The sequence below is a fragment of the Rattus rattus genome, chromosome 6, assembly GCF_011064425.1.
Source record: "Rattus rattus isolate New Zealand chromosome 6, Rrattus_CSIRO_v1, whole genome shotgun sequence".
In the NCBI taxonomy this organism is placed as follows: Eukaryota; Metazoa; Chordata; class Mammalia; order Rodentia; family Muridae; genus Rattus; species Rattus rattus.
This window is the reverse complement of record NC_046159.1, coordinates 115,133,251-115,277,429: the sequence shown is the minus strand read 5'-3', so window position 1 is coordinate 115,277,429 and position 144,179 is coordinate 115,133,251. Positions and strand designations below refer to the sequence as shown.

Here is a 144,179-nt window from a genome sequence, read left to right as displayed (position 1 = left end):
GTCAACAAGCTGAAGGGCCCTAGTGAGGATGCCTCAGTCCCACTTGGGAGGGAGAAGAAAGCAATCATAAGGGGGGAGAGAGGGAGGGACCTGGGAAGGGAAGGGGATGGGGGAGGGAGGGGCAATAGGGGAACATGTTCTGGTATTGGGTGGAGAAGTGCACTGGAGCTCTGAGGGCCAGCAGAAAGAATGGAAACAAGCAACCTTGGGAGGTAGGAGGTTGGGAGGGCCCTCTAGAATGTACCAGAGACCTGGGAGGTGAGAGACTCTCAGGACTCAAGGGGAAGAACCTTAGGTGAAATGCCCTACAGTGGGGAGAGAGAACTTGTAGAGCCCACCTTCAGAAGAAAGACAGGGCATCAAGTGAGGGATGGGGTTGCCATCCTATAGCCAAAACTCTGACCCATAATTGTTCCTGTCTGAAAGAACTGCAGGGATGGAAATGGAGAGGAACCTGAGGAAAAGAAGGTCCAGCGACAGGTCCTCCGAAGTGGGATCCAGCTCAAGGAGAGGCCTCAAGGCCTGACACTATTACTGAGGCTATGGAGCGCTCACAAAAAGGGACCTACCATGACTGACCTCCGAAAGACCTAACAAGCAGCTGAAAGATTCAAATGCAGATATGTGCACCCAACCAATTGACAGAGCTGCTGAGCCCTGTGGTTGAATTAGGGAAAAGCTGGAAGAAGCTGAGGAGGAGGGCGGCCCTGTAGGAGGACCAGCAGTCTCAACTAGCCTGGACCTGAGAGATCTCTCAGGCGTTTGACCACCAACCAGGCAGCATACACCAGCTGAGATGAGACCTTCCCCGAAAAAACATATACAGCAGATGACTGCCAGGTCTGGTTTCATTCAGAGAAGATGCACCTAACCCTCAAGAGACTGGAGGCTCCAGGGAATTTAGAGATCTGGTAAAGTGAGGGGACATCCTCGTTGAGACAGGGGAAAGAGAGGAGGTATGGGATGTGGAACAGTTGGTGGGTGGACTGGGAGGAGAATAAAATCTGCAGTGTAAAAAAAATAAATAAATAAAGGAATAAAAATAACCAAAAAACAAACAAACAAACAAAAAACCAGAAAAACAGTATAAATTCCCCCCTTTCTGTCCCCAGTAAGAGATAAACACATATTGGGTCATCAGACAAATATGTGAAATTGATATTAAAATATATTTAAATATATATATAGGAATATACATATTCAAATATTAAAAATGATTTTCTTAATAAAAGAGAAAGAAAAACATTTCAACAAGAAAGGAAATGGAATCTCATTCTACGGCCTAGAGATCTTTGTGGAAGAGGGTAGAACAATTGTAAATGTTGGAGGTTTTCCTTGATTTCAAGGAAACAACTTGTTTCAGACATAATGGGACAGGTGCTCATCTGGACTCCCAGCAATTGTAACAGCATGAACAAGAGCAATGCACACTCCAGCCAGACCAAATCCAAGTGTTGGGCGAGGAGGGGAGTATGAACTTCTACCATTAGCTTAGGAGCTCCAGTGACACTTGACAGCTGCTGGGAGAAGGAGAGTTGGGTTTTTAAAATGATACAACCTGAGAAATGACCACAACCAGAGAAAGTCCAACTCCCAAAGCAGTACAACACAAACCTAAGTCAACTGGGGAACCGAAAGAAAACAGACATCTCATAATTGAATGGGAAAGGATAGATGGGCTTCGGGGGAGGGGTTGAGGTAGGCGAACATGTTCAAATTGCATTGCGTGAAAATTTTAAATAATTAATTTTAAAAGTTACTTCAAATGCAAGTTGTAGAATCATCCATATGATAACACAAATAAAGAATTCACTGCCTAAACGTAACACGAGCTCGAAGTGGTGGAACAGAGTCAAGCATCTAAACACATCTGAGACGCTTTTTGAGGAAAATGCAGAGCGATAAGCTGGAGACAGGTCTTTCACAGTGTCCAGAACATAGTGCATGTTGCTTATCTCTTGTCAGAAGATCTTGGAGCCAGAAGGTTCTTAAGTAGGCATGGGGCATGTACAGGAATATCAAATCATCTGACAGGAATATCAAATTACTTAACATATTATGTCCCAGGCTAAATACAGAAAAAGAAAGGGTAGAAGAAACTATTTGTAAACAATAGAAAAAAAAATCCTCAAATCTAAATGTTCAAGAGGCCCAGTGACCTGAAGTGGGGAGTGCTTCTAGCTGCTGATAGAGCGTGCCTATTCTGAGGAAATTCTATTTGGCAGGAGGATATATTTTAATATGTCATAGGTTCTGTTGTATTTAAAAGAACTCTAGATCTGTACTAAGCGAAGTGTAGCCATTAGGCACATGTGGCTTGTGAGCTCCTGTGTGTATACTGCAGTTCTCTGGTGGCATTGTACAGGCACTCAATATTTTTCAGACTGGTTTGAAAGAAACTAGACCTTTGCAGTTGTGCAAAGAAAAAGCAGCAAGAACTTGGGGGGCAGGGCATGTTGGGCTAGGTTCCCTAGAGATAATGTATTCACAACCTTTACAGTTGGCTCAACACCTTGTGAAACTTAACTCAAACACTTAGAACATAGTAGCTTAGTTGACCACACACGTTGACCTACTCTATAGCTAAGACTATTTCTTGTAAGATAGCATGTGAAACCCACAGAAGAGAGTTTCCTGTTCTGCTATAATCTGCCCACTCTTGAATGCATTGGTTTGTGACATTCTTTTCTTCTGTGATTGTTCATATAACTTCTTCCACAATAGAAAATATCATTTAAGGCAACCTAAATCCATGTTCCTGCTGTTGGACGAAGTGAGCTATTATTATTCTTTTGAGCACATGAGTATTTAAATCAACACTGAAAACAGGATTGATACATGATGAAATTATACCATATTCTGGATTTAAATAAAACATATTATAAATAATTTTAGCCATTTCTGTTTCTCTTTCTTTAAGCTATTGTAGCAGAAAGCGTCATGGTACATTAGGAGTTTCTACTATTCATGTATTGGTTCAGTTTGGTTGGTGAGAACATTGTGATGTCGGTCAAGTACTTGTCTCAAATCAGATAAATTGGACTTTCAGTTGTTTTATTTTGGTAGCACTAATTTAGCTTTATATTCCTTTGAATCATTTGAGGATGTTTTAATTTGTGTTTCTGGAGGGGAACCAGAGACCCACTGTGTATCAAAAGATGTCATTAATAATTGACAATAGATGATCCTGAACTCAGTGTATAGTACGAGGTTTTATGGTTTCCAGTTCAGGTTGCATCAACTCTCTGTCTCATAGTTTATAACAGTGAAAAGGGGTATGAATCGTTCTGCTTATGCTCATGTTTCCTTTGAATATATCATGAGGAATATTAAAATGTTTTACAAATTCAAGCACTATGTAAAATGGAGACTTCTTTTTTTAACTCATTTCAATAATTTTATTTCCTTATAAGAAATTCCACTAGACCAACTGCATAGATAGCAATGAATAACCTAGTAAGAAGTGGAAGGGGAAGCCCTTGGCCCTGAACCCTTAGTGAACGGGATTGCTGGGGGGAGGGCGGTAATGGGGGGAGGATGGGGAGGGGAGCATCCATATAGAAGGGGAGGGAGAGGGGTTAGGGGGTGTTGGCCTGGAAACCGGGAAAGGGAATAACAATTGAAATGTAAATAAGAAATACCCAATTTAATAAAGATGGAGGAAAAATATGTTCAAAATAAGAGCTAGCTTTGCAACAGAAAAACAAAAAGAAATTCCACTAGATTATGTTTCAAAATTGGATTGCAATAGTGCCATGCTCTTGTGCATGTTTTTTTCCCATTGACTTACAATAGAAATATAGCAAACTTCATCAGACTTAAATTTATAATTAAGTTTTGTTTCTGAAAAGAGATGAGGTAATGTTGTACTTTTGAAAATTCTACAATTTGTTTACCCATTTGTGTTTGGAGTCCTGAAAATTAGGAGACAGAAAAACAGCTGCAGAGGCAGACCTGTGTTCTTGAGGTTATCTGACACTTTATGGATCTCTCCTGTAGCCTCTTCCTTCCTCTTTCCTTCACACTTTAGCTGTTTTTTAGAATGCTATCCAAAGGTTTTGAAACAGTCAATAAAATTATATGTTACCAGGTACTGAAGACAAATAAGCCAACAATATGTAAAAGGTCACTTCTGAGATATCTCCTGCTCTTTGTGGAAATATCCATCAAAAGCGTGCAATAAACTACTTCCTGCCTAAGTACATTTGTCTCACAATTTTTTCTCATCCAAAAGCCAGTTGGGTGAGAAAAATGGAGACGTCTTAACAAGTCACTTAAAACAGAGTGGAATTTTTAAATTTTCATTTGCTTCTCTTTAAAGACCTTTATTTTATTTGCATTTAATAGCCATTAAATTAAAAGGAAAATGTTGCTTGTAGTCATTAAGAATTCTGTTCAATAACACATTTTACTGTTAGTTTCCACAGTCTGACTGTGAACCACTAAAAGGGAGCATCGAAGTGATTCATGCATATGTTTGAGTACCTGCTAAGTGCCAAGGAATACCGTGGAACACCGCAGTTGACATGATGTACGTGATTCATCCCCTCAAGGAACTCAACCTTGTGTGGAACCATTTTCCCTGCAAAATTTGTTGTTGTTTGCTTGTTTATTTTGTTTTCATCTGGTCATTTTATTTGTTTCCAAATGGTTTGTTTACATTTTGTCTTCCATCCTACCATAAGGAAAGTGAAGAGTGTATCTCTCTGTTTTGAGAGTCACTTTGCCCCTCTCAGATGCTCCTGTGAACTTCCAAGTTAGGGTAAGGATGGCTGAGAGGCGAAAAGGGAGAAGAAATGGCTCACAAACATGTCTTATGCGATGGTTGCTCCAATGTCCATGCTCATTTCCCAAACTGGGATATTCAAGATATCACCACTGCAGGTCATGCTTTCCCTAGAAAAACACTAAAGCCATAGTTTTCCTGGGATGGCCTGGGCATGAAAATTATTTTTCTGAGAATAATTCTGTGCAAAAGACTTTCTGTTTTCATCTCTGCAGTATGTTCTAGCCTGAACACTGTCTGTTTCTAATAATATGCACATTTCAAAGGGCATTGAAAACCTGCTACCATACAATGCTAAGAAATATATAAGGTGTTCCACAAAGGCACAGGACTTAGGACAAATTGATAATAAATGAATACTGTTATATCTGAGCTTCCTTAGAATAGGTGTGTAAATACATCCTCCCCTATATGTGCGTGTTTGTGTGTCTGCACACTTCTGTCTGTCTATGGCTGGGGACATGCTATTGCTGTGAAATAATTAAAGATGATTTAATTGTGGCTTTTTATATTTTATTGAAACAAAAATAAAGATACTGAGAAAATGAAATAAATTAGGATACACTCATGTAAACCAGAATAGAAGTTAGTGAATTCATATTTTTCTTATATTTTCCAACTTCACTTTGGAGATACCTAGTGAATAGAGTGTATTAAAATGTGCAACTGTGTTAGAAATTGGCAAGGGCTGTCATTGATGTATCAGAGCTTCAAGTGTGCGCATGCACGCACACAGAGAGAGAGAGAGAGACAGAGACAGAGAGACAGAGACAGAGACAGAAAGAGACACACAGAGAGAGAGAGAGAATCCCTAGGAAACTCCACACATACTTGATGAGAAGTGGATACCAGTTCATCTCTGTTGACAACATTTATCATTGAAAACATTCCTCAGCCAACCTACCCACAAAACTTTCAACCCAAATTTATTCTATTTACAAGAAATGCAGGGATGGGGGATGGAGCAGAAACTGAGGGAATGGCCAGTCTAACTTGAGACCCATCCCATGTGTAAGCACCAATCCCTGATACTATTAATGATACTCTGTTATGCTTGCAGACAGGAGCTTAGCATGACCGTCCTCTGAGAGTCTCCTTCCGGCAGCTGAGTAAAACAGATGTAAAGACCCTCAGCCAAACATTGGATGGCACTCAGAGACTCTTATGGAAGAGCTGGGGGAAGATAGGTATAGTAACCTGTAAGGGGCCCTGATAGGTATAGGAAGTCCTCAGGAACCAACAGAGTCAACCCTGGACTCTTGAGGGCACTCAGAGACAGAAACACCAACCACAGAGCATACATGAGCTGGACCTAGGTGCTGCACATAAGTAGCAGATGTGCTGCTTGGTCTTCATGTAGATTCCCATCAATTGGAGCAAGGGCTATCCCTAAAGGTTTTTCCTGTCTGTGGAGTACTCTCCCCTAACTGGCCTGCCTTGTCTGGCCTCAGTGGGAGAGGATGCGCCTAGTGCTGCAGAGACTTGATGTACCAGAGAAGATGGGGATGGGGAGGGACTGTGTTGGGAAAACCGGACCATGGGGCAACAATTGAGATAGATGTAAACTGAATACATCAACAAATAAAGACATTTTAATAAAGAAAACACTACTCACACTAGTATCCACCTAAACAAAATGGAAGTCTCGGTATTCGTAATACCAATCAGAGTGTGAAATGAAAAGCAACTGCCAGCCTTCCTTTGCTGTGGAAATGACCCAAGAAAACAGCCTAAGGGAGGACACACCCACTTTGGCTCCTGGTTTCAGAAGTTTTGCTCTATGGCTACTGGCTCCACTGCTTTTAGGCTATGGGGAGGTAGAGTATTGCTTAGTTGTGGGTGTGGTAGAGTAGAGCTGATCAACTCATGAGTATAGAGAGGGAGAGACTTCACAGGTGTACTTCATAGGTGTGACCCAGATGACCACTTTCCTCTCCTTATGCCCACTACCCAATAGTACACTGAGTTAACATCTTCATAACCCAAACACCTTTCAGTACTGCCACTACCTGGGCACCATGCCTCAACACATGAGCTTTGGCTTTATTTAATACCCAAACTTTTAAACTTGATATCTTTTCACAAATGAAAAGCCTGTTGAAATTTTCTAAGAAACTGAAAGAAAGGGTCATAATTCACTCATTACATGAAGGAAATGTTCTTAGGGGGAGAGATTATGTATGTAGAAGAAGGCAGAGGAAAGGAAAAAAAACAACTGCATTATTTTGTTAACGAAAAATACAAAAGAAACCAACATAAACCTTTTGATGATGCTCCCTGAGCCTTAGATGCAAGGGCTATGAAGTAGATGAGCTAAATCCCCAACCCCGGAAAATTGACTTTTAAGAAACACTTTTATTTGTTTTGGTGGATGCTATCCTTTCAGGGATGAAAAGTGACTTTCAATCAGAAGTATTCACCTCAGTTTTCACCAACTTGAAGCCTGGTTTAAGATATAACAATTTTATCCATTGCATCTTATAGATTATAATTTAGCTATTTATCAAGGAAGACTAGGACAGGAGCTCCAGGCAGGAACTGAAGTAGAGACTATGGAGGGATGCTGCTCACTGGTAAACATCCACGGTCTGGACATCTCCAGGGATGTGAGGCATCTACTTCAACTGAGCATTATCTTCACCAATGGGTTCTCCTGGATTCTTATAGTGTTAAGCCTCATCCTCTCTCCACAAACCCCTTAATTCTGCAAACTTTCATGCCCAAACTAGAATAATTTGGGAGATCTCCACACATTTGTCCTTCAACTTAAGATGTAGCCTTGGCCCTCTTTGGATCACTGCATCAGTGTGTTGACTCTGAAGAAATTCCAGAAGATTTCTCCATATTGGTCACAGTCTCTTCTTAATCACAGCTGATTTTCTAGATCTAGATGATTAGAAAACCCAGATTCTTAATTCACAACATCACATGAATGGTGGCGATAGTTTTTGAGGGACCTTCATACTTCTCTGTGAAGCTTCACAAACCAGGTTTCCATCATCTGCATTTCTCTCAGCTTGCTTTCCAAGTATTCATATGATCACATGAAGCTATGGGTATACAATGGGTTTGCTTTATTACAACTCCAAAGTCCTATGTCATCCTTACACAAAGCAGTTCATGGTATAAAAGGCACATGCTAATGTCCATCAAATTGTTCCTGGTACCAATTTCTTTTCTTAGTTTGGTTTCTCTTCCTATGATAAATATCATGTCTAAAGCAACTTGAGGAGGAAAGAATTTGTTTCAGCTGATGTGTTTTACTTCACTATCAATTGATGCCAGGGTAGTCCTCCACACTGAAACCTAGAAACAGGGATTGAGGTAGAGAATGGGGAAGTAACCTTTTACATACAAAGAAGACCCCTTTCCCAAGTGTGTCAGTCAGGGTTTTATCTATGACAAGACCACATGACTAAGGTAACTCTTATAAAAGAAAACATTTAATTGGGGCTGGCTTATCTGGAAAGCGCCAGATAGACATGGTGGAAGAGATAAGCTGGAAGAGATAAGAGTTCTATATCTTGATCCAAGGAGAGTCTTTCTTCCCAGCAGCCAGGAGGAGGCTCTCTCTCCATACTAGGCAAACCTCATAGCCCAGCCCCACAGTGGCACACTTCCTCCACAACCATTCTGACAAGGCCAAACCTCCTAATATAGTACCACTTCCCATGGGCCAAGCATATTCAAACCACCACGCCAAGAATAATACTGCCCATGGTGGACATGAATTTCCTATATTGATTAGCAATCAAAGAGCCCCCACAAACATGCCCACAAGCCAATTCTGATTGAAGCAATTTCTCAGATGCTGTTTCCACTTACTAGGTATGCCAAGTAGACAGCCAAGATCAATTTATTATTTTGATATTTAACACTTTCTGATGTCAGTGATGGCTTCTGATTTTTTTCTTTAGGACTCAGGAAAGACCACCATTTGCACACTTCCTATTATATTAACTGCCCAGGGTCTATTACAATTCAAGATCTTTATAACTGTTATTAAAAACTACCAATATTAGTTGGGGTTCTGGAGAGGAACAGAACTGGCAGAATGAATATATATTAAAGGAGGATTCTTTAGATTGTCCTACAAGATGCAGACTGGGTAGTCCAATAATGGCTGTTTTCATATCATGGAGACTGAGAAAAAAATACATTCCCAGTCCATAAGGCTGTATGCTTCAGTGGTCCTTGTGTGGCACAGAGGGTGCTAATGATTCCAGAGGTCTCTTAGTCTTTAGCCCAAATCGGGAAGTATTGAAAGGGAAGAAACTGTGTTCCTGTGTCAGGACCTAATGTGCGTAGATGCAGCAACTGATGAGATGTGCTGATCATCAAGAAGTGAAGGCACACAGACACAAAGATGAAAGTTTTCCTTCTGAAAACTCTTTATGTCTGGGTCATCTCCAGAAGGTACGCTCACTCTTTGGGGAAGGTCTCTACATGGTAAATCCTTTCAGGAAATAACTGTCATAGATTTGTCCAGAGGGCTGACTCTTTGTTGATTCCAGATTCAATAAAGCTAACAACCAAGATAACCAAAATACTGCCTTGAAAAGGCATGGAAATACACAATTATCAATTTTAATTGAAAAATTTATAAAATGTTCTTCCCTTTTACAAAGCATCGCAAAGATGTCTTGATTAAAACAAAATCAGCTGATGGCAGACATGGGGGATGGGTGGATATGATCAAAGGATATTGAGTTTGGAACAGCAGCAAGCAAAACAAATAAAACATTGAAGAAATTGTATCATTTTAATTACCAGTCATTATCTGGCTGGATTGTGTCTTCTTCTTAGAGATGGAAATAGTTTAATTTAATAGCTGCAGATCAATTTCATAAATAACAGTAAATTGCCAAGTGCATCTAATGTTGTTTGAATATTAAAATCAGTTATGGTGACAAAATGTTTCAGGCTTCTAGGAGAACAGGAAATACTGACATTGGAGTTGATGTCTGGGCAGAAAGCCACTGTTCAGAGATCAAATTTGAAGTAACTGTAAGTTCTAGACATTCTGAAGATAGCAATCCCCTCAACTCTACTGGAGGTTAAATAAAACCTTTTGCCACTTCAGTGAATATATGTATAGTCACACACATACACGTATATATACACACATATACATATACATACACATACACATACTCATACACATACACATACTCATACACATACACATACTCATACACATACACATACACATACACATACGCATACGCATATGCATATGCATATGCATATGCATATGCATATGCATACACATACGCATACACATACACATACTCATACACATACTCATACAAATACACATACACATACAAAAACACATACACATACACATATACATATACATATACATATACATATACATATACATATACATATACATATACATATACATATACATATACATATACATATACATATACGTGTTTAGAAGAATCTGCCCCAGGAGCCCAACTGGGGAATGAGCCTCCTTCATGAAAGATGCGGATAGGAAGGTGAAGTCTTAAAGCACCCTCCTTCCCCTTAAAAGTCAACACAATCTGCTCTTGTTATCTCTAATGCAGAGCCCTCACTTTGCTAGGAAGTCTAAGCATGCCATGGGCAAGCTTTTCTAGGGATATCCTGAAGGAAGGTACAGGAGCCCTGATGCTTTCCTGTTAAACGTAGGGTTTCAACTTTTTTTTTTCTTATTTTTTTTTTTTTATTAACTTGAATATTTCTTATATACATTTCGGTGTTATTCCTTTCCGGTTTCGGGCAAACATCCCCCCCCCCTTTCCTTATGGGTGTTCCTCCCCACCTCCCCCATTGCCGCCCTCCCCCCAACAGTCTAGTTCACTGGGGGTTCAGTATTAGCAGGACCCAGGGCTTCCCTTCCACTGGTGCTCTTACTAGGATATTCATTGCTACCTATGAGGTCAGAGTCCAGGGTCAGTCCATGTATAGTCTTTAGGTAGTGGCTTAGTCCCTGGAAGCTCTGGTTGCTTGGCATTGTTGTACATATGGGGTCTCGAGCCCTTCAAGCTCTTCCAGTTCTTTCTCTGATTCCTTCAACGGGGTCCTATTCTCAGTTCAGTGGTTTGCTGCTGACATTCGCCTCTGTATTTGCTGTATTCTGGCTGTGTCTCTCAGGAGCGATCTACACTTCTGCACTTCTTTGCTTCATCCATCTTGTCTAATTGGGTGGCTGTATATATATTTGTGGGGCAGGCTCTGAATGGGTGTTCCTTCAGTCTCTGTTTTAATCTTTGCCTCTCTTCCCTGCCAAGGGTATTCTTGTTCCCTTTTTAAAGAAGGAGGAAGCATTCACATTTTGATCATCCGTCTTTTAAGTATTCTGCTATGTGATAACAGCAGCTGTAGGAGTTCTTCTGTGTTGATAACTCAAAATCTGAGCACATGTCTAGCACAAGTGTCGTGCTTCTGGCTGGGAGATGATCTAGTCAGTAAAGGGCTTGCTCTGTGATCTGAACCAGAAGCAACAAGGGTCTCTAATGGTGAGGTGTTAAATGTGAAGACCAGGGATGAGAAATAAAGAAAATGAGGGTAAAGAAAACAAAAGCAATAAGTGGGACCAGAGGTTCCTTCATAAACTGATAACTTATGCCAAGCAAATTTAGGAAGAGGTACATCATCATATATACTATGTAAGGGATGAAATGGCTAAGGTCAACAGAGAACTAATTCAGACAATGTTGACAGAAAGAACACAAGATACCTCATACACAGCTGCCTTGGGACTGCCAACCACAGCTCAGAGGAGAAGAGTTAGGTCATCAGAAGTCACATGGCTTCTGAGTTCCATGTCAGACTAGCTTTTTCAAGTCTACTCCTGTAGGAATACACAGAACTAAATTTTGTCATGTCCTTATATTTGGGCCTCTAAGCAAGTCTTTGTTGTTCTGGCTCCCATAGCCATAGAAGCTTGAGGACATAAATTTGACCTCTAGTATCCACCTGAAATGCCATGCACAATAGTACATACCTATTATTCCAGCCCTGGAAAGGTGGAGACAAAGGATCCCTGGGGTCCACTGACCAGCCAGTCTAGCTTAATCACTGAAGCCCTGCCTACTGAATGACCAAATCTTTCTTTTTTCTTTTTTCTTTTTTTTTTGGAGCTGGGGACCAAACCCAGGGCCTTGCGCTTGCTAGGCAAGTGCTTTACCACTGAGCTAAATCCCCAACCCCTGAATGACCAAATCTTAAACAAAGGAAACAAAACAAAACAAAACAAAACAACAACAACAACTTAAAGGACAAAGGTTCATGAACCTCTATCCCGTGTGATTTTCCTCCATACCTTCACTTGTTTGGTTGTGTTTTCCTCTAATTCTTTAAGGGATTTTTGTATTTCCTCTTTCAGGGCTTCTATCTGTTTACCTGTGTTCTCCTGTATTTCTTTAAGAGAGTCATTTAAATCCTTCTTAAAGTCCTCTATCATCATCATGAGATGTGATTTTAAGTAGACTTTTGCTTTTCTGGTGTGATGGGGGTATCCAGTGCTTGGTGTGGTGGGAGAACTGGATTCTGATGAGGCCAAGTAGCCTTGGATTCTGTTGCTTATGTTCTTGTGCTTGCCTCTTACCATCTGTTTATCTCTGGTGTAAGCTGGTCTTGCTGTCTCTGACTAGAGCTTGTTTCTTCTGTGAGCTTGTGAACCTGTGATCTCAGATGTGTCAGCACTCCTGGGAGACCAGCTCTCTATGGGCCTGATTTGGGTACAGAGAACTGTGGCACACACAGGGTTAGCTCCCAGGCATAGATGCAAACTGGAGTGATCCTGTTCCTGCGTGTTCCACGGTTCCTGTGTCCAGTGAGATCCTGATGGGTCCTCTTGGGCCAGGGGATTGGAGCAATAGTGGTGGTCTCACCTATGAACTTAGATATGACAGCATTTCTGGGGGACGAGCTCTCTCTGGGCAGGATTTGGGTATGGTGAGCAATGACTCAGGGTTAGCTCCAGGGCATAGATGGGAACTGAAATTCTTTTATTTTTCTATTGCCTTATCTTTTCCAATTTCAATATGATGGTTATCATTTTATTGCATTTTATTTGTTATATTTTGTTATCTCTTAGAAGCCACTTTTTTTCCTAATCAGAGAAAGGAGTAGATCTGAATGGGAGAGAGGAGGTGAGGAGGAGGAAGGGAGGAGTGAAGGGAAAGTGTTAGGGTTGGTTCTGTGAGCTACTTATTCAGATACTGAGTTCTGTGCTCCAAAATCAGGTTGCAGTCTGGACATGGGCGCTGTATAGACCTATGTGCTGTAAAAAACGTTCCCCAATGATCTCTGATTGGTAAATAAAAGGCTAGAGCTTTCGATTGTCCAAAGAGAGAGAGAGGAAGATAGGACTTGAGATCAAGTAGTGTGTCTCAGATATGGATCAGGGAAGGAGGAGGGAGGAGGAAGAAGAAGGAAGTTGCCATGAGGCAGGATGGACCATGAACACTTAGCCAAAGAAAGCTCATCCTGAAGACACACATGAAACAGAGAAAGACTCAGTTGGCAGGCAATGGGGCATTTGTCTGGTCATAACTAGCCTTGTCAGGTTATAATAGTCTCACAACCTGCCCAGTTTATGTTTTCAGCTCATTAATAAATCCTGTTGTCTCTGTGTTACTTACTTAGGAGCTAAAGGGGACAAAGTGGGGCAGAAACCACCCCCCTTAGATTACTTCTATAGGAAGGCAAACTGTATTCAGATTATATTATTTGAGAACAGAACCTATCTTTTTTTCTTTTTTTCTTTTTTTTGGAGCTGGGGACCGAACCCAGGGTCTTGTGCTTGCTAGGCAAGCGTTCTACCACTGAGCTAAATCCCCAACCAAGAACCTATCTTTAATAAAAGAGAAAAATAAATAAAATTTTAAAAAGAAAATTTATTTGTTGATAATAGTTTATATCTTTGTACCAGTTATCACATCACTTACATAACTTTTCACCAGTATATTTTTTTTTCTAACCTCATGATCTACCCATTTATTTTTCTATTTATTGAACTGAGTAATTCTGAGTAATTTAGTGGCACAGAATTCTGGAGTCAAATGCATACAAGAGCATTTCCTGATGTGGCCATTGCTAGTAAAGAAGACTCAGTGAGTTGATCAACATTACAAAGTGGTGCATTTAAGCTTGCTCGGGAAGGGAAGACAAATCCCTTCTCATCTGAGATTTGGTAAAAGGATTACTCAGGCTGTGCAAATGACTGAGATCTGTTCCCTGTTGATATTACACTGTTTGAAATGTAAAGTTTTCTCTTTTAATTTAAATGAAAGTTTGGTTTGGTTTTGTTAAAAAGAAAAAAAAAGAAACAAAAACACTTCTCCTTCTGAAGTGTAGGTGAATGGCTAGCCAGATAGGAAAGAAATACTAGTTGTTTTCTCATTGTCAGGAAAGGAAATAGAACTAGATTAGGCACATAATGTCAAGTCATATCTTTTGTTTTATTCCTAGATTCAAAGTTGCTTGTATGTACCCTGGAAGATCTGATGAAATCTGGTGTTTAAATATACCATACCAAAAAAAGTTCAGCCTGTTGTATATAGTCATCATTCCTAATTTATTTTCTTTTTGTTGAAAATAGATTCTTCTCTCATAGAATACATCCCATCCACAGTTTCTCCTCTCTCCTTTGCTCTTAGCTCCTCAATAACTCCCCTCTTTCTCAGATACACCCCTCCTCTGTTTCCTCTTCAGAAAAGATGAGGTTTCCAAGAGAAGAGAGCAAAATAGGACAAAACAAGATACAACAAAACAATATGAAAGCTCACAGATCAAGGCTGGACAAGGCACCCCAACAGGTGGAAAAATGTCCCAAGAATACCAAAAGTATCAGAGACACTCTTGCTCCCACTCTTAGGAGTCCGACAGACACACACCATGTTAACAGCCATAATACATATACAGAGAACCTGGTGCAGAACCATGCAGGTTCCAGTCTCTGTGAGCCCATGTGAGCCCTGCTTAGTTGATTCAGTGGGCCAGGTTCTCCTGGTGTCCTCCATCCCTTCTGACTCCTACAATCTTTCCTTGCCATTTTCCATGGGGTTCCCCAATCCCTCAGAGAAGAGATGTAATAGAGACCTCCAATTTAGAGTCTCTTGCCACATAGTTTCTGCTGTGGTTCTCTGCACCCACTCCCATCTGCTGACTGAAGAAACTTCTCTGATGAAGATTGCACAAGGTACCAATATTTGAGTATATCAGAATATCATTAAGAATCATATCATTGATTTTGTTTTGTTTCTAACGTAGGTCTCTGGGCTATCCAGTCTCTGGTTCCTGGTCATCCAGGCTGTATAGGGCATGAACTCTTTCTTGAGACATAGGCTTTAAGTTTAACCACTCTTAAGTTGGCCACTCCCATATAATCTGCACCAACCATTGCCCTGGCCCATCTTGAAGAAAGGGAATATTGTAAGTAGGGGGTCTTGTGGCTAGGTTGGTGTTCATATTTCTATTTCTGTAGCTTTCAGAATACCTTCTTGCACCCAAAAAAGTAGAATGTTATGTCTCCAAGTCCACATGAGCAGAATGAGTTGAGTGGAAGTTGTCCTCAGCAACAGGGGCAACCTTTTGTTTTAGGATCTGTGTAGGTTGGCTAGGCATCCTCATGGGACCTCCTCAGCCAAGGACTCAACCAAATGTTACAGTCTCATCACTGGGTGTCTTGCCAGACTACAAAAGGTAGGTATAATCATTCCCAATTTCTATAAGACATCATTGATAAGAAGACAAATGACTTGGATGATATCTGTGTATACAAACTGAAACTACATTTGAATCCAGCCAGAGTATCAGAAAATAATGGTAGTGTTAATAATAGAATTTATAAGCCCTAATTCTGAATAATTAATTTTACGGAGAAGGGTTCTATTTCCCCACAATATAGTTACAGTCAACATTTCTTTCCTTACAGCACCAGCAACGAAGCGTTGCATCACATAATAGTCAGATAACCGAGGTTATGCTGTGGTAGTAACATTAACACTAATTCCAGAACTGCACTGTAGGTTTGTTTCTGTAACGTAATTTGTATTCACAGTAGGACATGTCAGAGTCACTCATGATCTTGGAAAAGGAAGGAACTGATATCTCAATACAAGGCAAAAGGGAAGGAAGAAAAGAACTGGGAGTTACGTAGCTTTGTTTCCCCACTGCTAAAGTCTAGGGGTGACATGTGCCATTTCCACTCAAATTTTTGTAGCCAAGGCTACTATTGTGGACCTGCTCTACTCTGGCTTGCCATACAGGAGATGAGTTTATATATTTATCGCAGCACACTTATGATACTTACAGGGCATATATGAAATCTAGAAGTAGAAACATTGATTAAGAGAATCCAACCACCTTCTTGGAACTGTGGGATAATCCCATTTAAAGGAAAGTGTGTCAGTCAATTTGTCTTTCTGCATATTGTTGACACATAATCAATAAAACATTTATTTACACACTCAAGCGTAACTTCATTAGGTCTGATATCAAAAGGACAGACTTGACTTTGTGACTTGTGCCCTCTTTGTGTGGATATAAGCCATATCTAACTTTATGATTCCTTAAAACTCAATGATTTTAGTAGGAAAAGAATGTCAGAACTCCTGCAGACCAGTTTACTGCTAGATAGTGAGTTTAAGGCTTAATGGCATCCTGCTGTGATGTACAAATTTCTCCACAAAAAAATGAGTTGTCAGGTGGTTCTACATCAGTAAACCATTAAAATGTTTTATAGGTTTTTCTCTAGAGTCTTTTTCAAGCAGGAAAAAACATTTGCCTCCCAAATCAAGTGTTAAAAATTAACATGAAGGTGAAATTCTATGCTTAAATTTAAATGCTTAGATCTCAGTAACATGTTAAAAAGTAGGAAGTATGTTATTACTTGGGAAAAGTTATCTAAATTCTGTTATCAGAAGAAAACAAATGGACAAACACACAAGTATTACATGATGATTGAAGCAAAAGACTTTGAGAAATAACCTTCCCAGGCCCCTTTCCTACACACACACAATACTTTGTGGTTCTGAATTACTTAATGATTCAATCGTGTTGTCATCTAGTTCTAGGGCACAAGGCCAAGATCATACACATTGTATTGCTGATTGCTGTGAGAATTGCCATGTGAATCTTAAATGAAGAACACTGAGATGAAAAATAGCTAACAAGATACTTATTTGTAGGGAGAATTCTGGACTTTTGGTTTCTTCTCCTTTTATATACTTTCATATTTTTACAGTGTAGTCAATACCTCCCTTCCAATCCACCCTCTCACAGTTCCTCATCCCATTCCTCTTATCCCCCTGTCTCCAAGAGGATGTCCCTCTACACCACAAGACAAATCCCACTAGACCTTCCCACTCTCTGGGGCCTTAAGTCTCTCAAGGGTTAGGCAAATCTTCTCTTACTGAAACTAGACTGGGCAGTCCTCTGCTGTTGTCTGGGTTCTCAGACCAGCTAGTGTATGCTGCCTGTTGGCGGTTCAGTGTATGAGAGATCAGGGGTCCAATTTAATTGAGACTGCTGGTCTTCCAATGGGGTCGCCCTCCTCCTCAGCTTCTTCCAGCCTTTCCCTAATTCTTTTTAAAATAATAAGAAATACTATAACAATATGCTTCTGTTTTAAGTCCAAATGTGGGGGCATGTAGAGCTGCTTCTCAACAGCTGACTATGATTTGTCTTATGCTCTAGCAGAGGTATAGTTTTGCCAACCTCAGATAGTTTCTGCAATTATGTAATATTTGGAATATGAGCATGTTTCAGAGAGTCTATAAGTGCTAGAGCCCTGATTTTGGGGGGAGTAGATGAGATTGTTGGTTGTCAGTCGTTCACGGGGCAGTTAATGGTTTGTTAGTAGTCATGTTCAAGAAGAAACAAGAAGAAATTAGGTTCAAGGATCCCACTTTCCCTCCCTCTCTCCCTCCCTCCTCCTTTTCCTTCTCCCTCTCCCTCTTTCTCTCATACTTAGAAATAGGGGATGAAACCACGTGAGAGTGGGATATAAAGGCGGGAAAAAGAAGAACCCACAAGATAGCAAAGAACAACTGCAAGCAAAGAAGAAACGAGAGGAAAGAACTTAGAATTTCTCTCCCCTTCATCTTCCTTTCTCTTCTATGGAGTGAAAAGGTTGAAACCGCAGAAATCGGGGAGGGGGTGTAGGACCCAATGAGTCCTATGTTCAGGGAGATCCCATGCACGAAAATATGGAAGTGGAGAGCGATGCAATCAAGCAAGAGGTTTAATGATCCAATGTGCTAGGGTTGCCCTGTAATCAGGACAGAGGAGACCCCGAATAGCAAAAACACACTTTTTATACACTTGTGGTGGACAGCCTTTGGCAACACCATGAGTTGGTCCTTGATGACGCACATTGACCCTTATATTCCTCAATGGAGAGATATCTTTGGCCTGTGGACGGGGAACTGAAAAGGGTCCTGCCCTCTTTGCAGTTAGCTCATTTCCTGGAACAGGGAGTTATTCTAAATTCTATGGATAGGGTGTTATTCTAAATTCTTTGGAAACTGGTTCTGATAAAGGAAAGTCCCAGCTACTTGGTATTTTCCTTAAGGCAGCCATAGTCATTACGTTTGAATCTTACAGGGGTAGATAAAAGGGGAGAAAATAAGGAAGCCACAAAGTAGTAAAGACCAGTTACACTGATTACTATACATTAGCATCCAAATGAATCCACAGGTACTCATACTTAAAAAAACTAAAGAGTTGTTAATTTCCCTGCATTGATGTATCAGAACTCCTTACCTTTATGTTTTGAGGTCCGGAAAGTCTCTTGCTAGCTCTCCTGCTTACTGTAGGATGTCCAGTAACAAAGACCTTTCTCCATGCTTGGGGTACCTCTCCCTCCAGCAGAGACAATAAAAAAGTTTCCAGATATAAACAGATACTACATAAAGGAAAAATCAGCTCTTTTTCTAAAACTTATTTAGAGGAAGGTAAAAGACCAGAAAGAACACCCACAGTTTAGGCTAAAGAAAATATGAAAAGAGAATGAAATATTTTTTAAAGTGATAGTTTACGTTGAAGTAGATAGGTGGATACAAATATTTATGAGGAAGGAAATTAGAACATGAGTAAATATTTTTAAATAAAATTGGTAGAAAAATGGTTTTCTGATTGGTTGTTATATTAATTAAATCAGTGGAACATAGATATGGGAATTAAAAAACTGAGCAATAAAACATGACAGAGACCTTAGAAGTATACTGAAAGACTAGGAAAATTCAGATCCCCTAACAAACAGAGTAGAGCCAAAAATGTAGGTTAGCCAGTTCAGTGACTCTGTTCCAGGAATTTGACTGACCACAGAACTGATGATTATACCAGCCAGTTCAGCAACTCTGTTCCAGGAACTGGCTGATCATAAAAGTTAGATTAAAATCTTGAGAACGATCTTGAGAAACAGGGAGTTTCCCCTTGTGATTTTTCACTGGTATTCTCGACATTTTCCAATGACGCCCTGCCTACCCCCTTGGGTTGTGGTTTCTTCCTTTAAATACCCCTTCTCCCAGCTACCCGGAGTCAAAGTCCTCTATCCCTGCATGGGATACAAGTCTCGACCCCAGTGCGCTGGTTTCTGTCAATAAACCTTTTGTGATTACAGCAAGGACGGTCTCTCATGAGTTCTTGGGGGAGTCGCGTCATCCCAAGACTTGAGTGAGGGTCTCCCCACGTCGGGGGTCTTTCAATACCAAACACAATAGCTTTAGCATTTAAGAGATCTGGCTCAAGAATGAAAGGAAGGTCAGTGTGCTATATGACTCAAGAAAAGTAAGCCAGTTATCCCCATTTGTAGAATTTAGCCCAAATGTGCTGTTTCCTCATTCACAGAGTTCTTGTGAGCAAGTATGTATGAACATCGGAGTTCAGGTTTACATAGCCAAGTCATTGTTGCACGACCTCTAACAGCCAATCCTTGTGCTTAGAAAGAAATCCTGATATATGCAGAAGTCATGAGATTTCTAATTACCTAGACAGTCATCAGGTTAACTGATGAGAAAGATAATGAACTTTTATATTCAGAACTATGAATCAGTAAGTTTCTACTCATTATATATTACCCAGTCTTAGATATTCTGTTATGCCCATGTAAAACAGATAGTTGGGAAGTGGAAATGTTTCCAGCATATTCCTATAGAGAAAATTTTATATTCATTACTCATGAATAAAATATATCTTTTCATGATACATCTTAAGTATATATTGTTACAGAGAAGGGGAGAAAGAAGAGATAAATAAAATAAAGCCATAGGGAAACATGATTTTATAAAGATATATATATATATATATATTTACATGTAAGCTTGCGTATATAGATATAGATGTATACACACACATACATATATGTGTCTGTATATAGACACACACATACATATCATTAGATATGTACATACATATACATATAAAATAAAAAAACAAATCTGCCTTTATGTCAATATGATGCTGTTTTTATTACTATAACTCTGTAACACAACTTGAAATCTGGGATGGTGATTTCTTTAGCTATTCTTGTATTATTCAGTATTGTTTTAGCTATCCTGAGATTTTTGTGTTTCCATATAAAGTTGAAGATTTGTTTTTCTGTTTTTTTTTTCTGAAGAATTGTGCTGTAATTTTGATGGGAATTGCATTGAATATATATGAATATATATTGCTTTTGGTAAGATGGCCATTTTTACAATATTAATCCTACCAATTCTTCAGCATGGATTTATTTTTTCATATCTACTGTCTTCTTCAATTTCTTTCTTTGATGTCTTAAAATTTTTATTATACAAGTCTTTTATATGTGTTTGGTGAGAGTTATCACAAGATTTTTTTTGACGGTATTGTTAAAGATACCTTTTCTCTGACTTTCTTCTCAGTATATCTGTCATTTGTATATAGGAGGTTATGATATTTATGTGTTAATTTTGTACCCTGCTTCTTTGCTGAAGGTTTTTATCTACTTCAGAAGTTTCCTAATGGATTTATAGAATTTTTTTAATGTATAGAATAATATCATCTGCAAATATGGATACTTTGAATTCTTCCCTTCCTATTTGTTTCCCTTTGGTATTTTTTTAGTGATCTTAACACTCTAACTAATACTTTAATTATGATATTGAATTGGAATGGAGAGCATACATTTTTCTGTTTTATTCCGGATTAGTGGTGATTCTTTGAGTTTCTCTCCATTTATCATGATGTTGGCTGTGGGCTTGTTATCCACATTGGTTCATTATGTTGAAGTATGTATATTATACTCCTAGGCACTAAAGGACTTTTATCATGAAACGATGTTTGCTTTCATTAAAAAGCATTTTCATCTAGCAACATGATCATGTGTATTTTGTCTCTGACTTAATTTATGTGATATTTATGTTTGTTTATTTATTTACACATGTTGAACTATTTCTGAATCTCCAGGATAAAGTCAACCATAGTGTACAATCTTTTTGGATGTGTTCTTAAATTCTATTTGCAAATATTTTAATGAAAAATTTTGCATCAATGTTCTTAAGAGATATTGACTTATATTGTTCTTTTTTTATTGGATCTTTATATAGTTTGGTACCAAAATAATAGTGGCTTCATAGAATGAATTAGAAAATGCTCCCCCAGTTTCTATACCTATAAATTGGGCATTGCTCAACCCTCAATAGATGATAATCTTTCTCTGCAGATTGTAATTATCACAGCAACCCACAAATAGGCAATGTGCAGAGTGAAAGACTTTAGAGCAATAAGTCCTGAACAGAATGTCTTTACCAAAAGCCTCCCTTAGGGATCTATGCAGAAGATGAAGCAGAAATATTTTAAGGGCCAGAGGTGGTGAAGATGACTCCAGAGAAACTCTGTCCTCTAAATACAACAGGACTAATACAGATTAAAAACTCACTAAGACTGTGATAGAATATACAAGAGGTTCAAACCAGACAAAATCCCAGCAAAAAGAAAGGGACCACTATACGAAGCTCCATCCCTAATCAAGAAGCTATTTGCAATCAATCAACCAATCAATCAATCAATTAATCTCTTTTGGAAAAGGGAAAATCAGTTTTCTCCATTTCATGCCACTGAGTCTGTCAATCATGCTTGCATGCAGGACTCATGCCTAGAGGGAAGTGGACAACACAAAATGGAGCCCAAGTTTGTTTGTTTTTGTTTTTGCTGTGTGTGTGTGTGTGTGTGTGTGTGTGTGTGTCTGTGTGTGTGTGTGTGTGTATACTTTGTTTTGGTGGTTTTTAATCTATTTTTTTTTCTTCTTAGAGTTTTTTGTTATTTTGAGGTGAGTATGTAGTTGAATTGGTAAAGTGATAGGGGAGGCTCTGAGAGGAGTTGGGAGGAGAAAGAATATAATCAAAATACATTGAATGAAAGAAAAATAAGATTGATTAGACAGCACCCTGACCCCAAAAACTCTCACAAGTAATTTGATCTAGTTATAAAGAAAGGCATAAAAGTCATTTTAAAATAACTGAATTTGAACAATTACAAAGTTAAAGGTGGTTTATTATGTATTTTTTTAAAACCCAGCAAGTTTACCGACTATAATTAATAAAATTTTACTTTTGTTGAGGTATGGTCTCAGTCTATGTTGTCATGGGTAGCCTAGAACCCTTTTTGTAGAGTAGGGCAGCCTCAAATTCACAGAAAATTTACTTCTGAGGGGCATATGCAAAACTAGGCAGTGGATTAGCAAATAGTGATACATGTTTTTCCTGCCATGACTAATGTAAGGTTCAAACTTTAAGGACAAAGGCTATGACTCAAACTTTAAGGACAAAGGCTGCCTTAGGCAAATACCAGGTGGCTGGGACTTTTAACACATGGGCCAAAGAATTTAGGATAACACTCTGTTCTGGGAAAAGCTAACCACCCTTAGCTGTCCCCCATCCCCATGAATGGGCTAACCGTGAAATGAGAAGGGCCAACAGCAAAAAGGGAAGGGCCCTTAGCAGTCCCCAAGCTGCGTGCCAGAAATATCTCACCATTGATGAATGTAAGGGTCAAGGCTGTCCTCCACAAGTGTATAAAAAAATTTGTGTTTTTGTCATTCAGGGTCGCCTCTGTTCCGATTACAGGGCCACCCCAGTGCACTGGATTATTAAATCTCTTGCTTATTGCCTCTCTCTCTGTCTCCGTGTTTTCGCGAGTGGGACCTCCCGGACGTAGGGCTGATAGGGTCCTACACTACATTCTTAAACTTTGAAAGTCTGTATGCACAGAAAACCCATTTGCTGTGCGCTTTCCCTGAAGACAGGACCCTGCCTTTCATTTCGGTGTCGGTGCTTTGAGCCATCTCTGGAGTACAATAATCATATCAGAATCGTTGAGTGAGGTAACAAATAATGTGTGTGGACTGATGAAATACAAATGCTGAACAGAGAGTTGCTTTGCCTAGGTGGGTCTAATGAAATGTTCATGGTCCCATGACCAAGCCAGCTCAGTCAGTCAACAGGTTCTCCAGGGCAGGAGCGAGGATTAAAAAGAAGACAATTAGGCAACACTGCAGCTTGACCCAGACAGTTCTGTGGCTGAAGTAGGTTTATTATTTTCAGTCTGCTTTTATACCACTTTAAGTACATGCAGAATAATAAAATCAGTTCAGGGTCAAGGAACAAGCAAGGCAATGAACAAAATCCTGTAAACGTCTTTCTAGGGGCTAATCAGGTTGACCAAGACAAAAGGAAGGCCACACGTGGCTCCCTTGAACTTGCCTTCAGTTTTGCATTAACTCAAATGTAAATGTTCTTAATCTGGGCCTATTCCCTGACTCCTGGCCTAAAGTCAGATTCCGGCCTAGAGTTGACTTCTTTTGTCCTGGCCTGATGTCAAATTCCTGCCAAGTGTACAGAAGCAAGTGGTCCCAGAAGGCTCTCCACAGTTCCATCAATAACATTTCCATGTTGGAATTACTTATTTTTACAAATCAGATCAACATAGAAATAGGATACAGAAAATATCCTATTCCTTTAAAATAAAAACTTTAAAAACATTTTCTTATATACTAACCATCTTTGTTTCTGAATTTTCTGCACACTGGGTCAGTTGAAGGTATAACTGTAATTAGATGCACTATATATTCAAATAAGTATGGCACACATCAGCTACTTTGATCTGGAAGTTATTCTCATTCTCAAGGAGACAGTCGGACAGGCTCAGATATATTTTTTGTTGTCAGAATTAGATGAAGTTGCTACTGGCATTGAGAAGGTAGAGGACAGGTAAGCTGCTAAGCACCCTACTATGTGCAGAATAGACTCAGAATGGAGAAGTGCGCTAATATGTCAACAGGGATACTTTTACAAGTCCTGATCTAAACTGAAGGGAGAGAAAAAGAAGCTTTCAGGGATTAGGCGACAAGCTCATGCACCAAAGTGAAAAACAAGGAACAGGAGACAGAATCTCTTGGCACAGAGGATTTCAATACACATTAGAGGCTTTAAATTGGTTTGATTTCCTTCACTGCCTGAGTAACAGTTGGCAGAACTGGTCCTGCCTTCACCAGGCTATGCTAAGGAATTGAAAATAAGGAAAACACTTATGAGTATGATAGACTGATGAGAAAGAAAATTTTGCTTGTTATAGAGGAAAGTAAGGACTAGGTAAAGTAATTTGAGTCAAAAGAGAGTTAAAAGCTGAATGTGTTGGTTTTGCGACCTATGGGTATATCAGGAGCCATAAAACAAATGCAAGTGTGTAGTTCCCAATGTTAGTAAACAACAGTCTATTGGAAATCCCATTTGGCTAGAAAATATAATAAAATCTCTGTTTCATAGACTGTATAAAAACTGTATGTGTACTTTCTCTAAGCTATTTAAACGTTAGTAAAACCTGCCAATAAATATGCAAAGCAGTGAGTGTAACTTTTGCAAATGCCATCAAGTGAATGGAGAAGGAAAATAACAAAATAAACCGCAAAGATCATTTAAAAATTTATACAGTCAATAGAAGAAGTTCAAGTGCATTAAAAGCCAAATTGTAAATTACATTCAGACATCTTTGCATATTTTCCATAGTCTATGCAAATAATAACTGAAATTATGCAAATTTAATGTATTGTGGGAATCTTAATTTAATCCTAACATCAAGGCCAAGAGGAAATTATGAAAACCTGTTTACTATTAACCTTGCTAATACTGAATCAGAACTAAATTAATTTTTTTCACCTTAAACACATCGTTGAGACCAACATCCAGTATGTATGAAGAAAGAAGGTTAAAATGTTACTTCGAAGTAAAATATACAATCTGTGTAATTAAATATACTATATTTGTTATGCATATTGCAACTAACAAAAGGAAGAAACTTTAAGTACAGCATTAGGAGTGCTGTCTTCTGGGCGTGGACGGACACTAACCTTTTGAACTGTCAGCATCTATGCTTACATAGATGCAAGAGGACCTGCAGAAGACTTTTTGGTTTTTTTATTAAGGAGTTGGGGAGGGGCTTACAAGATCTCTTCCCTTCTCCAAAGATTTATAGGCAGTGAATGGTTACTAGGGAGAGGGCTCAATGTATATGAACCAAAGAAGAGTTTAAATCTGGGGATAGAGCTTTGTTCAGAAGTGTAGCAGCTCACAGTCTGCCCATGCTCCTGTAGTAACCCTTCATCCACTCTCTTGTTCATAACTGTAGTTAAACTCCTTGTTTTCATGGACCTAACCTTGAGTACGATCATTTTTCTTTTAAATCTGTCATTGATTGTCCTATCTGGCATAGGTAGATGTTTGTCCTTCCAGGAAAATCTCATGTCATATGGTCTTCTAAGGACACAAGTCTTCATCTTACTTTGTCTGAGCAGCAGGAGAAGTGATCTAGAAAGAAAGAAAGAAAAAAAACTCCTCTAGTTAAAGAACAATATAGTCTTCTGACATACAGATATCATCACAGAAACACAAAACCATCAGGCTAAGTTGTCAGTTCCTGAAGCAACCCTCTTCAGAGCCAGAATCAGAACCAGAGATCTGGATAGAAACAAATCTGAACAATAAAATTTAGTGATTCTCAGCAACTCACAGCAAGAACGGATGGTGACAGCTTTTAGACATGATGAACGTGTGAGGGAAGGCATGTACTGAGTATGACAGTCCCACTGAGCCCTGCCTAGAATCCCACAGAGGAAGAGGTTGGTGGAAAGCATTGTTCTCTTGAGGATAACATCATCCACGTGCTGATGAGACTAGCATGGTACCTATAAAAAAAATACTGTTGCATAATATAACAGGATGTAAAATGAAAGTTGGAATAATATAATATAAAAAAGTGCATGCTGTGTATATACTCAAATACTCAAATATAATGAGCACAGGGAGGTTATTGGCAGAAACTGAAAAAAACATGAACTAAGGGTTAATCATACATAAACTCATGTGTATTAAGCTTCCTAGAAATGCTTTTAATTTCTAAACATGTAGGAGTTCTTTGAGATATCTTTTTGCCATTAGTGGTTAGTGTGTCAGTCACTCTTCTGTTGCTCATAAGAGACACCATGACCATGGGAACTCTTATAAAGGAAAGCATTTGTTTAGGCCTTGCTTATAGTTTCAGAGGTTTAGTGCATTTTCACCGTAGTGGAGAACATGGCAGTAGGCAGCAGACATGGTATGTGAGAAGTGGCTGAGAGTTCTACATCCAGATCTGCAGACAGAGGAAAGAGAGACCCTGAACCTAGCATTGGCTTTTGATAAATCAGAGCTTACACCAAAAGACATATTTCTCTCAACAAGGGTACACCTATCCCAGCAAGGCCACTCCTACCTCCACAAGAGCGTACCCACTCCAACAAAGCCACACCTTCTAACCCTTTCAAATAGTGCAGAGCCCTAAGCATTCAAGTATACGAGCCTATAAGGACCATTCTTATTCAAATCACCACACTCTACTTCCCGATCTCTATAGATTTGTAGCCATACCATAATAAAAAAATGCATTCGGTCTAGCTCCAAAAGTTTCCAGAGTCTATCATAGTCTCAACATTGTTTAATAGTCCAAAGTTCAAAGTCTCTTCTGAGATTCATTGCAATTTCTTAACTGTAACCCCTTGTAAAAATCACAATGAAAAAAGCAGATCACATACTTCTAACATACAATGTCACAGAATCTATATTACCATTCCAAAATGGAGGAAAGGGAGCATAATGAGGAAACACTGGACCGGCAAGACCAAAATCATCTGGGCCAACTCCAAACTTGGCACCTCCATATGTGATGTCAAAACATTCTCCAGGTTTGTTACTCTTTCCAGCTTTGTTGACTGCAAGACACTTCTCTTTTCTTGGGTTGGTTCTATACCCAATCTTCAGCCTTCTGTGGCAGGTATCCCATGACTCTGACATCTCCAATGTCTTGGGTATCACCACCAAAATTCAGGGTTCACTTTCACAGCTTCATGAAATGGCTTCTCTGGGTCTCTATGCGGGGACACGTGCCAGATTTCAGCAGCTTTCCTTAGCCTTGGAGGGAGATTCCACGATCCCTTTCACGTACCTTGACTCTAAAGCTAGAAGCACATAGTTGCTAAGTTTAGCTGCTTTCTGGGGCTGAAACTTCACCCCCCCCCTTCAGTTACATTTTGTATCAGCTTTTTGTTGGTGTTTACATTTTTTTTCTGTTTAATTTTTTTCTTTAATTCCTTTCACAAGGTAGAAGCTTAGGTAGGTGGGGTCTTTTCCTGGGGTTACCACTCCCTTTATTCCATTTAGCATCAGGTCTTTCTTTAAGCCTTTTATCTCTCTGAGCACTAGACTTAGCTCCATTTTACATTTTTCCTTGCTCGGCTTTCTTCTTTTTATTATAGATCTGCATAAGAGTGAATACCAAGAACCATACTTCAAAGACAATACTAAACTGTCTTGAAATCTTCTCTGCCAACATCATCATCATCATCATCATCATCATTATTATTATTATTATTATTATTATTTTGGAAAAGGGCAGAGGGCAGTCATATATTTTGCCAAAATATCACAAGAATGGTTTCTAGGCTACTTCCTAATAGTCTCTGAAATCTCTTGAGTGAGGTCATCATAATCTACTTTGCTCTCACAACCACCATCTTCCATGTTCCTACTAGTATGGCTGATAATCCCACTTAAGGTGTTCAGTTGCTGTTCTAATCTCAAGTCCACATTTCGCTAACAGGTCTTAGCTGGCTCAGAAATACCCTACTCCCTGGTGCCAACTTCTGTCTTAGTCAATGTTAATTTTATTGTATTGTGGTTAGAAGGTATGTCTAACATTGGTTTGTTATTATTCAGTACAATTTATGAACCAATGTGGTAGCTCTCTAGTATAGCAAATATCACCATCAAACTATTGAAGAAATCAAAACAAAGGTGAAAAATGAATGAATTAAAATTAAATAATTAATAATAAAAGCAATTGATTTGCAATGTTTATGCCTCAGAATTTAGAATTAATAGTGGCTTATTAAATATTAAGCAATGAATAGATAACAATATAGGTAGTAAATCAGGCAGGGTAAAATGTTAATAGAATAGTAACTAGATTGAGTGTGGATGTGGGGTTACTTTACAAAGTTACTTTATTTTTGCTTATATTTAAGAATGTTCTTTAGAACACAGTAGGGGAAAAAAAGACCTCTATTCATTCAATCAACTTATACAAAGTCTTAGAAAAAAGGCAATCCATCCAATACAAATGATGTGTGAGAACAGAAGAAAAAAAGTAGCAACAGGAGTCTAATATCAATAGAGTCATACTGACAGATAATAATGCTATAATCTTGACGGTGAAATTGATCAGGAATTTGGAGAAAAAGTCAATCTAATTTCATATATGAAAATTGCTATAAAACATTAAAATAACTTTTTGACCATAGGAAAAAGAGATATCTCTTAAATAAGATGTATGTAGTTCATTAATAGGGTAAAAGAGGGTGAAATTCTGAATAATTAAAAAAATGATTATGTTGATTATTATAGTTAAAAAATGGTTCAAATACAATCTACCATTTAAAAATCTGGGGAAAAAATCACCTGGCAGACAGTAGAATAATATCCATCTAAAGAATTGCTGCAAAGAGAGTACCAGAGACCCAGGAGGTGAGAGACTCTCAGGACTCAATGGGGGTGACCTTAGCCAAAATGCCCAACGATGGGGAGAGGTAACTTAAAGAGTCCACCTTTACTAGATAGACAAGGTGTCAAGTAGAGGAACAGGGTTACAAACCCACAATCAAAAATTCTGACCCAGAATTGTTCCTGCCTAAAAGAACTTCAGGGACAAAAAGGAAGAAGAGACTGAAGGAGAGGTGGTCCAATGACTCTTAACTCGGGATCCATCTCATGGGGGCAGGGGCCTGACATCACTGATGCTATGGTGTACGTTCAGACAGGGGTGTAGCATGGTTGTCTTCCGAGAGGCCCAAACGGCAGCTGACTGAGACAGACACAGATACTTACACCCAACCATTGGACTGAAATCAGAGACCCTCATGGTTGAATTAGGAGTATTTAAGAAGTTAAAGGGGAGGACTACCCCATCGGAAGACCAGCAATTGCAACTAACCCAGACCCCAGGAAGCTCCTAGAGAGTAAACCACCAACCAGGTGGCATATATGGGCTGGTTGGAGGCCTCAGACACATATACAGCAGAGGGCTGCCTGGACTGGCCTCAGTGGGAGAAGATGCACCTGATTCTTGAGAGACTTGAGGTCCCAGGGAAGGGGGTCGCCTGTGGAGGGGGAGGAGCACCCTCTCAGAGACAAAGGGGAGTAGGAATGGGATGAGGGAGGGGAGAGTAGGAGGGGGAGCAATGGCTGGAATGTAAATAAATAAAAATAAGAAAATATTAATAATAAAAGTATTACCACAAACATGTACACATACACACACACAGACACACACACACACACACACACACACACACACACTTACCTTATGAAGAAAAAAATCAAAAAAAATGTTAAAGGAATATTTAGAGTATTTCCTAGGAGAACACCAAGAATTCATATGTCTAATAATAAATGATGACAAGGATACAGGCAAGAGAATGTCTATACATTACTGCCCACACTATATGAATACGAATGTATCTACACTATATGGATACAAATTCTACCAATGGCAACCAGGTGATATCTTGTGAAACTGGTATTGCTTGTTCCCTGGATAGAACTGAACAGTGGGCCATAAATGTCCACACATGGGCACGAGGAACCATGAGCAAGCATGTTAGTAACAAAACATAGACAGTAAGTATTCTTCACTAATAGAATAGAGGTGATCTTTTAAAACCCAATACTACAGAGAAATTCAAATGCATAAACCAGTTTCAAACATATTAATATTGTTAATAAGAGAAATAAATAGGGGCCAGAGAGATGGTTCAGTGGTTAAAAACATTAGTTTCTCTTCCACAGCACCTGGCTTCAATTCTCAGGACTTACATCATGACTCACAACCTACTTTAACTTCTACTTCTGATCTCTTCACTAGTCTCTGGGGGCATCACACACACACACACACACACACACACACACACACACACACACGCGTGTGTGTGTGTGTGTGTGTGTGTGTGTGTGTGTGTATTACACAGGCATGCATGCTGGAACTTGTATGCCATGCACATAAACTAAATTACCAAGATTTTAAGATAGAGAAATAAACCGTAAAAATACATCTATGAAATAATGAGTCACATAAAACCTCTTTTTAAAGAAAGGTTGTTTTTATTTTATACATATGACTGTTTTGCTTGCATGTGTCTGTGTGTACTGTGTGCATGTATGGTGCTCGTGGAAGCAAGAAAAAGGCATATGATCCCCTGGAACTGTAGTCAGAAGGTTATGAGTAATGACGTGGGTGCTGGAAACTGAAAACGAGTCCTTTGGAAGAGCATCCAGTCTTCTTAGCCACTGAGCCATTTCTCTAAACCCAAGCTGTATAAAACTTTCAAAACTCTAAAAACAGCACCATAAATTATTTATGCATATTTACAGATATAGAAAGAGTGATAAAATAAGAATAGATGGAAATAATATATTTAAAATTCATAATAGTGATTACCACTAGGAAAAGAGTTGGTCATAATGAATTAGGAGATTTCAATTGCCATGTGGAATATTTAATTATTTGCAAAAGGTTTGAAACATATTTTATATATGGTTGGCACATAATGGATACTTTGACGTTATTTTCTTTGACATTGTATTTTTGAGGTATGTTGTAATTTTAATTTTTTTCTCCATCTTTATTAAATTGGGTATTTCTTATTTACATTTCAATTATTATTCCCTTACCCGGTTTCCTGTAATTTTAATTTTTAAATACCGAAGATATTCATAGTTTTGAATGTTTTTGAAATACTGTCAAGTACATCTTTTTCGACATACCATATATAGAATCAAGGCAGTCAGATGCCAGACCACTGAGCTAAATCATTGTTTTCTCACGTCTTCACTTCCTGACTCTAGCGTTATTCCTTCCCCTACACCTCTACTCCAGGCCAGTGCAGTAGCTGTTTTCTTTTACTAATTGTTTTCATTGGTTTTTGGGTTTCAATAGTAAGACATTCAAAAGAATAGCTCAGGACCTTGGGCGTTGTAGCAATGTAATTTTGAATGTATTCTTCCATATTACTACAATGAAAACATCTGTGGCTATATGGAAGTACACTTATTGTACTTTATCACATGTAATGTCAGTCGGATTTCCTGCACTTGCTTTTCCACATTTTCTCTTCCTCTTGTCTACAAATAATCCTAATTTGTTAGAATATTTGACATGGGATGAAGTTCTTTCTTGGGAAGGAGCTGATTAAGAGTTATAAATATATAAACCAAGAGGGAATGAGGGAGTTACATTCCTGAAAGGAATGAAGAAAAATCTCTCTTACCCTCTGGGCTACTTTTAGATGCTGTTGATAGATTTGAGTGCTTTGCAACTCTGCCTTTTTCAAATTGTTGGTTGCCTTGCCCAGGGAAGAGATCAATGATTGATTGGATGTTCAGTGTCAAATGGTCAGCACTGAAAACATACATACAAGTAAAGCTATATGAACTCAACAGGTTATATATAGGATATGGATGCACATAAATATATATAAGCAATAACAATTGATGAAAAGGAGGCCATGAATTTGAAGGAGAGTACGGAGGTGTATGTCGGAGGCTTAGGAGAGTGGAAAGGAAAGAGAAGTGTTAGTAAAATCTCAAAAAGAAAAAAAAATCTTGGTATAAAATATATAAATTAAGGGCCTCACTTACTCCAGGCAGTTGTCATTCACCAAGTTACACATTCTCTTACTTAAATAAAATATTTTTGGACAGTTTCTGGCTAAGGTACTCAATCTAATTTTGACATATCTTAGGTTAATCTTGAGCTGGCAATCTCTCTACCTCAGCCTGCCTTGTTGCTATGTTTACAACCAGTACCAGTAGGCAAGGTTTAGATTTTATCCTTTTGATATCGTAATCATTTCGAGTCAAGTTTTTTCTATGGTATGACAGCCTCTTATTCCCTTCTTTTGACTATGAATGTCTAGTTTTCCCGGCATTATTTATTAGAAAGACTTATCCCCCTATTATGTATTTGTCTTAATTTGCTATCTATTGCTGTGATAAAATACTGACCAAAACCAACTTGGGGAAGGAAAGGATTTATTAGTCCACCAGCAACGGAAGCCAAGGCAAGGAATCAAGGTAGAAACCTGGACGCAGAAACTGAAGCAGAGATCATGAAGAAGTTGTTTCCTGGCTTACTCTTCATGGCTTGCCCAGCTTACTTTGATGAGAACTTGCTTGGAGTGTATATCCGCAACCAAGGAACCACCCCCCTCCATTTTGGGGAGGTCATCATCTTCTATGCAGAAGGATATACATGGAGTGTTGAAGGAGGAAGGAGAGACCCACATAGTTAGCCAGATCCTATGAATCAACCCTGAAAGTCAATGGGATGACAGATGTCATAGTTAGATGACTCTCATATCCACAGGTTGCTTTTTTATACAATTCAGGACCACTTACCCAGGGATGGCATTATTAATCAAGACAATACTCCCACAGACAAGCAGGCTAATCTGACGGAAGCAATTCTTTAGTTGAGGTTGCCTCTTCTTGGGTGACTCTAATTTATATCAAGTTGATGAAAACCAGCCAGCACAATATTTTTGGTACCAGGTTAAAATATTAGTTCACTGTAGTAAAGTGTGGATTTATCTAGGTGCTTACATATTCTGCTCCATTATCCTGTCGGGCTTTATAAATGCCTGAATCCTACCATTTTGATTACTGTAGCTTCATAATACATTTAATGTGAAAACGAATGATGCTTTCAACTTTGCTCTTTCTCTCTGTACTTCTTTTTTGCCATGATGATATGGTGTTTTGCCCAAGTGCATGAGGCCAAACAACCCTGGAAAGACCTCTGTGACACTCTAACCTCACACGAATTTCCCCACACCATGATGTTTCTGTCTGTAATTTTGACTGCAACAACAAGAAAAATACCAATTCAGAAGATGTATTCTTACCATGTAGAAATGCCACTGACTTTTATATATTGATTTGTTACTACAACTTTGCTGAATTTCTAACTGTGTTTTAGAGGGGCCTTTTTTTTCTTTTTTAATTGCATTTTTTATTTACATTTTAAATGTTATCCCATTTTCCCATTTTCCCCTCCAGAAACCCACTATCCCATTCCCCCTGCCTCTATGAGTATGCTCCCTCACCTACCCAACCACTCCCTCCTACCTCCCTGCCCTGACATTCCCCTACACTGGGGCATCGAGCCTTGACTGGACCAAAGGCCTCTCCTCGCATTAATGCCCAACAAGGCCATCCTCTATTATATATATGGATGAAGCCATAGATTCATCCCTGTGTTCTCTTGGGGTGGTGGTTTAGTCCCTGGGAGCTCTGGGGTGTCTGGTTGGTTGATATTGTTGTTCTTATGGGTTGCAAACCCCTTCAGTTCCTTCAGTCCTTTCTCTAACTCCTCCATTGGGTTTTCTAGCTATGTCATCATCATCCGGAAACAGACGAGTAACTTCTTTCTTTTCTGTTATAGTGCACTTCATCCTTTTCCTCTGGTCTCTTGTCTAATCATTCTAAGAAGAATTTACATTGCCTACTAAATAGAATGGAAAACAGTGGGCATTCTAATGCTGTTTCTTAATCTAAAAGGGAAGACTTCTGTATTTTTACCCTCACCTATCAGGCTAGCTGCCTTTGTGTAGCACATGAATTTTATTTTTGGAGACACATTTATTGTATGCCGAATTTATGGAAACATTTTTTTTTACAAAAACCAAATATTGAATTTTGTCACACCTATTGAACTTATAACCTGATTTTTACCCATTAGTCTACTAATAGGGTATATAACAGAACTCAAGAGCAAAACAAACAAAAACAAGAAAATAAACTATTTAAATAGTTTAGTCCCTATTACTATTTAGTTAACTATTTAGCCCCTGTTACTAAAATTGTCATGTACCTTAGACATAGGAGTTGGAAGAGTTGAGCGAGAGCTGACTGCAAGTCTCCTCCTGAGCATAGCTTTTATAGTTTCATAAGGTACTGTATAAGCTGCTAATGAAGGAAAGCAAGAAACAGTCCCAAGTGATATCTATGAACCACAACTATGACCGTCATGACAAGACATCCCTAAAGGTGCAGCAGTGACACTCAGGTCTTGTTGGGAACCAACAGACATCTAATTTATCTCAAGGCCCACTTAAAGGAGAGAAATGGCGCCTGGTCCTGTGAACAAGGGAACACTGAATAGTGATGTCAAATGTCTTACAGGGGAACCTTCTCCCACCACTGTCCTCAACCAGTATTTGAACAGCATTTGGAACACTTATCATTATACTCACAGATTTATTTAGTTTTCCCCCTTCATCAATTTTGACGCTGAAGGAGAAAGACTATTACAGAGAACCATGACTAGTCAAAATACAGAGAACAAAGGGCTGTGGGGCATGCACCCCAGGTGATACAACTACAACACAACTGTTACACCCAATGCTGAGGGAACACAGTGGAAGCAGGGCGGGGGAGGGGCGGGGTTGCAAGAGCCAGAGGACCAGGAAGTCTGCTGTGAGTTGTGTTTTCTAGCTAGAACTATGAAATATCAACTGCATGGCTTCCTCAATGGGACATGAACAATTCCCATAACAGCTGACATTCCAACCTATATGGGAAAAGTCTCAGAGGCACCATCCTTAGGTGATCAACTGAGCACCCAGTCAGTTATCCAAAACCAAGTGATGAGCCCTAGGAACATACAGGCAACATTAAATGGATGCAGTAGATTATAACTTGTTCATTAGTTTACCTGTGTGTGTGTGTGTGTGTGTGTGTGTGTGTGTGTGTGTGTGTGTGTGTGTGAGAGAGAGAGAGAGAGAGAGAGAGAGAGAGAGAGAGAGAGAGAGAGAGAGAGAAATTGGAAGGGATAGTGAACTATAACATTGTGGGGGGTAGGGGGATAGAAGAGAGTAGATAAAGGAGGGGAAAAAGGAAATAATAGTAAAAATAAAATGAAAATACATTTATTTTAGAATGTACAGAAAACTTGAGTTGTCACACTTCACAGGAATATATACAAATGGACTACAGAAGGTAAATGAAAGATACTCAATATTATTGGTTATCAAAACCATGTACATTGGAACCTCAGTAAGATCTCACTTCCTACCCATTGGGATGGCTACTATTAGAATAAAACAAAACAAAACAAACAAACAAAAAAACCAGCAAGTGGTGAGGCTACAGGGGAATTAGAGCTCTTGTCTTACAGTAGCAATGTACATTGATGGCGTCCATTTGGAAAGAACATCAAAGTTCCTTAAAAGGATAAAAATAGAATGCTTATCTGGTCTAACAATTCCATTTCTGTGTCTGTATGCAAAGAACATGAAGTTGGTATTTCAAAAAGAAGTATCTGAATCTTTATATTTGTGGCAGCATAGTTTGTGATAGCTATCATATACAAATGACCTAAATACCTATTGATAGGCAAATATTCTTTATGCATGTAAAGGAAGGAAATGGAGCCATTTTGAAGCAACACTGAGGAATCCAGCAATTTAAAACCAATGCACATTACAAAGTGAAATTGTATGATGAAATAAAAGACACACCTTAATATAAATGACCCTTGACAAGGAAACATGACAAAACAAAACCTGAAAAAATCAAGTTACCAAGAGGATTAAACAAGGTATTGAGTCCTCAGTCCTCCTCTTGCATAAAAATATGTTCCATGCAGCAAAAGTACATCTTATATGCCATGGTAAGATAATGAACACTCTTGAAAATTAAATTTTTAAGTTGAAAAATTGGCCAGATGAATTAGGATTAAAATCAGAACTCATAATGGGATATGCACTAGAATGATGACATTTTTACAGAGTAGGAAAAGGATTTTGAGAATGAAATAACCAAAGTTGATACGGCAAGAACATTCAGATGTGGATTTTTTTTTAACACCAAAACCCAGGCTCTTAGTACTTTAAATTTTCCCCCTACTATTAAATTAGATAACAGTACTCCAGCAAATTACCTGAATGTACTGTAATGTTAGATAATGTTGCACCAAAGTCTTCATCGCACATAATTTTAAGACATTTCTCTCCATTCTCATTTCCATTCCGAGGTCCTCTTTCCTCCACTTAAACTTTCAAAATGTCTGAGTTATGCTTTCTGTGGAATTGACTGAGACTACGTTTTTAAAATCAACATAGTATTTATGAACTCATACCAACAAAGCCACAGGATATCATTCCTTCCAAATCTCATGACCCATTTTCATATATTCTTCTCAGCACAATAGGAATATTTATTACGGTACTACATTTTCATGAAGAAATGGAACAAAGATTATAAGAGAAAACTTAAAGCTCATTACAGACTTTTCATTTTTAACAATGCTTGGCACAATGAACTGAATCAGCCCCTGAGTGACTGGAGATTTCTGAAACTTGCAGTTCTCTCAGACATCTTGGGCATACACTCCCAAGAGTTTAAAACGATAACTGAAAGGACGGCAGCACTATTAGAACATCAGATTTTCCCTGAGAGAATAAAGAGAGGGATTAGAAAATGTCAACAAATATATTTTTTGAAAATATCCTAATATGGAGATTGTCACCTCTTCGGAGAAAAGACGTGAAAATACACCAGGAGTGTCTGCTTTGACGTATCATGGCTGCCTCTTCATCTGTTAGAGAGCACTTCATCAGACTGTCGTAAAATTGAACAGTGTAAACACCCTCTGAGAACGTGCAATTATACTGCGGTGCACATATCAATTAATGCACTGATGTGCTGAGTGGGTTAAGGAGATGCTCCACCAGCTATTCTGACAATGGCAATGAAAACTCCGAAGAACTGAGAAGCAGAAAGCTGTGAAGGAAAGGGGAGGAGCAGTGTTATTCCTGCAAGTTCCGAGCATCAAATCTGTCTGTTCAGCGAACCCGAATTTCAACCACAGCGAGGAAGTAACCTCTGTGAACCTGTTTGCCGGCAACATTCTCCATTAACTACCACATTTCTTGTCTTTCCCAGCCTCTGTCTTCACAATATTTTGGGGGAAGGGATGTCTCTTTGAGAGGCACTAGACTGATATAAGAATGTTTATAGATGGGGTTGGGGATTTAGCTCAGTGGTAGAGCGCTTGCCTAGCAAACGCAAGGCCCTGGGTTCGGTCCCCAGCTCCGAAAAAAAGAAAAGAAAAAAAAAAGAATGTTTATAGTTTCTTCTCTAATCGTTACTCATATCAGTAACACAAATAGCAGCAACACTGAAGATCCTTCGCTCTCAGTCTCTGTGTAGGGACAGAAACAATTTATGAAACCAGCATAAGTTACTGAGTTTCTCCTTACCTGCCCTTGACATCTTCTTTGCTATTTCTCAGAGCGATTTCAGCAACTGTTTAGTAATAGCTCATAGTTTTAATTTGTGTTTACATTGTGGTTGATAGCATGGGATGTATCATAAATTCTTTAAACTGCTTTGCAGGGCTGGGATCAAACTCAGGGCCTTGTACTATCAGGCAGGAGACCTGCTGCTAAGCACAGTGCTCTGGTTGTTGTGTTGAGTATCTTCTCATGAGTTTTTTTGGACATCTGTATTTTCTCTGTGAAATGTCTGTATCTTTTGCTCATTTTTGCTGTGTTAACTGCTTATTGAGTTTTAAGATCTCATTATATATTTTAGATATTGATTTTGTTAAGCACATGGTTTGGGAATAGTTTCTTTTAATGAAGACTTTTGATGAGGGCAAGTTTTTCACTTTGATGAAGTCAATTTAAATATTTTCTTTTTCTTACAGAGACTAACATTCAATATGAAGCCTGAATGTTCCTCATCAATCCCAGCCCCAGACTACTTTATTATGAGTCATTTTAATAGTTGTATAATATTCTATTTTACATTTAGATCCTCAATCCATTTTGAGCCATTTTGCCAAAGATATGAAAGTTGAAGCTTCCTTTTTCTTTTCTGTATTTATATAGCATGTACATGCTTACTTGTTCTGACACTATATGATAAAATGATCATTATTTCTGCATTGAAGTACATTCAGACCTTCATAAGATAATCAATGAGGCCTATACTAGCCTCTGCATGTATGTTATAGCTGTTAGTTTGGTGTTTTGTGAGACTCCTAACAGTAGGAGTAGGTGTATCTCTGTCTTGGGACTCTGTTCATCCTATTAGGCTGCCTTGTCCAGCCCCATATGAAGGGTTTTGCTTTGTTGTATCTTACTTGGTTATATAAGCTGTGTCTCTTGGAGGGCGCTGCTTTTGGCAGGGAAACAGAGGAGCAGTGGATCTGGGGAAGGTGGGACATGGGGTGAAATCTGGGAGTAGTGAAGGAGTGGAACTGAGGTCAGGATGTATTGTATGAGAGAGGAATCAGTTTTCAATAAAAAAATCAATGAACGACATTTTTATGGGACTATTTCTGAGTTTTCTATTAACTGCACACACACACACACACACACACACACACACACACACACACGGGAAATGAGATAGAAAGGAGAGAGAGAGAGAGACAGACAGACAGACAGAGACAGACAGACATATATAGTACACGGATTTACATATTCTATAACTTTATATAATATAGTCTTGATTACTGTACACATGTAGCTGTATACTCCTGAAGTGGGTAGACTAACTTTTGTGTAAAAGTTATTGCTGAGTCACTATTTCAATATGTACAGTACTTGGAACATAGATTTAGAGCACGTTCCATATAAAGTATAGTATTAAATTAAGGCAAGTACTTACATGTGTATTCATTATCTACACTTTCTATATACATTTTCATAAGATATACACAGCATTTTTATGAGTTTTGTACAAAAAATACTCCTTGACAGTTGGCTTACATTCCATAAAGTACTTGTGCAATGCTATTGTGTTGTGTGTGTGTGTGTGTGTGTGTGTGTGTGTGTGTACAGATTTGTGTGTGTCTTAGAGTTTCCATTACTGTAAAAAGACATCATGACTAAAGCCACTCTTATAAAGGATATCATTTAATTGGGGCTGGCTTATAGGTTCAAAGGTTCAGTCCATTATTGTCAAAGCAGGAAGCCTGATAGCATCTGTTCAGCATGGTGCTGGAGGAGCCGAGAGTTTTACGTCTTTTCCAAAAGGAAACAGGAGAACACTGGTGTCCTCAAGCAGCTAGGAGGGAGCTCTCTTCTGCACTAGGCTTCAAAGCCCAACTCCCACGATGATGTACTTCCCTCAGCAAGCCCACACCTATTCCAAAAAGGCCGCACCTCCTAAAAGTAGCACTTCCCATGGGTAAAGGGTCTCCCTTGCTGTAAACCACCACATTCCATTTCCTGGCCCCCATAGGCTTGTTTAAACACATGAATCTATGGGGGCCATAAATAGTCATAGCATAATAAAAATACATTTAGCCCAATTCGACGAGTCCCCATACTCTACAGCAGTATCAACAATATTAAAAGTCCAAAGTTCAAAGTCTCTTCTGAGATTCACCCAACTACTAAACTGCAATCTTTATAAAATCAAAATCAAAAAGGCAGATTACATACCAACAATATCACAGGATAGACATTACCATTCCAAAACTTCATAGTGAGGAAATACTGGAACAAAGCAAGACCAAAAACCAGCCGGGCAAACTCTATACTCTGCATGTCCATGTTTGATGTCCAACTCCTTTCAGCTTTATTGACTGCAATACTTCTTTCTTTTGGGTGGTTCCACCCACTGTTAGCAGCGTTCCTTGGCGGTATCCCAGGGCTCTGGCATCTCTAGCATCTTGGTGTCTCCAAGGCAACTTTAACTTCACAGCTTCTTATTCCAATGATTGGGATCCACACAAGATCTTCTGGGCTCCTCCAAAGGCCTGGCATCACTTTTCCAGCTTTGCCCTCTGTAGTACTTTAGACTCTGATTGACTCACTTGCACTGGTGCTGCTGCTACTGTTCTTGGTGGTCATTCCATGGTAATGGCATCTCCAATACCCCCAGAGTCTTCTGCTGCAACTAGGCTTCACCAATAGCCTCTCATAGGCTCTCTTCATAGTGCCAAGCGTCAACTTCTTTACATGACTTATTCAGTCCTGGGTCGTCAACTGCAATGGAGGCTGCACTTTCACCTGGCCTCTCACAGTGTTACACCTCAGCTGTTCTCCATGATCCCTTCATGCTCTCAAAACCAGTAACACCTGGATGACTCTTAAACATTACCAAGTCTAACTGCAGCACAAGGTATGACCTTGGCTATCTATGGAACACAGCTTCTTTGTGCTCTCAGTAAACGATTTCCAGAAGATTTACCTCAGTGGTGCTGGTCTCTTCTTAAGCACTGCTAATTTCTTAGCTTCAGCTAACAAGCATCAACTGTGCCATGTAACTTCTTCTATTTTTGACTCTAAAACCAGAGCCACATCACCAAAGCTGTTAAGTTCTGATGCTCTCTGGGGCTGGAACTTGCCCCCTTGTTCTATTACATTATTATCAGCTTTCTGTTTTCCAACTCCTTCACTGCCTAATCTTGGCTGTCCTGGAATATGCTTTGTAGATTGACCTTGAACTCAGAGATCTTCATGACTCTGTCTCCTGAGCTGTGGGCTTAAAGGCATGTACCCGCATCCTGGACTAAAGCTGTTACTAAGGCCATGTTGAAGTTTGTAATCCATGCTGCCACTGGAGGATGTGTGGATGTTGGTGGGCTGTGTTGTTGCCAGAAACCATGCTGCCTCTGGCTGTTACAGGCAAGGAAGCTTCCCTGGGAGTGGAAGCTCACAGTTGAGAATGTGGGACACTGAAGGCTTCTGTGACAACTTACCTCTCCCTAAAGAAAGAAAAGAAACAGTCTAGAGAGGAAGTCATTGAAGAGAACCCTTAAAAAGTATGACAGGGATACTGCATGTAACTCTACACAGTTGACCAACTTCTGGAAGAGGGTGAAGTGAGGGGAGGGTAGTGGGGAGGAAGGATTCAGTTTTCTTTAAGAATCTGGCCATTGGGATTTTAACCTTGTTCTAGCGAGTATATGGGCAATAAAAATTGGACTCGATTTATTTTTGTTCCTCCTTTTCTTTCTTCTCCATTTTATCCTCCTATTTCTTCTTTTTGGGAAAGAAATGGGCACAAGGGTGTGGTTCTGGAAGGAATGGAGGATGATGGGGTACGTTGTTTGAAAATTCCAAACAATCAAAAATACTATGTTGAAAAAAATGATGCCTTTAACCTACAGTATAAATTTTGTAGAATAAACTTTGACATGTAATTCTGTGTATAGTTACAGTAGAATATTAACAAATGAGGGTGCCCCCCATAGTCTCATATTTGAATGCTTAGTCCAAAATTAGTGGAACCATTTGAGAACTATTAGGTGATATGGCCTTGTTGTAGGAAGTTTGTCACTGGGGTGGGTTTTGAGGTTTCTAAAGCTCATGCCAGGTGAAATGTCTTTCTCTCCCTGCTGCCCAGTATTGAGGATGTAACACTCTTGGCTATTGCTCCGGTGCATGTCTGTCTTCTTCCTGCCAAGATAAACATGGACGAACTCTAAAACTATAAGCAATCCCTTAATTAAATGATTTCGTTTGTAAGAGTTGCCTTGGTCATAGTGTCTCTTTGCAGCAATAGAACTATGATTATGACAGTAAAAACTATGTTCCAAGTGTGAGGATGCATCATGGGTCAGTTCAGACTGAAGGAGCATGAAAAATTCCTTGAAAAACCTAGAAGTTTTAGGACCTATAGCTCTCAAGATTCTCTAATGCTATGCTACCAGAAACAACTCCTTTCCTATCTGAGATCAGGATACAAGCAACAGAATCAATACCAGCAACAGCAGACACAAGTAGGCTTAGAGATGATGGGTGTGGTTATTACCTGGATTAAGATGATGGACACACAACTGAATGTGTATTTCCAAACTTGCCACGGTCTCCATAGGTACAACTTCTTCTGTCCTAAGTTACTTTAATAAATATGGGCCATTACTAAATAAAATATACAAGCATATAAATACTCCGTAACTATGATGAGTAACATTGCTGAGAAAGTGCAAAGAGCGTATCATTTCACCCCATAGAAACATTTTATTTGAAATTTAAAATGTTTGGTCATTGTCCTCATTTCACATTTAACTATTAATAGGTATTTCCTCCTGACCTTGCTTAGAGCTGTTACACAAATCTCAAACTGAACAAGAGTCTCATTTCCTTCCACTCATGATGTAATCTTTTCCACTTCCCATTGCCACAGTAAGGGTTCTTCAACAGAGTTTATTCTCTTGTTTCAGGACTTACTTAACTATTTTAGTAAGAGATTTCATAATTGTCTCTATTGATTCAGTTTACCCCAATTCCAAGCTTCCTAGGAAAAATTAAAAAAAATAAATAAAAAAGAATCATAATTAAGTTGGACTGTTCTGGAAACTCCTGCATTTGCGAGGTTACGACATTAGGAATACAATTTACTCTTCTACCTGAAATAAATAGAAAGCAGAACAAAGTATATAAAACAATACTTTCAGAGTTTGAACTCCAGGCAGCACAGGACAATGATTTTTGACATGTAGAAAGAAATGAGTTCTATAATGGCTTTAGATTTTTCTATGGAGATAGGTCCTGGGAAGCAGTTCATCCAAGGGGAGTCAGGCTAATCCTGGTGTTCACTGTGGAGATGTGAGCTCAAGGTAATTAAAATTGCAGAACCAAGAATCATTGAGGATAAAAATGCACAGACCCAGACTGTCTCATAAAATCTGTTGAACAGTGATCAGCAAAAATTCCAATGAAGCAATTCTCAGGTCTCCCATGGGGCTGAATAGAGCTGGTCAGACAGAGTGGAAAACTTCTGAGTTCCTGGAGCATCAGGCACAATATTCAGCTTCACGATGGTGTGTTGGCTCAGAAGTTGGGTGAATCTGTCCATTGTGCTCACTTTCTATGTGTTGGATACAAACTGTTATTCACAGTTTGTGATGATCTGAATACCTGGTACCTACCTGATTAGGCTGGTTTGAGAGGTTGTGGAAACTTAGGGTTCTAGTTGAAGGAAGAAGGTCACTAGGAGCGGGACCATGTGGGTATGAGATGTTTGTAGCTTCTCTTGTGCATAAGTTCTCATTGCTCTCTGTTTGGGATGATCATGAACTGAAGAGCTTCTTTAACAAGTACTCACAGCCATGAAGCTCTGTCCAAGCACAGTGAGCCAGGAATCATGGTCTGAATTCTCTGAAACTGTGCCAAATTTTATGGTTAGGGTGTCACCACAGCATGAGGAACTGTATTGGAGAGTCACAGCATTAGGAAGGTTGAGTACCTTCATAGACAGATAATATAGATATATAAATATATGGATTGCAATGTAGAAGTATATAGATGATATAGATATATAAATATTGACATAGATATAAATGTGAGATTAGAGATAGAAGAACAAATGGATATATATAGAGAGATGATAGATAGATAGATGACAGATGATAGATAGATAGATAGATAGATAGATAGATAGATAGATAGATAGATACTGGCAAAAGGGTAGGAAGCTCAGAGAGTGACAGGAGAAGGTAGAGGGCTTAGTTTGGGTGTTCTTTGTCTTGTCTTTTGCTTGTGTGTTTGTATGTGTGCAGATGCACATGAGCACAAAATTCCTTCCTTGGAATAGGCATACAACATCTACCTCCCTATGTCAAAATCCTGTTTTCTATTAGTCATGGTTCTCCAAAGAAACAGGAGTGGTAGAATGAAAATATAAAATACAAAAGAGGAGATTTCTTAGAAAGGCTTCCAGAATGTGATCTGAGTAGTTCAATAGAGGCTGTCTCCCAACAGACAAGCAAAGAATCCAGGAGCTGTTCAGTCCACAATTACGGAAGTCTTAGTACTTCCAATCTGGTGCTGAAGTTCTCAGGGGATTCCTCAAGAGCTGCTGGTCTTCAATCTACATTGGATATCAAAGAAGTATGTCCTAATTCCAGTAAAGAAGAAGCTCAGATGAACCTCCAGCCTTTCTTTCACAACTCCCTGGTCTATGCACATGAAGAACAACACTACAGTTCTTGGCCATGGCCTCCCCAAAAAGCACCAATTACTGGGGACTAAATATTCAAATTCCTAAGCCTATGGAAGACATTTTTACTTCAAGCCACCTTTCATTGAGTCACCTCCTCAGGCTATCATAGCTTCTTAAATGTGCTATCATTTAAATGAATAATCACCAATATTAAGTATTATCTCTACCCTCTGAAGAAAGCAGGAATTAGAGCGATTTTTGCCCTTTGAACTTGTACATTATACATTTCAAGCCCCCTCCCCCATTTCAAACTTTTGAGATTAATTTATTTACATAGATGTTTGTCAATATTTTACTTACCCTTCCTCATTGGGTCATATATGGTCCTTCTAAGTTTTCCTTCTTGATACATCAAAAGATGTATCTGTAGTGAACATTGGGTGTTAAGGTCAATTTTGTTTGGCTTGAAATCTCTTTTTTGTCTTTCATTCTTGAACTATATATGTTCTTGAGACATGTGATTCTGGGTTGATAGTTCTTTGTTTCAGATCTTCTGTGTGTGTTGCAAGCACTCTACCATTGAATTATAGTCCCAGCCTACCCCTCCTTTTAAATTAGGGTTCAGTATATAACGCAAGCTGCTTTCGAACTCCCGTTCTTCCCATCTCAGCCTCTCACGTGATAAGATTACAGTCTTCTACCCCTGGGTCTTAGCTCTCTTGTTATCTACTTCAATTCCGAATAAAAGTGAGCTTCTAACTTTAATTATTTTAATTCTTCCTAACACCCTGTGGTCACTAATCATCTTCGTTTATTTGATGGGATTTAGAATTGTTCTGAAATACCCCTGGGTATGTCTATAAATATTTTGAAAAAGGTTTAACTGAAGAGAAGGGACTCTGAATATAGGTAGAACTGTCCCATGGACCAGAAAGCTAAACTGAATAATGAGAGCATGAGTTGAACACCACCGTTCATTTCTCTCAGTTTTCTGACTGGGCATGCAGTGTAATCAGCTGTCTTGTGGTCCAGCTGCCATGGCTGCCCCACCAAGATAGATTGCACCTTCAACCAGAGCCAAAATAAACTTTCTTTTAGTCGTTTTTGACATGTTTTTGTCCCAGCAATTGGCAACTAATAAATCTTCCTTTCAGAGTTTTTTTTTTTTAATCCCTGTGCTATACGTTTTATAGTTTTTGCGCTTGCTTTCCAGTTCACACTTCTGGTTTGTAAGATGTGTTACTTAACCTCCTAAGTTCTAAACGTTGTGATATTACCTATTTCTAAAATTTCTATTTGTTGTATTTTTTGCCGTCTGTGGTCATGGCTTACAATTCCTGCTTATTGTATTTGTTCTCCTTTGTCACCATAACACATAAATATGAATTTAGTGGCAACGAAATGATACCTATCATAATTGGAAGTTCTGAGGAATTGATGGCCCAGACAAAATCTTGAGGGATAAATTATTCATAATTTTCTTAAGGCTGCATCAGCAACCCTCATAGGTGCTCTGAGGGTCACACTGGTAGTTGGCAGGGTTCAGTTCCACATAGCTGTAGGGCCAGGGTCCCTATTTCCTAGTTGATATTTCAGTTGCAGAACAACCCCAGTCCTCTAAGATGCCTGAACTATTTGACTTGAGATCAGTTTAATGCTCAACTATCAAGCATGGGTTGAGTTCTTTTCATTCTGACTTCTATCCCCCCAACCCCCCAACCCCCACTCTGCCTTCCTCTTCTGCCTTTAAGGTCTGATGGAATTTCCCTGGACACACTTGAATAATCTGAATAATCTGTCCTGATCTCTCTATTTTAAAATTGGTTGCTCATTTAAGCTCATAATTTAACAATATCCATCTTCAGTGCTCCTTCACATGAATTAACTATATTAATGTTTCCTTGAACTTCTAGGTATTGAAATCATAAGAGGATATTGTCAGTATCATCCTTACCATTTTACACTGTTTCCAGAACCCTTGTCTCTGTTTGAAGATGTTAGTCCTCATGAGTTTATGGCCTGTATTTAACAATTAGAATACTTGATCTCTGTCATTTGGATTCCATTCACTTTGCTAGTATTAGGCCGTATGTATTACTTTCATGTTGGTGGAATTTGTCAGCTTTTATTAAAACACAAAATGGGGCTGGAGAGATGGATTAGCAAGTAACAGCACTTGTCCTGGAAGCATGAGTTCAAACCCAAGCACCCATGTAAAAAGTTGGGCATGGTCTTGTGTACTTGTAACTCTATGCTGGGATGGAAGAGAGACAGGGGTAACTTCAGGCTTGTTAGACAACTGAAAGTTCTCAAAGGTTGAAATTTTGAAATTTTGATTGCTTTCTGTTTGCTGTTTCTAGTGACAACTCAGTTAAAGTGAATTACCTCCATGTCGCTGACCATGCTTTTTATATTTGCATTCCCAGAACTTCGCTAGAACCTTTTTGCCGAATCAAAGTGGTTTGTTTGGGTGGTAAGATGACTAGTGCTTCTCTGGAGTAACAGTTTTAACTGTTTTTCTTTTTTTAGACTGTGCTCCACTAGTAAAATTGGCTCACTTCTCTAGGTTTTACTGTTTCAGTCCTAGCATCTACCTCCTACCAAAAAAAAAGTGAAAAATACATTTAATTTGGTAAAATCTACATACTCGAGTACACATTATAGTCATTCATCCAAGAAACCAGTACTCATTACAAAGGCTCTTTTATTGGAATAATATTTTTATTCTTTAAGAAATTCATATATAAATACGATATATTTTTATCATAACCATCCATTATCCCACTACTCATATTCTGCTTCCAAATTCATCTCCCTTCTTCCCCTGCTCTGGCACCTTCCCTACCCACTTCTCTTCCTTTTCTTCTACTCTATCTTCCTCCCTCCCCCTCCTCCTCCTCCTCCTCCCTCTCTTTCTCCCCCCTCCCCCTCCTCCTCCTCCTCGTCTTCTTCTCCTTCTCCTCCTCCTCCTTCTCCTCCTCCTCCTCCTTCCTCCTCCTCCTCCTCCTCCTCCTCCTCCTCCTCCTCCTCCTCCTCCTCCTCCTCCTCCTCCCTCCTCCTCCTCCTCCCTCCTCCTCCTCCTCCTCCTCCTCCTCCCTCCTCCTCCTCCTCCTCCTCCTCTTCTTCTTCTTCTTCTTCTTCTTCTTCTTCTTCTTCTTCTTCTTCTTCTTCTTCTTTCAATTCACTAAGTCCAAATTAGTGCTGTTCTATTTGAATGTGTGTGGGATCCTCTAGAGCATGGGCAATCTACAATGGATAACACTGCTGAAGAAAACCAACTCTGCCTCCCTGAGAGACCATCAACTGTTAATACATCTTCAGCTAGGGGTAGGGTCTAGCAGAAAGATGTTGAAAAGTTGAATGGCTTGATCTAGTCAACAGCACTCTTCTAAAATCGCTGGTTCTTACACTCTTTCTACCCTCTCTTCAGTGATGTTCCCTGAGCTTGGAGTAAAGGAGTGTGATATAATGTCTCATATAGGGCCAAGCACTCCATCATCATGTACTTTCTGCTCTTTGACCCGATCTCACCAAGGTTCTTTCCAAATGCTTAGCAGTGGCAGAGATACTGAAATATATGCAACAATATTTTGCATACTGAAAGCATGTCAAGACACAAACAACATGACACGATACTGTTTTGTCATCTGGATGCAATAGTGTTAATTAGTAGCATTTGTTGAAAGTCAATTTCTCCACTTCCACAGCTGAAAAGCCAGACATGGAGACCAAGTAGGGGAAGACAACACACACATTAGAGAGAAATCAGATCCTAGAGATACAGCAGTGTACAGTAGCAGTTGGGACAAATGAAACACACATGTGCCAGCGAAGCCTTCACAGTGTCTGTCTGAACAGGGAAAGGGTAGTTAGTGTGACTGCTGTTATCTAGATGAACTCTCATCATAAGTAAGATACTGGGATTTCAAGTTTCTTCGTAACCTTTAAGTAATGCTCAAGATAATAGCAAAACTACTATCCTCTACAGAGTGGGAGGACAAAGATGTGTTTGATCATGTGTTTAGGAGTGTCTTTTAGAAATTTCACAGATGGCATGCACTTCTAAGATTTAAGAAAAAAAAAAAACCAAACCCTTGAGGGTCTTGATGTAAAAGGGATTAATGTGAAATGAATCAGTCAGTTCTGATACATCAGCTAAACATAAAGATGTGGCAAGGAAACAAGATGGCTCAATTAAACAATTTCAGGCTAAGTGTTACTGTTCTTGTACTCAGTTGGCAGCTGCTGGAAGTAATACGTTAGAATTATTCAAGCAGAAACACTGATATCATTTTCTTGAGGCCGAGATGTTCATGGTTATCTGAAAAGTCACTTTAGGTTTTTCATAATAAAAACGTACATATCATATAATATAATTTGGCTGTGATAAACTAAATGGCTAGAAGTGAGGACAACTTAGTCAATATTCCAGATCATAAATAAGAATAGAACATACAATAGAAAGAAGAATAAAGGAATGAATAAGTTAAATGAACATAGGTGATTTTCATAAATCAGCAGTACTATAGTTTTAGCATATTTTTATTGGAGGTTTTATGTATCTACATTTCAAATGTTATCCACTTTCCTGGTTTCCCCCTCCCCCTGCTTCGTGAGGATGCTTCCCCTCCCGTCCACCCACTCCCACCACAACACCCTGGCATTCCCCTGCACTGGGGAAATGAGCCTTCACAGCACCAAGGGCTTCTCCTCTTACTGATGCCAGACAATGCTACATATGCGGCTGGAGCCATATATTTTAAGATTTAAAAGAACAAGTTTTTACTTGAAAAGATGATTAATTTTTCATTGATTACTAACCACAGGTAATTAAGATAGACAATTCATTGTACATTATTTTAGAGGAAAATCGGACACTGCTGGAGTGACCAAGAACTTGATACTCGCAGGGACACAGGATAAAAACAAATACTACTGTTCTAAAAACAAGAAACAAAACGTGGTGATAAAATGACTCCTAAGGACACGCTGCTGGACTCATAGATCAGTGTCATGCTCAGCCATCATCAGAGAATCTTCCTCCTGCAGCAGATGGGGAAAAATAGAGACTCACAGCCGGACAGTATGCAGATATTCAGCCCTAAGCGACGTCCTTATCAATTCCTTCCCCTCAGAGCTCGGGGCACTCCCTGAGAGAAGAAACAGAAAGAGTACAGTGCCAGAGGGAATACAGGACACCAAGAAAAGAAGACCCTTTGAATCATCAAGCTCAAAGCTATACGACCGTGCATAGTCTGAAGCAGCATGCACAGGGCTTGCTCAGGTCTACACCAGGTCCTCTGTATATAAACTGTCTTCCAGTTTAGTGTATTTATGGATTCCTGAGTGTGCATAAGTGTGGGTCTTTGATTTTTGTATCTTTGTTATATTTCAAGCGAAATCCAAATGAATGAATGAATGAATGAATGAACGAATGAGTGAATGAAAACATAGCCACTGGGGCTAAGAATAACAACTAAACTGCCATTTATACCTGTTGGAAGAGGGAAAATTAGTTTTCTCCAATGAAGTGACAATGGGTATATCTGGGTCTATCAACCACTCCAGGGCAGGCCTCATGTTCAGGAAGAGTTGACCAACGTATTATCGATGTCACAGTTTCTTTTAAATGTTTTGTTTGGATACAGTTTGGTAATTTTTTGTTTGTTTCTTTGTTTTTGTTTTTCTTTTTTGGCTATATTATATTTCCTTTTCTTAGTTTGGGGGGCTTTTGTTGTATTTAATTTTTGTTTATTTCTTGAGAAAGAACTTAAAGTTTGGGTGAGTAGGCAGGAGAGAGGATCTGGAAAGATTTGAGGGAAGGAAACAACTTGATCAAAATATATTTAAATTTAAAAATTGTTTTAAATAATAAAAATATAATTTAAAAGTTAGCAAAACAGATATAACATGTTCTTAAAACTTTCTTGATACTTAATTTGAAGAGTAATTGTATAAATACTATTTATTTCCAAATAATATCAAATATTATTTGATAAATAATATCAAAAAAATTCCAAACTAGGTCTTAAACATTGAGGAATATGCTTATAAGAATAAAAAAGCATAATCATATTTCTGTCCTCCATGTCATGTTAGCATGAAAATTTTATGCTCTAACATCTTAATATTTTTGTAAGATTATTTGGATTTTGTTCATTTAATTTTTGTTAGTCCAACTTTGGGATGCCAAGGATCTTTCTCTTTTTCCTGTATGTCTGTCTGTCTGCCCAGAGATCAGCTTCCTTTTTCCTATGATCATAAATAGTTTTTCTCAGTTGTCAAATGAGCTATTATAATTTTTCATTGTATATTTTACATTTATCTCAGTTCAGTATTGACACAATGGAATTCTGTGACTTCTTTTCCTCTGAGTACAGTAATGTTTTTTAAATTATGTCTTGTCCTTATTGTTTTAAAAAACAAACACTTTTTAAAATAAAAATGAATTTAATTAGAATAAAGTGACAGGAATGATATAAAGAAGAGATTTTGAGTGTTTTATGATTTTATCCTGCCATAGCCACTTCCTGGACATCTGCGAACCCAAGAGTCGGTGTCTACAACAGAATTGTTACAGGTTCCCATTCCCATAGTACTAGATAGCAATTAGCACACTTCTGGATATGATCTTCCAAATTTGTAAACCCAGAGGGTTTATTTTTTTTTCCTATTTTAGAGTAAAGGAAAGATTCCCTCCTGAAGGATTGTGATTCAGTTCTGACAGATGCAAAAGTTATACATTACGACCATGTGTTAATAGCTTTAATGCATAGCTTTTCTAACTGTACTGTAAAAACTACCGCAAATCATAACTTATTTATTCATAGCCACTCAAAATGCATTGCTCGGTACAGAACCCATAGAAGCATAAATACTAGCCTGTTTATTTGAACAAGTAAAAATTAATCATTACAAATTTCTTACTATCAAACAGATTCATAAATTTTGGAACTTGTAACTATTGTAATTTAAATTTGTCCTGTCTGTATTTTAGTAACAGTGCAGTTAGACTTTTCAATAAATAAATACACACTTCTCTATACATTACACCAAGTAACCTTAGCTTGATGGTTTAGCGAATTCCCTAGATAAACACTGTGGAAATGATTTATCCATGTGTCTTGTTTACTTTCACACTTTATTTTCTGCCTTTAGTTTCATAAGAAAAATTTCAAATAGTGAATTAATGTTTGAAATGTCCCAATGAACTCCGAATTTAAGATGCGACGGACGGATGGCCTAACTTTTTTGAAGGTCCTTAAGTGTCATTATAATGGACAAAGGGCATGTAGCTGGTCTGCCGATGCCGTCTCAACCTTGATTTCTGGACGAAGGCGGTTAGATGCACGTTGATTGCATTTCAAAAGATATGGACTCTGTCTTATGAGGCTGACAGGGGCATGTGTGGGGTACGCTCTGCAATTGGAATAGCTGCATCGAAGATTCGCGTGTGCCAGTCCAATCCGGCTGCACCGTACAGTCATTCTTAGCGAGTCCTGAAGCCACCGCAAACTGGTAGCTCTTGTGTGTGTGTCATGGCATGGTCTGATTAACAATGTCAGGAGCCCAGGAGGGGTATTCGTGGAGGTTAAACATAGGTTCGATCCAGGTGAACATGCCCAGCATCACCACAGCAACACCCAAAATGTTTACTCCGAGTCCAGCTTTAACCTAGGACGGTAAAAAAGCATAAACGTCAGTCTCCCAGGGAGAAATCCTACAAAGGTTTCAGAATCAGACAAAGCATAAACCCGACTCACATGCCCCCTCAATGACCTGTTGTAGACTGTGATTATCCTCTAACTAAGGATATCCTCTAATATCAATGACTCTACGATCAAACGAGAATCTATTTCTATCACTTGACAACATCAGAGAGGCTTTCTCTGGAATATATGGAAGTCAGTCTACCCTTGTGTGCTCAGTTAGAAGCCGGATGATCTTATTTCTCAAAGGACAATATTTAGAAGGCCACGTGATACCTGGGTTCTATGGGGTCACTTAGCATTCCTAGTTTCCCACGCAAGTACTCTTTAATTGAAAGTTTATATTGTCACTTCTATTCCTCTGTCTCAGTGATCCTATTTTCAAAACTCTTACATAGTAATTCTACTGTCCATTGAACAATCTCAAAATTGTTTTTTTTTTTTGACATATTAGAAGTTAGCTTCTGATCTTAATCTGCTTTTGCTCTACCAATGTTTAGACTCAGACCTCAAACTTTCTCATTTGTTTATATATTATCCTTGGCTGTTTTTTTTTTAATAAAATGGTGGATGAGGGTATTTGTGACAGAATCTATGGCCTGCAAAGCCTGAACTAGTAATTGTTTGTCCACTCCCAGAGAATGTTTGGATACTTCTGAACTCTCTGTACTGAAGCATGGCCTTCCAAACCAAAGGGGAAATATTTAGCATGACTACCATGGACACTCTTTTCTCTGTCCATTCAAGCCATTCATCTATCCCATAAGTCTGTTTTTACTTACCCCACCACACACACATACACACACATGTACATATATGTTATATTTTATATTAAATATATTCTATTTTCCAATGAGTTGTTATGTGCCTTTTACACAGAAATATTTCCAGAAGTTTTTTTTTTCTAGGATGCAGGGATGGCAATCTGGGTGGGAGGAAGGACCAAGAACTGTCCTTGTAATTTCATTTATGTAACAAACATGGAATTGACTTTGACTATATCCTTCTTTGGGTTGGCTTGGAAATTGGTGATGGAGATTGGGTGAAGACTAGAATGTTCTTTAGTTCTCAGCTACTATTTTTGTCTGTGGAGATAAAATGTGTGTTCTATATCACTTAAATTTGCCTCTGTTTCTCACAGAGACCCTGCAAAAGCAGGTGTTAGAATAAAAGAGAGAGATAATCTTGCCTTAGGCACTGGGCAGTGTGTTAACGACGCAAATGTTTTATAAATACTTGCGATAGAAAACTATAGTGTTGCTTTGATTATCAATCCCGTTTGTTCTACTTGCCTTACTTGACATATGGTTAAGAAGTTGGGTTAAGAAGTTCTGTGCTCTTTTCCTTTCTCAGACCAGTGCATATGCATTCCACATCTCTTTAGTGACTGTAAACCCTAATGGCATGTCCACTTTCGGTATGTCCACTTTTTAAAAAAAGATCAGTCATGCACTCACTTTCTGAAATAGACTTCGAACTCTGCTTTTCTCAGTGCTTGGCTAGAGCTTAAGGGTGTAGCACTAGTCAGCCCTGTCAGGTGGAGAGATGTATCAGGTTACAGTGTTCTTTTAGCTGCTGGCTTACCATGTCAATGACTTTCAGGTGGCCATATGAAAACACAATGGCATTGGGTGGATTTGCAACTGGCAGAAGAAATGCAAATGAGGTACAAAGTGTCGATGGCAGCAAAATGTGAAGAGGGTTCACATGAATGGCTTCAGCCTGTCGTCAAAGAGAAAAGGACAGTTGAATTGAAATGCTGAGGACAGGCAACAGACATGAGAATGAACAAGCTTATTGTAATCTACTTTCTCAGAATTGGGTTGAAACCTAATAGCATAAAATTATTCATTATTTATGATGTTTCAGAGCATTTAAAAGAAAGTATCTCTTCTTATCTCTATGGTTATTGTTCTGTATTTAAAACTTCATATCACAATTCATTGAGAAAGTATCATTTTCTTTAGTAACTATCAATTAACTACTTTAGAAACTATGTCACTTAATAAGTATCACTTGCTTTAGAAACTATAAATTTATTTATTATGTAACTAGTGTTCTATACACACATGATATATAATACAGTATCTTTGAATATACTTAAGCATTTTAGAATAACATAAGAGAGCTTGTATATCTCAAAAAACAGATGATGTCACTAAGGCCAGAGACACTAAAAGAAATTGTCAAGCACGCTGCTGGCAATTAAGAGACCAGAAGAAGACTCAGTGTCTGTGCCTCTGGACATTGTCAATGAACTACTAACTCTGTCACTTCTGTGACAAATTTAAAATCCTTAGTAATCATTACTGAAGGGGAGTTGTTATTATCTGGAACTCATTGCATAATTTTCTAACTGCTTTATTTCACTAAGTAAAAAATAGAAAGCTGGGACAACATTTTGCCCTTGATTTCTTGCCAGTGAGAAATTGATAAACAATCTGTATTTAATTTTCTGATCTGAAGCAGCAGCTCAAGTGTCTGAACAAATAACTTCATGCAATGGCTAGAAAGCATTTTCAGAGAGTCCACCCTTTCTTTAAAACAATTCTTAAAGTGTTTTCTTTTCACCAAAATAACCCACCTGATTCAGGAAAACATTTCACTCAAAGCTAAATCTTGTAACTGCTATGGAACATGGAAGATGGAGTCTTCCCTCCTCTCTGTCTAATTTATTTCCTGACAGCAAAGTGCTGTCTAAGATAATTAAGGCTTAAGGTTAAGACTGTCTTCTCATCCATTCACACATCTCCTATAGGAAGCCCTTCTCAGAAACATAGGAACACTATTCTGGAAAAAGTTATTTCAAAGTGCCAGAAAAATATTGGATCATGTTATAGCTGCAGTAGATCCAGAATGATTTCATTTATCTGCAAATAAAAACAAAACAAGAACCCAGATAGGGTGAAGGTAAATTGTTTACTAACTATTATGCTATCTAAATAAGGAACAGAGTTTCCTTGAGCACAGGTCACTTCATACAGACAAGGACCAGACAAGTTACTTACAAAAGACCAATTTGACCAAAAGAAACCCGGTGGCACAGGATGAGAACTTACAGTCAAAACAACAATAGTCAAACCTACTCTAGAGGAAAATAATATAAATGCAATACTCACCAAAGGAGATAATATGGGGAACAGAATGGTAATGGTAGCTGGGTTGCTGGCTACCTCTGTCAAAGATGTGACAATCAAAGAGGATATCAGAATTATTAGCCAAACTGGTAACGAACCTAAAGGAGATAATTTACTTCCTATCCAGCTAGATAGTCCTGATACCTACAAAACAAATTTACAGTATTTATTATTCAAATAATTCACTTCAATGAAACACTAGTTGTGCAGGCGCTCACAACACGCACACACACACACACACACACACACACACAAAATGTATTTACTGAGTTAGTTTCTGAAATATGACTTCACATTTTCTTGTGTTTTGGTAAAGATAGGCAGTTTTGATATGGACAAATTTTCAGAATTATTTCAGTGTTAGCATTATTCTTTAAGAAGTTTAAATTATCTCCCCATGTTTTTCTTAATTAAATTGTAGTTTTATATAATTAGCAAGTGTAAATGCCTTAATAAGTAATGATGCATTATTGGTCTTTAAGTAGTAGGAAGCCCCTGGGCTCCTTTTGCTACTCCTAAGCTGTATTCCCTAGAGGCAAGAACTTTCAACTGTTATTAACTATGTTATATATAGCTAATATACATTAATATTTGGTATTAATATAATTATTTATCAAAATAATGTTGCAATTATATTTTACATTTTCAATTTGGAACATTACCCATTGGTTTCTAAAAATGTTACACGAGGATGGTGTTTTCTTACACCATTAACCATACACATATTTCCTGCCTCTTAATTCCCCGTTACACAGCAACACTTTTGGTTAAATCAATATTTAGCATCCACTGCTGTAATTATATAAATATTGTTCACTGCTGAACTGCCTAACCATCTAAGATTATATTTACTTTCTTTGTTTTCCTAAGAAGACATTATTCTGCTTGCTTAGTTTTTTAAGTGCCTATCACGAATACAACAAGCTCTTCAAAATATCTGGAGACCTAGCCAACAAGCAAATAAACACGTGAAGTAGTGGGTTTGTTTTGCTCATGTTCCCTCAAGATGTCAGTCCTGAAATAGACTCTCCACCCGCTCCATCTGGACGGGATTTGCATTGAGCCTCTCCAACTGTTGTTCTGGTCTCTGTCCTTGTCTCATTGCTCTGCTCTAGGGGAACCTTCCCTCCCTCCTTCCTTCCTTCCTTCCTTCCTTCCTTCCTTCCTTCCTTCCTTCCTTCCTTCCTTCCTTCCTTCCTTCCTTCCTTCCTTCCATTCATTTGGAGGAGCATATCCTTTCATGTGTCCTGAGAATGTTGGACAAAAGGCACATTTGAGGTAGTCTCTACAGGTCTGAAAATTCTTTTCTTCCTCTTCACACTATTTTTCCAGTTCCGATTTCTAGAATTCTAGTTTTGAAACCATTGAAACCGTTGAGCAGTTTTGTCATTAATCTATTTTCTGTGTCTTCTGGTGGGGTTCTTTAGATTGATCCCACACTGATCTTTGATCTATTATATGCAGTCCAAAATAATTGCCTGCACTCTGATTAATAGTTTTTCTTTTAATTCTGTTTTCCAACTAAATAGAAGGGATACTCTATATTTTGTGAGATAATGTTTATGATAAACTAGGCTATGCACTGGAAAAGCTTTGATTATAAGCAGTAAATTCAATTCCAAAGTGAATATAAACATCATAGACATGAGCATTAGATATCAGTTGTATTGTTTATCATTTTGGCTTATATGTAAGTAAGTCTTTTATTTATTTGTATTTTAGCATGTGTTTGTGTGTACTCGTGTACGTTTGTTTATATATATCTAGGTGTGTGTGTGTGTGTGTGTGTGTGTGTGTGTGTGTGTGTGGTGTGTAGAAGCCTGAAGTTAATGTGAAGAGTCTTCCTAGACTGTTTGTCATGATATCTGTTAAGGCAAGTTCTCTGAGTTGAACCCTGAGCCCTCTGATATATCTAATCTAGCTAGTTATTTTGCTCTGGAATTATAGAGGGCCAACATACCACCTGATATTTACATGGTTCCTGGGGCTTTGAACTCTTTGTCAAACGTGTAGAGGAAGCATTTTATCCAGTGAGCCACACATGAATATGGATATTAGCTTTATGAATTCATATATATGAATATGGATATTGGATATATCTGTTAAGAGAACAGAAACTAAACTACAAAATTCAGATTCCTGGAATATGAACAGAATGGTTTGTTTGTTTCCTAAGTCTGGTTGAGAAGTTAGAGGAATGCACCGTTTGTAATGCCTTCTCAAACCCATTGTAATTCTGTCTCCATTTCCAGTTTCTGAGAGACACAATCTTCATGAGTTCCTTCAGTATGATCCTCTTAATAGCTCTCTTAGTTGAAAATCTCACAGGTTTCACTTCTGAGAATTCCTGTATTATTTTTAGAACAATCTTCCCTTTCGGCACTTTCTCTCTTTCTAAACAGACTTTTGAGGAGTTTTCAAACAAATACTCTAGTTTTCTTATCTTTTATAGTTTTACCTTATTCTTATTTAAAATATAATACATCATTTACTCCTCTGTACTCTCTTCATCTCTTTTCCTGCCCCTCCATTCCCTCTCAAATTCATGCCCTCCTTTTATTTATTATCATTATGCACATATACACGGCCTCATATACATGAATGCACACATAAACGCAGGCTCCTGAGTGACTTGGTGCTGCTTATGTGTATATTTTGGAGCTGACCACTTGGTATTAGACAGCCATTTCTTTTTAGTGTTTACTTTCTTTTATCTTCTTGTTGTATTTCTAATACCTGCTCACTTTTACTCATTGTTGGTGAGTTTTAGATATAAATATAATATCCTAATCTTAATTTTTGAGGCTTTTTGATTCTTTTTTAAATGATATTTTCTTTTACTTCCATGTCTTTGATATTTCTAACACCTCTGAGGCACCAATGATAAAATTTAAAGTGTTCTTTGCTCTATGCATTTTCTTCACATTTTCCTTGATTTATTTTGTTCCTATATTGTATTATTCTGTCTTTGGTTATTGTATCTGAGGTTCCCCAGTCATCTAGTGACTCTTGATTACATATTCATTTTTTATTTAAAAAGACCATAACATGGTGATTTAAAACTCTTGGTAACATGAAGCTTGTTGGGGGAGGATTGTGCTTCAATAGTGCTACAGAGTAAAGCTTAATTTTCTAAAGTGTGTGTGGCCATCTCATAAGTGGGGATGGTATTTGAGGAAATCATATAACCTTGCACATTTTAAAACCATCTTTAATGTCCAGTTCCGGCTTCTCCCAAGCTAATTTGTTGTTTGCAATTCTTTTGTCTATGCTATAACACTACTTGTCTTTAAAGACTGATAGATATTATTATTATTATTATTATTATTATTATTTTGCTCTTGGGAGCATAGGAATATTTGAGAAAAGGTTATTTAATTTTTCACAGTTATCTTAGAAAATCATTCGAGGAATGTGTAAAACAACACAGGAAATTATTCATTGGTAAGAACTGGACAGTGTCTATTACTTTGTAAGACATCAGTCATGTTAAATCCTATCAAGGACATTTAAGAGAGAGGTCACAGCATGAGGTGAGTAACACATAATTGCTATCTCATGGTTTTTTTCAAGTAGAAGTATTCCCTGGCTTGAGACATTTGCCAGACAAGTTACCACTTCAAACCCTTTTCAAATTGTTTCCTAGTATTTTATAAAACCAATTTCTAGTGTAATATTTGTGTATAGACTCCCTTTTTTTTCTTTTTTCCAGAAAGCTGTTGACTTTACTTTGGTTACTCAGGAGTAGTTTCATTCTAGAAATTCTTTCAAAATTTAGATTCCAAATACTAGAATTTTTATAATTGTCTTCCCTTCATGATTTTCCTAACTCTTCCACTGAGAGAGCCATGAGCATCAGACTAAACCACACCTTTTCAATTCCTCAGATTTTGCTGCTCTAAGGTCTGGTCGATGGTTTCAAAGCCACTTTGTCTAGAGTCCATTCTAGAAGTACTCTGAGGAGAGATGAGCAAATTCTTAGGAATGCCAGATTTTCTCATTCTGCTATCCTCTCAGGTCAAGTCAGTAGACATAGAGATGGCAGATATTTATTCTCAGAGTTCAGACCTCATTACTGTTGAAATAATAGAAAAGAAAATTGTTATTTCTATTTGCAATAACAGTTTTGCAAAAGGCTCTCTGAATTGAGTCTATTTCTAAGACTTACAACTCTGACTAAATTCCGTTGCTAAAAGTTCAGAATCTAAATACTTTACAGAAGCTGGTATTAAAGTTAGAAGCAGACAATGGTCTCTCAACACATCATCAAGAAGAAGAGATAGCATTTTTATCATGAGAATTGCTAAAAAAAATAATTAAACTTCTAAGGAGCCAGGGGATTTGTCTCATTCCCCTCTTGCCATTCTGTTTGTGACTGAGTGTGGAAATGGATACGAATCACTTCTGAGAATATAATAAAAAGCAATGAAAACCATACAAGTGAGTGATTTTTCATCAAATAGAAGGAAACGACTATTTTTTCCTTTTGAAAAATAAAATTTCAAGAGCCTCATTAGTACTACATCTCTACCGCTCTCAAGCCTCCATCCTCAAACATCTCCCAAGTCCCCCCTCCTAAATACACGGTCTCTTCACTAATATCATATTAGTTTTTAAATGTGTTATTTTCTATGTATATACACATGTATATATACAATCTACTGATCCCATTGGTGTCGTCTGTATGGACATGTGCCCATGAAGTTTTAGAGAAGATAATTTTATTCTAGGAAATCTACAATGACTAGGGCAATGAGAAGGGATAAAAGCTTGCTTTGCATCAACTGGTGGAGAGATCAATAAAATGGACAAAAGTCTACCTCATGAAGTTTTATTTTCTTCCTGAGAGTGGACAGACTATATTAAGGTAATAAAGTAATCTTCTTAGCATTATTTCTTTTGACATTCCTGAACACATAGCATTGTATTTATGCTTCTAGCCTACTAAAGTTCTTGAACTCTGAACTCATTTCATCTGCGTGGGATACTGCATGGCTACTGAATTCTGCATTATTGAATAGGGGGACAAAGGTGAATATGCCCGAAGCTTGGATGTGCCTGTGTTCTTCTTTTCAACAGTCTAGTTTATTGTTAAATAGCTTACACACTGAGCATTACCTGACAACCATCTGCCAGGGCAAAGCCTCCACCAACGAGAATGGCTATGTCCCAGGGCATGAATGACTGGAATTCTTTCCAAGTAATCAGGGGAGAGTAATCAAAAGCAACTGCAAAACAAAAATCCCACCGTTAGATATTGTTTAAAATAGGCAATATTAAATTTTCATCAGTGTCCTCAATAGTTAATTTACGAGAAGCTTACAATATCCTGATACTGTTTTCAAGGCAGAGATTTGACCTGGACTTAGAGTTTCCACTGACTTTAGGTAGAATATTATATTATGGTGATTAAAAATAATGTGACTTTGGAACTGGAGAGACGGCTCAGCAGATAAGCACACTGGCTGCTTCTCTAGAGGAACTGGGCTCAATGTTTAGCCTTTACATGATGGCTTACAACTGTCTATAACTCCGGTTCTAGGAGATCTGATAACCTCTTCTGGCCTCTACAGGCACAAGGGATCCGATTAATGCACATACATATATGTAGGGAAACCCTCATACATATAAAATTAAAACAATGCTTTAATGCACTTTAAAAAAAAGTAACAGTGGGGTTGGGGATTTGGCTCAGTGGTAGAGCGCTTGCCTAGGAAGCGCAAGGTCCTGGGTTCTAATTCCCAGCCCCGAAAAAAAAAAAAAGAAAAAAGAAAAAAAAAAGTAACAGACAAAGCTTTCAGATAACATTTGAGATATTAGATTTAGATAAGTTGTTATGCTCCTGTCTTTAGTAAGCCATTCGTCCCTTGGCTCATCTTTCTACTCTTACCATAGGATAGTGCACTGGACTTGGTCAGTTTGATACAATTTAGAACACCTGAGAAGGGAGACTCAATGAAGTGTTGTCTTCATTGGCTTGGCCTTGGGTCTGTCTGTGGGGCGCTGTCTTGATTGTTATTTGATGTGGGAAGACCCAGGCAACCATGGGTCATACCATTTCACGTGCTGAGCTCTGGATTTTATGAGTAGAGGAAGCTTCAAAGTCATGAATGCATTTGCTTATTATTGCTCTCGACAGAGGATGCGATGTGACTGAAGTTCCTCCCTTACTATCACCCAACGGTGATACCTCAGAATTGTAAGCCCAATAATACTTCCATCCTTTACGTTGTTCTGTTGTCAGGCTATGTTAGCAACCAACATGAAACTAACACATGCATTTTTCTTTTTATATCAAATATTGATAGTACCCTATTTCCCCAATAGTATCAGTGTACAATTTTAATTATTCACTGAAGTTGATTTATTTTTTTAATCACAAGGATTCTGGTTTAAAGGTTATTCACAATTCAAAATTGAATGTTGAAGCATCATTTTCAAGAATGCTTATTCTCATGAAGCCATCATAATATTCTTCCTCATATATGTCCATCAACTTGATAAGTAAGTTTATTTAGCAGTACACTATTTTCTTTTAATATTTGTATATAATAGGTATCCTCTATACTCAGTGAGGTTATAAGAATACTATTAAGCCTCCCTTATGTTTCTCTTTCTTATAGCTAAAGCAAACGTTTAACTGATGAGTGAAAATTTGCTCCCAAGTTTGTTACTTGGATTAAGATCACGTGTAGACAGAGGTAAGAACCAAGGAGGCTCAAGCAAACTGCTCGTTCCTCAACACTTGCCACTGCTGGGCATTGAGTATAGTGGCTACGGATTCTAGTGCGGTCGTTCTCAACCTTCCTAAAGCTACAAACCCTTTAATACAGTTCTCATGTTGTGGTGACATCCAGCCATAAAATTATTTTTGATGCTACTTCATAACTTTAATTTATTTTGCTACTCTTATGGATTGCAGTGGACATATCTGATATGCGTCCCCTGTGGAAGGGTCATTCAGCCCCCAAAGGAGTCACATCCCACAGGTTGAATCCACTGTTCTAGGGGGCTCAAAGGAACCATTGCTATAGTTTGCTTTATCTTCATAGCACACATTGATAGATTCTAATCTCACAAAGAATGGAACAATTTTATTTCTGCAATATGCTGATTATTTAAATCGTGCCTGCCAAATCTGAAATATTCATTGTTTATCGATGACTTAAGAGGTCAGCTGGACCAACACAACTACAGAACTCCCCGTTTCACTTCAGGAAATAAGACAAAACCCACTCAACTGTGTTTCCAAACTATTATAACCCATTTAACCTATGTATGTTACTTAGGAATATAGCTACTGAAAGTTAAAGTTAAAATAAAGTACAGGCATGAATGAATCCTGCATAGGGAGTGTATGTCGGAGAACACATGCTCCTACAGATGTGTACACCTCTCTGTCCATGGCTTGTAAGTATAGTGAGTACGCATGCTGAGTAACTCTTCCAATTGTGACCACAGGTTCATTCTACAGGAGGCTTGTCTTCTTCAAGGAGTTCTGTGAAACTGGAAGTGACCTTTCTCATAAAATTCATCCTTTTCTAGATCCTCAGAACTTATTGCTGAAGTCTCATCACAAAGAAGTAACTCATAAACTCTTGTTTCCTTGTTAGTTAACATCCTGATCCTGGCCGGGGAGGTGGTTTCCATCATAGAAGACCTGGAACCTGGGTATGAAAGGAAATGTACTTCTCCTTCCTTCAGACTCTAGTGAGTCTTTCTGTAGGTAGAGGTAAACTGTGGCTGAGTAGGGAACTTGGGTGTAAGCGGGATATGCTAAGATAAGGGTTGTGGTCATTGTTAGTATTCTATATGCCTATTGAAGCTGATGGAATTTTGACTTCTTAAAGGTCTTCTATAAATTAAATGTATGAAATGATACTCAACTAGTATCTCCTGTGGATGTCATTTTTGTCAGTTTCTTGGCTGGAATTAGAAAGAAAAGGATTCCTGCAACTAAGGCAACAGTTGAATCTGTAACATAACCCGGGTACCTGAAAAATATAAAGAAATGGGTGCATTAAAAATGGCGTGAAGAGCCTATACGAGCTAAGGTGTCAATTAATTACATTAACAATAATTAAGTAGCAATGATAATAATACAGGTCATTTACTCTGGGCAATCATTTTAAAACATACAGCTTTCCAGTAGAGTGATGTAACGTAAAGTCCGAGCATTTCAGAATGTGTTCTTAATAATTCAATACATTTCTCATATTGTCAATACCACATACATAGATGCTACTTGATCAGACCAAGAGAGCAAAGTTTTCAGGTAAACTTTCAGATTTGTTAACCAATTTCCTCTTTGAAATATTCCTTTTTATTACAGTGTCAGATACTTGAGCTTGAAACAGTTGCCGGAGTTTGGCAGAGCCCCCTGTAATTGGTTTATAATGTCCTTCTATTGAATTTAGCATGACACGCTGTTGCTAGTGTCCCCTCAAACTCCTCTATAAACTGTGAAAGAAAATTGATCTGGTTTCTAGGACGGAACGCCTGCTTCTGTCGAGGGTGCCAGATAGACGTACGAAAGAAACCAACGCGTTTGATGCTTTTCCCCTCTAGAAACTTGAGAAGATTAATTATCAGAATGGCTTAGGAGATGCTCACAAAATGATCACTGTACAAATTAAGAGTAATTCAGGAACAGATGGGGCTGAGAACTGCTAGACCGTTCTAGCAAAAAGACAGGTTCCCGGAAGCCTCAGCAGTTAAGAGGCACCTGGAGATTATACAAATGAAACAGACACAGATAATTAGAATACAGCTTTAGAAGTCAGCAGTGTCAACTGCGTGCATCTCTGTAGCCTGAAGAAATATGTCCATCATAAGGCTTGTTTTCCTATCATATCTAATTTTCAATGAAAGCATCTATATTCTTATAGTGTATATGTGCAAAGACTAAGTAATCAAGGAAGTACATTATGTTTCTCAGCATGATATATTTTTTAACTTTATCTGAAATATGGGCTTACTTTCTTTTCTTGATGACTAAAACCCAATAGTGGAATAATTATTTCTAAAAGCCTGACCAATTCCTGTAGCTATATTGTTTCCTCATTGTTCTATTTTAGGTACAATTTTTGGCTAAGTTTTTGCCAAGCTGGGCCAGGTGTCATGTAACTAGATTTTGTTTTTATATGAAAAGACATATTGAAATCAGTCCAGGTTCAAGCAGATGGAAAGAAAGCATTAGGTGGTAGGAATAAATCTTAATATATCATACCAGCTTTAGAACTCGTAACTGCCTAAAACCGCACAGAGCACACATATATTTTACAGACTATACAAAGATATAAAAAAATTTAAATTATAATTGTCTCATTATTATTTTGGGTTTTGATTCATAATGAATTGGGTTATCATCTCAGTACTATAAACTAGTGAGCTTATACGAATTTTATTTGCTTTGTGATTGCTTCATTTATATTTCAAGTTCGTCCTCTTTCAAGCTCCATCCCCTTTCTTACTGCTGTCGATCACAAAGCTAGCTAACATCAGAAGCACCTGCTCCCCGCAAACCCTGTTTTCCCAGTACAAACAAAACATCTCCCGATTTATATCATCCTCCATAAGGAAGACGAATTAGATGTTGATGTACTGAATATCCTATTGGGATTTTCTCCTAGTTCTTATTAGCTTCTGTCAGATTCCATCCAGCTCTCAACACATTACTATTGGGGGCGGTATTTAAAATAGTAGAGGCTGGATTTTAAAGAGAAGTGGTTTTATTTATTTATTTATTTATTTATTTATTTATTTATTTATTTATTTATGTTTATTTTGCTCCAAATCCTATTAGAAAGACACAAGGTGCCAATGATGTTTTAAACAATAGCTTGCTTTACATAAATGGATGATACTTTGCTTTCAGAGGCCTCAAAATGAGAAGTTCTTTGCCTGGAGGAATCAAGAGAGGCAAGCTGGTTGTTTGAAACATCCACCTGCGCGTCGCTTGAGGCAAGGAGGGTATAAGAAATTTGAATTCATCCCTCGAACATTAAATATCGGCAAGGCCTGTGAAAACAGGGTGGTGAGGCTGGGGAAGGTTTTGTCTTTCTCTTCTCTGAGGCTAGAATTCATCTGACTCAAACAGCTTTGACTCTTGCTCCCAGACTCTGTGGGTTCTTGCTGGAGTAGGACAGTAAGGCCAAGATGACAGTCTTCTGGGTTTAAGAACCAGAGCATATTATCAAAAATAGACTGAGAACACAATCTTAAAATCAAATTTTATTGACACGTAGGATGGTTAATTTTGTTTCTGAGTACTACAATTACTCCCTCATTTCACGCGACTCAGTAGCGGCTGCTGGGGCCGACTGCACCATGCGGGACCCTTAACGCCGGCTTCCAGCATTGGCGTGAAACTCGTCTTCCTCCTCTCTTAGCTCATCTTTATCGACAAAATGGCAGCAGGGTTAATTTTGTAAGAAACTACTGAAAAAATACATACGATGGAGAGGAAAAAAACTAAAACTCGAGCCCAATACATAATCTTCGGGAGACATAAAAGTGGCAAAAATCACAGACTATGATTCAATGTATGTCAGCTCAAGAGACACACTGTGTAGTATTTATCTGACACACTGAAGATTTATTTACCACTTTTACTAGGAAGAAAACAAACAGTAGTCTATGTTTTAGTGTGATTCTACCTTTCGGGTAATGGAAGCGAGAGAACAGAGGCTAGCCCAGGACAAACAGAAGGTTCAGGAGCACAGAATGCGTGGTTTCACACTCCACTCCCAAACAGGCTTAGTTGGTCCAACTTTGTCCCAAAGCCCCCATGTATCCTGACATCTATACGGGGCGTGATGGCTAACCTTTCTGCCTTCTTACCTTGTACGTAGATACGTCATCTCCAAGAAGATTAAACATAAAAATATATCTTTTTTCTAAAGAAGTGAGTCAATCAAACATCTTGTACAGTTTCTCCAAGTTGGAGGAAGTACTGAGAGGGACACAGCGCGGACAGAAAGGGCTCGCACGCGAATACTCACTCTGAAAACAGGACCGACCAACCAGTGACAAAGCCAGGGTCCCGAGTGAACCAGAGCAAGGCCATTACAATGAAGATCACCAAGGTCACGATTTCTTGATACCTGCAGAAAAACAAGCTGCTGTCATGTCTCAACCGGCCGTGCCCGCTGTGGGACCTCGGAGTGGTCTTAGTCAACAGCTTCCTTTGCTGGTAAGCACTTGATCATTTGCTTTAAAATAACTGCCTGTGTGTGTGTGTGTGTGTGTGTGTGTGTGTGTGTGTGTGTGTGTGTGTGTGCATCTGTCTATATGTCTATGTGTGTCTCCGTGTGTGTCTCTATATATGTGTGGTGTGGGAATTCATGTGTCTGTCTGTGTATTTGTGGCATGTGTGTGTCTATGTGTGTCCATGTGTGTTTATGTGTGTCCACATATGTGTGTTTCTATGTGTGTGTGTGTTTATGTGTGTAATGTGAAAGTGCATGTGTACATATATTTGTTGCATGCACGTGTGTGTGTGTGTGTGTGTGTGTGTGTGTGTGTGTGTGTATGTGTATACTCATGCATATTTTACCTCATTGGCCCAAGTTTTTCATATTCTTGCTTGATCACCTCGGCACAAGCCTTTTCTTTGAGTGTTTTGGTTTTGCCACACTTGAACATCTCCTTAAAGCTGCAAAAGACCATAAAGCTTTAGAGTTGAGGAAGCTAGTTCACCATGGTATCCCTCCCTTAATGGAAGCTATGCTTGTGAATACTTCGTTGAATATTCCTCTACTGACACCCGAACCCATGCCCTGTGCCTGTGTCTCTGTCTCCTTCGTTGACTCTTCTTCCCTCCGCCACTTTGTCTGGCTTGCTCCTTTCTAGATGTCCCATTTTTGCTTTGTTGTCCACGATGTCTTCTCTCTATCTCTTCCTTTTAAAGATCGCCCACACTCCTCATGTCTTTCCATGTCCCACTCAATCCTGATCACTCTCTAGGCAATGATAATGATAAATATGTAGGAATACTTGATATCTATATTGCATTAAAATACATATTTATTGTTCATCTTGGTCACTTATTTCTGTGCATATGGAAGTTTTATCCCATTATGTAGAAATGGAGGCAGGGATAGGAGAGTAGACAGATGTTCTCTTCCAGAGTCATACATAGTATCATACTCACCCACTCCATAACAGCGCTGGCAAATTTACAAGATACTTAGTGTCAGAACTGTCAACTCTCACAAAGATGTTTAAGATCTGACACCAGGCCACAAAATTACTGAAGTTAGACTCCAGGCTAAGCTACTCAAAAAACTAAACCGACTCCATGTTTTCCTGTGAGCTCCACCCGCCCTAAAAGCAGAGTAAATAACTGTGGGGTACTTTCAACACTAAATACCGCTCCTCTTTTGCCTTTAGCTGCTTGTTTTCGTTGCCCCCTTTTCACTGTTTTCGTTTTATTTTTCCTGGTCTAAGGTCTTTCAAACTCTGATCGATTTCTGTGGGACATTACTGTAGATGTAATATTTTTTACAATCCCCCGGAGGAGGAATCAAGTGGGAAAAATAGATCCTTAAGGTTTGCCTTTGGAGTAGGTTAGCTGGGTCCTCATGAGTGAACAGTGATGGTGGAAACAGTCTTCTGTAAGCTTATGGTTTCAGAGAGAGTGAGAGGGAAGAGGGAAAATGAGAGATCCATAACCAAGAGAGATACAGTTTGTGCTTGGTCATCGTATCTTCACGTAATTCTGCTGGAAAATGTTGTTCCTTTTAAAGGAGCAGAATTTCCTTGATTCTTTTTGTTATTTGTTTGAGACAGGGCCTCTTTATAAAAGTCCTGGTTCTCTTGGAACTTGCTATATACCAGGCCGACCTCGAACTCACAGAGATATGTTTGTCTGTGCTTCCCAAGGGCTAAGGGAGTAAGGTATGTGCCACCATGCCTGGGTGAGCAGAATTTCTGCAATTCTTAAGCCTTTCATCTTAGACATTCCCAGTCATCCTCGTGCAAACACTGTGACCTCTGTATCTAGTTAGATGTTGTTTCACTTATGACCATGAGGACTAATGGAAATTTTGTTTCTATTAAGTTTCTGAATATTGCCAATCTCAAATTTTTTTCCCAGATCCGGACATAAATACTATTATTCCAAGAAACAAGTCTGAGGACTACCCTGAGAAACTCCCGGTGAAAGAGAAAACAATAGACGAAGATAAAACCTTTCCTTTTCTACCCTCTGAGCTGCCACATAGGCTCTTTGTCTCTTTGGCTGCAGACAGTAAACAGATCAAGCTGAATCGGCTTTGCTGCAAATGAAGGATAAGATTCAACAAAGGAACCGTTGAAGCATATAAGGTTGTGTCAACTTCTTTCCCATTGAAATAAATGCAGAGGACTGGTGGGCGAGCCTCTGGTATGTTGGGGCTGTTTGTAATGAGCGAGTTAACTGTGCTAACAGCCAGAGCACTAATCAGAATGTATGGTGGCCTGCCAGGGGAGTGGCAACTAATTTCTGTTTGTCAGTCTAAAGCCTTTAGAGGTACACGCCTGGGCAAACTGGAAAGAACTCTGAAAAATGAGTTGGAACATGACACTGTCGAGTGTAACCAGTAATGGACAACAAGGGGACTGTTTAAATACATCGGTAATCATGATTTATGAACTTTGTCTAATGAGGACATTTCACATGGTTTGTTGTTGTTGCTCTTGTTGTTGTATTTGTTTGTTCTGGTTCCTCATTGGAAGCATAGTGTGAAATGCCTGCCCCATACTAAAAAAAAAATGGAGGTCGCCTATGCATTTGTTTAAAGTCATTAAAAGCAGCGACAAAGAATTAAAACAGCAGGGGGCTAGTCACTAGACCGTGTGCCCACGTCCACTGGCTCAGGATTCTTCTTCTCTGGGCTTCTAGCCTTGCTACCTGTCCAACTGAACGTGTCCCTGAAAGGTTGGATTTCCTGGGAGGGGCACTTTGTATGCAGCTGGCCTGTCACGCTGAAGGCCACCTGCTGAAGTCAGTGACATTCCACACATTTGCTTCAGCAGGAGGACTGCCACAAGCTGCTCCCACAATCTGGATAGAACTTTTTTTTTTAAACCATCAGTGCTATCTTCTAGCTAGTAGCACAATTGGGCAGTTAGGGAGAAAAAAAAGTAAGATGAAAAATAGAGAGGGGGAAAATGTTGGTTATTACCTTGCTAGACCCGGACACTGTGGTCAAGGATAAAACACCATATCCTACTGTTCTGTGTCATTTCTCAAAAGAAGTCACCTTAGCTGCCTTAGAGACCAGTATGCTGCTTGATTCATAGGTTCTTGAAATTATTAAAATTAAACTGTAAAAGTGAATTTTGAATATTTTATTATTCAGAAAAAATTCACTTGTGATATATATACATATATATTTTTTCCTAATTATATGTGATGTATAATTCCTGATGGAGTATTAAATAAGTTGAAAGTGCAGGCTGCATTTCAGATTTTGTTGATTAGCCCTTTGTGGGCTTTATGGTGGCTGTCATCTCAGTCATAAAACTGCTGAGTGCTTATCAAACTACCAAGTTCAATCTTAGAAAAGCAGGGATTCTCTTAGAACACACAGTTTGACATTTTGGTGGCATTGGTGGTTCTCCGTGGACCAGTACATCCTACTTTGGTTGCTGCCGTTTAGTTTGGACTCTTAAGTGTTGACATCATGGTGCTAAAAGTGGTGTCACCAAACTGTTGGGTAAATCCTCCTGTTTATAGTAGGAGACATTGAGACTAATCATGGGTAGGACTTGCAGAGATTATTCATCTGTCCTGGTGTTACTTCTTGTGGTGGTTTGAATAATAATGGGTTCCATAGGCTCATATCTTTGAATACTTAATTGTCAGGGAGCAGAACTCTTTGAAAGGAATAGAAGGATTGGAAGGTGTGGCCTTGTTAAAGAAAGTGTGTCACTGGGGGGGGTGGGCTTCAAGATCAAAAGGCTATGTAAGACCCAGTCTCTGTCTCTGCTCTCTCAAGTCTCTCTCTCTCTCTCTCTCCTCTCTCTCTCTCTCTCCTCCCTCCCCCTCTACAGATCAGGATGTAGTTCTCAGCTACTTCTCTCTGTCTGCTGTTATGCTCTCTACCATGTTGATAAAGGACTAAACTTTGAAACTGTAAGCAAGCCCTCAATTAAATGCTTGTTTCAATAACAGTTGCTTTGGCCATGGTGTCTCTTCCCATCAATAAAACAAAGCTACCGCTCTTCTCCCAATTATTAGCTCAACATCTTTTCACAGAGAAACTTTTCAGACCTCTATTTTACTTTATATTTTGAAGGTGTTGTCAAGTTTGGAGCTTGCATGAAACAGGGAAACCCTGCAGGTTAACAATTGAAAGTGACTTGATAATCTAAGAACATCCATCCTCAGAGGCACAGGGGCATGGCTTCTCACACTCTACTGTGATGGTTGGATTGGGACCACAACATAGCCAGTTCCTTAGGCCTTTCTGAGAGTTACTATATCATTGGTTTAAGACTCAAAAGGCAACCACTTGGACCTGTATTTTATAGACTCCACCAATGCCAATGTTTAAATTATTCCAGCCTATCCTAAAAATGTGTTCAGATATGCTAATTTTTTGAGCATAAAAAATGTGGAAAAACGGTGTGTATAGCATAGGGGAGGATATAAATATTCTCTATATCTGGATATAGAGGTAAAAGCATGGGACAAATAGATGCCTTTATCATATTAAAATAAAATGTGTACTTACTTGAATCCTAAGAAAAGCCATTGAAGCCAAATCCAAGACAAAAGTAGAAGAATAACAGCGACCGGGAAGGAAAACAAAAACCAAGATCCAAAGTTGAGGCAGCGACAATCAGGGTAGCGTCTATATGAAAATAGGAAGCCATGTTAGGGAGAAGAGACACATGGAGTCTTTGCTGATAGTCATGAGGCAAAGAACAGCAGTGCACACCTTTGTCATGCTTTTGGCAGACATGGTTGTCTTGGAGTGCGATCACAGTATAAATACCAACACACTTTCCTTTTTAGTTCTCCTGCCCTCAATCTGTAACCACATAATTTTACTATACCCACAAAAATAAGAGGCCTATGTTTTAACTGTTGTCCTTTTAAATCAAGCTCTAATGAAATACTTGTGAGAAACGCCTATCACTGTAGCTCCTATTTGTTAAATACAAAATATATGTGCATGAAGGTGTGTGTTTTGCTGTTCTGGTTCAAATCATCAGGCTATGAATGAGCAAAGACCAATCAGCTGGGTTGGGAACAGATGGCCATGGGAAGAACTCACGGTTGGTCACCATTCCCCATTGGTATCTGGCAACCTAATATTTATGAAGAATTTTTACTTGGCTCAGACCTTCCCCTCCGGCTAGTTTTAGGTTTCGTTTCCCAAAAGCATTGTACCATTCTGGGTATATCAGAAACCATTAGATCTAACTTTGGGCTCAGTTTAATGAAATAACTCTGGACCAGATGAAATAGTAAAACATTCTGTGTAAGACTTCTGATTTTTTCTTTATCTCCAAGTTATTTTACTTAAAAATTAACATAAAAACAAAACATCAACAATTAAATATACTCAGATAATAAATGCCTTTTTGTGGTGACCTTACACTCATAACTTTAAAATATATTCTAAATACTAAATAGATTAGCATATCAAAGTAATTTTATAATTTTAGAGGAACATCAGGAAATTTGAAAAATAATTGGCTTTGATTATTTTTTTAGATGTGATAATATGAGTTGGGAATCTAACTATACATGCATATATATATATATACACAAAAGTGCTGTCTCGTTTGTGGGTATAAGGATTAATACTTAGAATACAGTTAGGAATTATGATGGTTTAGATGGTCACTGTAGGTTCTTCTCCAAGACCCATCACTTCACTAGCCCTGAGTAGTTAGCTACTAGGCATGATTTCTCTTGTTGAATAGACCTCAAGTCCAATTAGCGACTTACTCAATAACTCCAGGTATGTCACTAAAAATAATCTTTCCAAGGGAAGAGCCCCCAATTGTTCACCCAACACATGGTCATCCCTGAAATAATGTGCATACAAGAAACATTACATGAACTGAGCAGGTTGCATTATATATTTAGGAATTTGTTTATATAGTATAAAATATGATATATATTTATATATATATGTAAAGAAATAGAAACAAAGAATTTGAGGGGGTATATGTGAAAGTTTGAAGAAAGGAAAAGAAAAAGGAGGAAAAGATATAACTATACATTTGATTTCAAAGAACCTTTAAAGAGTTTGCATTTTATCTAATGTATATTTTTGGTGCCTTTATCAAGAATCAGGCAGTTGTGGATGTGTAGACTTGTTCTGGACCCTCAGTTGTATTCCACTGACAAGTGTGACTGTGTCAGAGCCAGCACCACGCTGTTTTTATGCCTGTGACTCTGAAGTCTAGCCTGCGGTCAGGCACCACAGTACCTCCAGCGATGTTTTTGTTGTTCAGGATTGCTTGGTAGGTGTGGGGCCTTTTGTGGTTCCAAATGAATCTTAAGACTCTAAAAAATTCTGTGAATAGTTGCATCACAATTTTTGTAAGAATTAAATAAACATTGCTTTTGGCAAGGTGGCCATTTTTTACAATACCAATCCATAAGCACAAGAGGTCTATCTATAGGTATGGAGAAAATGTGACATACATTAAGATGGTGAAGTCTGAGGGACAGGTTGGCTGAGGAACAGATCATGATCTGACATGTCCTTTAGTGTTCCGAGTGGTCCTATTTGATAGACCTTTATATACACGAGTCTAGAGCTCAAAGGAAGGGACAGAGACTCAGACATAAGATGGCAAGCGATTAGTGTATAGGTGGGATTCTAAACCAGGGAGGTGTGATTAGTTTAGGAAGAAACGGAGACCTAGATGTAAAGCTGAACCACAGGCCCGCCTTATATTAAGAGGTCAGGAAAAAGTAGAAGCAGCAGCAGGTAGGCTAAGAATTTTTCAGTTCTAATGAAATCCCCTGAGCAGGGCGTTATGCTTCTATTTCACAGGGGAAGAACTGAGTCTTAGGGGCTACATGTATTATTCAAGGTCATAGATTATGGAGTCAAGTGCGATTTTCAACCCAGGAGAAGTTTTCATTTAAAACAAAACTGCTTTATCACTAAATCACTGTGGGTTAAACTACAGGTCCCAGCTAAAAATGGAAAATTCTGTGTACATCACAAAACATCTATAGACTAGAATATAGTATTTATATTTTTAAAGGCATTTACAACAGTTACGACTTTTTCTCATGTAAAAACTGAGGCATTTTTGGACCTAAAGCATATATCTATATATCTATCTATATATCCATATATCTATCTATCTATCTATCTATCTATCTATCTATCTATCTATCTATCTATCTACCTATATATCTATCCATATATCTCTATCTATCTATCTATCTATCTATCTATCTATCTATCTATCTATCTATCTACCTATATTCTATATATCTATCCATATCTATCTATCTATCTATCTATCTATCTATCCATATATCTCTATCTATCTATATATCTATCCATATATCTCTATCTATCTATCTATCTATCTATCTATCTATCTATCTATCTATATACCTATATATCTATCCCTATCTATCTATCTATCTATCTATCTATCTACCTATATATCTATATATCTATCCATATATCTCTATCTATCTATCTATCTATCTATCTATATATCTATCTATCTATCTATCTATCTCCAAATGTTGATAGTGGAAAATATACCACTGTTATTGAAGTTCTTATGACCAACTACGAACAAGATGGATAACTTTAATTCAAGTTTAAAAAAATGCACAGAAACCTCCTCAAAAGAAATGATGCAGCTATGGAAATCTACAGCCTTTTCACAGATTTGGCTCATTAACAGTCATAATGACTTGGTGTCTAGCCCGATTATAATCCTTTTTTATTATAATCCATTTGATTAACAACTTCTTCAACTGGGCGAGACAAAGACACTTCTCGGCTTTGGATTTGAGGACACTGAGAGATACTTTAAAAAAGAAAGTTTGAAAATGTTGACTGCTTTTTGTTTTCATTCGTCAGGCCTGGTTTCCAGCAGCAAGAACAAGGCAGAGCATATGAAGGCACAGCAGCGTGACAGCATGTACAAGACCCGTGCAAGTCCAAACCAGACTAAATCCCAGCATGAAGAGGTGGGCGGACATGAATTCTCACTCCTAGCTGGGGAGCGATCAGAAATTGTCAACTGCTGGGAGAGCAAGGTCAGTTTTCCCCGGGGAGCGAGTTCCTGATAAGTCCACCGTGCTCCAGGGGAAGGCGTGAGTCCAAGACTGTTTGGGTAGCTAGCACAAACTGCTAGATAAAACTGAAGGGGTGGGCGAGAAAATGGCATATAGATATGGGGAGCGTTGTGGGAAGGAGTGTGACGAATATAACCAAAATAAGGTGTGTGAGACTCCCAGAGAAATAAGAATGAGCAAGGTAGGGACAAAGCAGAGCTGCTGACAGTGTCGCCATCTCCAGACTCTACGGAGAGCCGCACACGCACGGAAGCTTTAATCTGTACGGTCATGCGTTATAGCATTTCCCCTATTTAGGTAAAAAGCAAACAACAACAAACAAACAAACAAACAGAACCCCTGACGCAAAGAAGTTATGGCATGACAAAATGATATACTTTGGACCTGATTCGAATTCTGGGATGTGCACATTTCTTAAATTAAAAAAAAATATGTATTTGTATAGGAGGGGTTCATGTGCATGTTTCCATACATGTGCATGTGTGCACGTGTGCGTGTGCGTGTGTATGTGTGTGTACATGTATATAATATGGCCATGCCATAGAGCATATATGGAGGTCATAGAACCTACAGCAGCTGGCTTTCACCTATTACATGGGTACCAAAGACAACGTTCAATTGCCAGGCTTGGTTGCAAGCAAATTAACCTGCTTAGGCATTTTGCTGGTCCCCATATTTCTTCTCTGGTAGTTGTTAGTGAGTTAGTATTGTATTGAAAGGAACGGCTTACTTGCTTCATCTCTGATTAGCCAAGACAATAAGGTAGCCAGGTAAGCTTTGAACCTAAGGCAAATAGAAACACATTTCTTTTACTGTCCCTTGATCTGTGGAACCATAGGACAGCAGTCCGCCCCTTGGCCACAGTTTTGCTTTCTGCAGAACATCTGTCAGCAATCAATCATAATCTGAATACTCATATGTCTTATTTCTTAAAAGAAAGTAGCTGTTTATATAACCTTCATTGCAATGTGTTATAGTTCTTCTAATTTTTGATTGGCCTTGTAAATATCTTACAGTGACTGTGACTACTTTACAAATTCAGTACTGTATATGTGGAGCAGCAAATGCTACATATGTGGTTGGGTACTATCTAAAAGTTTATGTGCTCTCTGAGATTTTTGTAGCCTATCCCATATAGATAAGCTGACTGCTGCAATGATTGGATATACAGTTAGAAAAAAATGACTAAGATGATCTTGACAATAAGCCTTTCCTCCATGCTGCTTTCTATGCCCACAATTTTACAGCTAAAACTAAAACCTGAATAATATATTTCATTCAGCTATGTCATTTTACTTGGAATAGCATTCCATTCTTTAACTCAATAGCTCCTTTTTGACTGCTATATGAGTGCAAACTCATATTTATTTGGTAAAAAAAATGCATCAAAACCTCCTTCCTCTTCTTCCTCCTCCTCCTCCTCCTCCTCCTCCTCCTTCTCTTCCTCCTCCGCCCACTACTACTACTATGAAAATAGCAATTGTTCTCAATAATACATTTCCTTTCACAGGTTTAACCTGATGAAGATTACCCCATCGTTAAGATAAGTCCCAAGAACTTTCTGTACTTTATGGTCACTGTATGTCCAGTGCTTGTCTAGTAGCTCTCTCCACCTTACCATTCCCCTCAACTTCCCTTTTCCAAGAGTTTCTGTTTCTTTCAAGGGTTAAAACCAGACTGACATCTTACATTTGTTCTAAAAGAATTTCCCGTGTTTTGGTCAGACCAAAATTTCTTCTTCTTCTTCTTTTTTTTTTTTCAAACTTGAGTAACTTCAGCTTTCTGCCTTTCTCTCCCTACTTGGAACTTACTCCACTCTGCTCAATCTGACCTGTGCCCACCATCAGCTGCTATGTTGAACCTACTCTCTTCTAAAACAGCAAGGAGAATCATGGGCCTTCTTGGCCATCTTCTTACCTCTTCCGTCACTTCAGCTTCCCATGCCCCACCTATTATTCCGAAGGTGGACTTCACTTTGCTTTTAGAACACCACACTTCTGAGTCTCCTCCTTCTTTAGTTAACCTTCTTTACCTTCCTTACTAACAGTATTTCCTGGAAGTATATTCATATCTGTATTCTTTTAAACTTTTTCTTCCTTTGTAATTATTTCCATGCTCAAGAATTTAATTTCTGCCCTTATAGATAGGCTATTTGACATAATTATCTCCAAGAATGCACATACTTATGAAGCCTGCTACCAGTCTCCTTGTGGGTAGGTACTCAGTAGGCCACGTAAATCTGACCAGATTAAGTTAATTTCTCCAAGGGATATGCTTTTTCTCCTCAAGAAGTTCACAGCACCACTCTCTAGCCACACATCGCCAGAATTGCTTTAAAGCCCCTTTAACTTGAAACTCTCCCGACTAATTATAATGACCTTCTGGCTGTACGATGTGATGTCTTGGATTTAAACACCGTCATCTCAGGAGTAGCCTTTCATCATTTCTCAGTGCATGAGTAATGCACTTCTAATTGGTTTCTTACCCCAGACTCTTAGAATATCAATCTGGGTGCACGCTGCCACTCTAAGCTGAGGGGAAAAAAAGGGACAACTCCAGTTCTTTAAAAGTAGGTTGCAGACATTGCTCCATTTGATTTGAGTTATTTGCACTAATTTTATTACTGTACATAGTGTTTACCTCTAAAATCTTTCTGAATAATGACAAGTTTTCTCCAGTAAATTTCCTGTAGCATATGACTCTAGTCCTGAAGGACACACCTTCAGTGTCTGTGGAGGCAACTTTTTAATTAAGGCTATTTTTGCAGTATTCCTTTATTAATTTATTTATTCGTACATTTTACATCCTGATCGCAGTCCCCTCCCTCCTCTACTCCCAGACTCACTTCTCCCCCTCCCCCTCCCCTTCTCCTCAGAGAAACCCTGCCCCTGCTGGGTCCCAACCCTCCCTGGCACATCAAGTCTCATCAGAACTAAGTTCATTCTTTTACACTGAGGCCAAACAAGGCAGCCCAGTTAGGGGAAAGGGGTTCAAAGGTAGGCAACAGAGTCCTAGTCAGAGACAGCCCCAAATCCAATTGTTAGCAGACCCACATGAAGACCAAGCTTTGCAGTGTTTCTGTTATGATGATGTTCTATTATTATCATTACCACTCAACCTATCTATACAAATTATATATGGACTTATGGGGAAATAGATGATAGTATGTAGAAGATAAATAGGTAAACAGCTGAAAAAGATTTCTAAGTAAGTTATGCAATTTGTTTTCTTTCAATACTGCATTTGGAAGATGGCACCTTGCTTTGAATGGCAGAAGTTACTGTTATTCAAGTTTCTTGTAGCCTTTAGCATTGGAAGGCAAGATCATCGCAAATTTATTACTGCTCAAAACAATGGCAAGTGGTATCAAGAAGAAAAGGTTGCGTTCTCTTAGTGAGTTCTTAAATAAAGCAGAATATCTCTCCAGCTCTAAAAATGGGTAAAAAGGATATATATTGCAGGACTTTAAGCTTCTGATATTTTCCCAATGAAATCGAATGAATATTCCCCACTATAGGTTTATGAACCTACTGTATTTTGCAAAGATGTAGTCATAAAAACCCTACCTATCTGTTTTATTTTATAACAATATTTTCTATCAAATGGTGAATCTGACTTTATTTTAATCAAGGTTTCCATATACTTATTAGTGTAAAGACAACATTTTGGGGGAAAACCCAAAATTTCTAGTTATATTTTAAGTAGTTGAGGAATTTAAATGAAACTTTAGTCAAATTTTATGATTAGAGACATTAGGTTTATGAAAATAATTATTGAAACATTTATTTAAGTTGTTAAAATGCTCTATTTAAATACTCTATTAAAATAGAGTAATGCAAGCAAAGTATCAAGAGAAAGATTAAATAATAAAAAAAAATTAAAACCCGGCTCATACATTACACAGGAACACAAAGAGCAGGGGCAAAGTCAGCATGGACTCAACTGTAAAGAGATTTCATTAGAATGGTCTAACCACTCTGTACACAGCAGCTGCTCTCTGACACCAACAGTGGTAAACCCTTTAAATTGGGTCTCAGTCTTAGGAAGAAGCTTCCGAAGAGCTGGTTGAGATGCAGAATCTCTTTTCCTGATCAAAGGCACAAATGTAGCTGGCAGAAAAGATTCGGATGCATTTCCAGTTCTTAATTTGGCTATTTGTGGAAAATAGCCCCAGAAGTCCTCCAGTTATGCATCAAATACCTTCCAAATATTTCTTCCTAAGTGATTGTTTAGATCTATGAAGTAATACTGAAGAGTGGAAGTCCACACAAACCTCACCCTTAACCAAGAAGCTATTCAAAACTGATACTTGCTGCGAAAAGGAAAATCAGTTTTCTCCAATGGAGTGTTATTAACCAATATCAACTACATTTCAGGGCAGAGACTAAGTCCAGGTGGAGTTAACCACCAGAAAATGTACTTTAAAAAAGTCTTTGTATTTTCTTTTGGTATTTTTTTGTCTTTCTATTTTTTTATTTGATTTTAATTTTTGTGTTTTGTGTGTGTGCGTATGTTTGTGTGTGTGTGTGAGAGAGAGAGACAGAGAGAGAGAGAGAGAGAGAGAGGGAGAGAGAGGGAGAGAGAGAGAGAGAGAGAGAGAGAGAGAGAGAGAGAGAGAGAGAGAGAGGGAATGGGAAATGGGGAAAGTTGAGAACTGGGATAAAACATGATTAAAATATACTGTTTGAAAACATATAAAAATAATAAAAACTTATCTTTACACTAGACATATAAATTAAAACAAATGTATGATGGATGTATATTCACAGAAACATTAAATATACATGAACATCTTCAATATTGAGCCTAAACTTCTACATCATTGGTCTTAGTATAAAAGATGCTACTCTTTGTAGAATGGGGATTGGCATTCTTGTCCTTGCATTTGTTGGAGAAGTTATGTATGCAAAAAGTCTTACAAATTATTTGATAGGGCCAATAAAGCCTAGGACTTTGCTCTGTAGACTGGAATCCTCTGTTTCTGAACCCTACCTTTTATGGGTAAAGCCTGCCTCCTCTTCTTGGGCTTCTGCCTAGCATTCTGATAAGTATACAACGTACTTCTAGTATTTGAAGTAGACCTTGCTTCTGAGCTCTCAAAGAAAAACATGTATTTCTAACTGTAGCTTTAAGAGTTCCACACAGTGCAAAATATATTAGCATTATTTACACATTTAATTTTCATAGTATGTTTGCAAAATGTTATTGTTTTACATAGGAAAAATTGCATCTTGGAGGAATTAATTTTAGTTAAGTTGTATAATTTAACTAAAAATTATAGCACTTAACTAATTTAAGTTTAACTAAATTTAGTTATAGTACTTAACTAAAAATTATAGTATTTAAGTAATCTAAATTCAAGTCAAACATTACCAGGGTTGAAACTGGAGATTCCTCAAGGTTTGTAATGGTCTGGTATCACAACTATAAACTTTCAGTCATTCATTCTCCTATCAGTAGGGTAGTCTAATGCTTTTATCTCTGGTAGCTACTTAATTCTTCAATTTTTTTCTTTTTGGTATTGCCAGCCTCAGCGTCTTCCAGCTAATACCCATGTTCACAGTTCACCACAGTTCAAATGCTCAGTATCCAAGCTACGTAAATCACCTCATGCAACAGTGCATTTGCATTTCAGCTGATGATCACATTATTGAATTGGTTGCAATGAGAAACTTATTCCCTTTCTGGTAAGAGGCTCAGACAGGGATGCTGTTCCATTCTATCACATAAGCATGCAGTCTCTGATACTAGCAGAGTAAGGCCTTTTTACAGAACCATGATCTCAGCTTAGCTTAGCTTTGCTTAGCCAGGGAATGGATTCTTAAATACATGTTAATTTACCAGATCCTACATATTCATCGTCAATCCAAAGGTAGATTTCTAAATCTAGAGAAATCCTGATAGGAAACAAAGTTAATCCTGCATAACGAACGGTTCAGTCTCTGAATCTGATGAGTCAGGTAAGAATTATGCCCATGGCTTGTTTGCTGTCTGCTTGTTGAATCACCAATCTGAATTTACTTACGTGTTGAAATGCTCGGAGAAGATCAGGTTGGTGGAGGTCCCAGTGATTGTTGTCAGTCCACCAATGGTTGAAGAGTAAGCAATACATAAACACATGAGCTTGCACATCATGTGGTCCTTCTTTGACCGATACTTTGCTCCTGTGACTGTGTTCTGTAAATAAGAAAAGACCTTGTGAGGATTGGTCTACTTGTAGTCCTAACACTCTTGCTGTAGTGAATGTGTCCTAGCTATTCTATTTCATATGCATGATGGCGTCTGAAGACAGAACTTTGGAAGGAAGGTAATTAGAGTTAATGACATGACATGAGATCAAAGCTCCTTTAGGAGGAGATATTAAGAAGACATTAGGATTCCTCTACACCAACTGAAAACGCACAAAGGTAGTCCCTGCCAGACCTTGATACTAGATTTAATTGTTGTAAATGAGTTTTCGGTGGTATTTTATTATTGAATCCTAGGTTAACTAATAAATAATACATTCTTAGCTATAGGAATAGGACAATATAATAAACGTAAGTAAAATACTGAAATATTTCACAAACACAATTTTAGTTATTCTTTAAAGCTTGATTTAATCTTTCCTTTATCTCTTCCCTCTTTTCATAACTTCCAATGCTTTCTGTAATTTTGTGGTACTTTTGATGGTACATGGTCAATAAGTTCCTTAACATCTTTGGGAGCTTTTCCCTACCTTGGCCCTTTGATGGTTGATATTTGTAAGATATCACTCTAGAAACCAAATATTTACATCTTCACGATTCATAGCATTGAGAGATGGACTCAGAACCCTTGTTTCTCACTTTCTGCTCCAAAATAGCCTGCATGTATGTATACATGTGAATGCACACACACACACACACACACACACACACACACACACACACACACACAACCACACTGTATCATGTAAGTTGGGTATTCCTTTTCTCTATACTTTTTATCATGTTATTCTGAAGTACTTATTTAGTGCTTTAATTTAATGCTTCTGTCTTGTTCTGTCTCTCTATTCTACCCAAAACATATGTCTTGTTTTGTGAAAAAATATCGTGATAAAATCTACAGATGCAGAGAAAGGGTTTACTTAGCTTACAATTTCAAGTTACAGTCTATCATGGCAGGAAAGTCACAAGATCAGGAGCTTAAACAACTGTTCACATCCAACTTTGCTTGACTGCTTATGCTCAACTCAACTGTTCCATGCTGAAACAGTTCACATTTCCTTAACTACATTTATCCGTGTACATTTTATACCATAGTGCGGTGGGCAGTATTATACCAAGGTACCAGGGCACAGATGAAGACAGGAGAAGAGAGGTTAAATGAAGTATCCAGTGTCAGTGCATAAGAATGATAATTGTCTTGCTTTAAAGTTCAGAACTGTGGCCCTTGCTCTGTATTATTGGTCCTCCCTAAAGTATTTTCTTCTGCACAATTTTGTTGATTTCTTTTTACATAAAGCACTGTGAATGTGTTTAGATTCCTCCATATTCAATACCATCATGTCATGTTGGTCTAAGTCAATATTACCTCTGGCTTGGATCGATCTTGTAATATCTCAGAGTCTCTGTGGATATGTAGTTGATGTTTCCCAATCATTCTACATGTTATAGTCCAAACAAATCTAGGAATTATATTAGTAATTGATATCTTTTATTGTATTATAGTCATATATATTTTAATACATATGGATCATTTTTAAACTAAGGTGTATGAAACATACCTGAAATAGCCAAGAATTGCTAAAAAAATATCTACCAGCTGTCATGGTAATCAAAACACACTAAAAAATACATTTATCCTTGTATATTTACAGTTGTGGTAGTATTTCAATAAATACTGGGAACTAGTCATTATCTGTAAGCTTGCTTGCATTTCTTTTGATACATGTCTGGAAGTATTGATGAATCATAGGTTAGTTCTATAGCTAACCTAAATTATCTTTATATTACTTTATATAATGGCTGCAACAACATATACTCCCACTCACATAGCACAGTAGGGTGCCTTGGTATTCCATACAGATAAGCCTGCTGTCTGTGATGTTGGCAGTGTAAGGCCCTTTCACAAAATCATGATAAAAAAAATGACTGCTCTCTAAAAGTCAACATAGATGTGGAAATGGCATTTAGCATGGCAGGGTTCAGTGCTATGGACTATAATTTACCTTTTACTTTTTAATTAATATAAAGGTCAGCCCCTATAGGTATCTGCTCTTTACCCAATAGAAAAAAAAATGGAGAAACTCTATTTGTCTTATATTCTCTACATGGAAATGGTTTGTATTTTCCATGTGACCTTTTTTTCTATTAAAAAGTTACCTTGAAAGGTACGTAAAATATGACAAACTTCATTAAAAATCTCATGAGTGAACCTAAAAGATTCCTGAAACTTATGACCTATGCATTAAATATGTTTATTATAAAAGATATTCAATAACCCAAAAACCAATGTATAATTTGGGCATTACTAAGCTGATAGTTGTAGATTTTTGAAAATGTAATTTATACATAGTTCTCCATTGACATTAAAGGTTGTATATTTAAAACATATAGATTTTATATGAAAGATGAGCTACAAATATTTGCATACACAAACGTAATGATTAAAATTCATTGTTAGGCCTGTAATAAAAATAATTTTAAACTGAGATATCGTAGTCTTTTTCTACATAAAGAAGTGCTAGTGTGGGCATTATGACACACAGGTAAACAGGTGGAAGGATTTAGTTAATTCAAATCTCACAATAAGTACATCTATAAACTAACTGATCACACCACTCAAAGATTTAGTAGAATGTTTTAGATGTAGAATGAGAGACACACATTTTTCCCGTCTTAGTATACACGAACCTCATAACTGAGGATTATTGTCATTTCATCATATGGGATGCTGAAGTTAACCAGTTGCCTGAGAGCAGTGAGTAAAGAATAGCTGATTGCTAATACAGGAATTATGAGGAAAAAAAGCTTTCACAGCAAATTATTCTTTTGTTTCCTGTTAAGACAATGGGTTGAATATAGAATCAAGTGTTTGATACCAGAGCAAGAAGGAGGTGTATTAAATCATTGGGAATAGACAGTAAGACCCAGCCTAGGGGAAAACACGTTTGCAAATACTGGATGAAAAATATCAATAACCCTGTGTCTTTATAGTGGAAAATGTGAATATCGTGTATATGTTTATGTTATAAGGGTCATAAGAGGGGAAGGGAAGGAGGGAAGGAAACAAGTACAGAGTCAGAGAGAAAGTGTGAGAATTACAAAGCAAAGAAGAATTGTTTTTTCAAAAAGTGAAGCATCTAGCAATGTTAGCTATGATGTGTCCAGGCAGAGTCTTGTGTCAGGGTGCTTGAAAGACATTGTCACAGTTATGTTATGAATGGGAAAGTACTTATGTCACAAAGTAAAGGAGACTTCTGTGAAATTACATAGGCAGGTTGATATGTGCTGTTAAACACATAAATAATCCATATGTATATAGGTGACTTGAAAAGTGAGGCAGACAATGTGATAAATCACAGAGAGACTTGACAGTATGAGTCAGAGAAAGGATATGCCCAACACTCATGTGTAAAGCCACTTAAGAATACCCCAGGGAAAGTGAAGGCAGCTCAGTCAGTTCATTCAGTCAGTTGAGAGTCAGGGCAGTGAGTTCAATGCAGAGGAGTTGAGTTTGCTCAGTCAGTTGGGAGTCAGTGTAGTAAATTCAGAGCAGTGGAATTGAGTTTGTTTTCGAGTTCATGCAGTTCAGTGAAGGTGAACAGAGGCAGTTAAAGTCAGACAACAATAACGGGCCAGAATATTAGAACAAACTGTTGGAGTTACGTTGAGGCCAAGCAGAACAATTCAGTGAGAAGCCGAGAGAAGCCAGATTGAATCAGCCAGCTTGAAGAAGAGTTTGAGTCAGAACAGCTGAGCCACCCTGAGTTCAGACTGGGAAGTGCGAGCTATTCAGCAGTAAGCCTCTGGCGAATAAAAGTCATATTACGGAAGAAGAGTATCCAACTACCCATATTTTAAAAACCATCTTTTGAAAGGAATCAGTCCCTGTTCCCTTTACTTCTCTGGAAGCTGGAAGCTTATGGAGTTCTCTTTCTACTCGTGGTATTCTGAGATCTCAGATTTCTGCTTCTCAGCTGCCACCAGGAGGATTTGAAGGACAGACATTTTGTTCTTCCAGCATCGAAGTTCTCTTCTGTTTCTTAAAAGTTCTTCACCTCTGTTCTTTACTCTTTTTCTAATTCTTTTATTATTTTTTGCTTTTGTTTCTTCATATTTCATCATCTGAATTTTCTCTTTACAGTGTCTTCTGAAATCTTCCTTTTTTATTTATCCTTTATACATTTATTCACACTGTATATTTTCATATTTTATATTAATGTCTCCTCTTCTACAGAAAACTGTTCATATTTTATGAGTGCACTTTCCTTTACCTCTTTAAACATATTAATGATGTTTTCTTTTCTCATATTTGCTCTTTTTGCATTGACTTTTACCTACACATAGCTGATTTCTTTTTGTTTGGAACTTCTTCATGCCTCAGGCTTTCTTCAGATACCTAGAAATGTGGGCTTCCTGCTCCTATTCAAGGCAGCGAAACGCTTCTTCAAAGCTCTTCATGTGTGCTCTGGGATTCACTTTTGGGCTGTGAGCTTCACTGAGAGGCCTTTTCTGAGAAAATTTTAATGTCAGGATGCTGTTGTTTATTCTGTTGTGCTGAATGCATTCCCCAGGGAAGACATTTCTGGACTGCTGTCTGTTGATACCTGGAGGGCATTAGAGTAGGCTGCTGGCTCGGTGGAATAGAAAGCAGGTCCCAACTGCCTGCACTCCTGGAGGGCATTGGAACAAGCAGGTTCTCTCTACTGAGGGCAGTAGCTTCACTATGATCTTCTCCCTTGATTCAGAGCCATCCCTGTCTCTTTCTTCTCTGTGATCCCATATCTAAAGATGGTACTTCTTGATGGAGCAGCAGCCAAGTGGATTTTCAGAGATATTTGGAGATTTAGTGGCTTCAGAAGCGAAGTGTGTCCCTCCTCTGGCCTTGCAACATAAATACTCAGAAGACTACACTATTTAAATTGTTCTACTGGCTTTCTTCAATACTAACTAGCAATTTTGTGCCCGCTGATACCCAAGTCTTTTCCAGCCATTCATTTGCGTTCCAGCACCTGAAATGATTTTGCTTTCACTTCATTTCTTACCTTTATTGTTACAAAAATTGATTGTGATCATGACCTAAGCAATCTATTCGTTCTTCCAGAAAGAGTAGTGGCAAATTGGCCTGTTTAACTTGTCATTTCGATGAAGGTCGGATTCACATGCTTCTATTAAAACAGCAACAAAAATATAGTGTAGGCTTGTCGTGCAATCTGCCTAGAAGGTTGAGGCAGGAAGGTCTCTGATTACATAGTGAGTTCAAGGGAAGCCTGGGCAATTTAGTGAGGCCTTTTCTGGTAATAAAAGAGAAAACTATCCTGGGGATATGCTCAGTGGTAGAGTGCTTTCTTGCTGCATGACTGCATGTACTACCTGAGACCAATCTCTTAGCTGCTGTTGCTTTAGTGGATCACTATTTACTAATAAAGAATGGGCAGATTACCCATGGCAGCTTTATATCTCATATATCAACTGCTTATCTAACTAAAGAGACGGAGTGGAAGGTTAAATGCTCAGAGCTATGAAAACATGGGGCCTCATTTTCTTTGCATATTGAGTATTGAGTTTCCACGTGCCCAGTTTAATGAATAACAGATAATGTTGTTTAGTTTTAATTAAGCTCGCTTTTCATGGTGTACATATGCTTTAAAATAATTCCTGTAAGGAAATTGATTGTACAAAGGAGTCACGGAATGGAACTCATAAGAAGATGAGCGGGGTGAAGGGTAAGAGAGGGTTCTCCAACCTTCTGGTATGAACTCTTCATGAAGATCTATTTATTGAAGATCTAGTCAGGGTTAACCTGGGGAGCTTGGGGTATCGATAAAACTGAAATGATCAAGAATGGGCTTTGAAGCTACTAAAGGACTATGTTTCATATTGCAAAGGAGAATATCCGCTTATAAAGCAATACAGATCAGTATTCAAAACTTAGCATTCAGGGCATGAAGACTCTTCCGTGTGAAAATAAGCTATATTTCAGCCATGCTTTAAAAATTATGGTTTTCTCATGGCACAGAATTTACTTACAAAATTGGATTAAGTTAAATGCTAATCATTTGGAAGTTTCCTTTGTAAGTTGGGAGCTAAGAAAAAATATATGTGGCACTAGATTAAAAAAATGTTCTTTCTATAGTGGTTAAAAATAACTGAAGTAATATATAGATAATAGCACGTTATCTATTTCATATCATAGCAAATCCAACTCCCTGTTTAACAATTTTAAATTAAAAACATTAAACATCCTTTCGAAAAATATCTCACTAAATTGTATGAAAGAAAAAAATCTGTATTAACCATAAAATATAGTGTAAGTGAGTTTAATATTAGGAAGTGATAAGCCTGACTTTGCTCAAGAGATTTCATTTATCTTGTTACAAAGAGAATTTGGAATGGAAGATAATGCCCAGGGCCAGCTGTGAGAGGGATGACGGTAGAAAACATTCATAATGCCCATATCCTCTGTAGAGTAGGGAGAAGGAAATGTCAAGCTAAGCGAAGGAAAAGCACAATGCATCCTGAAAATTTCTACCCCAAGCACTTCAAAGTATAAATTGTCATTACTTATGTGTTAAGGGAAATATGGTAATATAATTGAAAACTCCTGAAGGCAGCTGCAACCCTGAACTCAGTTCTTTTTGCCCCCTGTGGAGATTTCAAGGAAAATTAGCATTTCAATGTTTGGAAGTATGACACATGCAAGATTGGGTAGCAGCATGGAAAAGACCAGCAAACAAACCTGGCAAGGAAGTAACCCACAGAGGCATCAGAAACTAAAGCTCTAGGACACAAGTAAGTTTATTAATCACTCATGAGCTTTTAGTAAGCTTTGAGATATTAGTATAGAAAATGTAATTTAAAATGCAGTGAAGAGGTCCTTCAATGAAATAGAAGTAGCTTAAATAAGAACTGCTGAACTATAGGATTTAAGTTATTTGTGAATAATCCACAATTCCACAAGACAAAGAAGGAAATAAAAGAGATATCAGTATTTTTAGAAGACAAGGTTTCTAATGTGTTTAATTGTAGGAAGAGGCAGACATGGTTAGGCTGTGATGGTAGATGATTTTACAGCTTTTGGAAGAGACAACAGAGACTCGGAAAAATATATTCAAATCAAATGATATTCTAAAATCTCTCTCTCTTCCCCCCCCCCTCTCTCTCTCACACACACACACACACACACACACACACACACACACACATCTCTAACTGATAAGAAAAGATCACCTACAAGTAATGATACTTTGATTGATAGCTGACGTCTCACAGGGGAAAAAAGTGTCAGAAACCAGGCAAAATCAAAGTATGAGCGTCCATAAACTGCTTTAAGAATTGCAAGCAGTTTTCTATTGAACAAAAAACCTAGAGAGTCAACACCAAAAGACCCTTCTCTGAAGTATATTCTAGTTCTAGACATTACTAACTTTGTAACACCAATAAAATCCACTTCAAAGAAAAACTAAGGTTTAAAAGTAGAAGGGAAAAATTAGAAATGACAAGAGATATACCTGTACTAATAGTATAGAAAAATAAATAAAAACATTATGAATAATTTCACCTTTGCATATGTTCATAGTAAAGTGGGGCGAGTTAAACACGAAATGGAAAAATCTGAATAGTGGTAAAGCCCAGGACAGTCATAAGAAGGTCCATTTCTTTCTTGACCCCACTAGCTACAGTACTGAGTGGAGGGGGATAGTAGACCTTTCATAGACTACATGATGATCAGAAGATGATCCAGGAAAAAAACAGAAAGTTAATGTCATTCTGGCTGAGGAACCGTCATTTTCGCCGATTTCAGTATTCCTGAAACCCTTTGTATTTTGTATATTTGTTGAAGTGTTCAAACCCAAATCCTTACTAGTACCCATGGGATAACCTACAAGAGTACATCTGAGTTGTGTCAAGTGAGGACTGACCAGTACATGAGTAGTACAGGAATCATCCTGGTGACTGAATTTTACCCAGGCAAGGGACAGGGAGAGCAGACAGAATGTTTATATCTACAGAGCCACTGTAGTTTAAGCTAAAGTACCAATTTTGTACTTAGTCTGTGGCCAGGTGTTCTAAATTGCTATTGCCTTTCTTGGCAGATCTAATGAGATTTGTTCCTGCTATTAAGAACTGTATTTATTATTATGTTTACCAGACTATGAATTTTTTTTGGCAAGTATTAAGAAGCGCTATCTTCTAGAATTTAATTTTCAGCCATAAGAATTTTCACCCGCAGACTAAACAATCCCTAATTAAAAGATTGATGCGATTGTTCAAGGATATTACTTCTCAAACTTTGTCCCTTTGAGGAACAACTGGTTGTATTAAATGAATGAAAGCAATTATCTTTATTTTTTTTTCATGATTTTTCAATTTTCTTCATCCAAAGATGCCTGGAGGCTTAGAGATTGAGAGAGTATAGAACGCTGAGCTGTCTCTTTGAATAATGCTAATGCTATCAATGGAGGCCAAGAACTGGGGGCTGCTTCCTTTGGTGACTACAATTCCAGTTGTGTATGCCTAGAACCCGTTTCTTTTGAAAGTTCTATAAGTGATGTTTGGGTTTCCTGGCTGTCACCTGAGACATGGGAAATATAGTCACCTCTGTATGCTGGTGCTCTTTTTGCGATCAGCATTCGTTTTTTCTAGTTCCGTTCTCTAAAAATATGGCAGGAGTGTTTAAGAGAGCAGAGTGGAATTCCTGAGCTACCCACTCAACCATCGTTTCAACTGTGGGCGTCAGTAGGATGCCTGTGAATGCTTAGGCCTGGCCCGTAGTGAGAGGAGAGCCTCGTGGGGAAAGTAATCCCCCTTATTTGGAATGGAGCATGGGGACTCGCCCCTTAGGACCACTATTAAATCGATTCTTGAAATCTGAGAGACATCATCCTCCGTCATCCTGCACTCCAGCCCATTGTAATCACCTTCTCCAGCAGCAGCCAAACTGCTTTCCTATCTACATGAAGACTTGTCAGTTCCTTAGCCAGATCTTTACAGCTAATTTTAATCCCGCAAGCGTTTGTAGTATTTCCCAAAGTCATCATGCAAGGTTTTACGTACCATGGTGACATTTCCAAATACGGACAGGAGAGCAAGTTTTTGTCTGTCTGATTTTGGGTCGCCCTGCTTAATAATAAATTCTCCGAACCCACCCATGCTCCTGAAATTTTCATAGTGTAACTCTTCCTCACCACGTTATGGAATTCCATCTTGTATATGCACAACACTCCATTATTTGTTTATCTGCCGAAGGGCTTCTGGGAAACCTCATTTCTTTACTATCCTGGACATCAGAGCATCAATAAAACTAGATTGCAGCTGGACAGGGATCCCTGTGGAAGGATATGGCGTCCTTGCGAATGTACTCAGGAGTTGTCTAGCTGACTCACATGGTATCAAGCTTTAATATTTTGAGAGCCCTCCATACTGATTCCCATAACAGCCTTACTAATCTGGACCCTGACCAGCAGGGAGGAAGGGTTTGCCTTTCCATAGTACCCGTCCAGAGACGAAGTGTTATTTCAAAGAAGTCTTAGTTTACATTGGCCTGAGCTAGGAGCTTTTAAAAACACTCATTGTCCGTTTATGTTTGTACTTTTGAAGACCGTTCATTCATCTTTGTTTTCCAAACCATTATTTATCCTTCCATGCAACATTTTAATACGACTCACGGTTTTATCTTTATGCCATCATCTACTTGCAATTTATATACAGTATTAGTTATTTTAAATCAACTGTAATCATCCAAGCATTTATGCATATTTTTAAGCATATATTTAGCAAGTATTTACCAAATACTTACTATAGCCACCAGGTCCCAGATATATAGTGTAATGATAGTCGTATGCCTATATGGGTCTTAGGAAGCAGATAATACTGAAATAAACGAAAGATAAGCAAAGTATATGTAGCCTATGAGAAAATGATATATGCTTTAGAGAAAAATAGAATGAAGTGTAAGGCTTTGAAATATGGGGTATGGCTGCTACAATGAGGAAGAGACAAATAGACTCCTCATGGGCATGGTAATGCTGGGCATATGTTAAATTCATATTTCTTGGTCAAGGTGATATTATTATAACAAATAGAGCATTTATTTGGGAGCAATTATGAATTTCTTCTACTTGAGAACTGTTTATTTACTAGATAGTAAATTAAGCTTTCTTTCCCCCCCACTGTGTGTGTGTGTGGTGTGTGTGTGTGTGTGTGTGTGTGTGTGTGTGTGGTGTGTGTGTGTGTGTGTGTGTGTGTGTATGTGTGTGTGTTGTGTGTGTGTATTGTGTGTGATGTGTGTGCATGTGCTCTGTGTGTATGTGTTGTGTATGTTGTGTGTGTTGTGTATGTTGTGTATGTGTTATGTGTGTGGTGTGTATGTGTGTGGTGTGTGTGTGTGTGTGTGTGTGGTGTGTGTGTGTGTGCGCGCGTGCATGCTTTATTGCCTTTGAAAAAACAAGGTAAGGTTATTAATAATCTCATGTTAATTTAATCTCACTATTTCAGGTTTAATAAAACAGGACAATTCTGAATTTTGTACAAACTAAATGGTTTTAACTGAATAACACTGTATTAATTTTTGTTAGATAACAACTTTAATTCCTTTGTAAAAATCTGACATAACTGTGAAAACTATGGCAGAAGCTGAAGTCTCTTGTTTGTAAAGAATCTCACTCTGTGCACTGGTTTACTTGCCTGGAACTCACTACATAGCCCAGGCTGGCCTCAGACTCGTGGCAATTCTCCTGCCTTAGCCTCCCAAGTGATGGCATTATAGGTGCAGATCACTGTACAGTTTCAGCCTTTCATAGTTTTCTTTTTTTTATCATTGAAATATATTTTAAACCACTCTTTTCCAAAGGAAGGTAATATTTATATCTTTACAGCTTATAGATAAAATGCAATGTCAAACTCTACAGGGTTTATTTTAATCAATAGAACACCCTATCTACTTCAAGAAGAATGCAGACAAACAAAGCCTTATGAACTCAAATACGTTTTCTATTTCATAACTAGATAAATTGGGTATAAATTCTTTCATATGATCGCTCAGTGTTATATTGTCTAATGTAGGCCTCATGAACAGCTGCAGTTCTTTGGAATTGCCATATGAACCATATAATTTGTTTATTCTTGAAAATGGAGCTATGCTTGCTAAGAATCTAAATAATTTTAGACTTGGAGGTTTAATTTTGAGTGCCTGCAAAAGCCAGGGAACTAGGAGGGGCTGATGGAGGAAGGGGGTGAAGAAAGATTTTTAGGGAGAGGGACAGTGGAACACATGCGGTAATGAAGGCAGAGAGTGGAATAATTGGGAGGGTGTGGATAAAGAGGAGGGGTTGGGAGGGTAAGGCAGATGGGGTGGGGAGTGGTGGAGGAAAATCTAACACTAAGAAGTTTTGAAGAGCCACATGGAAACCTATTATTTTATAAGCTCTCTCTCTCTCTCTCTCTCTCTCTCTCTCTCTCTGTGTGTGTGTGTGTGTGTGTGTGTGTGTGTGTGTGTGTGTGTGTGTGTGTGTGTCACTGGGGAGATAGCTTAATAATTACGAGTACACATTGCTCTTGCAGAGCACGCCATGTTTCTTTTGCAACATCCACATTGGACAGCTTCTAACTGCCTGTCATGCCAAGTCCAGGGGATTTGACCTCTATCATGACCTTCTCAGGTCCCTTCATTCATGTGTACATATCTATTTACAGAATAGAGAAACACACATATACATAATTAAACATAATGAAGTTTAGAGTTACTGGACATAGGGGGATTACCCTTTCCAAGACACAATAGGTTATCAAACAAAGAACCCAGTGTTATGCGTGGCTCTCTTTGATTTGTTGATTGGAGGCATATCATAGACCTCCAAAGCAATACACTCTGTAGTCATCGCTCGGGTTACTCAGCAGGATTTCAAGGTAAGACCCTATTTCTGAAGATACCACATACTTGGGGAATGGGGTATAGGGAAACCAAGCTGATACTGACCTGAAAGCTTCCTTCCTACTGGCTAGTTTTCAGAGTGACGAGAGGTGCCATTAAGGCTGGTGGGGGAAGAAAAATAATCAACAGCCTTACCCAAATGTGAATCCTGTGAGCTGTAGAAATGATCGAGTCTAACGAGGTAAGCTCATTTGATTAAAAAGTGGTATGTATGTTATGGGAATAACCAGCCATTTTTTGGTTGAATTTAAGGCCCATTTCACGGGACAAAATTGATGAATGACACTCCAAATCAGCTAAGAACCCGTGGCTGGGCAGTTTGAAGAACCAACGATTATTATTTTGCTAAATGGACATAGTATCGAGCTATCTTCTAAATATGCATAGATTAATGTACTTCTCAGCCCTCATCAAATAAGCTTGTTTATGCAGTGGACCACATGCGTGCGTGCGTGCATGCATGCGTTCATGTGTGTGTGTGTGTGTGTGTGTGTGTGTGTGTGTGTGTGTGTGTGTGTGTGCGAGAGAGAGAGAGAGAGAGAGAGAGAGAGAGAGAGAGAGACTCACAACTGGTCAAAAGGCAGAGCATATGTTACTGTGAGGTGCTTATCTCTAAGTGTGATGTCTTTTTCCCACTCTTTTTAATCAAAGGTTGAGGGAACATCATGGAAGAGTCAGAGGTTGGATGTTGCAAAACAGGGGTTTCTGGATGTTAACAGAGCTGGTGAACTCATGAACTCACAACTCTAGTTGTAGCTGCTTAGAGAAGACCTGCACGAGATCAGTAAAAATTCCAGAGTGGATGGGGGAGGGGCTCATGAGGCCTACCCTTACCGGAAGACCTCTTGGAGGTTGATAGAAAGGGAAGGTGTCCTTCAGTCAAGTTCCAGCCCCAGCGAGTGGCCCTACGTTTGTGCTTAGGCAACGCTAATTGGACTCAGTAGTTTATTTTTAGAAGGGGAAGGATATGGAGTGGTTTAAGAGAAATGGGTGGGTTGGAGTTTGGGAAGAATAGAGAGAAGTAGGAGTCAATATGATCAAAACACTTTACATACACATATGAAAATCTTAAAGAGAAGATAAAAATATTTTCTCTATATGCAACACAATGTTTTTTCCCTAAAAGTCTATTCTATAGAAAAAAATTCTCCTATAGCTGAAATTTACAGTATTAGGGTCTGAAAGAACACATAAAATCAGAACTTACAATTTGGTTTTTCTCTTCTAAACTTAGATATCAATCTTTATTGCCTACAGTATACCTCCAACTACCTTACTGTTTTCATGGGAACATTTTCCTCCGTCTGTGTTTCCTGTCTCAATCCATTGCAACCCAGTCTATCCTCACCTAGTTTAGAATAGTGGAGACATTTTCTCTAATTCTTTTTCTCATTCCCAGGGGCTGACTAATCAGAAAACTCAAGTCAGGTTCACATCCCTTTGCTGCCACAATGCTGGGATACAGAGAGTGCAACCCAAAGCAGAATTTGCTGTGCTGCCCATTAATTTTAAGGATTCTTCCCACAAGAGCGTCTTCCCACTTACTGCCCTTGTCTGCCCGGGCATTTCACTCTTCTCTAACACCTGCACAGCAGAGGCATCCCAAAGGCTGCAAGCTTTGGAGTATTGAGATTTTGATAAATATATTCTTTGATTAGAGTGTCCCTTTCTGTTTCCACTCTTCACATCTGCTCATTCCTTAATGAGTGAAGATAAATATTGAATTCCTACTAGGTTAAAATCAGAATATAGAAGACCTGGTCTTACAGACATGGAATTTGCAATCTTGTCTTGCAGATTGTCATCTTCCCAGCCTTGAGCAATTTATCTCCTTCTCCAATTGTGCCACTTTTTGGAAGCTTGGCTTTTGGGGGAGACTTATTGTAGCTTTTTGTGTCTGTATATCATTGTTGTTTTGCATTCCCTAGATTCTGAGATGTTTATACTAAAGAGTAGTCTGTTTTTAACATTTCTCCCTACAAAGCCCAGAACACATTGGACATCCAATCAATTGGAACTTCAATTTTAGGCAATGGTGCCAGAAAGCTAACTTGTTAAAGATATTTCTAAGGAAGTTCCTGGCTATGGGTACATTTTTTTAAATCCATTCTGTTTACACTTGATAGGCTTCATGAGCGTATATAGAGTTTATTTTCCAATGTACACTTGCAAAACCCACCGGCCTCAGTTACTTTTTAATGTTTTATAAGGAATATTTCTATCCTCAAAGATAATAATGTTTTCACAAACATATGAATTTTTTCATAAAACACCTTCAGGTACACACAGCTAATAGTTTAAACCTTATCTTGCATTTATTCTCTCTTTCCAGAGAACTCATTCTTTCCTTGAAATTTCTATGAACAATAATGTTTCTTTTCCCATTGAGCTGCATGGTAATGTATTATACAGCCCAAAGAGGAAATATATACCTTGCTCTCCTCTTCTTAATGCCATGGTTACTGTAGGACTGTTTCTAAGTAGGATTATTTTCAGCCGTCTTGAGAAATTCTGCTCCTGGTGCAATGCATTGTAGTGCTTTTTAATATTGATTTATTTTAAGGAAATGCATTATATGGTGAAACTTTCTAAGGTCCCCTTCCTCTCTTCAATGTCTGCATTGCCTGTATTTGACAGAAGCAACTCATAAATTTCCCATTGAAATTTTAGCGGCAGTGGGAAGGCTAAAATATCATGCTCACTTGTAAGTATATGAAAAAGGGTGTTCTAAGACAGTAACATGAAGAAACAGGAATGATGCTAATGAAAACCAGTGAAATGGGTCAACAAGATTTAGTGAGAACTGAAACAGTATTCTTCAAGCAGAACTGTGTTTCAGTTGGCTGAAGGCCACTACTACAATTCTAATAGAAGGAAAAAAATAATGATGTTAGTTTACAAAGCCCAAAATAATTCTTATCTGGATGTTTAATGAGGAATGTTTATGAAACCATTGTACCACACTTGGACTTTTTATACAAATTAATTTTACATGAGAAAGTAAGGTATTTTAAAGTATGTATATATCCAGTTAGAGCTTGAATATAATTCATGTACAGCATTTAGGAAGAATCAAATGTACCTTTTCTGTCTCCATCTTGCTTGACACTTTCCCTTTGTCATTACTGCTTCTGAAACATAAATTGACCCGGTTTGTAATTTCATTAAAATGTAATTTGGAACATCTTTATTAAATATCAATAGTCTTTACCCTAGAGCTGGTTTTGTTTTCTCTTTCCTCTCATTTGTTTCTTGTCCAATAATAGTTTCTGCAAAATATTAAATGAAAGAAAAGCCATTTAAATAAAGAGTTATCATTGGGTCTGCATCTGTGCACACACGATGTGTATGTGTGCATACGTATGTATATGTACACATGAGGAGATAGAAGCATTATTTGAAATTAAAAAACAAATGAGTTCACCTTACATCAACATAACACCCTTCTTTTATAAGCACAAATATCCTGCAACATCTTCCATTGCATCAGAGCAGTTCATCAGAGCAGGAAATACCAATGGTGGGATTTAATGCTGTGCTGTACCCCAATAGGATGTAGGAATTAATTATCTATAACTTATTCAGGAAAACCATTCATGAGAAAGGACAATAACCTGGATGTCTACTGATAAGGACATGAGAGCATTCCATTGGACTGACTGGAGGGGTACAAAGTCATTCTTCTTTTTTACACCAGAGAACATATCCAACAGTCAATTCAAGGTAAAATACTTGTAGAATTCATTCGGATAGATACTGGGGACTACAAAAACAGCGAGGCTAAGTGTATCCATGGATTTATGCATTTTTTTAATTCAAAATATATCCCAGCATTACTGAATTTATGCCTACTGCCCAAATGACTAGACCCCACTGTGGCCATATCAATACATGATACCATCAACTTCGAGTCCCTGGGCGGCAGATTCATTGAAATAAGTCATCTGAGTGGCCTCGGCCTCTGCTTCAGCACTGATGATCTGCTGCGCCACTGCCTCCACGATGGGCATCACCATGGCAGCAGTGGAGGTGTTGCTAAGCCACATAGATAAGAAGGCAGTGCTGCTCATGAACCCCAACGTCAGCCTGAAACGAGAGGGTCTTTAGTGTGGAGCTGTGCAGTCCAGCGCATGTAGCTCTCTAGGTTCAACTCCTAAAAAATGGTTTGCAGACTGGGAATAATGTGTTTCAGAACACAGAAGGTAAAGTTTCTGTCCTGAGGGGGAACTCCAACTGCAGTGATACAGACAGGTAGGAAGTCATTAAGATATGCGTCCCTTGAAGGGTGCAAGGAGAACATTATTTTCAAAGTCAGATAAATACTGAAATTTACACCTAACTGTAAATCAGTATGCAACAAAACAGCTTGCAGCTACCCTAATACTTGAGTATGTTTTTTATGAATGGCTACTTGTCTCTAGACACAAGGAAGGTGAAACCGCCACCAACCCATGAGACTCCCCTGCTTCTGGTTCATCTTTTGGCCATGTTCTTTTTCTGTTTGTTAGTATGCGCAGCAAAAAGAAGTAGGAACAGGATTCATATTTATAAATCATCCTTTCACTCACTCATTCTCCAGGTTCAATAGATAGTGGGTGGAGAAAATGGCTATAATCACTTGCCAAAATGAAGTTTGAGAGTTTTCTATGGATTCTGCTACTTAAGCCCTCCTGAACCTAGCGTTCCTTCCTGATGTCAAGAATTAGATTTATTACTTGTCTTTTCTTATAAATAGAGCAATTCATCCTTAAAATAACAAATCTAAGACTTCGGGAGTTAAACCATTTCTGTAAAATTTCATCATATTTGCGGGAGAGGAGGGTTGATCTAATAGATGCTGAAAATCATTTAGAAGTATATTTCTATGAAGTGCTAATTCCATAATCTTCTTTATTTAAAAAAATAGATCCATATAACCAATTCTTTACCATGTTTCCAACTTGAGTATGATGAATATTTTCTATGTGTGAAACAACATAAAACATCTTAGAAACATATTTGAACAGAACTTATTCTTAATTTAAAAAATAAAAACTATATTGTAGTTTGAAACTATACTAACATACAATATCTATATAATATATAGTTTTCCATATTAAAAATATTAGCATCATGTGAAGCTTCTACTGGGGGAAATGCCTTATACCAAAGAGCCAAATAATGACGTAATGGACAGGCGTCTTGCCTTACTGTACACTACAGTCTCCTCTCTCCTGGACAAATCACCAGATGATCAAGGAAATGATTTCTATGATACCCAAGAGGAAGAGGCACTATTCCATTGTATTTACATGACAAATATATTTTAAAGAAATATATTTGTATAATAAAAATCTAAGTGATATATTTTGTCATGTTTGTCTCATATGTGTCATATCTACAGAGAAATGTGCATGAAAATACACACATAGTATTAGTATTTTAGCAAAGAAATTTGCTCCACAGTGGTAAACACAGAGTCTCCCATGCCCTTGAAGAAATTATGCAACAGAAGCCGTTTTTTTTTTCTTATTTTCCAAAGGATGATAAGAAGGGGGGAAACCACCTAAGGCTTTAAAGTAAAGCATTATGCAAATTATTATGACACTGGAAATGTTCCTTAGCTGATGTTCGTGTTTATACCAAGAGGTGGAGTAGAACCCAAATAGCCAATTAATTTAATGGAATAAAAACATTCATTTCCGTGAAGGGGAATCAGTCAAATGAATAATTTCACATATAGAAGAAAATTCTGAATTGATGGTTTCACTTCGCAGCACTCGATTTGAAAAGAAAAATGTGTTCACCTTGAAATTTTTCTGCACAGCTTTGTATTCTGTCAGTAATGTCTTTGTCTTTGGTTCATAACATCCTCCCTGTTGATAAGGGATGCTCTTGAATGAGTTTTGACTGTGTATTCAGCCAAATAAACAAGATGGGATTGAAATCTACTCTGAAGTATATCGGTCTCCTGTGCGGAGGTTCAAGGCTCCTCTCATCTTTGATCCAATGGTGTGTTAAAGGTGAGAGCGTTGTGTGCATTTCTTCCAATATCCCTGAAATTTGACCTGCAGTGAAAGGAAACTTGTTGCTGTTTTTCTCCTACCCCCTCAAGCACACGTTACACCACCTTCATAATTTCCTAGTTACCCTGCTACCCAAGACATTTCCTGCATTACTTAATTAGATTCTGCTTAGATATGCTTAGGAAGTAATCTGGGTGCTGTCTACATAATACTCACCAGGCCGGATTCACCCCCACCATCATCACCATCCTCAGAGCAATCCTCTTGTGCAAATTCCATTTTTCTATTGATGTTGCTAAGCAGATGACTCCAATTAGCAGAAGGTGAAAGTCTTTGAAGTAAGCAGAAGCTACCTGAAATTGCAATGAAACCCATGATTGTGTGTCTTGGTCAGGGATGATGTACTACAGACACTCTTAGGCTATTACTCTTAACTCTGACCTTCCACTGTGCAATTTTTTATTGCGTCAAAGGACATGTAAATGTGTTTGAATATACATTATCTATAGTTTCACCCAGAAACAACCCTGTTTTAAGGAATACAGGGAAATATGCATACAAAAAGCACTATATTTTTAAAGATACGAATCACATTGTACAGGTGGTGTTATACTTTAATTTCTCCATCTATAAACTGATGGTACTGTTAACATGTCTTATAACGCAGTGCCAATGACTGAAATGTCAGGGAATTCCACATCAGTCCCCGCGTCTTCAAATCTTCATCCTCACCAACCCTAATTCACAACTTGCTACTACCTGTGTTCTGATGACCATAGTCCTCCTTTGTATTTGTATTATTCAAAGTCGTTCATTATAAAACAAATGCCCTTACCTAAAGGCTGCCATTTTAGACCATTTCTACTTATCATCACTCAGAGAGGAACACAGTGTCCAGTCACTTTGAGCAACTATTTGCCAGAGTAATTCCAAAAAATTACCCAAAATGTTTGATTCAAATCTCCTGACTCTGGAAAAAATCGTGTGTTCAGTTAAGTTAGAATCTCGACTCTTAAAATTCTGGATTTTTCTCCCACTGTCCTTCACAAAACCTTTAAGTGATAATTTATCTTACAGTTTTCAAAACGTGGTCTAGCATTCTTCCTATTTTCAGAATGTCTTTAATTTTAATGAATTTACTCATAATTTGTTAGGGGGACCATCTCATGCAACTTGTCTTTAGAACTGACACTAGGAAATGCCTTATAAAATCAAATCACGAAGCTATGCTGAGCATGGGGGATTGGGAGAAACTATCTTTTCAAAACCCTAGTAATGTAGCAGGGGAGGGAGAGAGCAAGACTATTCTAATATTATGAAAGAAAGACAGAGAGAAAAATGAATTCTGATGAAGTTTTTGCCATTTTAAATCATGATGGGTTAATGAGAATTCACAAAAACTGATTACATCTTTTTTTAAAATTTATGTCTGCCACTTTATTATCTTTATTTTCAGGAGGAGTTGAAACAAATATTTAAGGGTGTTCTTTTTCTCCCCTAAACATGAATCATTCAAGTAAAACGAACTTAACTATAGAACTTAACAAAGTAAGTGGACACATGCACCAGAGCAAAGGCTGGAGAGGAGGAGGGTGCAGTTGACGTAGAACATAGGCACAGACGCGGTGGTTCATCCCCTTGGGAATGGGAACCAACGCCTTCCAGGAAGGCGAGCACAAGGATCCTTTAATGATGACGCCTGCCCCAACATCTGAAAATGTTTCAACTCAAAACTTAAGGTTAAAAAAGAGAGAAAAAGGAAAACACACAAAAACACACAACCCCACAAACCACCCAGCCATAACCACCGTCCTTAATCAATTATAGGGGTTTCGTTTCATTTCATAAAACGATTCATAAAAAGTATTGAAAACATGATTTTTCCCATCTTGTATTTGTAAAGATAATGGAATTCAGAAGATCTTCGAAAACCAGCCAGAAACTGTCCTCCACTTTCACTCCTTTTGCTGAAGTTCTCAAGACTACAAAGTTTGGGATACTGGAGCTGTTGGTGGAGAATGAAAAGCCCATGAGAAATTAGACAAGAGCAGTGTGCACGGGGGATGCTGGGAACAACTCCATAAGACACATGGTTGTGTAGAAAGGGGAACATGAGTGATCAGACAGATATGGACACTCACAGCTACACAGTAGACGGAGCTTGGGGACTCTTAGGGAAGAATAGAATGATTGCGGCCCAAAAGGGATAGGAACTCTGCAGAAGGACCAACAGAGTCAACTAACCTGGACCCTTGGGGTTCATAGGCCTCCCCACAAATATGTAGCAGATGTGCAGTTTGGTCTTCATGTGGGTCCCAAAAGCTGTTGTCTGTATGTGGCCGGGCTGCCTTGTCTGGCCTCAATGGGGAAAGAAGCGCCTAGCCTCTCAGAGACTTGGAACACCAGTGTGGTATTTATACCCAGGGGTGGCACCCACTCAGAGGAGAAGGGGTGGGGAGGTGGGAGAAGGACTGTGGGAGGAGGTGACCTCAGGGGGGGAGGCAGTGAGCAGGATGTAAATCGAAAAAGTAAAAAATAAAATAAGCGATCTCTCTCCTTATGTTTTTCAACATTAAGGCGAAGCTCAGCAGGATCACCTTTATATTTTCCCTCAGCCCTGTAGCCAAGATTCCTGTGGACTTTTCAATCCCTCATAAGCCAAACATACTCGGGGGAAATGTCTATACTCTTGTGTATCTCGGGCTTTTCTTATTTTTAGTTGTTTCTTCTCTTCAGGTATTTTGCAAGGCATTCCTGCAATGTCCTCCTACAGGATCCAAAGGGGTGTTCTTTAACATGACGAAAAACGGTCACTACGTGCTGGGCTAACAATTCGGAGGGGCTACGCTGAGACTGAGCTGACCATATGTGCTGAAAGTGACCGGAATTCCTGCTGCTTTTTGTTGCCATCGACTAGATCCCGACAAAGCTTTCGTTCCTGAGCCAATAAGACACTGCATCGTGCAAGGTCCTCCTCGAAGGAGTCCATCAGGACTTTGTCCTGAACCTCTCGAGTAATGGAAAAGGAAGAATTCCCTGAGGAAAAGTCTCCTTTGTTTCCCAGCTTGTTAAGGCTTCAGAGGTCTCCTTGGGGGAGGTGATGAGCTTTTCTCCTGGACCGCCTTGTATGCATTCACCTGGAAATTCTTTCCAACACAAAGCCCCTGCGCCCACTTTCACTCGGTTTGGACCCTCCACACACTTTGCTTCAGGATCGCTGTGAAAGGCTCCTCCTCCAGCTCCACTGCTTTCCTCTGCTTTTCCTTCCCTGCATGTTTTCTTGCCTGACTTCTCTTCTTCCTGGTGTTTGCTTGCAGTGGCTATGACTTTAGACTAGAATTGGGCTCACCGTCAAACTCTGGTTCCTCCCTTTCCTTATTTTTGTCCTTATCTTGTCCATTCATCTTCTTGTGGAAGTCAGACATGTTTTTCTCAAAGTTTTGGGTGCCTCAGAAGGGCTTCTCAGTGTCCATTTTGGAAGCATATAGATCAGATTTCATTTTTTACACCAGCATCAGAGAAGTTCCCTTTCTCCTGCAGCTTCTCTTTATCAATATTTGTTTCTTTCTGCTTTTTATCCTTCCTATTCTCTGACTTCTGCTCTTCCAGATATCTTTTTGTGTATGCCGCTTCTCCAAAAGCAGCACTTTCCTCCTTCTGAGATGAACACATGTAGTCAGTTGCTGGTGGACTCTCACCCACAGGGCTCTTTCTGGATGGACTCAAAGACCCAGAGCTATGATCAAATTGACCTTGGTGTGTTCCAGACTGATATCCAGGAACACTTAGCATAGATGAACCCATCTGGGATGTATTAGAAAGTGATGGGCTAAGGTTTGGCACAGAGCTAGGGTATGGTGACCTTCGCCTAACCATTATAGACTGGAGGGGGATTTTGAGAACAGGTCTTCTCTCCCGGGGATTCAGATCAGAAACTGAGGCTTGTGATGCAGAACCATTGCTATAGGTAGAGGCATCTGGCTATGGCTTTGAGCTCTTAGACCCCTTTATAGTTTGAGAAGTGCTTCCAGAGTATATCGACTCCTTAGCCTCTTATCTCTAGCCTGAAATGGCTGGCTATCCTTGGAAGAGGACTTTTTCTCTTTTGTAGATTTGCACTATAACACCTCAACTCTACTGTGGTTGGAGGATTAAAGGGAGGATGAGGAGTGTCTTGACCTGTCAGAGGATCACTTACCAGAGTTCTTAGAATGGCTCCTGGACCCTGGTGAAGGGGACCTCTGTGGTAGAATTTCCCCCCTAATAAATAAACATTTCAAGAAACCAAACACTGGACGAGGAGACCGGACTTCCGGGTTAGCGAGAGGAAGACGGAGCGCAGGAGAAAGGAACTTCCTTTTGGACTTCAGAGAGCAAGGGAGGCAGACAGAATGAGGGAAGCCGGGAGCTCTTGTTTCGCGAGGCAGATCCCATCAGAGGATTTCTAACATAGAATAGTTTGTAAAATTGGGATGCTAGAGTCTGCACCCAGCCATTGTGTTATCTGTTGATTCTAAACTAAGATTGTGTGGTGTTTTCCTTCACGTGGCAACTCACGTGGTTCCAGAGAAAGGTAACAGTGGCAGGGTGTAGGTGTGCCAAGAGTACACCGCAGCCAGCCATGGGAATTTAGCAAGCGGGGAGGAGAGAGTGATTTCCAGCTGAGGGTCTGCCTGGGCTGAGAACAGACTGGCGGATCTGCCGGTGCCTAGCCAGCTATAGCTAGGGATTCTTTTTTATATTTCATGCTACAAACCTTCTTTTTGAGGATCCGTATCCAGAACAGTCCCAACAACAAGGACTGTATGCTTGCTGGTAATTCTGCTAATTGGAAGAGTAATTTCCATAGCCACCTCAGTTTTACTGGCCCCGTGGATAAAATCCACGGTTTTGCCCAGCAGAAAGAACAGGGCCTCCTGTAGCCTCTGATGTGACCTCGAAATCTCGATTCTGTTATACTATGGGATGATTCCTTTCTCGCCTACGAGCTGGAGCATATGATCTGGAACGAAACCTAGAACTCAGCCTGTGCTTCCTTGAACAAGAGAAAGACCAGATTCAGGATCGAGATTTCGAAAGTGAATGAGACTGAGATCTATCTGGATGCAAATCTTGAGCGAGAAGAATGAGACTCAGACTTGGATTTGTTTGTTTTTGACATCTTGGAAGAGATTACACCTCAAAGACTCTATTACTGCTTGCGACCCACAGCAAAAATTCTACTTTAGAGGCTGGAGAGATGATTCATGTGTTAAAAGTGCTTGCTGTAGTCAGATGTGGTAACACAGGTCCTTATTCTTACCTCCTGGACTGGCGGACCAAAGTGGTTACAGCAGCTTCACAATGGCACAACCTACCCAAACCTGCTTGCACCACACTCGCCTCCATTACATCTTTTTAAGACTGAGAAGAATTAAATGTTTCACGACACAAAGAAATGACACCCATTTGAGGAGCTGTGGATGCTCTTATCTGAGACAAAAGGGATGTTTGATAGCCACCACCCCCCAAAAAAATTCTTCAATGATGAAACGTCTGGAATTTCAATGTTGGTTCTGCTCTTGTTCTGACCTGACCTGCTTCTTTTCTTTACCATATCCTGAACTGCTTACTTAACTCCATGCTCCCAGTCTTAACGCCTGACACCTATCCTGTGGCTTCAGGAACTGATGTTTTTAAGTCATCAGAAGTCTTGGCACAAACAAGGAACTCTGTAAATACAATTGGATAAATTGAAGAGGAAGTAAACAATGATTTCTGAGTCCCTGCCTTTCAAATGTCTTTATTCAGTTCTAACCCTTCCAGCCACCCAACTCTGAGTCATTTCTTGCTATAGCTGTTGTAGAATATTGATCTTCTACTGTGTCTATTCCTGTAAACGCCCTTTTCCCTCAATAGTTTGTTCCTTGCTGTTTGAGAAATTTTTCTTGGCCTACTCTGAAATATTTTTAATCTGCTCTCACCATTGTATGTACCCTAGAAGGTTTCATGTGTGGTCTTCTTGTTATATACATTTGATGGCAAATCCTAGAGACATGATTGCTATCTATGTGTGACCAGCATGAATACTATCCAGCACAGTAGAGCTGGATTACACACTTGCTGAATGAGAGGTGACTTCAACACTCTTTGGGTCCTGACAGAGAGGTCCGAGTTCCAGAACATGAACACACCAGACATTTTCACTTCCCACAAACATCTAAAACAGTAATTCAAAATAGCAGACACTTTCTCAACTCAAATATCCTTCAAATATTTTCTTCCTCCTTTTCTCTGTTTCGTGAAGAATTAAGCTCCCACCTATTCCGTGGCCAACATCAAATTTCAGAGTTATCTTGGATTCCCCTTGCATTTCCAATATGTGTGTGCTGTTCCTTTTACAGTCTTGTATTTTTAAGTGTGTTGAATCTTCTTTATGCACATGTGATCCCACCCCTGTTAAGGTCCCACCATTGTTTTCTAACCGATCCTATGCCACTGCTAATCACTTTTATGAAGTATGGATCTAGTCATATCGAATCAACCTTTTTATTCCCTCTCAGTTAAGTCTGTGATATCTGAGACCAAATCCTATATTCTTCATTTGTCGTACATAACCCATCTAAATTCAGGCTCACTGTGTTTCTCCAGCACTGTCTTTTACCACCTGCTTTCACCCAACTGCTTTCTGTGTATATATTTCTCCAAACACAAAAGTAATAAGACATTTGCTTCCAATTTCAGCTCCAATAGCTTTTTTGCATTTCATACGAACTTTGAATCTTCCTTCATAAGTTAAAACAGCTGTTAATTCTTCAAAAGTTTTTCTTCCCCTGGGACCCTAAGCTGGACTGCATGGTATTTCTCTGTGTTATGACAGAAACCAGTGTATATTGTGTTGATTTTTTCACTTCATGAGAATAGATAACTTTAAAAATAGAATGAATTATATTGATCAGATAATTATGAACTTAGCATCTACATAGCTCATACAGTTTGTGTTTAATAGGTATTTAGTTACCAAATCCCTAGGTTCAAGAATCCTGGAAGTTATTAAATGAAACGAAGCAAGTTATCAGAGAAGGCAATAAAATATCATGAGCACATGGGAGATACTTCTTCAAGACATAATTAAGTTTCAAAAGTGACCACTTTTTCCTAGGAAGTGTGGGGAGTTGTTCTGCAAGATCTAATACTAGGTTTGAAAGTTGCTTTTTGAGTTTTGCTTATGGAAATAACTCATTTATTGTTAGGGTGTGTTGTTGTTGTTTCCCTAAATCTATGTATGGGACCATAACAGGAACATAATATTGGCTTTACTTTCTTACAAAAGAGGGTAGAAGACATTCCCTTGCGCTTCATCATGAGTGAAACACCAAGTCAACATCTACAGAGCATAAAGTTAAGCCTTAACATAACCAAATCTATCGATATTTTAAACTTTTATTTGTGTGTCAATGTGTGTGTGCAAGTGTACATGCCACATGCTTGTGAATGTGTGAGTACATATGGAAGTTAAAAGAGTGTGCTGGATCCCCTAAGAGATGAATTTATAGGCAGTTGTGAGTGGCTCAATGCCAGTTTTTGGAACCATACTCTGATTCTTTACAAGAGCAGCAAGGCTCTTTGGTGCTGAAACCTCTACAGTCCCTCTTTCGGTATTTGTAATATCAGCCTCCAGAACCATGAATGATTACATTTCAGTTGTTTGTAAGTTCCCAGCTTCAGCAAGTTTTGTCATTTTTGTTTTGACACCTGAATGAATAGCTAATGCTTTAAAATAACAGCGCTGCTTAAAGTTACATAATAAAAATCTCACACTACCTTTCTCTTTCTATTTCAGAATATCAGTCAACCTTTCCTCTAGTGTGCCCAGGATGTCTAAACTACCTTCAAGTGAGTCATTAGCAGCCTTCTTGTTTATCAGACTGATAACTGTGGTATCAAAGTACTTATGTTAAGTAATTCTTATTTTATTTACTACTGGATATCAAGCAAAAGAAGATAACAGGGCGTAAACTATAGAAGAACAGATTAACTCTGGAACTATGTGTGAACCCTGAAGATCAATAGGAAACATTCACAGTCCACGTGGGGTTTGGTAATATCAAGAGTTTTATGGAAATCTTTGGTTATCTTGGAATGTATTCCCAGAAAATGGGGGGAAACAGCTGCAGTAGTAAGTGACTGAGCACAAGAGTAGAGGCAGAACCATGAGCTATTCTTTCCTGGGTAGAGTGGGGGCAGATGTTGAGAAGGGTCTTTATGGCTATTCTGGTGTTCACTGTGTAGACCGATCTGGCCTCTAACACAGAGAGCTCTGCCTCTCTCTGCCTCTGGAGTTCTGGGGTTAAAAGTGTGCAGCACCATGTCCAGCAAGATGTTCCTGTCACCTATCTGGCTTATGGAGCGATTGTCATACGTTTAAAAGGAGAGATAGTAAATGCGTAAGTGTTCTAGGGTTTTGTTGTTGTTTTGTTTTTTGTTTTTGTTTTTGTTTTTTTTTTTTGCTTTTAGGTTCATGGTCTCTGTAACAATTATTCAGTTTTGTCAGTGGCACGCAAGAGCTAAAGACAATACAAAGTAAATGGCGAGATTGTATTGCGATGAAACTTCACTTTGAAAATTAGGTACCAAGATGGATTTGCCGTCAGTGCTTAGATTGCCAATCCTTTACCAGCAAAGTATGGTCTACTTTGTAAACAAATGTAGAGATCAAGCTTAAAGAGGAAGGTCTCTATTCTTTGTTTGCTGTTGTAGATGTTACCTAGGTTTTCATTAGGATCAGATATACTTGAGGAAGAACATTGCGCATAGCCTAATGGTCCAGGAGACGATAGCAGAAACTTCTCTTGGGGACGAGCGATGTGGTTCAGCTGGTAGAGGGCTTGCTTAGCATGCACAAGTCCACAGGTTTTAATATCAGCACCAAATAAACCACAACCGGGTGCACGTTTATAGTCTCAGACATGCACTCAGAAGGTAGATGGAGGGGAGTAAGAAGAAAATTCTGGTCATTCTTAGCTTCATGGAAAACTTGAGGCTAAGAGGTTGTAAAATAAATAAAGGGAGGAAGGAAAAAAGGAAGTACTTGCAATTTAGAAATGACACTGATAAATATAACTATTTTGAGAGAAAAATGGATATGTCAAGTAAAATTCATGAGGTTTAAAGTCCATTTACAAGATCAAGATGGTTACATTCCTGCCCCCAAATGGGATTTCATCTAAAAAAAGATATGGAATTTTTCAATCAAAACACCTGGGTTCCTGCCTAGTTATATAATTTATAATCTGAGCAACCTTTGCCCAAATCAATAAAAAGTCAGGAAAAGCAGTTCTTCGCATTGTCTGTGAGCTAAATAAAAATGTCTCTTTAAAATATGCCTTGTTGGTTAAAATTAATATGATTATATATTTCAGTTTAGAATGGCTATTTAAGTTGTCTTGTTTAAATGCAATGATCACATTTCTGGTCTGCATTTTAACTGACTTAATAGCAAAATTGACAGCCTGGTAATTGCTTCATCCTTAAAGCATTTGCTTCATTTGGATCTTAGGTTTACAGACCTTTCTGGTTTTCTTTTATCTCAGTAAACTTTTCTTCTGGTTTTTTTGCCTAATATTTATTCTTCTCATTAACCTGTTTCTTGTTTTGTTATTATATTACTACAACAATAACAACAACAACTACTACTACTACTACTACTACTACTACTACTACTACTACTACTATTTGCCTTATTTGAGACTGAATTTCTCTATTCATTCTAGAATGACCTTGAATTTACAAGCCTCCGGGTGGCCTCAAAATTGCCTCCAGAGTCCTTACATTACAGGTTTAATCTACCATAGTCAGGGTGGCCAATCTCTGAAGGTTGCAACATCCAAGACTCTACATTTATTTTCCTTCTTTCTTTTTTCCTTTTCCTTTTCCTTTTCCTTCCTTCCTTCCTTTCTTCCTTCCTTCCTTCCTTCCTTCTCTCCCTCCTTCCTTCCTTTCTCTCTTTCTTAATGTTCATTGGTGTTTTACCTGAATGGACATCTGTGTAAGGTCAGAAGTCCTGAAACTGGAGTCACAGACAGCTGTGACTGCCATGAGGGGGCTGGGGATTGAGCCTGGGCCCTCTGGAAGAGCAGCTGGTACTCTTAACTGCCTCTCCAGCCCCCAACCCCACTTCCACTTCACTTTTCTGTCTTAACTTACTAAATGATCTCAAGTCATGGACTTTAAAAAACTATCTACATGCTGATGACTGTTAGATCTAGTAACTCCAGATGAGCCTATGTCTCATGAACTCTGAATGTCTGGTAAGCTATATCCATACTTGTGCTCCATACTCACCACCTTCACTGAGGTACTCAGTAAGCATCTCGAATGTAGGCATCAAGCACTGAACCCCATGCTTCCGCCCTTCCCCACAGCCAGCCAGTCTCTTCTACAGTCATTCCAGTTTCTTTGGATGCAGCTCCGTTGCTCAGCCTGACAGGTTAAACACCTAGGAGGCATCCTTGAATCTCTTCTTTCAACTGTATGCTATATCTAACACGTAAAGGAAGTTAGTTGGCTTTTCTTTCTAACATTAATCACACTATGGTTGATGTATGTGTCACAGTCCCATTCTGGTCTCCACCTAGCTTGCAGTAGCTTGCCCACTTCCTTTTTGCTTACTTTCTCAATGCTGTAGCTCAAATTATTCCTTGAAAACCAAAGTCAGATTAAGCCTGCTGATTTTCTGCTCAAAATTCTCCATTGAGTTTCTACTTCATCAATGGATAAAAGCTTATCATGAAATTCTTTGGCCATGGCCAGCCCAAATCTTATCACTGCCCACTCTCTGTTACCCTCTTCAGTAGATTTCCTGCTTGATCCTTTGGTTGTAGTTATACGATAGACACTGGCCTACCTTAAGGCTTTTGTACTGGGGGAGTTTTCCTCTAAGTAGACATTCTCCAGCACTTAAATAGCTAAAATCTTCATCTCCAGTAACTCTTTATTCAGGTAAATAGGTTGCTTTATTCTTATAAATTCTTTTCATTAGAGTACATAACCCTATCTAAATTGTTACTCCTACTGATCTTCATTAACTTTTTGCATTTTCTCATATCATTAAATGTATTTATTTTATGTAGGAGAGAACATGATATATGCATGTGTGTGCACAGATACCTATGCTTGGGTATGTATATATGGAGGCAAGAAATGGACATCCATATTTTATCAGTCTCCACCTTATTTTCTGAGACAGGTAATCTCACTAAATCTGTGGCTCAGCAGTTGTATAGATTGGCTTTCTACATGCAGACTCGTCTTCTACTCCCTGGAGCTGACATCACAGGTTTATGGTCCCACACCTGGCTTTTTGTGTGGGAGCTGAGGATCTACATTTATATCCTTGTATTTGCATAGCAAGTAGATTAAACACTAAGCTATCTTTTCAGGACCCAGCAATTACATTTTAAACAAACTATTTAACTCATTTATTTATCAGATATATTGTTTATTCTCTCCATTATCCTAAAATAAATAGGAAATTTGTCTATTTTTATTCATAAAAAATTCTCAAGCTTTATTTATTAATGTTTTTCAAGTGTCTGGCAGGCCTTACCACATAAATATTTATTGAATGACTCAGTAAATGTGTTAAATGTCATCAATCTATGCATAGATTTTTCTCATATATTTTATTTATAAGTGTACTTCAACTATAGTAATATAATATCTGTTATAGACAATCAAATTGGTCATACTCAACAACTTAGCAGTTTAGATTTAACTCAACAGTATAAAAATTCATGTTGGTATTTTTCGATTATAGCAATGTGGATAGCAAGGTTTAGTCAGCATTGACTTTAAAGTATGTTAATAAAATTACAAATATTGTGTCTGAAGAAAGACATGCTTAGGGCTCTCCACTTGGCTGAAGAGACTCACCTACTCAGAGAGAGATTGGATATTCAAAATTGCTGACATGAAGTATATCACTAATGCAATCCTCTCAAAGCTGTTGACATAGAAACTCATGGGTGTTACATCATCATTTGAACATTGTTTTACATGTTTTATTTGATTGTACAGCCTTGATTTGTGTGGCTTCATGTTCAGCTCACAGATGATACAAATATACTCAACCCAGACCTTTCTGACTAAATCTGTAACTCTGTCCTCACTAGCTTTGGTTAGATACTTACTGGCTAAAGGTTAATTGTGGAAAAGGGGTCACGAGATGGAAGAACAGACATCACCACTAAAAGTCCTAAGTGCTTTGCCTTCCTGTAAGCAATCAGTTCTCCTTACTAGGTCAGGAGACTCAAAGGAGAGAAAGACCAGACCAGAATGTAGATGGTGTATGTATTTGCCTTTGCAGCACTCCAGATATTTCTAAAATGATCTGATTTTGTCAATATACTCATTACATTAGCTAGTATTTATCGAGTGCTTACTTTGTAGCCGATTTTACATTTGCTAACAGTAATTGTTAATATTGTCAACTTGATAGCATCTAGAATCACCTGGAATACAAGCCCTAGAAGATACCAATAAGGGATTTTCTAGATTAGGTTATCCTCTTGGCATACCTGAGGGGGATTTATCTAGATTGGGTTAGTTGAGGTAGGAAATTTTGCCCCGTGTGGGTAACATCTATCTGTGGAAAAGAAGAAATAGAGCTGAATACTAGCATTCCTTGCTTTTTGCTTTCCTTCTGAAGATACAATGTAACCGGCTGCCTTACATTTCTGCTGCTATTTCCCCACGATGATGGACAATACAAGCAAACTGTGAGCCATTCCTTCCTTCATTTACTCTTGTCAGGATACTTTACCCCAGCATCAGGAACCATAGTTATTTCATGAACTTGCTTAACTTTATGTATTGTCAACGAGCAAAGTAACTACAGTTGGTTCTGGAAGGAGATAATAAGTGGGGATGGTCAGTGGCCATGATAGGGTTGAAGGTGGTAGGCTTGAAGAGAGGAGTTAAGATCTAGAAATCCTACTGATTGGATATATGGATTACATTAATACTTAATTTCCAAGAAATGCTACATGCATATGTGATGTTTATTTGCAGAACTGAGGTGAAGCAAAAATGGCATGGGTCAATGTAATTGAACGTCCGACTTAGTCTAAATGAAGCTGAACTTCTTAAAAGTCAAAATCACCACTCTCGTGATTTACTGACGACCTCCAACAAGAAAAACATGACATGGAGCGAGGTCATTTGTAGGACATAAAATGGAGGCGATGCCTGCCCTAGATGAGAGTTGTCTCAGAAGGATTATTTTCCAACCTCTAAGGCAAGAGCTAATGATGATGTCACTTTTGAGAATAAAGGATTTCTGGACAGGTACTGCCAGCCACAGTGGTACAAGTACTGTTAGCTCCTGCAACATATTTTCTATCTCTGATTGGTCTTCTTCACCCTCCATATGTTAGACAACCTAATATTTTTAGGCTCCAGATTCCTCAGAAGCTGAACCTCAGCCTAGAGGGAAGAACAACTGAAGGATGACCCTTGCCTCACTCTTCTCCAAGACAATTGCAATTAGAAAGAAGAGAAGAAAATTTGGGAGTAAGATCCAGATTAGCATGAAAAGAGGGACAGACAGGATGATAAGTACAAAGGGAAGTTTGACTCCTCCTTGGAGAAGAACTATGTGCAAATGAAGTAGGAACAACTCCTCTTGTAGGAAGAACTTAACCGAGACTAGTTGGAAAGAAAAATCTCCATCCGCATGAAAGGTGTGTCAGCATCCAGACAATGGTGCTAGACCCAAGCAGAAGGCAGAAAGAAAGGCCGAGTGCACTGACTGACCGTGTGAACTTGAGGGCTCCTCTAAAGTTGTAAGCACTTTAGGCAGTCATTTATTTGCTGCCTGGAAACTGAATGGAGATAAGTGTTCTGGTTTCAGGGTGTTTCATGTATTTAAGGAGAAACTGAATTTATTTTCTTTAGATGGGTACCCTTAGACTACATAGAGGTTAAAAAAAAAACAAAACAGTTCTCAGCATGAGTGTAAACTCCTCTCAGCAAGAACAAATTGGAAAAGCATATGAAAGCTAATTTGGCTTTATCTTTTGAAATACCAGGTTTCTGGGAAAGAAAACCAGGGAGCTTTTTCCTTCATTGAAAGCACAAATTGTGCCCCCCCCTTTTTTTCTTTTTTCTTTTTTTTAAAAACACTGTCATTTCAAATTCTGTGGAATTGGGGAATTGTACAAGTTTACTCAGGATGTGAATGAATGGCCCCTTTTGTTGGGAGAAAGGAACCAGGTATAAATGTCAGCAAGAAAATTTGGTCACATTTCTTCTATAGACACACACGACTCAAGAAGCTATAACCTATTTGTTCACTGCAGATAGACATGCAAAATCTCAGAGAAGGAATACTCGAACGTTTGGAACACTTACAAAGAAGCCTTGTATCAGGATCACGGCTCCCTTCGAAGACAACTTTTCTCAAATGATGTCACCACACAAATAAAAAAAGTGATTAAAATTTAACAGCATTTGAAGAACTTACATGTGTAGAAGGCATGATTCCAAACATGGGGAACATTAACCCAGGCAGTAGAGCTGTGATTGACAGGGGCAAGGCTTCCGTGATCCAAAATATGGCAATAACAAAGAGGATGTAGGCACATTCTGCTTCCTGCAAAGAACCAAGACAAGGCTTAAGGTAGAAAAAAATGGCCGTCCCAAATCACCCTTCAAATCATGACCACTCTTTCTGGGTGGTCCTTAGGGGGGAAGGAGCTGTGAAATTTTCTGCATTAAGTTATCACCAAATAGTTATTTTTAGGGGGTTTGAAGCAAAAGTTAATAAAGGTGGAAGTGAAAACCTGGAAAACTTTCCTGCTTCCTTTCATATTTCCTTCCAATCACATCGTCTTAGTGTCCATTTTCTGTACTCAAGTTTGATGTCTAGCTACACTCTCATTTGGCGTCTCAGATGTACTGAATGTTGTTGGAATCCAGAGCTAGGCAGACTGCGGACACTTCCTCATGATGGACCTCTTTTTAAATTCTATTCCTCTCATCTTTTAATTGCAGTGCCTGTATGGGTAGGACCGGCATCCGCAATTTTAACCAATGTGAGAAGTCAGAGCTAGCGCAGCAAGAAGATTGAGCCTGAATCCAGCTTCTAAGCATGGGAATACAGAGGTGTCCAGCTTGTGTTTGTGAGGATGGCAGTCGAGGTACTGTGGACAACACAGAGACTCAAAAAGAATCTTTTTTAAAAATTTTTTATTAGATGTATTTCTTTACTTACATTTCAAATGTTATTCCCTTTTCCAGTTTCCTGTCCATAAGCCACCCTCCCATCCCCTCTCCCGTAAGGGTATTCCCCCCAATTCATCCCCCTTACCTCCCGGCCTCCCACCATCCCCCAGCACTGGGGATCCAACCTTGGCAGAACCAAGGGCTTCCCCTTCCTCTGGTGCCCCCAGCAAGTCTATTCTCTGCTACATGTGCAGTTGGAGCCCTGGGTCAGTCCATGTATAGTCTTTCGGTAGTGGTTTTAGTTCCTGGAATCTCTGGTTGTTGGCATTGTTGTTCTTATGGGCTTGCAAGCTCCATCGGCCCCTTCAATCCTTTCTCTAATTCCCCCCAAGGGGGTCCTGGTCTCAGTTCGGTGGTTTGCTGCTAGCACTGACCTCTGTATTGGACATGCTCTGGATGTGTATCTTAACGCTAGTTAAATCTGTTGCTTTGTTTTATCCACAACTCTAAGTTTCTACATCTGAGACTTGTATAATTTGCTACACAATCACCTGAAATGTGCTCAACAATCAATAAATGCTGTCATCCACTGCCTTGCTGCTTCTCTTTCTCGTGCTTCTTGCTGTCTGAGAACTCTGGGTTGCATTTGGAAATTTACCGAGACAGTGGCTAGGGTTTTGATGAGGTCTTTTCTTTAGGCCTGCACAATATCCAGCTTTCCTGTCTATGATTCACCAGGATCCAGCTGAATCCTCGGGGATGGGCTTTTGCTCCTCAGAACCTTGCTCTTTCAGCGAATCTAAGAGATTCTTAATAAGTCCAGACTCTGCTGTATCTTCATTGTGTTATATTTTTAAAGGAAAAAGAATAAAGGTATTTTGATGTTGACAGTTTTTACAGAGTCTGCCTCTGTAGTCTTGACAAACAATAAAAAAGCAAAATAAAGCAGAGCCTTGGCTGAATCCTTCTAAACAACTCTGGAGAGAATTTGTGAGCAAGAGTTTAATTTAAAATGCCAGTGTGGAGGGAAAGTGGAGTATTTTCTTTTAATGATAATCCACAGATGCCCTCCCCAAAACTTTTCCTTATAGCTTTATATTTTCTGCCATATTTTGGAAGAAGATAGGTTTCAAAGACAACATGGGTCCCTTGACTATCATGCTCCCTAGTTCTGACCAACCCATCTCTTGATATTATTTATTGTTCCTACATTAAGTCACAAATCTGCCCTTCTGCCGCCATCCAAGTCCATTAGAGGGAAGCTTGTTCCAAGACCAGATCATTTTCTATGATTTTATCATTTCTTCCGTGAAGCTAAATTAAAAGCCTGTTCATCCAGAAAACACTTTAGAGCACCCACATATAATGATCTGCATCAGAAAAGAATAAGAGGAAATTCAAATGAGGCTGGTGGGTTCTGGTTACCACCTCTAGCTTCTGCCATAGGCTAGGATTTTACCCCAACAGCCCTGATCTACTCAGAAGGGGCAGCATTGGCTACAGAAGTTTCAGTTGCCGAATGATTGCTTTTCCTGGAAGATTTTCATGTACCAACGAAGCTCTGACTGGAGTCAGCACCTTTCTGTTGTCTTATTATTATGTTTGTGATAATTCAGAATTTTTATCCTGTGTTTAATCACCTTTACTCTATAATCAGACTTATCCAAATAATTTTTGACATCCGTTCTCTATTCGTGAAGACACATTTGAGCCAGACATGGTGGCACACACCCTTAGTGCCAGTATGTGGGAGACTGAGGCAGGAGGAGGAGGAGGAGGGATGCTACGAGATTGAAACTAGCCTGATCTATGCAGCATGTACACATCTAGCAAGATCTACATAGCAAGACTGTCAAGACAAACAAATAAGTCTCCTTTTTACAACATTTTGATGTTTGGATCTGACCTTCGTTTCTCACTTTACATCATACTCTAATTTATAACATTTGTCCGGCGGTCTCCCCGTAGGCTTCAGTATTTCCTGAAGGGCCTCTTTACACCCGAGTGTGCTCAAATTCTGTGCCTTTTACCTTACTTAATGATTTGAAGTACCTGAAAGCCTAACAAGAAAATTCAATTTCTTTGACTCACAATGCTTGTATTTCTCTATATTTGTGTATAAGTACAAATTTGACTTGAGATGTATGAATCAGTAGAATTAAAACAATGAATTTTCATCCTTCCCTTAACAAATGAGAGACTGGGTAACATTAGTATTATATTGTACAGGGCGACAATTCTCCAGATTCTTTGAAACTTATACGTTAGAAAGTGACAGCTGCCTTCTAGTTCTGTATCGCTCCTCCATACTCCCTCCTTCTCTTCCCTTCCTGTCTTTAGCTAGCATTTGAGTGGAATGTCAGAAACAAACCGTTCCCTACTTGTTCTGACTTTCTTACTTGTTTCCCTATCCCCGAGTTATCATATTTGCTCAATGACTGTCTCTGCATATATCGCACATAATCCAGCAACACTTGGATCCTCCGGGAACTTGCAAGAAATGTATGCCTGTTCTTGGATATACTGAAACAAGACCAATATTTTCAAGGTAACCTAGTGATTTTTCTTTAGGGTAAAGATCAAAAAGCTGTGGGGTATACGAACACTCAATGTTTTCTTCTTGGTTCAGAATCTTGCTTGCAGGGAATATCCATCTGCTAAGTGAAATCCCTCGATCTGTAAACTATTTGGAAAGTCTGACATCCTGCTCTGTGCAGTTCAAAATTACATACCATTCATGAACTTTCCCACAATGATAATTTGAACGCAACATTTTTTATATGAGTAATTCATGGGATTATCACTGTGCCCTGCTTCTGTTGTCTCTATAAACTAACTTGCTATGATTTGTAGGAATTTGCCATGAGTGGAGTAAACTCAAAGTCTAGAAAAGGAGGAAATAGTCACCCTTGTCAAAGTAGACTGAGGGAATTGCTCTTCCCCATCTCAAGCCCACCCACCCTCCAAGGTCTGCTAGAAGTTTGCAATGCTTGTCATGTTGTTATAATAACCTACAACCAAGACAAGCATGCATTTTAATCCAAATTCTGTTCTGGAGTTAGAAAAATCTTTTACTATTATAAATCTGTGAATAGAGAGACAGAAACCAGAGTAATAGCTATTTTTTATCTTGTTTACATATTGTGACAGAAAATGCAGGAAAGGAAGACATATTTGAAAGTATGACTATCACGGACTTTACAAAATGCTTTTAAAAATCCGTGATACCTTTTTTCAAAATGCCATTATGCGAAGTGAGCAGAATGAAGGTGGAGAAGGAGTGAAAAGAGGAAGGAGAGGAAGAAAAAGGAAGACAAAAATTACTCACAAACCTCATCAGGACCAACGATGCCACCCACATGTCCAAAAGTCTCTAGATAGCCCACTTTTTTGGGTATATTATTTGTTTCAGGAAACAAGACCCTCATTCAAGCAGAGGAGACTGCTCATTATGTGGTCATCAGATATTCCATTAGATCAAAATGACACAGATGCACTGTCCCTTAATCTAAGATGTCTACCTATGAGCTCCTAGACCTCCCTGGACTACCCTTGAGCATCTCTGACTTTGCCTGCTCCAGGAAGGGTCTCTCCCACTAACGGAAATGTTATGGGAAGACACTTTTCCTTTTTATTAAAAACGCCAAAGTGTTAAAGAATCAGAGCCATCTGTTTTAAACCAGCCTTCCGAATTCTAAAATATTTAGGGCCGTTAGAAAAATTACATAACAGATATAGTTGTTTATTTTGTCATATTGAACAAATATAGATATTCTGTCTCATTTACTTTATTTTTCTAAGATAGGAAACGTTTCTGTGAAGAACTCGTCAGAGTCACTTCCCCACGTTCTTTCCCTTTACTCGTCCCCAAGGTTTGCCTATGTCTAGCTTGTGGCTTGTCTCCTTCCACCTGTGCTTTGCGATCTTTGTCTTGCAGTCCATTGGTATTTAATGACCATATTTTTTCTCTTCTTTGTGTGTGGCATCTGCATGTGTGCAAATGTGTGTACGAGTGCCCTTGCCTGTGCAGTCATGTGTGGAGGTCAGAGGTTCACATTATAATGTCTTTCTCAACCACTTCTCTTCCCTGTTTTTGCCAGGCTCTTAGTGAACCTGGAGCTCAACGTCTGGGCTAGCCAGATGGCCTGTTGTATCCTCCTGTTTCTATCTCCCGGCACAGGGGCTGCAGGTACTTACCACCACCCATGATGGCTGGCGACCCAAACTCAGAGACTCATGCTTGCACAGTGAGCACTACACCCTCTGAGCCATCTCTCCAAGCTCAATATGCACTTTTAAAATTAAAATGCTTTACTTAAGTATTGTTTTGTGACTTTTTCACTCAGTATTTGACATTGCAAGCACATGTATACTAATATATGTAAAACTATTTTTAAATTCATTTTTAAGTGGATCAAATTTTCCTTGCTAAGGAATATATTAGCATTTATGTGTATAGCTTTCTAACCCTCCTTAATTTTTCAATACTGTATAGCTCTGAACATCTTTGTACCTCGGCTCCATATGGATATAGGAAAAAGACTTTCAATCCTAGAACAGAAAACAATAGCAACAGTTTTTGATGGAAGAATCCATTTAAACACTTTTTTTTAGCTTTTTCCATGTTCCTAAAAGTTAGTTATACTAATTTTGTATCTTATATTTATTATTTGTATAATTTGTACAGTATTGTTGTTGATACAAAACAATCCCCTTCCCTAGTACTGCTTCTCCAAAATGTTTCTTACGGTATTACCATTCTTTTAATCTCTATGGCTTTTCCAACAAGGTTTCTGATCTATTTAGTATTGCCTTATTTTTCCTCAAACTTGCCTTAATAGACTTGAGCTTTACTTGAAAAATAAGATATAGAATCACAGTTTCATCCTAGGCCTTCTTGTACTCCTCACACTCGTCTACAGCCCATGTGTTGTTCTGTTTCCCCTTGTTAAAATGGAAATACCCAGGACTGGGTGGTCTTCTTGAGTCTCATGAGCATCTTGTGGTGGTTGCTATCACAATGAGGGAAGGACATGTAAAGAGACATGATTGGGGCAAATAAGAAGCCAGAGACTAAGGAGGGCCCAACCTTGCTCCTTTTTACTACTCATTCTCATGGGCAATAATTATTGTAGTACATTTTTGAAGCTTTCAGAAGTATCCTAAGTAGTAGTTGTTTTGCTTATTTTATATACAATTAAAAATTAAATCATAATTACATTGCTTTTTCTTCCCCATCCCTCTCCCCAACCCTTTCAACGTACCTCCCTTGTTATGTCTGAACTTCATGGTCTCTTTGTCTTTAAATTTTGCTGCATAATTATACACATAAACACATCTATATGCATATATATTCCTAAGCATATTGATACAACCTGCTATAAATCCATCTACAGAACAATTCCTGTACCTCAGATTACAGAAAAAGGGGTGGAAAGATTGTAAGAGCCAGAGAAACAAGAAGTTTGCTGTGAGGCTTTGTGTCATAGAGATGTCAGAGAAGTTACATTCAATGAAGTCTCATTAACATGACCGTCTAAGTAAGGTCTGAACAAGCATGATGACACCAGTGGACATGCTACCATGAAAAGAGAAAAAGACCAGGATGCTTTAACCCTGGACAAAGAATTACAGGTAACTAAGGAATGCTGGGAAATAGTCTTCCCTGGGGAAGTTACCCGCCCACCTCCAAATTGTTTTCCTAATACCAAATGTTTAACTTTGAACTCATATACACAAAAGGAACTTTACAATTATTTTATTTGTGTGCTTTCTCTTTCTATACTTATCTTCCTGCTCTACGAGTTTCATTCTTACCTTCCTTGGTCCTTAGATAAGATTCTGTCAGCTGAGAGTCCTAATCTTGCTACTGTGACCAAATGGCACCTGTGACTAAATAAGGGAGCTGGTATGTGGTTCTTTCTGGCCAGGGGAAACTGGAAAAGCCTGTTTCCTACGGACCAGAAACAGTGGCCCATCTTCCTCCTTTTGTCTTTCATGAATTAAAGAATCTCTCTTCTGCCCTTAGTTTCTGGTGCTGAGCTGGATCTGATCCCAGAATCCTTTATGGGAACTGTTGACTATTCTATCTCTATTCTAGTATTATGTTTGCTAATTTATTTTGATACTTACACAAAGCACTCTTTGTCAATCTAAGCACAAGATCCTTAGCCTTAGAAATCCGTCACTTTGTCCCTCTTTTTTTCTCTTTTCTACTTGCTTAAGCCTGGACACTCCCCCCAGTTGAGATAGTATCTTTCCATTTCCCCCCAGCATCCTCATCTCTCTAACCAAAAGAATTATAACTAAAATATTTATGTGCAGAGGTGAGTCCTCACAGTTGACGTTCTCCCACATCCCCAGTCTTGATTTAAGAACATCTTTGTTCTGTCTTGTCTAAGAACAGCCAAGGCAAACGTAGTTATCACGAGGCAATTGGAATGTTTTTCCCCTTTCCCAATGTTCTCATATTACCTTGGGAAATGTGGCTATTATGTTTAAAAATCACTTTGGTTATCTTTTAAATGGTAGCTCCAGATGAAAATGACACATACATTCTCTTTTAAATAGTTTTTCATCCTTTTCCTTTTTAAAGGACACAGTGACGGATAGTGGGCTGTGGGTGTGGTCTTTATGTGGGTAAGAAAGGGAAACAGATCAATCTCACTCATGACAACTAATTTTCTGGAGAGCACAGAAAGCAAATAAGAAAGGAGGAAGAAAATGCATTCTACGTAAATCTCTGTGCTATAAGGGAAGCATTGTTACCTGGCAGAACCTGACAGAGTTTTGCATGGTTTCGGAAATACTTGCCACACTGCAGTGGCGACTAATCAAGGCTCAATCCATATAAACAAACACAAAGCTTGATAAGTTTGAAGATGGAAGATACCAAGATAGAAGATGAAGGTATCTTTGAAAATGGAAGGTATGGAGCTCAATGTTACCGTCAGGGGAAAATAGCATCTCTGGTTAGAGTTTAGACTTTAAAAACAGAGAGCAGAGAGAGACAGTTGGTGGCTTCACTCTGCCAGGTATCAGGGATATTTTTAACTCCCCGTTTCATTGAACTTCAACATCTAGCTAGCTCCCTAGAGGCGTGGCTTTCATCGCACTCCCACCCCACCTCCACACCGTCAAGTTGGAAATAACCACTGTTCTACATTTTATGCATTAAGATGAAATCCGTGAATTAAGATCCTTATTGCCTGAGGGCTTTGCTAACCATGTCCAGAAGCTGGGATTTTACAGAAGAATCTGAGCTGAGTCTAGGGCAGCTGATCTGTAGACAGTATCTCAAAGTGTTAAAAGAGAATTTTCTTCATTTTATAGATGAGGGAAATGGGCCATGGGTGGAAAGTCAAAATCTCTTAGAAAACGTGTAAGAATTATTTAGGTAATGGGAGACGGGTGAGGCTAACCCATGGTCAGTATCCATGTGTCTCAGAAGCTTATAGTAACTGACCTGTATTTCTTGACACCTTAAGAATATATCATGGGTCAAGGCTCTTGTGCAATAGTTACAAGACCAGGGTCTGCACCTCAGTGAGCACTCGGGGGCATTTTAAGTGCAGAAACTTACGCATACCTTTTCAGGATCTGGTGCAAACACTATTCCAGAACAATGTCATCATTGTCTAACAAAGTGGGTTTTAGTAGAAGAAAATGCCATAATGGTTCTAATACCCTGTATCAAATTTAAAAATTAAAAAAACACAATACAAAATACCACCATGCTCTGTGACCTTTGGAGTTTCTAATACCTTGTGTGCTAATATAAAAATTTAAAAAAAAAATTACAGCACAAAAAGGCTGTCCTCTGTGGGTTTGGGATTCAGGCAGTCTGCTTTATAAGTTCCTGTGACTTTGGATAATTTTTAACCTAAGTTTGTTCAACTGCAGAAAGGAGATATTGACTGTTTCTAATAATTACTATGAGGCTGATTATTATGAGCTGTCACATTTGTCATGTTTATCAAGCAAGGTACAAAATCCTATCCCAGAAGGGAAAATGAGCTTTGTGAGTCAGGCACCTTCCATACACCCATGTTCTCTTCACTACTCCTTTCTCTGTACTAGAAGCCTTCTCCTCCAATCACTCTCTTATACCTTATAGCTCATAGAAATTCCATATCCTTCTGTCACACGAGTACCATTTATTTGCTCACTCAATGTAGTCATCTACTCTGTGTGTGACAAGCCCTGTATTTGGGGCTAAGAAAACACAGATTAATCTGCATGATCCTCTTAAGGCATTAACAGTCTGCAGAGGATGGCAAAGATAATCACCACATGGAATACACACTACAACAGGGCCAACATGGCTATCATGAAACACCAGCAGCCATGAAGATTCTCAGTTTGCATTGCTCTCTTCAAGGAAGGCAGGGCAAATTAGAAGGCAGTAAGAGATTATAGCCTGAGCAAAGAGAGAGCATTAGGAATAGTCACTGGTATTCTGGGGACCACAAAGAATGAGGGTGAAAGGTAGATATGGGAAGTTATTAGGACAAATGTCAAAGTTGAAACTTTCCATCAGTGTAAAAGATGTTTGTCCAGTGATCCTAACAGATCAAGTTGGCATTTTGAAATCAGTACCCTGGCGAGATTTTGGAAGAAGGGGCATGAAAAGATGATGTATGGATAGAGAGGAAGATTGTTGTCTCAAGGAGAGAGTACAGTGAGAATGGAGAATGGGAGATGAATGGAGAGAGGAAGATTTAGATGGAAAGACAACGTACTCAGTGGTAGAAGAGAGATAGAACAGGAAAGCAGCTAACAGCACACACACGTTTGAGGTGTATACTTATATCTTGATTCTCCTGTGTTCTTCTCCTTTGGAGTCCATCTTGATGTAAATATATATATTTGTTTTTAAAAAATAAAATGGAAATACTAAAGAGAAAAATGAATGTGGTTGGGATTTTACAATCCATCAACTAGTAAATGTTTTTTGAGTAACCATTAGATTGTTTTCCTGTCTCTTTATTTGAAAAGGGCTTCAAGCAAAAGCATCAGACAACTGGAGAGAGACACTCTTGGGAGAAATGCAGCCAATACGATAATATATGACCGTTCAGGTTTTTCCTACGGCTTCTCAATGAACCTGGGCTTGTTTATTTATTTACTTTTTTATAGTGAAGACCAGGCTGGCCTTGACCTTGACCTCCTGTCCTACTTCCTCTTCTGAAGGGCTGGGATTAGAGGCATAGACTCTAAATACCTTATTTACACAATGCTGGTCCTTGAACTGGGGATTTCATGGAAGATAAACAAAGAGTAGACTGATTGAGCCAGGTCCCTAGCTGGTCTTTCTTTTAACTTTTATGTTTCCTAAACAGTAATGCCAAAACAAACCAAAACACTGTAAGACAAATAAAAGAGTAAAAATAAAACTGAGCACAAACTGAAAAGATTAAAATTAGCCAAATGCTAGAAATAGTCATAAACGAACAATTACATAGTAAATATAAATAGAACTGCAGCACACCACCTAGGGCAGTGTTAATAGCCTTCTGAATGGGAATATTGAGGCAATTTCTCTTTTAAAGTGAGAAAAAAATTCACCGTGATTATTTAATTCAAGAAAACCAGCAGTTGCCTTAGAACTTTTTTATTGGTCAGTGAGTAGTAACTGGGAAAAGAAATAAGAGTACCTTTGTGTTTAGGTGAGAATTTAAAAATATTCTTGATACTTTAGATTCATAAGAAGGTATAACTTATCACTTATCAGATGAACATCTACAGCAATGCCGTAGGACTGAACTTCTAACCACCATGGAATTGCTATAGATAAAGATAACCACTTGTAATAACTATTGCTATTCAGACGAATGTTGAAAACATGAGCAACCACATTGTACGAAGCTCTTTACTAGTTTTTCTTTCTATATTTATTCTGAAAGAAAATGTGAGTGACTGATTAATAGTAATAACCAACTGATAAAAATTAAACCTGATCTTCTATTTGACTTATGCGCAGAAGCTTCAGGAATAAGGCGCGACCTCATTCCTTGTAAGATCCCATTCCCATGAGAGCACTGAAAACCATGGCCTCAACTTCTCATTCAACAAGATGACGTGGCGATTCCAACCCAGTGCCGTGATTCCCGGTGAGCACTGGACGAGAAAGGGTCAATGTAACCTGACAAGGAGACAGGACCATGTGACACAGCTGGGACTCTGGGACATCAGGAAATGGCGCACACCTAGTTCATTGCTTCATTTCTCAAAAGACTTTTCCCCAGTGTCGGGAATCAATGCCGTCTTCTACCCCACGACTCTAAATAGCACGATGCTAATTAAGGAAATGGTTCGGCTACGCCTCCTTTGCTCCTTGGCTTATTGGGAGCATTATCTTGTAGAGAACGGCCTGAGGTGTTGATGAATGATTAACCACCCTCAGGGAATAAAGCTTCCAACATGAAATTGAGAAAAGTCTGCAACACCTGTTAACATATGCATCCTGAGTTTTGACAAAACCCAAGTTCAGAACAAGCTTCTCGGTCATTGTTGTGTTCGTTGTCTCTCTGAGCACGCGTTCCTTCAGAGGCAGAATGAGAATGCTGGCCTGTCAGCCATCATCTGTGGGGTTGTTAGAAGGTTACATATAATGATTTGGGCAAAGCATTTGGCAGAGTGCCCGGAAGAGAGGCGTGCTCTATACAGATAGCCTTTCTCCTTCCCTCTTCACGTTGCTTAAAAAGCCTCTGAGGATCCCTTTGTTGATGACACATTTTTGGCTGGAGATGGAATTGAGATAGGAGGCAAGGCCGGTCTCTAAAATCACCAGTAGCCAGTGGAAATCTCAGCCAGCCATTCCTCACTCCTTGGTTCTATGTCGCATACATTCATTGCGTTTTTAAAAGACAAGTTTGACTTATCATTTTGCTCGATTTCCTCTGTTACCTTATTGCTGTCTGCAAGTGCAGGCCACCTCACTTCAGTAACAAGGATGGTAACCATAAACTGATGTATGCCATTGTCGATGTAAGCCTTTATCAAATATTATACCTTCTTTCCTGCCTTCATTGCAAGAGTTAAATAATGTTCTTTAAAGTTGATGGTAACGTTTCTATTTAAAATCGGCAAAAACTGAAATTCTGTTATGGAGTTACCTTATTTTTCCTCATTAAAATTAATTGAACTTTAACAAATGAATTGATTAGAATGAAACAAAAGCGGAACACATTCATAAGAACAACTTGATACCAGACTACTTGTTTTGCACTCAGTGTACTTGGGCTAATGTGCAAATGTAATATACTTTTACCATTGCATGTTTGGGAAAGGAAAATCAATGAGGGAGGTATCTTAGCAGTGACACACTTTCCTGGTGGTGAATCATGAACCCACATTATTGCTTTTTATTTATGTATTTGTGTTCTTTCTCAGGGAGCTTGTATTTATTTCCTCTAAAATTATGGATGGTAAGTGGAATGAGATGTATCTGTGTGTCAGAGGCCCAGCAGAGGTGATGGGTAGTCATGGCATAGGGTGGACTGTCATTTAATTTCCTGTATCCCCTGCCATAAGTAAGGGCCCGTGTTGAGACTAAGACAGAAATGCTAAACTATGGCAAGCATCCATGTATGAATCAAAATGTGCCCAGGAGAAAATTCTGATACATCTGCGGATTTCTAAGATCAGGGGGCTTATAAAGAGTTTATTGTGCACAGTAGATGGAGGAACAGACCTAGAAATGGTGAGAGGAGGAGCTGTATCAGAGCCTTGTATGTACAAGTCAATTCTGTTATCTGGTACGCACACCAGGGTCACACAGCTGCCTAGTCTCATGGGTGGGAATCAAGTGTAGGAAACCGCAGTAGAAAGATCGAATCCGGCTGAAAATCATCCACACCATTCTATTAATGCATATGAATCTCCTTCAGGGAATTTCCAGATAGGTGGCGAAGACTTCTGAGGGAAGCTGGAGTGCCCAATGTACTGTAATTGTTCCATTTTTTTAGTCCAACAATCCTCATGAGAAAAGAGCTTCAGCTAGATTCTCTTCTAATGAGTGGAGGGACTGCATGTCAAGGGAGGGTAAGAATTTCCCTAGCTGTACAGGCTACACTCAGACGGAGATTAAGAGAGCCACGGTTACTGTTTGGTGAGTGATTACTCATTTACTCCTCACAGCAAGCCTGCTATGACCCCGCTCTTGTGAGAAAGCAGAAGCGCAGGGAGGTTATGTAAGTTGTTGAGGTCGCACAGCTTTCAAATGCTACATATGGCATCTCGAGCAGAGAGCCCGTTTCCAGCACCCGTTCTCCTACCACCAAGTCGCACTCGTGGCTGGCACAGAGAAGGTGCTCACTGTTTGCTTGTTCAGACCGCGTCACCAAAACATGGAAAACTCATTGAGTTTAATATTCTGGGCTTAACAGACTGATTATTTTCGGGAGCAAACTGAAGGATATTCGTAAGTATGCTGAAGTAAGTACACTGAAATCTGAGATGAACAAAGCTATGACTTATTACATTTTCTGATTAACCTGGAAAAAACAACTTCCTATCTTTGATGTCTCTGTTCCAGAAAGAAATTAAATTTCTGGGAAGTTTTGTGGCTGACTGTATGACACAGAGCTGACAGCTCTTAGGCATCTCTAGACCGTACACTGCCAATTGTTCTGTCTAGGGCTGTATAACCTGAAGTCTCAGGGTCTTTCTTCTGCCTCCTAGAATAACTATGAATACAACGCAGTATATTTGTTGTTGCTGACAACAACATCATGTCACAATGTCACAGAGCTGGGTATCCCTGCTAGTCCTTTATATACAAATATATTCCTGCTTATTCCTGGGGGAAGAGATCGTTATCCATGATGCCCCCGGAGGTTGATAACTTGAAAGATCTAAAGCTTTGTGTTTCTTTTATTCTTTCTTTCATCTAGGTGACAGGTGGAGAACAATTCCCATTACTTATTACGTCTAATTATTCCACTTAATAATGATGAGATGCAAATAAGACCAACCAATAAAACATGAGGAAAATACACAAGTATAATGTATAGAAAAAGCACAAAGTATTACCATTCCTTCAGCTTCGAACCAGACCATGATCAACATCAAAGGACAACCTATAGCCCAAGACATGTGCCTGTCTGCATGCCAGGCTTGCTTACCTTGCTACGGATGATGAGGGGGAGTGGCAATAAAACCAAAACAGTGAAAACCACAAGGAGAAAGCGACGATACACAAAAGCGTAATTGAGGAGCTTCATTGTCCTGAGCAGGTGCCTTCAACAGTGTCCCCTCACTCTCAGGCAGATGTTAAATAACCAGGCTGGATTAATATTTCTCTACCTCATCATCTTTACCTACTACCTCAGACAGACCAACGCTGGTTAAAATTAAATCTCATTTTTATTGTTTTACTATCACAATTAAAAGAAAGAGATAAGCCCAAGAGTGGTTTGAGGACTCAAAGACCATTTGCTTATGTGATTTATAAAAAGTAAAACTGATTCTCCCTCTCCTTTTCTTTCTTCTTCTTTCTTCCTCTTTCTTCTCTCCTTCCTTCCTTCCTTCCTTCCTTCCTTCCTTCCTTCCTTCCTTCCTTCCTTTCTTTCTTTCTTTCTTTCTTTCTTTCTTTCTTTCTTTCTTTCTTTCTTTCTTTCTTTCTTTCTTTCTTTCTTTCTTTCTGCACAATAACTGGACGATAGCCTGCAGAGACCAGGAGAAGGTAAGATCAGATCATGAAGTTAACTGAGTTTGTCCACACTTAATCCCCTCTTCCTCCTTTGATGACTCCTTGCTTCTTCTAGCTGGAGTTGTCACTACTGTTGTGATACCCTCTGTCTTTCAACACAGACTGTCTCCAGAGTCCTGTCTAAGAAAGTATACTTCACTGTCTAAGGTAAAATAGCAACTCCAACTGCATGGCTTCCAGTGCAGAAGAGTGGGTAAAAGAAAGGATGTTTGATGCTGAAGCTGGGGCTTCTCAGGTCATGGACTGAGTCAGCATTCTGAAAAATTGATAGTGATTTTTCTTTTTACTTTAAGAGCAAAGTATGTTATGTTTTTTAGAGACCTTAATACGTTTTCTTGGTAGGAAACAAAAAAATGAACCTTGTATAAACATTCTCCTTTAAGAACTTTATGCATTTAAAATATTATTGTATTGATATTAGTTACATAATTATCAAGGGATCTGTACAGAGATAATTGGGTAGGGTCATTCAAGGGTTGTGTGTGCATGTGTGCATGTATGAGAGAGCTGTCATGTGCTCATGCAGGTAAAGATGAAACTATTACCATGTATAAAGGGTCTGGCTAGGGATTGTCTTGTGTGTATTAAAATCTGAATTATTTACCCACAAAGCTCAAGTTCGCAACTGTGGAATCATCCTTAGGTACTAACAAGGCACCCCACCGGAGCTCCTGTAATGTATGGTAAATTTCTCTTGACACAGATTTCACTATTATATAGCACATGGTTATCATTTAGACCTGACTTCTAATTCTATATTAGTGTTGACTCTGCTTCATTTTTCTGTCAAGGGAAACTATTCCTTTCAATAATAGGTTCTGTGTTGATGTAAATAAAATTTTTCCCTTCTAAAAATGATCAACTTCCAGGCAAACTGCACACAGTGATTCAGGAAAACCAGAGAGGTAAATAGAAAAGAAAATTTTCCGAATAATAATGGTGCATTACATGGAAAAATATTCACAGATGAAAGGGTGATTGCCATCTGAATAACAAAAGGAATATAATAGCGACTGTTCACAAAGTGGCAATAATGAAGGGTATTAAGAACAGATTAACAGAACTGAGTTGCTCAGAATTATCCTTATTTTTTCTGCACTAATACGCAGTAGACTTCATCACATGCTCTTCCTTTTTATCTGGTTTTGAAGGAAACACTTTTGGTCTCAGATTTTCTTAGTCCTCCTGCTGTGACCATTTGAACTTCACTTTCTCATCTCGGAGGACATCACTCTGTGAAATGATAGCGAGAAATGGAAAGGCATTTATGTGCCACTTAACAGGAGTGCAGACCTATGCATAGTGTCAGGGAGGTGACTTGCCAGTCAGACAAGCTAAACAAGAGCACTTGATGCTTGCCCACGCCTCTGCTCTCTTCTGGTGACTGTTTTTCCGTGTAGGGAGGATCTCAGCACCCTGGTTCTGTGCCCTGAAACTACAGCTGGACCAGTCTTCTGTGAGTGCCCACAGAAGAAATTTCATGTTATAATTCCAAAATGTCCATCCTCAGCTAGCCCTCGGCCACAGAGCCATTCTCCTAACCTCGGCCAGATTCTCTTGCTGTCACTGAGGGAAAAGATCTGACAAAATAATTAGGATTAGTAAGTGTTAAATGTCATTCAGGACCCACCAGGGATTGAAACACTAAGCTATTTGGAGCTTCTAGAGAACATACCTCAAGAGACTCTGAAAAATTGCACCCTGTTGTTAGCCAGTTTCAAAGGCAAAGACAGGTTAGTTCCTCGACTTTCTTAAGCAGAGAGACCAAACCTCTTGTAACATACTGTAGATGTGTCATTTTAATGTATAATTGCGCTGTATATGAATTAAGTCATGACACCAGGTGAACATTAGTTAATTTAAAACACATTTTGTTCAAATATTTAAAAAATATTACAAATACTGTTGTCTTGCACACCATCGTCTGGCTATGCACCAGGGATTTTACAATCTCTACCCCAGTTAAGTTTCAAAGCCTAATAGAATCCAGGCATGTGGCCCAACTACTTGAGATGCTCAAGCAGAAGGATTTTAGGATTCTGAGCTACAGAATGAGTCTAAGACAGTTAGTGAGACACTGCCTCAGTATTAAAAAACATAAAGGGGGCAGATAGCTAGTGGTAGAGCCATTGCTTGACAATCATGAGTCTCTAGGTTCAATAGTAACAGGAACGTACACACATACAAGTCATGAACATTCGTATTGTGGTTTGCTATTTTTATTACCATTTGTATTTTGTGAAAACTCGGGTTCAAAGAGGTTAGTTAAAATGTGCCAGAACTTAACTGACTGGGTAATAATTTGAATCCAACTCTTTCTGACTCTTAAGGAAATGCTTTTTGATTCTTCTTTTCTACAATGCCATAAGTCTACAATATTGATTATTTATTCAACCCACCAACACACATAGACTTTGCATGTGCTTTGGTAAGCTTAACGATTATATCTTTGTCTTTTACTCTTGGGCATTATGGGTAGTATAAATGATATGGAAGGTTCAACCACAAATGGAAGAAAGGGCCCCCTTATCTAGTCTAAGACAGTTCCCTTACCTATCACACTTGATTTGTGCAGACAATCAGTGGGAGCAGACAGAGTACAAGCGAGTTCCTCTCATTGTTCTTTCCTTATGACATATTTGTTGTCAGATTTATGCTTTTCTTTGAGCGCTCCCTTTTAAGAATATGTTTTCCTTCTCTCCTTCAATCCTAACCATGTTGAAATTTGATCTTATTGATTGATCTACAAACTGCTTCTCTGTAGAGATAAGTCTAATCTGTGCTCAAGCTCCTGATCCATTCCTTTCCGAGTCCATTCCAGGAAGCCTCTTAGGGTAAATGTGTCCACACATCCTGGAGTGCTTAACCTAACTGGAAATGACTATAGTACTGAGTCAAAATGAGTCATGAGAGTCTTCATGTTTAGTTAACTTCATAGGCCATTTTATGCACCCTAGAATTTGAAGATCATTGACTTAACTGTCAAATACTCTTTAGTTTTGAGGTAGGAAGACTTACACAATTCACTCTTTGACTAATCCATATGAACCTTAACTTTTCAGTAAGGTTGTCAATTCTTTGAGGTGGGCGTTCAGTTACTTCTCATGTCTCTATCAAAGTTCTGGGTATAAGTCTGTACTCCATGGGTAGTGTCTGTCTGCTCACCCATGACTGTAATCCAATGAAGCCAATACGCACATTGACTATGGCTGGTTATGATATGGCATTTATCAATAGAGTGCTCATGCTTCAAAAGATATGTGGCATTTCAATGGCTTTTAAGTTTCAAAAAGAATTGTATACTTAGGTGTACTTGCTAAGGAGGGGGAAACACACCAAAAATCAAAAATGTTTCTACTCTTCCTGAATCAGCCTCTGCCTGAGCTGCACTGCTATTTTCATTCTTTGAACCTTCAGAGTATGAAATCCATGCCAATTTATGTTGATTGCAATTGAGACTTTTGGTTAAGGAATAAAAACCAGAATTTCTCCGGACTTTCATTTGTCCATAAGCCTCCACCAGTCCCACAATGTAATGTCATTCTTGATGGATTCCTATGTATTTAGCTTTCAAATTTATTTATCTTGTGTATTACAGTGTGGGCACATACATATTATGGCCCATGTATAAAGGTTAGGGGACAAAACAAATGTAAGCATCAGTTGTCCCATTTGGCTAGGTGGATCTGAAAGACTGAACATAAGTCGCTATGCTTGTTAGCAGATCTTGTTACCTACTGAGCCATACCACCATCTGGGATTCCTATTTATATATTCCAAACATCTTTATAAATTTCAATTCTTTTAGATATTATGTGGAGGAAAGAAAGTGTTGGATGTGAGCCGACTCTCCAACCATTTCACAAATTATTAAAAGAAGGCATTTTCCCCATCTACCATCTAGTAGTTTGACATTTACCTCACCACGTTTTAATGTTTCAATTACTTCAAGTTCCTACACCTAAATCCTTATGACAAACCAAATTCTTTTAATAAAACCAAAACATAGACAGTGGTGTTACCTGACTGATAGTCACTTTTTCCAGCCATTGAGAAGGCTGAAGCAGTAAAGTTATGAGCTCCAAAACAGCCTGGGCAGCATGGGTGATATTATAATGAAACCTTGCTTCAAAACTAAATAAAAAATATGTTGACAAACTTCTAGGCTCATGTCCCACCTCCTAAACTGAAGGATAAAATATTTGTCTGGTATGTACCATATAGACTCTAGATTCAAACACAAGTTCCTTAACTGCTTATGTTGGCAACATTCATTAACCACAACCTCAATAATCGTGAAGTAAATAACTGACCAAATAGATAAAAGATTGAACTGTGTCCTGAGAGGCCGGGACCTGGGCTTCTGTGAACCGAGAAGAGAAGCAAATTCCAAAGAAGGAAGGACTACTCAAGAAAACACAGCAACTAGCAGACTGTCTCAGTACCAGGGCCAACTTGGAACTGGCCACACCCTCTGCTAGCTTGAGGAAATGCTTCTTCTGGACCAAGTCTGACCTCATTTTTCTTTTGGGAAGTGAGCTAGAAGTGAGAAACTCAGATGATAGAAGGACTAGGAAACGGGAAGAGAAAGAACATTGTAGAACACTAGTACTCATTCCAAAGGGGTAATAAACAGTATGTTAGTTCATAAGCCTGATGTTTGGATGTTAAATAAAATTAAATGAATGTATTTTTAATAGAATGTCATTACTTTCTCTCTGAAGTCACTGGCTTTATGATTTATAAACAAATGCAATTAATTATCACTTGCATAATAAACTCATAAAGTTACTAGTTAAACATGTCAACAGATGAAGCTATTTATATTTTGAAGAATTAAACAGATGATGGTATTCATTTGCTAATTTGAATGTTTTACAATAGGTCATTTTTTTTCCTAAGGAAAGATTATAATCTATAAGGTACAGTTATCTCAAATATAATAAATATTAAAATTTTTTATAAAGTGGCTGAGGAAATACTGTTTATGATTTAATCCGTTTATTTTCATTTATTATAGACATACATTTTATATAAAACTTGCCTTTTGTTTCTTCAATTGACTTTTTCCTTTATCAAAAGATTTTTAGTTAAAACACTATTAAATCACTTCCTCCTTTCCTTTATCTTCCAATCCATCATGTGGCCCCCCTCCTACACTCCCTCTCAGATTGACCACCTCTTCTTGATTATTAATGATGCATATACATGCAGAAACAAAGAAATGCATCCTGTTGAGTTCATTTAATGCTGCTTTTGTGCATATGATTTGAGGGCTGACTACTGTGCTTTGGGTAACCCACTAGGTTCATCCTGGGAAAGGATAATTCTCTCTTTTAGTAGTAATTAGTTACCTGTTGTTGTTGGGATTTTTTTTGTTTGTTTTTGTTGTTTTTTGTCTAGGGGTGGGGCTTGGTGAGATTTCCTCCTTACACATTAGCATATCTGTTGGTGATGTCATTGTTTGGTCTTGTTTGGGCAACAATATAGTTCCAGTAATATGGTATCACTTCCTTGTCATTTCTAGCAGAAAGGATCTCAAAGCCTGGTTCTCTGGCTCTTAGAGCCTTTTCATCCCTTCTTCCATGATGCTCCCTGTGCCTGCAGTGCAAGAGCTGTGTTGTAGGTGTATCCATTGGAGCTGGGCTCCACATGACCCCCTGATCTCTGTATTATGACCTGTTGTAGTTTTTTGTAGTGGTTTTCATTTGCTTTGTAGGGAATTTTCTTTGATGAGGTGTGAGAGCTAAAGATAGGTTTTAGAACGTGGTTAGGAATGATGCTGGTTTAGTAAAATGGTGATAATTGATGCTCTGGTAAGATCCATAACCTCATAGCCCCAGGTAGTTGGTTTGACTTTTTAAGGTTGAACTGCTTGTCCTGCTTTTGCTTTTGTTTTTGTTTTTACGCATTGTCTGATTTGCTATTTGCGAGGAAGAATAGAGCACAGTTCTTTATAAACATTTTTCAGTGGGCTTTTTCATAGAGTAAGCATTTGCTAATTATCTGATACAGGAATGAATTAATGAATGAATGATTGAAGAATGAACACTATAAATTAATGAACAAGATAGCATCCAAACTGTTTAGGAAAATAATTAAGAAAATAAAGAGGATAAGTGAGTAAAGCTACCCTAAGAAGAGCAGGAGTAGCATTCCTGCTCCATGAAGGTTACCATTCTCTTCCTTTCCTAGCAACCCTGGCATGCTCGTCAATGCTTGTCACATTCCCACAATGTCAGCAGTCCATATCTCAGTCCTAATGGGAGCTTCCAGGGTATTCGGAAGCAAACCCAGGACACCTGGATGCATCATTTATTACATTTACACATAGATATGAAAGCAAGTAGAGTTGTGATGTCCTAGAACAGTGACACAAGTTTAATATTCTCTGCAAGGGAAGCTGAAGACTCTTAGTAATTGATTACATGGACCCACCACATAGATTGAACTGATGTAAGCTATCACACCACATGTGAAGTCAGAAGAGTCTGCCATGCACTCTTGAGGAAAGCTTCAGAGACTAACTCAAAGAAATAAGAGAGGCCAACATCCTTCTCCCCAGCCCATCCCCGGAAGCTCAGTTCTGCTACAAAATCATCATTACTCTCAGGAAAATATGTCTGTTTATCTCTCTTAGGCAGAAAGGAAAAAAAAAGCCTCTGATTTAACTACCAAAATATTGTCCCTTTGAAACGTTTCCTGTCCCTGATGACGATGAAAGCAAAATGTTAAGGTTCCCAATGGTGATTTTATTTTAAGTGTAGAAAATGGCCTTGACACAGTACAGCTTGCAGTCAAGCTGACCCATCTCTTTCACAAATTATTTTTTTTTACCTAAGTGTAGAATATTTAACAATATGCTATTACCATGAATATGGAAGTTGGCCAGACTGTCCTCTGCAGTAATTTTCTGTTGGCATAGCTACAACATTCTTTGTTCTGCACCTCTTTGATTCTTTTATTATTTAGGTTGGTGGCAAATTCCTCTCCTTTTATCATAGATGTACAGAAATACATTTTCAGAACATTTTCTTCTCGACTCCTATCATTGTCTGGTTATACCACCTTATTTGAAAAGCCCTGAGGATCCAGCTGAATTTATACTTTTGGTCTGACTGCACAAACAATAGTATTAAGAAGTAGTTTGAACTCTGGGACATTTGAAAAGGAATGAGGCATCTGTGCTTTCTATTTGGTGCATTCTCTGATTCTCCGAAATGTTCAAGGGCTGGAAGTTTAGTCCCCAATTTAACCATATTGAGAGGTGATGACGAGACATTTAAGAGGTGGAAATCAACAAGAGTTGATTAAGTTATAAAACACTATTCTCATAAACGTATTAAGATCTTTCTTAAAAGGCCAGGTTAATATTCCCAAGACAGGATGAAATCTTGCTGAAATGAGCTCTCTTACGATTAGATTATTGAGTGTGGGGTGGGTTGGATTTCAAGCAGACCAGCCTTTTTTGCTTCTCTGTGGTCATGTGGCCCATCTCCTACACATGTCAACCTCTTTTCTATCATAGGGGCCTCATTAGAAGTCAAGCAGAATCAATGTTATATTCTTGAACCACAGCATCTCGAAAGACCCACTCAAAAGAGGCTTCTTTGATGAGTAATCTGCCTCAGGTATCTTGTTATGATAGCGAACATGAACTGAATTAGAAGCTCATATGTAGCAGAGGATGGCATTGTCTGGCATCAATAGGAGGAGAAGCCCTTGGTCCTGTGAAGGCTCTTTTCTCCACTGTAGGGGAATGCCAGGGTGTTGACTTGGGAGTATGTGAGTGGGAAGGGGAGCATCCTCATAGAAGGAGGGGGAGGGAGGATGAGAGAGGGGGGAACCAGGAAATGGAAAAACATTTGAAATGGAAATACATAAACTATCCAATAAAAAAATGGGTCAAAACAAACTTTTTCTAGAAGTGACTTGCCTTATCTATAGGAAACTATCTCTGCCAAAGAGAAAGACTGTCTGAACAGGGAAGGAAACCTCTGGTTTGGTAGAGATAAGACAAGTGCTATTAGAGGGCAGTTAATTCTGGATTATTACTTTGCATAATAATTTCTCCATGATAATTTGATATAAATTCTCAAGCAAACATCTCATCCTACTATGGTTTCCTAGGCATTTTTAGAATCATAGTACTTTTGGTTTGGGAAATTGTTCTGAGGCCTCAGGAAATATGCCAGCCAAAACTTGTTCCTTCCCAGCATATTGCTGCATATCTCTAATGATGAGTGACTCATTTCTCCTTCCAGATTTAGACGTCTCCTTTCCTCTTTGTACATCTTATATTTGTATTGACAGTGAGTCAAAATTTATCTTTCTGTAGGTTTATCTACTACCTTAATTATCTCTGGGAGAGAGAATCAAGGGGTGGGGAGGGAAATTATGTGGTGTAGTAGAGAATAAACTTAAAGGAAGGGATATGAAAAGATATGAAAACACATTGACTACTACTTCACAATCCAAGTAGAAATATGATTGGGAAATCATGCCATATAGGAATAGGTGGGAGGATACTGGAAACTGAAGCTTTAACAGTGCTAAAGGAGGAGGGAAGATGGGAGTAGGAAGAGGGTTAAGCAAAACTGAGAATGTATGAAAAACTTTTTGAGATCCACTACATAGAATGTGAATTTCAAAATATAATTTCAAGAGTTTGAACAGCAGTACCCTAATTCTGGACAATGACGTTAGGTATTAAGTGAAGATTTCAGTGCCAGGCATGGGAATTCTTCACAACAAATTATTGGTCAGGGAGACCACAGAGATCCCCAAAACTACATGGGCAGCTGCCCTTGTTTTAGACTATTTACCATTACTGTATGGTGAGACCTTATTGTCAAAGAAACCCACATTTTGACTGCAGGATGGGTGTAAAGAAGTCAATTAAGAATTCTCTAAATAAAGGGTTGGCCTAAAGTATTAGAAAATGCTAGGGTAGTGAGGTGGGAGTGGGTGGGTGGGTGGGTGGGGAAGCACCCTCATAGAAGCAGGGAGAAGGGGAATGGGATGGGGGTTAGTGGAGGGGAAACTGGGAAGGGGGATAACATTTGAAATGTAAATAAATAAATAAAATAACCAATAAAAATAAATAAATAAATAAAATCAGAAATGTTCATATGTTCTGTAACAGAATTAAAATCAATACTGAGTATACATGACACCACGAGTGTAAGTACCATGCACCCCCTGAACAGTCTCTTTTCCTATTCTCCTGTAGCAATATAGGAAAATTGTAAGAAGCACTCAGGGAGGCCCTGCTGAAAGAGGTCCCTGCCAAGAGAGAGAATTTGTGCAGGGAAGGACCAGGTGAACTCAACTCTGACTTTCCTGAAAAACAGAATTTCTCCAGAGATTATGAAAGATCTGAGAAAAGAAAATTCAAATTACTGTGGCTCACAAATCCATTGTGTGTTTAAAGGTGGCCTTGAACACGTTTACCCAAACCCGTGGGCCTATCAGCTGCTCCCCTTTCTTTGTTTAAGCTGACCAAGCCAAATTTAGGGGAAAGGAACCCATTGTAAGCCACCAAAACCACGGACAGTTCCCAGCTCCTTGTGTCTTTTCTTCCTTATCTTTTTAAAATAACGTTTGCTCCCTACTGCTGCCTGCTGTGTCTGAGGACACAGACTCAGAATTAAAGGCCCCCTGCCTTTTAATTCTGTAATTAGCAGAGGAAAACCAATCCAATCAAAACCCTAGATGGGAAAAGAACCATTGTTCTAATAAAACAGCTTTTCTTTCTTTGTTTGTTTGTACAGCACTGAGAATTTAATCTGGGGTCTTCACCAATGCTAGTTAGACCCTCTACAAGTAGCATGTTTTTCAATGGGCTACTGGATTAAAACTGTAAGTGTGGTAATTGAGGTGATTTTTCAAACCAAAGTGTAATGCATGGCCGTTTCCCTCGACAGTTGCATCTTGGGGTTTTTTGTTTGTTTGTTTGTTTTGTTTTGTTTGTGTGTGTGTGTGTGTGTGTGTGTGTGTGTGTGTGAATTTGACATTTCAAAGTAATTTGGAGAAATGTTAATGATTTGGTGTGAAGAAAGTCAAAGTCTGAATCCAAAAGCCAGGGTTTAATCCCACCCTCACCCCAAATTACAGGTCCAAGGGGTCTGACCTCTCTGGCTCCCAAGTTCCACTCTTCCTATGGCAATAAGCATAGACTTACCTCACAGGTTTCTTTAAAGTGGGCAAGCAGACAGAAGCTCTTTAGAATAGCTGCACGGAAGCAGACCCTGGACCCTCTATGGCTGCTGTTGAGAATGCCCATCCAGCTATCATTTCCTCTTCTCTAAAGCCGGAAAACATACTTGGTGCAAAGTTTAAAACTTCAGCAGGGGACCCTTCAACTAGATGCTTGCTCTCGCGTCTCAGTCCCTTGAGCGCTAACCTTGGAATGATATTTACTTTTCTTATTGATTTTGACATATGCGAGTGTCATAATAGACTTTTATCTAAGGTGGAAGGATTATAAAACCCAAGTGAGAGAAAATTTAATTATAAAAGTACTCGATCGGCAATCTCACTCAATTATCTTGTATGGAAGTTATAAAGACTAACCAAAAATTGTGACTCTAAATAGCAAAGTCATTTTTTTTTTTACAAAATAGACAAGTGTCCGCTAACTCAAGGATTCTCAAGTTTACTACAAACCACAAATCTATCACCTACCAAGACTATGAATGGCAGTTGTAAATTTGATGAAACTCAAGTCCTGCAAAAATACTTCCCAGCTCTATTTTGCTACGTCTTTACGTGTCACGACTGCTAGTCACAGTCTTGTGCCATCTCCCTAATTCCTCTGCCTCAGCATAGGTGGCAATGGCTCCATCAAGCAGCTGAGCTGAAATCAGAAGGACTCTATTACACCCCGACGTAAGTAAGCAGAATAAATGCACGGGACACCGAGAATCTTACCATGTAAGACATTAAAAAGGGAAAAGATTTGTCAGGTTGGCAAACTTAAGTTCTCTTTTGTAGAAAGCTGCAAGGTCCCGCGCCCCGGGGATGGTGCCGGTTTCCGCCTTCCGCTCCTTATGAAAAACAAGTCCGGTTTCCGTCTTCCGCTCATTGAGAAAAACAAGTCCTTGAGAAAAACAAGTCCTTATTTGGCTGTCCTGCTTGGCCTGGTCGCTTCCGCATAGTACAACCTATCCGCTGTCCCTACGTAGCTTGCTAGGATTGGCTAGTGCTAGCTATTTAAGTGTGGTGCAGGGATTTCCCGGGGTTAGAAGATTGTATCAAGGTTCCTGAGTAAAGCTGCTTGAAGAAGATCTTCGCTGGTCGTGGTTGGGCGCGACACTCTTTAAGAGAAAAAGTAAACGATCTCTCTTTACAGATCTTTCTACAAATTCTAGTTACATACTGCAAATGATTTATGCTTAAATTTATTCATTTACACTTGAAGGTTCTCTTCATGTCTCAGATATACATGGTTAACACACATACTTTTGTACAAGGATTTTAGGGTTTTGTTGTCGTTGTTGTTTATTTGTTTCCTGAGCTAAGAATGAAACGCAGGGCTTTGTGCTTTGTGAAAGAAGGGAGGAGAGTGGTTTTGGCACGCGGATCCTGGAACCTGACTGAGCTCCTTTAGAGAAATAAGTTCCTCAGCAGCTGAGCAATGTCTTAAAGCTCTGCTACTTTATTTTAATATTCCCACACAAAGCATGCTAGGTAGGACAAACTTCATGTACCGCTTTCTACACTCACCCACTGCTTGGTTGTATTAGCTTATCGTGATAGTTAATACATCATTTTTTTTCATATTTGGAGAAACTCTCCAACAGTTTACTAAGAAGCTGGTTTCTCTAACATTTACTGTTAGTTCAAAACTTTGTTCATTTGTTCTAATGTTTTAATGTTTAATGCTAAACTCTCAGAGACAGTATCTTTCCCTGTAAAATGGATGTGTAATTATCAAAAACCCCGGGGATAATCTCCAACCTTTGATGTTGTTACCTCTAAAAATGAAAATCAAAGTATGAAACTGTTAAGAAATCTCCCCAAAGCTAATCCTAAGAAATATCAAAAAATACATAACATAACAATGGCCTTAGCACCCCTCAGAGCTCTATTATTTAAAACGTTATGTTGACCTAGGTATTTCATTACAGTGACAGAAAATGGATTAATATAGTTCAAGAAATAGGGTTCCTGGATCATATGATAACTCAATTTTCCTTATGAAGCCCAATATTAATTTCAATATGACTATACCAACTTACAGCCTTTCTTGTTGTTATTTTTAAAGTAGCATTCACTTTTGTCTGTCATTTTCCTATTCTCTATCTATTCATCTCCTTTTAAAACTTAAAATTTAAATACTACTTTATTTGGAAATATTTTTAAGTGAAATAGTAATTATGGCAAAAAAAAGAATATAGAAGAAATGGAAGACACAAGAAGAAAGTCTAAAATATTGCTCTCACTAAAAAAAAGTTACTGGTATTTAACTAATATAGTGGTTTTAACCTAAATTTTTTTGTAATTTTTTAGGTATTTATTTTGTTATTTTTTAATTGGATATTTTATGTATTTACATTTTAAATGTTACCCCTTTTCTTGATTCCACCCCTTCCCATCCCCCCTTCCCCTGCCTCTATGTGGATGCTCCCCCTCCCACCCACCCACTCTCATGTCACTGCCCTGCCTTCCCCTAAACTGGGGCATCTAGCCTTCACAGGACCAAGGCCTTTGACTCCTATTGATGCCAGACAACGCCATCCTCTGCTACATATGCAGCTGGGGCCATGGATCCCTCCATGTGTACTTTTTGGTTGGGGGTATAGTCCTGAGTTTGGTTGGAGAGAGCTGAGTTTCTTGGGTATGAGCTTTTGGACTAATATCCATTTATCAGTGAGTACATACCATGTGTTTTCTTTTGTGACTGGGTTACCTCACACAGGATGATATTTTCTAGTTCCATCCATTTGCCAAAGAATTTCATGAAGTCATTGTTTTTAATAGCTAAGTAGTACTCCATTGTGTAAATGTACCACATTTTCGGTATCCATTCCTCTGTTGAGGGACATCTGGGTTGTTTCCAGCTTCTGTCTATTATAAATAAGGTTGCTATGAACATGGTGGAGTATGTGTCCTTGTTTTGTGTTGGAGCATCTTTTGGTATGCCCAGGAGTTGTATAGCTGGTGCCACAGGTTGTACTATGTCCAATTTTCTGAGGAATCACCAGATTGACTTCCAGAGTGATTATACCAGCTTGCAATCCCACCAATATTGGAGGAGTGTTCTATTTCAATAGCGCCTGAGATACAAAGATTACAAAACATGGCACCCTCAAAACTTTTATAATACAAGTTAAAAAATAATGTGTGGGAAAAGATCAAGAAACTGTTTTAGAACTAGATTGTAATCTCTGTGATAGTTGACAGAGGTCATCAACTTGGGGTCCCGGCACTCCCTATGCTTCTGCACACATTCATGAGGAATTTTTTAGACTAAGTTCCTTTAGGTGGGAAGATCCATCTCAATGTAGGACATGCTATTCTCGGGGGCTGGCATATCCTGGACAGCATGGAAAGAAAAAAGCTAGCTGAACAGTTATTACTCTGCTTCCTCACTGTGGATACAACTTGACCAGCAGCTGCATATCCCCCACTATGGCTTCCCCACCATGACAGACTTCCTAGAGAGTGTGTGCCAGAACTAACCCTTTCTTCCTTAAGTCATTTTTGTTAAGTATTTTGTCACAGCAACAGGAAAAGAAACAACCTTACTTTGGTGTGGGTCATAGTTTGAACACACATGATAGAATGTCCCTGAGTATAGAAATGGAAGACAGAATCGCTCAAAGTAAAGGTTTTTTTTTTTTTAGCAGATCTGGATTTTTATGGCTACTTAAGGAAGCATTTGCTGAAAGTAGGTAAAACCTTGAAGCGAGAAACTTAAAAGAAGGTGAATTAAAATGAGTAAGTAATATCCTCATCTACAACATTTGTTTTAAATATTTAGAATTGTCCTAGGAGTGGGGCTACCAGAAGGAAGACGATATATCTCTTACCTTTGAGAGACTTGCAAGGTGGTGGGGAAGGTATTAGCATATACTTTCGACAATGTGACAGGCATTAAAATAGGTGCAAGGCAAGTTGTGAGAGCCCAGAAGAAAATTTCCATAACTCTAATAAGGGAGCAATAAAGAGTAAAGGTCAGGCATGAGCCAAGACACAAAAGCATTGCCATCTACTAGACAATGGAAGAAGAATTAAAGGTAAGCCAACAAGAGGTTAATAGCATTAAATAGCTTTAAATTTAAGCAGGTAGAGTCGCATGGGTTGTTTGGTGTGTCTGGAGTACACAATCTTCATGGGTGGTGGTAAGGCAAGAGGCTGGCAAAATCGGTGGAGCCTAAATGATGATGGGTCATAAATTATAGCTTAAGAAAGCTGGACTTTATTCCAAGATCAGTGGGGAATCCACGAACTCCCTTAATCAGGAAATAAGAATGCATCAGGTTTTGCTTTCAGAAAGATTATTTAAATAGGTTCATGAAATTTAACTGACCTGCCTTAAAGGCTGTTGGTGATAGACAGAAAACCTCTCCCTCAGGAGAGCTGAAGGGCTTGACTTGAAGCTAACTAAAGGAATCAAACTCAGTCATTTTCAAAATGGACGGCAAAGTGCTGCCACCGGATGCTAGAGTAACTCGCTGTGATAATACTCCCATGGTCATCTGTGACAAAATGGAATCCATGGGAGCTTCTTCCTCTGCCTGCTCCCCTTTAATTCCAGCTGTTTATAGGCGACCATAATTACCAAATCTCAGACGTCACGCCTGAGATCTCAGTATTGTACAGCATGAGATGTCAGATCTCTGGCCTTGGCCGTACAAGACCAGGTCTGTAAAGCAGAAAGTCTCCAGTCAAGTTATGGCCTGTAAGGGCTAGGCTTTCAAGCAGATAGCCACCTCACTTGGCAATGCAGTTTATGATGGATAGGAAGGAATCAACACCGAGAGAGAACACTGTACAGCAGTTCCGGCCATAAATGGACTCTGGTGTGAACAGTGTTTCTGGAGAAGGGAACTCAAGGCTGACTATTTAGGAGTGCCATCTACAGAACATAAAAGCATCAAGGAGGAAGTCTTAGAGAAAAAGGATTCTCCAGGATAGACAAACCTATATTCTTAACTAGAACTGGTCAAAAGGGACATTACTGCTGATAGAGGAAATTAATGTATTTTGCATATCTAATGAATTAACTTTTAGTGATATAGAAATCTGCTTATTGTATATTTTGACTTCCAGTAACACTAATGAAATGAAATATTATATTCACAAAGTTTTTAGCTATATTCAATGAAGTAAACTAAAACCATTTGACTTCTATTTTGTGGGGAGGGGATAGGTATATATTACACTTTCTGAAATTAAGGTTACGTAGAGAGAATATTAAATAATTAATCTGTTCAGTAAAACATCAGATGCTGCTTTTCCTGCCAGTTAGTTGCCCAGTTAATGCCCATGCCAGTAGTTAATGACTTACTTATGTAAATACATAACTGATGTCACCATGTAGTATCTATAGAAAACATTTCCCTACATGTAATTTTGTGGTGATAGCTACTGTAATTGAGCCCCAGTCTGGACTTCAGACTTAAATAAGATAGATTATTGTTTAATCCATCAACATCATGGCAGGCACCATGTGAATTTTTTAGGAATGACAATGGGAGGAAGACGTGAACCCTATCTATTCTCAGTGGAGATCTGGCCGTTGATCAGCACAGTCTTACACAGTTTTGATTGACAGGCACATATTCCTCCTGGCTAAGCATATAGAAAGAGACTCCGGAGCAGCAGCACAAACGCCTCGTCTGTGTTGATTGCTTCCTCACAGCTCCCTCACAGGACCTTTGTTGGACAAGACAAAACCTCTTATTGTCATCTCTGGCATTTGGTCAGGGATAAGCCTTCCTTTTTGTTGTGTTTGTGTGTAGAGAGTGTAGATGGTCTTGTCTGCTCAGGGGCAGGACCTGTGAAAAGGGGGTTCTTCTAGTTCCAAACACAGATCTGCTTTAATTGATTCTTTTCACCTAACCAGCTCTGCCTAACTATTGTTATGTGGCCTGAAAATACACACTTCTTTTTGTAATTCTGACGTTCTTAACTCAAACAACCAAGCAACCACAAAGTGACATGCTTGGACAGTTGTAAAACAGAGATAAGTCATTCTAGATTTATCAGAACACCCCATTTAGCTGAACATCATATGCAAAATGTAGTAGGCAAAATGCTAGCTGTGATGTGATGGGAAAATGTTGAGGAGTGGCATCATCAACCATGGCTTCTTTTGTATTTTGAGGATGAGTGCATATGTGTTGGGAAGGCTACATGTACACACTTGTGTTTGGGGAAGTGTATAAGCACATGTGTACGTAGAGGACAGAAGATGATGTCAGGTGTCTTCCTCAATTGATCTCCAGATTGGTTTTGAAAGGCAGGGTCTCTCACTGAACCTGGATTTCACTGGTTTAGCAAAAGCAGTTGACCAAAGAGCTCTGCCATGGATATTCTTGTCTCTCATACCTACAATCACCTGGAATAGGTGCATGTTATCAAGCTTGGCTTTTTATATGGGCCCTGGGGATCCAAACTTGGGTCTTTATATGTAGACATCATGCACTGGACCATTTCCCAAATCTTGGGTTCAATTACCCATACAGCAGATTGATTTTA

General features: G+C 38.7%; 1 protein-coding gene and 1 pseudogene across 1 annotated transcript; both read right to left on the bottom strand.

The window, feature by feature from the left end:
- Positions 1-50,728: 50,728 nt before the first annotated feature.
- Slc13a1 (solute carrier family 13 member 1) lies at positions 50,729-127,067 on the bottom strand. The gene is made up of 15 exons (XM_032906871.1): positions 126,883-127,067; positions 113,055-113,183; positions 98,768-98,904; positions 96,445-96,632; positions 95,758-95,815; positions 95,629-95,677; positions 80,455-80,606; positions 70,867-70,986; positions 66,702-66,800; positions 66,148-66,249; positions 63,032-63,138; positions 60,263-60,372; positions 55,127-55,288; positions 53,592-53,729; positions 50,729-51,972 (listed from the first exon to the last, which is right to left on the bottom strand). Exons 1-15 carry the CDS (start codon positions 126,979-126,981, stop codon positions 51,835-51,837), a joined length of 1,788 nt encoding a protein of 595 aa, XP_032762762.1. The 5' UTR covers positions 126,982-127,067; the 3' UTR covers positions 50,729-51,834.
- On the bottom strand, positions 100,060-103,939 carry LOC116903629 (annotated as a pseudogene).
- Positions 127,068-144,179: the final 17,112 nt, after the last annotated feature.

Bases quoted from the DNA above. Each gene is read 5' to 3' on its own strand.
- Slc13a1 (XM_032906871.1), bottom strand. From the start codon at position 126,981: ATGAAGCTCCTCAATTACGCTTTTGTGTATCGTCGCTTTCTCCTTGTG. The intron at 95,678-95,757 runs GTAAAGACTATT...TTTATGTTTCAG, and splicing joins AAAACAAAACCAGCTCTAGG to AAGCAGTAATGACAAAGGGA. The intron at 66,801-70,866 runs GTAAGTACACAT...GGTCTTTTGCAG, and splicing joins TGGCTTTTCTTAGGATTCAA to CTTTAAGGAGATGTTCAAGT.